Source organism: Lepidochelys kempii, chromosome 1 (genome assembly GCF_965140285.1).
Source record: "Lepidochelys kempii isolate rLepKem1 chromosome 1, rLepKem1.hap1, whole genome shotgun sequence".
NCBI lineage: Eukaryota > Metazoa > Chordata > Testudines > Cheloniidae > Lepidochelys > Lepidochelys kempii.
Genome location: NC_136380.1, coordinates 217,556,833 through 217,698,995, shown reverse-complemented (window position 1 = coordinate 217,698,995; position 142,163 = coordinate 217,556,833). Strand labels below are relative to the sequence as shown.

The 142,163-nt window shown below is 49.4% G+C and overlaps 2 protein-coding genes across 4 annotated transcripts in view; both read left to right on the top strand.

Annotated features, from left to right (window-relative positions):
* The window catches only part of LOC140907438 (alpha-2-macroglobulin-like protein 1), a 50,146-nt gene extending 16,259 nt beyond the window's left edge, over positions 1-33,887 (top strand). The window contains exons 13-36 of the mRNA XM_078851810.1: positions 1,581-1,865; positions 2,360-2,423; positions 5,063-5,208; positions 5,444-5,590; positions 6,545-6,733; positions 10,441-10,555; positions 15,077-15,197; positions 15,826-16,051; positions 16,733-16,859; positions 16,988-17,109; positions 17,428-17,479; positions 17,858-17,941; positions 19,178-19,354; positions 20,137-20,218; positions 20,342-20,498; positions 23,287-23,361; positions 24,953-25,115; positions 27,566-27,771; positions 28,208-28,423; positions 30,140-30,264; positions 31,343-31,433; positions 32,280-32,348; positions 32,582-32,684; positions 33,862-33,887. Of these exons, the coding sequence (XP_078707936.1) occupies positions 1,581-1,865; positions 2,360-2,423; positions 5,063-5,208; positions 5,444-5,590; positions 6,545-6,733; positions 10,441-10,555; positions 15,077-15,197; positions 15,826-16,051; positions 16,733-16,859; positions 16,988-17,109; positions 17,428-17,479; positions 17,858-17,941; positions 19,178-19,354; positions 20,137-20,218; positions 20,342-20,498; positions 23,287-23,361; positions 24,953-25,115; positions 27,566-27,771; positions 28,208-28,423; positions 30,140-30,264; positions 31,343-31,433; positions 32,280-32,348; positions 32,582-32,684; positions 33,862-33,887 (3,168 nt within the window). The remainder of the gene's footprint in view (positions 1-1,580; positions 1,866-2,359; positions 2,424-5,062; positions 5,209-5,443; positions 5,591-6,544; positions 6,734-10,440; positions 10,556-15,076; positions 15,198-15,825; positions 16,052-16,732; positions 16,860-16,987; positions 17,110-17,427; positions 17,480-17,857; positions 17,942-19,177; positions 19,355-20,136; positions 20,219-20,341; positions 20,499-23,286; positions 23,362-24,952; positions 25,116-27,565; positions 27,772-28,207; positions 28,424-30,139; positions 30,265-31,342; positions 31,434-32,279; positions 32,349-32,581; positions 32,685-33,861) is intronic.
* Positions 33,888-65,134: 31,247 nt separating this feature from the next.
* On the top strand, positions 65,135-131,689 carry LOC140898777 (alpha-2-macroglobulin). 3 transcript variants are annotated; one of them, XM_073313165.2, is made up of 36 exons: positions 65,142-65,327; positions 71,779-71,962; positions 73,022-73,178; positions 73,478-73,530; positions 78,883-78,903; positions 82,176-82,344; positions 84,592-84,676; positions 85,713-85,836; positions 86,807-86,921; positions 87,102-87,211; positions 87,687-87,848; positions 88,232-88,459; positions 88,834-88,897; positions 89,878-90,020; positions 90,501-90,650; positions 91,840-92,010; positions 92,979-93,075; positions 94,602-94,719; positions 95,397-95,625; positions 96,792-96,918; positions 97,593-97,714; positions 111,483-111,534; positions 112,134-112,217; positions 112,707-112,883; positions 115,285-115,369; positions 116,607-116,763; positions 117,090-117,164; positions 118,003-118,168; positions 122,320-122,543; positions 123,540-123,758; positions 124,064-124,191; positions 126,963-127,053; positions 128,620-128,688; positions 129,108-129,210; positions 130,118-130,159; positions 131,521-131,689. In XM_073313165.2, the coding sequence occupies exons 1-36, from the start codon at positions 65,239-65,241 to the stop codon at positions 131,544-131,546; spliced, it is 4,416 nt and encodes a 1,471-aa protein (XP_073169266.2). In that variant the 5' UTR covers positions 65,142-65,238; the 3' UTR covers positions 131,547-131,689. The 3 variants fall into 3 exon arrangements, with proteins under 3 accessions (XP_073169275.2, XP_073169266.2, XP_073169257.2); XM_073313156.2 differs by having other exon boundaries at positions 94,599-94,719; XM_073313174.2 differs by lacking the exons at positions 118,003-118,168; positions 122,320-122,543; positions 123,540-123,758; ... (4 more) ...; positions 130,118-130,159; positions 131,521-131,689 and adding an exon at positions 117,536-117,996 and having other exon boundaries at positions 65,135-65,327; positions 94,599-94,719.
* Positions 131,690-142,163: the final 10,474 nt, after the last annotated feature.

Genomic DNA, 142,163 nt, shown 5'->3' with positions numbered 1-142,163 from the left:
CTCCTTGCTTCTGAGGCAGATTTTAAGATGTATTTTAAGAAATGCTATCACCTACATACCTGTCACTGAATGGGCACCAGTGTCCCAGAGGTATATGTGCCAAAGCCCCTTTCCTGATCCCCCACTGCCATCCATTCCCCACAGCCTGGGAGCTGGATTGGAACCAGTGCTCTACAACTGAAGTGCTCAACATTGTCTTCCCTGGCACTCTGGCTCTGTTCTGTTCCCCTGACACTGCAACCAGTGAATGACTTCCCAGTGAAAGTCTCCATAGCCTGTTCCCAGTACCGTGGCTATGTATTCTATGTACAAAGCATCAAGTGCTCTGCAGCAAACTGGGCCTAAATTCTGTGGCGAGGCCCCTTTGCTTCCTCCAGCACTTTGGGGCAGACAGCTAGAAATATCAGGGCAGCTGCAGGTCATTTTTAGACATGGAAGCTTTGCTTGACATAAATATTGAGGATGAATAATGCAACCCCTGGAGTAGCCCATGTCATTCATTGTTATAGCCTTGCTGAAACTGGTGAGGTTAACGGATGCCCTTTGTTTGGGTTCAAAGAAGAAACAATAGTGGGCCTAACCCAAAATGCAGGCCCACATCACCCCCAAAACAAAGGCATCTATCACTTTGCCCAGAAATTACAACTATGTGGATGGAGAGCTTTGCTGGGTACGGTTTTGGGGAGATGTGTGTGTGGGAGAGAGAAGCAGGAACAGGAGCCAAGAAACTGATAGAAACAGGCAGAGAAGGAGGCTACAGATGTAGCTTGGACTGATCATGGAGCGGCGTCCCTGGGAGAAGTTTAGAGAAAGGTGTTGGGTTGGATTCTGGCTAAAAGGTTTGGGGCTGTGAGCAAGGAAAGTAGCTCCTGTGGTTTGGTTCCTTCTGTGCTCAGAGAAACTGGACTTTGTACATTCCTTGTAAACACAAAACATTGCATCAAAGAAATGCCTGACTCTAGTTTCTGCTCCCCACCGGAATACACTACAAGACTCCACATTTTTGGCTAGCTGCTTGGGTCAAAAGGGGTAACATTGTTTTCATATTAAATTCAATTTATTTTACTCTGGCTCATAACTTTCATTTTTCAATCTGCTGCATATTTTGGTACTGAGGACACATAGTTGCATTATAGATGTTAGAGAAAGCTAGAGGTTTGGGCAGTTGAGCAGGGGATAACTGGGACTTTTGGCACCTGGGGAAGTGCAGAAGGCAGGCTGGGATTCTGGGACAAGTACATTAACTATTTCACTGCAGAAATATCCAGCTAACAATGTTGTCCTGTAACTGTTATCTGTAGGTTTCCAAGTTAACACGTTATTGCAATGAATGGGCAGTTCATACCTCTCTGGCTGTCTGCAGACTCAGGCAGGCATTACTGACTGCATGCAGTTCACATTTAAGTTCTCTGAAATCATGAGTGTTCAAAACAGAGTTGAAAAGAAAAAGGAAGCTCATATCCTGGAGTTCAGTTCTGCAGCTGGGGGTAGATTCTGCTGTAATTTCTGCCTCTGTGGATTACATGGGGCCCTGGACATATAACTCTGGTGGTCGCACTGCGTATTTCCCGCCTTTGTAGGCGCCTCCATTGGTTAATTCTGACAGCTTGCCATGCATTTTTGCTCTGAAGGGCAGATACTCCATTGTGAACATAACCGAGGGGGATCTCTACACCGTTGCAATAGTGCACCAGGAGGCTTTCAACTGGCTGAAACCTTTCTACTCTGAGAGCAACAGCTTCCTAGAGATCCAGCAGGTGGAGGAGGAGCTGCCCTGTGACCAGGAACAGGAAGTGCGGGTGGATTATATCTTGGACCGGAATGAGCTGGACCCTGGGGCAGATCATGTGGATTTCTATTATTTGGTGAGCAGCCAGGGCAATTGGATCACATGATATTTCTACAACAGTGGCATGCAAGAGGGGTAACTATTTATGGGTCTATAGGCCAATTTGCGGGTTCCATTTTATGCTTGTCTTTGTAGATGTCTCGCTACCTGGAATACATGTCTCTGAAATCCCCCTCGCCAGCCTCCCAGCATTTTGACCGCCACCCCAGGTAGCTCATCCAGCTAGGAATGTCTTGAGCCAGCCTTAGGGGACAGGCTATTTTCCCCTGTTGCCAATCTGGCCTGATTGTGTGTGGTACCGGAAGGCATGGCTGCCAGTGAGCACCTTGGCAGCCTGGCCTTGGATTTCCCACAGGTCCCATTGTTCAGAGGAAATCTGAGGCAGCTGGTCCCTTGTCCATGAACAGTTTAAAGGTAAAGCACCTGTGACTGTCTCTTCCAGTCTCTCTCTCTGCATTTTCTCTTCTCAGAACCCTGGCCCCCTGACAGGCTGTTGTCTCTCCTCCGCAGGTTGTCTCAGGAGGCAGGATCGTTCTCAGTGGACAGACGCCGGTGCCAGTTGGCCAGGAGGAGAGTAAGTGGAAAAACCCAAGATGCACATGAAATAAACTCCATGGAAGTCATCATAATGGATCAGGCTAGTGGGACATCTTGGTATGGTTAGGCAGGCTCCAGCCATGCCAGGCTATGGGCAATCTAGTCCAGCATCCCACCTGCTGCCTTGGTCTTTCTAGTGTAGTATCCTCCCCATTATGGGAGGTTTTTAAGAACAGGTTGGACAAACACCCGTCAGGGATGGTCTAGGTATACTTGGCCCTGCCTTGGTGCAGGGGGATGGACTAAATGACTTCTTGAGGTCCCTTCCCATCCTATGTTTCTATGATTCCTTGACTGGCCCATGGCAGATGCTGTCATAGAGAGGCATAAAACTCACCCCTCACCTGTTCAGCAGTCTTCCATGAGGGAGGAAGGTTTACTGACCCTGAGACAATGAAGGGTCAGTATATCGGGGGGGGGGGGGGTTGTCAATTTTATCCTGGTGAAGGTCTCTGTTCTTATCCACATGTCACACTATCTAGTGTGGCCAGGGCCAGTGCAAGGATGTTTTTGCCCTAGGAGAAACTTCCACCCCCCACCCCGCCTCGAGGCTCCCCCCCCGACCCGCTCAGCCTGGGGAGCCGTGCAGCAACTCCCCGCCCCAGCTCACCTCTGCTCCACCTCCTCCCTGAGCATGCCACCGCTTCTTCCACCTCCCAGGCTTGCAACACCAATCAGCTGTTTGGCACGCAAGCCTGGGAGGGAGAGAAGCAGAGTGGGGCAGCACGCTCAGAGGAAGAGGCAGAGAAGAGGTGAGCTGAGGCAGGGAGCGCCACCCCCACCCCCAGTTGCTTGCTGCAGTGGGCCCTCCCTGCGCCCCTCTGCCCCAGCTCACCTCCGCTCCACCACCTCCCTGGAGCGCACTTTTGGCTGCCCCCAACCACTTGGTGCCCTAGGTGACTGCCTAGTTCACCTAGTGGTTGCACTGGCCCTGAGTGCGGCTCACAACCATGAGTGCCAACCTCAGGGCAGACTGCCAAAAAACAGGGCAAACACCCCAAACTGGTAGTATGTTCTGTGATTAGATTTCACCAGGCCAGTAGCAGGTATGAACTCCCAAAGCCCTGTAATAGTCTGACCATGGAGTCAGACAGTCCCCTTAGTCCAGCTTGCCTGGGTGGCAAGATAGTCTGTCTGATAGATGGTCACTTTACACCAAAAATCACAATAATATTCAGATTACTCCTAGTCCCAAAGGAGTAGTCACTTACCCCACATCAGTTGTGATCAGATCTCATACCAAAGACAATGTCTATAGCTAATCCTGTCATAAATGAACTTAAATGTATTAAGTAAGAAAAGAAATAGAGTTTACTAGGTTAAAACTGGAAACACACATGAGTTACAATCTTAAGTTTAAAAAGGTAATATCTTCTATAATAAACAGCTTTAGATGTTCGCTAGGGCTGACCTATGCCAAGCAGCATGGGGATCTCTTGCTAATGTTTAGGAATCTTTGCCTCTCTGAACCCAGAGAGCATAAAAGGACTGGTTTCTCCTTGTCAAGGATTTTTATCCCCTTTGTACCAGAATCCAAGCTGATGGGATGAGTTCATATGCAAGCTTCCTCTTCCTGGAGGGAGTAAGAAATGGAATCAACAAGGTCTCTGTCCTTTGGTGCTACACAATGCCTCATTTGACTTCAGTGGGCCATACTGTGTGCAGGACAAGCAGTTTACCTTAATTAGTGCTTCTTTTCCTGTTTGGTGAGTGTGACAGGGTGCAACTCACCACTGCAGTGCCTCCTGCTGGCTCTCTGGGGAACTAGCACTACACTCTCTGCTGGTGGTGTCTCACCCACTGTCATCTCTGTTCCTGGACCCATGTCACTCCCAGGAGTGAGGCATCTTCTTCATAACACTGCCCTCCAGCTGTGTCACACTCCATGTTCCCCCCTTCCAGGGGACCTGCAGTCCACTGTCTAGCCACTTCCTTCAGTGGCCCCAGCACCCTCCTTGCCCTTGTATCAGGGCCTCAGTCTGCAGCACTGCTTTGCCCAGGGTGCTTGCTACCCTTTGCCTGCAAGGCAGTCAGTCCTCTTCCCTTCTCAAGCTCCAGGGAGTAACTGACACTGTGCTGTTCTGCAGTCCTTCTTATACAGGCCAGCCCGGCCCTGATTGGCTTCTCTTATTAGCCCTTCTATGATTGGCTACCTCCTGCACAGCCTCCCTAGGGCTGCTTTTAACCCCCTTTCTGCCAATGTGGGGCAGATGCCCCATCACAGTGAGTTACACAATTAGAGAGGTTTATAATGCAAACACTCAATCTAACTTTATACCATGGAATACAGGTATTATAAGTAGGATTAATACATGTAGGATCCTACGAACATTCCATAAAATCTAAACACTAAACACATTCTTATAACTCTAGTATCTATTTTAACAATACTAACCCTCAGGTAAGCCAAATTAGTTTCCAGCTGTGCATTTGTCAGTGTTCAGTGAGACCTGTGGCCTTGGCATTAGTTGGCACTGGTCTGCCAGTGTCAAACCACATGCAGGAACCATGAAATCCTCTTCCTCAATAACATCCAGCAACAGTAAGTTCCACCCTTTTTTATGTTTCACATGGATCTAAATAAGCATTTCCTTTGCTTCCCACTCCTTCATACAGCACTGAAGGGCTCCTTCTCATTGACTCTGCCTATCAGCTCTGAACTTGCACCCTCTGCCAGGCTTTTGCTTTACGCCATATTCGCTGATGGAGAGGTGGCAGCAGATGTGGACGTGTTCACAGTCAGCAAATGCTTCAAACACAAGGTGAGTGTCGCCTAGGAAGTGGGGGAAATGGGATATGTGGCAGAGGGGCGATCTGGCTGGGATGACATACACTCGACAATCCCTGTGCCCTTCTGTCTGTGTTTCTAGCAGGCTCTTTCCACCTCTCCCTCCCTCTCCCAGTCTCTCTCTCCCTCTCTGTCGCTCGTGGCTCATACACCCTCATTGTCTTGTGCCCCTCTTCCATTTGATAAACCCATCCTGTCTCCTCCCATAGGTGACACTGGGTTTCTCAGAGGAGGAGGACCTCCCAGGGTCGAAGGTCAATCTGCACCTGAAGGCCGACCCTGGCTCCCTGTGCTCCATCCGTGCCGTGGACAGGAGCGTCCTCTTGAAGGACGATAGAGTCATGACACCAAAGAGTGTGAGTAAACCTGCTCTGTCCCAGCCACACCCTGGCCAGACTAACCCCGCAGGAGGTACCAGGCCAGAGGAGAACTCTGAGGTACTGGAACAGGGCAGTCACATGAGGTGGGTGCACCCAGCCACCACCAGCTTCTCTGACCCCTTACATTATGCACTGGTTGCCAACAGACCTTTATCTCACTCTGTCCCCTTGCCAGGCAGGTGGCTGATTCCTCCTTGTTCCCACAATGGCTGCTCCAGGGGCCACCCTTGGAACGAAGGCTGTGGGGGCAGCAGGCAGAGAGACGGAAGGGGTAGCTTCACAGGAGCAGTGGGAGCTCCCTCCAGGGAAGGTGTGGTTTGACAGTGGGTTTGCTGCTGGCCCTCTGCTTGCCCAATGTGGCATCTCCTGCTATTTCACCTATGCCACATTTCTCTGCCATGAGGGGGTCTGGGCCAATGGTTATATCAAGGGGCTGGGAGCCAGGACTCTTGGGTTCTAGTCCAAGTTCTGCCACTGACTTGCTGGGTGACCTTGGCCCTTGGGTCACTACACCACTCTGTGCCTCAGTTTCCCTTTCATCTGGTATGCGGGTTGTGAGACTTAATTCACTGATGCTCATATGCTTCTGTGAGGCCCATGTGTGAAAAGCTTTGGAGATGGGCAAAATAGTATCCTAGAGTAACAAACCTGTGCTACCCACGACTTTCTTTGGCACTGTGCTGCAGACTGTGGCTACTCAAAACTTCATGCTGATAGCAGGGGTAGAATTTAGATCTCCCTGCTCCAAGAGGTCTTGAGGGAAAAGAGAATCGCCATGAGCTTTTAGTAGTATGGGGCCTATGATGCAAAAGTTGAGCTGTCCTGCTCCTTGCCGGTAAAGGACTATGGTTCTCTCTCTCTCTCTCACACACACACACAGACACTCACACTAATCAGTTCAGTGCAGTAACCTCTGTTTTCCCATTCCAGGTGTATGAGCTGGGATCTGAAGAGGATTATATGATTGGCGGCCGAGGATTTCCTTATCGTTTGGAAGACTTTGAGCCATATCCTTGTCTGCTCCCTGTCTTTCCCCTCCTCCCTACTCCCCGGAACAGACGATCCTTGATGGGAGCTCCCTGGTATCAAAGTGAAGCTGATGTCTATAGTCTGTTTAAGGTGGGTACCTTCTTTGCTCCTGCACAAAACTTCTCCTAAGCCTGTATTGGTCACTGGTATGGCGTATTGTACATACATGGGAGTTTGTAAGGAAAACTAGAATTGTGAGATTTGCTAACAATCCTCTGTTCCCAGGACCGAATTAAGTTTGATGGGGGCCCAGGGTTCTTATAAACTGGGCGTCCTTCCCTTTGCTGTTTTACCACTGCTCAAAGCCAAACACTCTATTTTTAAATTCCCGTGGTTATTTCAGGCCTGGTTTTGAAAGGTGGTATACCAGTTGTAAAGCTGAATGAAAGTTAAAACAAACTAAACCATTTTAAGTCCGTCACCTATTGGTGATGAATAAATGGACACAAATCAGATGTCAAGAATTATAACATTCAAAAACCAGTTGGAGAACACTTCAATCTCTTTGGTCACTCGATTACAGACCTAAAAGTGGCAGTTCTTCAACAAAAAACTTCAAAACCAAACTCCAACGAGCGACTGCTGAATTGGAATTAATTTGCAAACTGGATACAAATAACTTAGCCTTGAATAAAGACTGGGAGTGGGTGGGTCACTACACAAAGTAAAACTATTTCCCCATGTTTATTCCCCCTTCCGCCCCCCCCCCCCCCCGCACTGTTCCTCACATGTTCTTGTCAACTGCTGGAAATGGCTCATCTTGATTATCACTACAAAAGGTCCCCCCCGGCCCCGCTCTCCTGCTGGTAGTAGCTCACCTTACCTGATCACTCTTGTTACAGTGTGTATGGTAACACCCATTGTTTCATGTTCTCTATGTATATAAATCTCCCCACTGTATTTTCCACTCAATGCATCCGATGAAGTGAGCTGTAGCCCACGAAAGCTTATGCTCAAATAAATTTGTTAGTCTCTAAGGTGCCGCAAGTCCTGCTTTTCTTTTTGCGGATACAGACTAACACGGCTGCTACTCTGAAACCTGTCACCTATTGGTAGTAATACACATGGTGGTGTATGTCTTTAAATAGTGAATTCCCTACAGCAGTGGTATTCACTTACGTTTTCCAGTGGGCCGGATAAGGCTGTGTCCAAATCTTGGAAGGAAAAGGGTGATCTCCAGGGCCAAAGGGCCCAGCAGGTGTTTGCTCTTTAGTGAGCCTGCCACCAGACTGGGGTCGCAACCTTCCAAGAGTGATGTGCCAGATCGTATTTATTAATCGCAGAATAAAAGGTTAAGAGTGCTAGAAGAAAATATTCCAACACAATATGGCAAACAAATAGCTATACAAATACTCTGTTGTGCTATTAAAACAGCATGCTTTTAATATTAATTCTGTACAAACTATGCCATTAAAATTAGAAGTTAAACTCAAAAGAAATGAACAGCCCTCTAATTTTCCTTTCTCATTGCCAGAAATGTAGTTGACACTCGCTCACACTATTTTTTCCCCCCGGAAAAGTACGGTGCCGCACTCAGTTACTGGATCACTTTATGTTGCATAAGGATCTGATCAAGTGCCTGATTAGAAGTGTACCACTGTACATTGAAATGCATCAATCCAGTCTAGCTCCAGTGTGTTTAAACGTAAATGAAAAGTTTCTAAGCTAAAGACATGGCACAACGGTAAACAGAGGGAAAATAAACTGAAGTGCATCTGCCCAGCCCCCGTCAATTCAGTCCCCCAGTCCTCTTCAGTTCTGCCCTGTAGCCCCCACCTCCCATTGGCTCAGACCTCAAATCAGTTCTGCCTCTTGCTTTCCAATCTGCCCATCAGCGGTGCCTCCCCTAGCCTCACCTCTGCTGCTACTGGGGCTCTTCACCCCCAGCCTGGGTTGTGGGGGCTGCAGCAGGGTCCCCCTCTTACCCTTTCAAGTGGTGGGGGAAGCTACAGTGGATCACAAGCTGAATATGAGTCAACGCTATGATGCAGTTGCTAAAAAGGCTAATATCATTCTGGGGTGTATCAAGAGCAGTGTGGTAGGTCAGACACAGGAAGCAATTGTCCCGCTCTACGTAGCACTGGTGAGGCTTCAGCTGGAGCACTGTGTTTGATTCTGGGCACCACACTTTAGGAAAGATGTGGACAAATTGGAGGGAGTCCAGAGGAGAGCAGCAAAAACGAGAAAAGGTTTAGAAAACCTGACCTGTGAGAAAAGGTCAAAAGACTTGGGCATGTTTATTGTAGGAACGAGAAGACTGAGACGGGAACTGATCACAGTCTTCAAATATGTTAAGGGCTGTTGCAAAGAGAACGGTGATGAGTTGTTCTCCATGTCCCCTTAAGGAAGGGAAAAAAGTAATGGGCTTTCTGCAAACTTCCTAACTCCAAGGATAGTTAAGCCCTGGAATAGGCTTCCAAGGGAGGTTGTGGAATCTCCATCATTGGAGGTTTTTAAGAACAGGTTAGACAAACACCTGTCAGGGATGATCTAGGTTTACTTGGTCCTGCCTCGGCACAGGGGGCTGGACTAGATGACCTTTCAAGGTCCCTTCCAGTCCTACTTTTCTATGATTCTATGACCTCTATAGCCTACGCCACTGTCAGAGGTGAGGTTCGGAACATGAGGAGAGAACAGGGATGGGAATTGTGGTTTCATTGCAAGGGATTCTCCTCCCAAATCTTGCTGTGTTTTTCCAGTGATGTGTGAGTGGTCTTTTACAAGGGCAATATGCCCATTGCAGTAGATGAGTTTTGCAGGTGACTTCAGCAAAAGCAGAATCCCACTTGTGATAGTGACTTATACCAAAGGCTTCACAGGACAGTCTAAGATTTATAATACTGGAAATGCCTTTGGACTACGCTACCCAGAATCCTCAATAACAAGAAAAAACAAACAACCCAAGAATAATGATCTTTGGGGGAGTAGTGGTGGGAAAATGACCTTTCAAATCGAGGATTTTTCTCTGTTCACAGTGACCCATAATGAATGATTGTGTACCAAATGGCAAGACTCTAACTCGGCAGGAACGTATATACTCTACAGATGCTTATACCTTACATGAATGGTTAAGGCACTTCTCAAAAGGTTATTACATAACTAGAGGAGTTGTGCAATAACTACTCGGTTTTGTCATGTATAAAAGCGACTGTTACACATAAAGATTGAAATTCATCCCTCCTGAAGGGATGTCACATCCAGTGGAGTCACATCCATGTCCACTGGACTTACACCAGGTGTGCATTCATCCTCTCCTGGGGTCAAACCCTGGAATCCTTATTCCAACCATTGCCCCACATGCTTAGTTAAGCCCCTATTCAGATAAGTTGCCAGTAACTTCCATGGGAGTTTTCCATGAGTTAGGACTGAGTAATAAATTGCATAAAAATCCTAGAGTCTGGCCTGGTGTTCCGATACTGCACGGTCCAACTTTTGAACAGATTTATAACATAGTAAAGTTGATTTTGTTCATGAATTGTTTTTTAATAGATTTAGTGGAGCTGATTCTGAGCTCATTGTTATCAGGGTAAAACCATTGACTTAGGTAGAGCTGAACTTGATTTACTCCCATGAGAGAGAAGAATCAGCTCCAATATTTATCACAAATTTGTCTGCACTTTGTCATACGTTTTCCTGGGCCTGACCATGTGAAATTTGGATTCTATCTGAACATACAGAATTTTGCAACACTTTGGCTGCCACAGTCTCACTAATTAGAATTTGCTGGGGTGGTTTTTCTTTCATTGTTCCCCCTTCCCTCCTATTGGTCATTTTTTTGTTCTCTCCATTTTCTACAGCAATTGAGAATGAAAATTTTAACCAACACCAAAGTGAAGAAGCCCGTTTCCTGTGAACGGCCAACCTACAAGAGAAGAATTTTGCACACTGCCAGAACCCAGGACAGTGATAATGGTGAGAACTGAATTAGTCTTCTGCCGACTCCCTGCCAGAATGTGTCTGACTGAGGGAGGCTAATCCCCACCTCACACTCCCCTTTCTCCTCTCTGAACCTGCTGCCACAGCCTTCCCTCTTGCATCTTTTGTTCTATACACAAAAAAACATATTATGAAGGACCCATATGGGCAAAGAGGGGTCCAGCTAACTATGTTTATTAACTATGTGCAACATGCAAGGCCAACAACGTATACACATTGCTGCTCTGCGTGGGTTCTTGTGGCTTCTGAATCACACAACACCATGAACACCACCAGAAGCCTAACAAACTCTATCCAACACAAAAAAGTGGAACCAATTACAACTACTCCACAACACACAGAACACCACCTCCGGGAGAAACCATGGCACCAGTATCCACCACATGAACTCTACCTGAATATCATCAATTTATCAAGACTGCCCTTAACTAAAGCTGAATTATCTGTTCTCTCTAAGGGACTGAACTTCTGCACCATCACAGAATCTGATACCATACTAACATGTGGAGAATTAGAAGACTTCTTCTGCCAACTCCACCTCGAAGAATTCCTTCATAATAATGATGACACAACTCACAATTACCATGTCCCCTCCAACAACTGTAAGAAAAAAGAATCATCTGACTGGACACCACAGAGCAGACAAAACCATACTCTTGATCATGACATTGATTGTTCCAGGAAAAAAATGACTGTGAAGTACTTAACAAACATCACATCCACCACAATGTCTCTACCATCAAGAGGAAAGCTATACAGTATCTGAAATCTAACCACCAGATAGTGGATGAACAGGCAGACAAAGAGGAAGCCAGCATAGGCCTTAACCATGTTGATTATTAGGGCCCTATCAAATTCACGGTCCATTTTGGTCAATTTCACAGTCATAGGATTTTAAACATCGTAAATGTCATGGTTCAGATATTGAAATCTGAAATTTCATGGTGGAGTAATTGTAGGGGCCTGACCCAGAAAGGAGTTGGAGGAGTAGCAAGGTTCGGGGGGGGAGGGGGGTTGCAAGTGCTGCTACCCTTACTTCTGCGCTGCTGCTGGTGTCGGTTCTGCCTTCAGAGCTGGGCAGCTGAAGAACGGCAGTTGCTGGCCGGGAGCCCAGCTCTGAAGGCAGAGCTGTCACCAGTAGCAGGGCAGAAGTAAGGATGTCATGGGGTGGTTTTGCCACCCTTACTTCTGCGCTGCTGCCTGCAGAGCTGGGCCCTCAGTCAGCAGCCACCACTCTCCGGCCGCCCACTCTGAAGGCAGCAGCGCAGAAGTAAGGGTGGCCTGGTCTGGTATTGCCACCCTTACTTCTGTGCTGCTGCTGATGGGGTGCTGCCTTCAGAGCTGGGTGGCCAGAGAGCAGCAGCGGGTGGCCGGGCACTCGGCTCTGAAGGCGGCGCCCCACCACCAATAGCACAGAAATAAGGGTGGCAATACTGCGGTCCCCCTAAAATAACCTTCTGACCCCTCTTGCAACTCCCTTTTGGGTCAGGATCCCCAATCTGATAAATGCTGGTCTGCCCCGTGAAATCTGCATAGTACAGGGTAAAAGCACACAAAAAAACCAGATTTCACGGGGGGAGACCAGATTTCATGGTCTGTGATGCATTTTTCATGTCCGTTAATTTGGTGGGGCCCTATTCATTATGTTAACAAGGCCAACCAACAACTCTCTGACACTATCTACTATTATGAACTCAAAGAACACCTCACACCACAATGCACCCATGAATTTAAGGATATCATTAAATCCTTCCCCAGACAACTCCAAGAAAAACTCTACAAACTCCATCCCCGCACAAACCCACCCCAGGGATGTTCTACGTGCTTCCCAAGGTACACGAACAAGGGAACCAAGGCAGACCCATTATATGTGGCCATGGCACTCTTACTGATGGAATATCGGGACTCATAGAAACCATCCTCAAACCACTCAAAGGGCCACCTTCCTCCAGGACACAACCGACTTAACAGCTGGCTGTATTTTAAAGAATCCTTATTGAGGTTACAGGGACAAACCATCCCGATGTGTAGAAAGAATAGTAAATATGGCAGGCGACCAGCTTGGCTTAACAGTGAAATCCTTGCTGATCTTGAACACAAAAAAGAAGCTTACAAGAAGTGGAAGATTGGACAAATGACCAGGGAAGAGTATAAAAATATTGCTCGGGCATGTAGGAATGATATCAGGAAGGCCAAATCACACTTGGAGTTGCAGCTAGCAACAGATGTTAAGAATAACAAGAAGGATTTCTTCAGGTATGTTAGCAACAAGAAAGTCAAGGAAAGTGTGGGCCCCTTACTGAGTGAGGAAAGCAACTTAGTGACAGAGGATGTGGAAAAAGCGAATGTACTCAATGCTTTTTTTGCCTCCGTCTTCACGAACAAGGTCAGCTCCCAGACTATTGCACTGTGCAGCACAGCATGGGGAGGAGGTGACCAGCCCTCTGTGGAGAAAGAAGTGGTTCGGGATTATTTAGAAAAGCTGGACGAGCACAAGACCATGGGGCTGGATGCGTTGCATCCAAGAGTGCTAAAGGAGTTGGCAGATGTGATTGCAGAGCCATTGGCCATTATCTTTGAAAACTCATGGCGATCGGGGGAGGTCCCGGGCGACTGGAAAAAGGCTAATGTAGTGCCCATCTTTAAAAAAGGGAAGAAGGAGGATCCAGGGAACTACAGGCCAGTCAGCCTCACCTCAGTCCCTGGAAGAATCATGGAGCAGGTCCTCAAGGAATCAATTCTGAAGCACTTAGAGGAGAGGAAAGTGATCAGGAAGAGTCAGCATGGATTCACCAAGGCTAGTCATGCCTGACTAATCTAATTGCCTTCTATGACGAGATAACTGGCTCTGTGGATGAGGGGAAAGCAGTGGACATGTTATTCCTTGACTTTAGCAAAGCTTTTGACATGGTCTCCCACAATATTCTTGCCAGCAAGTTAAAGAACTATGGGCCAGGTGACTGGACTATAAGGTGGATAGAAAGCTGGCTAGATTGTCGGGCTCAACGGGTAGTGATCAAAGGCTCCATGTCTAGTTGGCACCTGGTATCAAGTGTAGTGCCCCAAGGGTCGGTCCTGGGGCCAGTTTTGTTCAGTATCTTCATAAATGATCTGGAGGATGGTGTGGATTGCACCCTCAGCAAGTTTGCAGATGACACTAAACTGAGAGGAGTGGTAGATACACTGGAGGGTAGGGATAGGATACAGAGGGATCTAGACAAATTAGAAGATTGGGCCAAAAGAAATCTGATGAGGTTCAACAAGGACAAGTGCAGAGTCCTGCACTTAGGACGGAAGAATCCCATGCACTGCTACAGACTAGGGACCGAATGGCTAGGCAGCAGTTCTGCAGAAAAGGACCTCGGGGTTACAGAGGATGAGAAGCTGGATCTGAGTCAACAGTGTGCCCTTGTTGTCAAGAAGACCAATGGCGTTTTGGGCTGTATAAGTAGGGGCATTGCCAGCAGATTGAGGGATGTGATCGTGCCCCTCTATTCGACATTGGTGAGGCCTCATCTGGAGTACTGTGTCCAGTTTTGGGCCCCACACTACAAGAAGGATGTGGAAAAATTGGAAAACGTCCAGCAGAGGGCAACAAAAATGATTAGGGGACTGGAACACATGACTTATGAGGAGAGGCTGAGGGAACTGGGATTGTTTAGTCTGCGGAAGAGAAGAATGAGGGGGAATTTGATAGCTGCTTGCAACTACCTGAAAGGGCGTTCCAAAGAGAATGAATCTAGACTGTTCTCAGTGGTAGCAGATGACAGAATGAGAAGTAATGGTCTCAAGTTGCAGTGGGGGAGGTTTAGGCTGGATATTAGGAAAAACTTTTTCACTAGGAGGGTGGTGAAGCACTGGAATGCGTTACCTAGGGAGGTGATGGAATCTCCTTCCTTTGAAGTTTTTAAGGTCAGGCTTGACAAAGCCCTAGCTGGGATGATTTAGTTGGGGATTGGTCCTGCTTTGAGCAGGGGGTTGGACTAGATGACCTCCTGAGGTCCCTTCCAGCCCTGATATTCTATGATTCTGTGACTTCCTCCAGAAACTCAACAACATTAACTACATTCCTCAGAACAGCATCCTTGTCGCCATGGATGTCACCTCCCTACACACCAGCATTCCTCACAATGACAGCATAGCAGACTTCCTCAAATATTTACAGGACAATGGACACTGCTCCAAATTCATCCATTTCATCCTCACCCATAACAATTTTACATCCAACAACAAACACTTTGTCCAAACCACGCAAACAGCGATAGGTACTAGAATGGCTCTCCGATATGCCAATCTCTTTGTGACCGACCCTTGAAGTCATTGTCCTGGTGTCAGACTGTCCTACTGAGGGGCTGATGCCCTCGCACACCCCTCTCCTCTGCCAGAACTTGATGTCCAAGTGCTGGGCTGTCTGTGACTGAGGAGAAAATCTCCCCCTGAAACACTAAACACAGTAGCCCGTACATCTTTACTGACCCGCCCCTTTACTCTCCACAGTCATTCCCTTGCCTGTTCCTCAGCCACATGCTGGTGTGGCGCCAAGCCCCGAGAAGGAAAAGAAGACAAAACCACGGACACGTTTTCCAGAGACCTGGATCTGGGATCTGGTCCCTGTTGGGTGAGTGACCCCCCACAGGTCCACCTCGGAAGAAAATCACTGGTGATCCCTGAGCATGAAACCCTCTGCCATCTCCAGAGGGTGCTGTGCCTCACTTCGCAGTGCCTCATGGTGGGATTCAAATACTCCTCCAGCATAGGGGCTGAGGAGAAGCCTTTGTTGGAAAATCCCTATCTTCATTATTTGTACGGTGCCACTGTAGGAAGTGGAAGCTTCTGTCTATACCCAGCGGGCTGCTCACGTTTCCCAAGCAATATATCATAGTCACACGTACACAATAGGCACCCAAAATTTGACTGAAACCTTTAGTGACCTCTTTGAGTCTTCAAAATGGGGGGAACAATTCAGTTCCTCCCCCCCCCGTCTCTGCTCCCTGTCTTTTATTTGGGGGTTTATGAAGAGATCTATGTGAAATAATTTGCATTAAAGAAACTGGTGCCCTAGAGATGAAAGGTTTTGTACCCAATTGCCCTATCCCCCTGAGTCGGCCAATGCCCCTGAGCTGGCACTGGATGGAAACCAGTGCCCTAGAGGTGAAAGGCTCCATGCCCCATTCTCCAGTGCACTGGCTGCCCCAGTCTGGTTTGTGGTGATGCTGAAGGATCTGCTGTCTCTATCCATTCTGCAGTGAGGAAGGAAAGGCATCTCTCCAGGCCACTGCTCCTGACACCATCACAGAGTGGCAAGCCGACATGTTCTGCATTGCGGATAGTGGCTTTGGACTCTCAGAGCCAGCCAAGTTCAGGGTCTTCCAGCCCTTCTTTGTGGATGTGAAGCTGCCATACTCTGTGGTCCGGGAAGAGACCTTCACCCTGAAGGCCACCGTCTTCAACTACCTGAAGGACTGTATCCAGGTGAGTGCTCTCCACCCTACACCACCCCATGTGCCCTGACAAGGACGTACCCACAGCTCTTCGTCCAGAGACTGAGTACACTAGGCTCTGAAGTGCCCTGGTCCTGCACATCTGGTTCACACCATGCAGACTGATGTCTCATAGTACCAGAGGTTCCTTCTCCCTTAAACAGCTGCCAGGTTCCCACAATGGCGCTGGAACACTTTTTGGAGTGGGGGTGCTGAGATGCACCCCTCTTACCCCTATCCACGCCCTCACATCCCCCTAGAGCTGGCACAGGGAGCAAGGCCGTGGCTCTGGGAAGGGGTAAGTCGGCCAGGAGTAAGGCGGCCAGGATCCTGCATGTGGGGCCAGCGGCTGGGGAGCTGTGGCTGAGCAGTACCCTAGGCCAGCAGCAAGCCCCAGGGCATGGGGCTGGCGGCCGAGCGGGACCAGTGGCCAAGCAGGACCCAGGGTTGGCAGTGACTCCCAGGCAGTAGCGGGGCCGGCAGCCAGGATCCCAGGCAGCAGGGGTGCGGGGTCGGTGGCTGGGAACCTGGGCGGCTGGGACACAGGGCCAGCAGCTGGGACCCTCGGCGCAAAATCTGGGGGTGCTGCAGCATCCCCTGCGCCCCTACTTCCTGCACCTATGGGTGCCCAGTACTAACATGCTGCCCGTACGTTTGTTCCCCTCATGCTCAGGTGCACACCAGCCTGGCAGAGTCTCTGGAGCTCCAGGTGGAGTCTTGCACAGGCTGCCAATACACCAGCTGCCTCTGCGCCAATGAAGCTAAGACCTTCTCCTGGAACGTGACAGCCACCAAACTGGGTGAGGCAGTTGAGAGGGCGGTGGGAAATTTGAATGTCCATCTGTTTCTCCATGTATCTCTCCCGCCCCCTCCTCTTTGCCAGTCTCGGCTGTGAGCCCTCAGTGATGCTCTCCTGTCGCCTCCCCAGGCAAGGTGAATGTCACCGTGAGCACCGAGGCACTGGAGTCACATGAGCTGTGCGGCAATGAGATCGCTGTGACCCCCCCACGGGGACGGACCGACACGGTGATACAAGCCCTGCTCGTGAAGGTCAGTCAGGCTTCAAAGGCAACAGGAGGGTCCAGCCCTGGGACAGTATGGTCAGAGAGGCTCCAGGGGGACCTCAGCCCCTCAAGCACAGATAGACCAGCACAGGGCAGCATGTTCAGGGAGGAGAAATGAGGCGGTGGGGAGAGATTAGTTCCCCTCTGGCCCTGGTACAACGACACTCAGGCAGCGGGATTACGGAGGGGAAATGAGATATTGGGGGTGAGTAGCCCCCCCGCAGGCACAGACAGGCTGGCACTGGGACAGCGGTTTGCCTTTCTATCCTCTCCTTTCAGACTCACACTCCTTTTCCTTCCATAGCCGGGTGGTGTCCTCGAAGAGAAGACTCACAATGTCTTCCTGTGTGCTACAGGTATGAATGGACTAGTCCCCTGATTGCTAAGGCTTGTAATGGAGTCTTCTGTATTATTTCAGGGCCCCAAATAGTGGAGACAACTGTTCAGAAAGAAAGCACTGAGAGCACCATCCCTTTCTGAGAGAGAGGCGCTCTCGGGCATGAGTACCATGCCCATGTTGCCATTGCACTCAGTGCTGTGAGGAGCAACTGCCCGGGGTGAGAAGCGCATGCTGTTTGTATGGGCAGATCATGCTGCCAGGGTCTTCACTATCACGTTTAGTCTCTTCCTTCTTCACACTCTCTGAGTGGCGCCTCCTCTTGCTGTGTTGGGCCCATGATTCCCACTTTCCCCAATCTCCCACAATGTTAATTCTTGGGTTTTGTCTCTCTCAGAGGATCCAGTTACTGATGAAGTTTCCCTGAAGCTACCAGAAGGAGTCTTGGAAGGATCAGGCCGAGCCACTGTCTCTGTCATTGGTGAAGACCCTTTCCCTATTTCCTCACTCCCAGGGGGAAGATTTCATGCAGCCTCTGGCACTAATGCTGCACCAACCCAAGGCCTCTGTCAGACATGGCTGAAGCTTATTGCCCCTGAAAGCTATACAAAAAACCAAAATCCTTTTCTGGAGCCGCCGCCCTCCCAGAAGAACTATTCAGAATGAAAAGAACCCCCAATGGTTGGACCGGGAAAGGCAGTCTTTTGGGGAGACCATGCCACAGATCTTAACATTAGGAAAGACTTCTTGAAACCAAGCCTGAGAAATCCACCCTTTGCTCAAATTTCATCCCAGTTTCAGTCTCTGGCAATCCCTGCCACAAATAAATCCTCTCACCCTGCAGATAACTGTAGAGGGTTTTCATCTGCCCACTCTCCTTAGTTATTGCTTAGCCAAAGAAAACAGATTTAGTTCTTTTAGTATCTCCTTATAAATAATCCCTCAAGCCCCATAATTAGTGTATTTCTTTCTCCAGGGGCTGCTCTCGTGTGGGTTCATGGGTTCAACTGCACCCACAGAAATCGTGAAAACCAGGGTGGGAAAACAGGCAAACATACACTTCTCCTGGGTCCTGGTCTGGAGTGGGGGGTCCTGGGGTGGGATGTGGTTTGGAGAGCGAGTTGCCCCACACTCATCCTGCAGTGGTAGCTGCTTGTCCCACGAAGCTGGGCCCACTCCCAGGTCACGACACCCCAAGCAGAGAGCTGGGCAAGAGTTGCCGCTGTGGGAGGAGTGCAGGGCTGGCTTGGGCTCCAGCCCCGCTCCCTCTGGGGGCCTCCCCTCTGCACCAGGCTGGCATTAGGATTGGGGTGCCAGAGTGGGGTGTTCTGCCTCTCAGCAGTTTAGAATAGTGCATCCCCTCAACCAGAGGCTGCATCCACCCCTGCTTTTCACTGAATTCCCTGCAGAGTATTGGTGTATTATTTGTGCTCTGGGCCCAGATTCTCAAAGGTATTTAGGCCCCTAACTTGCTTCAAAATCAGTGGAAGTTGGGAGCCCATGTACCTCTGAGGACCTGGGCCATGGTGTCCAGAGCTAAACTCAGTATTCCAGGGGAGAGCCGCACCAGGTCCATAGAGAGAGCAATTATCAACTCCCAGTTCCGTGATGGTATGTCAGGGCATATCCAGATTCCCTTCATGGTTTAGAAGTGTGAGGAACAACATTGGGTGATAGAGCTGATCTCACAGGTTTTCTCTCCATCCTCAACCTCCAGGAGATATCATGGGCACAGCCTTACAGAACTTACACCAGCTACTTCGTTTGCCCTTTGGCTGTGGTGAACAGAACATGGTCATGTTTGCTCCAAACATCTTTGTACTCCAATACTTGGAGAAGACAAAACAGGCTACACCAGAGATCAGAAACAAGGCACTGGAATTCATGAAGACTGGTAAGGAGTGCCCTTCTTTCTCCTCCTCTGGTATAAGGAAGATGCTCTACATCATGGCTGGAGCCATGGTGGGGAGCCCAAGACTGGAATAGCAGGGCTGCAGGGCAGGACTGAGGGGCATTGGGAGAACTGTGGGGATCTGTTCCATGACAAGATGCCACAAGGAATAAGCCTCATGGAAGGAAAGACCATGCTTTCTAACAAGCAGCAGTTATACAGAATGACAAGTCCTCTATAGTTAAAATTAAGACCAGCTTCCTGCTTAAAGCTTGACTGTTCTAAGTGCTCTAAACTCCATACAGTTAAGCAGATTGCCTTGAAAACTGGTGTACATCTTGGGGATTTGGTGTAAGGGCAGAGATCCAAATTTGGGGCCATTTGACCAAGGGGTTCCTGAGATACAGCCACCAGGAAGAAAATCAGCTTTTCTGAAAATTCACACGTTCTGGCAACATTTTTTTGCTCACAGCTAGAGCTCAAACCAGGGCTTAGATCGTTGCACCAGGGTCTTCCACACCCAAGGGTTACCTCAACAGTGCATGGTACCGACCAGCCCTTTGAGGGAAATCAGATTTAAATGCGTTTTGAAAAAGAGTTTGCTTCTCCAGTGAGGTGTGCTAAGGCTCAGGCACCTGTTCAAGCTGCCAGGATCTGATAGGGAATGAGCTGCTCGCTGTAGGTGTGGGGCAATCTGGTGCCATTCCACAGCCGGGCTATAATCCAGGGGGTGCTGAAAGAACCTCAGGATTGAGAGACCATCCCCATTTCTCCTGTCTCCCCAGGTTACCAGCGCCAGCTGCTCTACAAACACGACAATGGCTCCTACAGTGCCTTTGGGAAGCGCGATGCCAAGGGCAACACCTGGTAAGTGAGCAGAACTGGGGCCATCCAGCCACACCCATGGCCAGGAGTATGAATGGTATGAACCTTCCTGCTTCTGAGGCCAATAGATACAAAAATCCTCTCTCCTCTGCTCTCTGTTTGCAGGCTGACGGCTTTTGTGGCCCGGTCCTTTGGCCAGGCCAGCTCCTACCTGTACATCGATGAGCAGCACATACAGGATGCTGTCCGCTGGCTGGGACAGAACCAGCTGCCCAGCGGCTGCTTCCAGAGTGTGGGGAAGCTCTTCAACAATGCCCTGAAGGTATGGACACTGGAGGAGTGGGAGAAGCCCTAGTAGTGGGGAGGAGAGCTGGATCCCCGGCAGTGCCCACAGAACAGCTCTGTGCTCCCACTCGCCACAGGGAAACACTCTCCCACCACATTGCTAGCTAGAATGAATGGTAATTGAAATGAGTGTGTTATAACATCAGTGTCCTCTCCCTTACTGCTTTGATCTCCGCTGGATCTCCTCAGGGGATCACCTCTGAATCTGAAAAGTGACTATCAGAATGGCACCATGGGGTACCATGTTCATTGTCTCTGGGAGAATCCACATCAAATGGGCTCTGTTTACAAAATAAAGATACTTTTTCTAACTAATACCTCAGAAAGCCCAACCTAGGCTCAGAGAGTCAATCTGGGCTTTTTTCTTCTCTCACATCATCACCTGCCATAAAAGTTCTGCAGAGCACATTGAATTCTCTTTGACACCTGTGCAGACCCTTTTCATTAAGTTTGCATGGCTGTAAATGATAGAGACTGAGAAAAACCATTCTGCTGATGACACACAGGCAGGAATAGAGCCCAGTTCTCTCTCTGGGCTATGCTAGCTCTGCAGGGCTAGCAGAAGAAGGCATCAAAGCCAGCAGTTCTGACTGAGGACACACAGGAAGCCGGTCGAAGAAAGGGACATTTTTACACAGTCACTTTTCAGAGTAGAACTGCACTTGCAGTAGAACAACTGACTGCAAATTGGTGGAGTGAAGCAGCAAATAAACCTTGTGTGAAGTGAGTTTTTCCTCCCTGAGGCAGTACTGCCTGAGCCTTAAACCTGGGCTTTACTCTCGTTTACTCCCGGGTGAGTGTGGAGCCCCTGCATTGATATTAGTGGAGTGAGTTACTGCAGATTCGTGCCGGTCTCACTGAGAGGAGAATCTGGCCCTTACTGTGCGCAGCTTGTAACAAAAGATGCGAAAGTTTTTTCTAATCAGCTAGAGTTCCTTGAGTCTGTCAGAGAGAAAAGGTGCAGCTCAGGCTCCAAGCCAGCTTTCTATCAACAAGATGGGGAGCTCCACTCTCCCTCTCTGAGTACCATGGAGCTGTAACTGTCACATTCCCTGGCTTTCCTCTGAATGCCAGATTGGCCCTGCAGGCTCAGCCCTGCCTTGTTCCTTTACACTGGGAGAGACCTGAGCGGGAAGTTCCCTGTCTGCTGTCTGGTGTTTCAGGTAGGGTGGCTGCACCCAGCCACAAAGAGATCTAAGTCTCCAATCTCCTTTCCCAATATGTCCCCAAGAGGAAGCAGAAACTCCTGTAAGGCATATATTGCTGTGACGCTTCCCGGAGTATACAGGGTTGTGAGGCATCTCTCTACCACCTGCCCTTAGTGTGAGGAAGCCTTGTCTGTGCCTGCCATGGGTCACCTCCCAACTCCACTGGCAACACGAGTATTCCCCTTTAGGCTTTGCAAGGCTCATTGTCACTCTACAGGTTAGAGATAGGCACACACCAGCCCACCGAGCATAGAATCATAGAATATCAGGGTTGGAAGAGACCTCAGGAGGTCATCTAGTCCAACCCCTGCTCAAAGCAGGACCAATCCCCAACTAAATCATCCCAGCCAGGGCTTTGTCAAGCCTAACCTTAAAAACCTCAAAGGAAGGAGATTCCACCATCTCTCTAGGTAACACATTCCAGTGCTTCACCACCCTCCTAGTGAAAAAGTTTTTCCTAATATCCAACCTAAACTTCCCCCACTGCAACTTGAGACCATTACTCCTCATTCTGTCATCTGCTACCACTGAGAACAGTCTAGATTCATCCTCTTTGGAACCCCCTCTCAGGTAGTTGCAAGCAGCTATCAAATCCCCCCTCATTCTTCTCTTCCGCAGACTAAACAATCCCAGTTCCCTCAGCCTCTCCTCATAAGTCATGTGTTCCAGTCCCCTAAACATTTTTGTTGCCCTCCGCTGGATGCTTTCCAACTTGTTCATATCCTTCTTGTAGTGTGGGGCCCAAAACTGGACACAGTACTCCAGATGAGGCCTCACCAATGTCCAATAGAGGGGAATGATAACGTCCCTCGATCTGCTGGCAATGCCCCTACTTATACATCCCAAAATGCCATTGGCCTTCTTGGCAACACGGGCACACTGTTGACTCAGATCCAGCTTCTCATCCACTGTAACCCCTAGGTCCTTTTCTGCAGAACTTCTGCCGAGCCATTCGGTCCCTAGTCTGTAGCGGTGCATGGGATTCTTCCATCCTAAGTGCGAACAGTGAGAAGCAACCTGCACTGTGGCCACATTTTCATGCTCTGCAAATTGGGCTAGAGAAATCTTTAGCCAGAGAGGTTAATGAGAGGGGGTGCAGAGGCCTTATCTCAATACTAGGTCCTGATCTCCCTGAATCATGAGCCCTTTGGATTTTCTTAGTCTCTGGGATCCCAGAAAGGATTTGGCTCCAAAGAGTCACACAATGCTCCATCAGTTGCAGCTTGGAGATTTGCTAGGCTCATAAACAATAGAGCTGAGCCTTAAACCTTCTTTCTCCATCTAACTGAGCCTCCCCAACTCCCTCTCCTGGGAAGCAGATCTGAAAGAATTTCCTCCTCCTCTAATATGTGCCTGGGGCTGTCTATGCACCTAGGATGAGTAAAGAAGAAGCCAAAGCTCTGAGACACATCCTCTGCACTACCATTAATCTGACAGAGCTTTCCCTGTGTCTTACTGAGGAATGTCTGGAAGCACTTTCCACATGGCAAGGAAGTAATGCATGCCCCCTCTGCTCTTGTTTCACCTCTTTCTCCTGCCTCTCTGTGCACCCCACAGGGTGGCGTGGACGATGAGATCTCGCTGACAGCTTACATCACTGCTGCGCTGCTGGAGCTCCACCTGGAGAAGAATGTGAGTAGCTCCTGAACGTTCACAGGGGTTGGGGGAACCCTCCACCTGTCCTCCTTCCAGAGCCCCAGAGTACAGGGAATGGTCGGCCCGAGTTAGAAAAATCCACTGCCACTTCATTTCTGCTTTGTACGTCACCAGTATGGAGAAAGCGAAGGGCTGGTGATCCAGACCTGAAGAGCATCTCTTTGGGGAAGAATCTGCCAATCCCCTGCTTGGTGGATTTTGTGTGAAATTCAAAGTCCCAGGTTCTCATTTTCCCCCCAAAGCTGCTGATTGTTACCATGGGACTGGAGGACCAAGATAATCTGATCAGAGTCAGGACATGACTGCAATGGCCTTATCTCACAGTCCTGTGCTTTAGCCAAAAGAAATCCCCCTATCCCTAATAAACAGCAGGGCCCTCACTGGAAAGCAGACTCTGTGTGTGAGTCAAACTTCCTTGGGAAATAACATACAAATAGCATCCACCTACCCAATGCAAGATGCAATATCTGAGCCACGCTTCGTTGAGAAATACCTTAATTAAATATGGGAACTGTTAGTATCCTCCATTATTGGGAGGCTGGAATTAATAGGCCATGGGCCAGATTGTCAAGCACTGGCCTTCATTCTCGCACCTGTAAATTGTAGTGTAAATAATCAGAAGTATAGTTTTTACCTACAGTTATGTGGGGGTGCGTGTTCGGTTATCATTTAAACATCTAGCTACTGGCTTCAGTCAGGTGCTCAGATCTTCAAATGTGCCCGTAAAACTGCAGATACAAAACCTGAAACTCAGTTAATGCTGGCGTGAAAATCTGGCCCTCTGACTCAATATTAAAGAGCCAGCCAACAGAACTTCCAAACCTGGGTGCTGAAAGTTAGGGTCCTTAATAAAAAAAGGCTCAGTTTTCCAAGCTACAGTACTCCCATCACTCCCATTGACTTCAGAGGGAACAGTGAGTGCTCAGTGCCTCTGAAAATAAGATCATTTCTATTTAGGAGCCTCATCTTAGACATGCAGGTTTGAAAACTTTTTTCCAGGAGCATTACTGGGTACATCCACCTGACATGAATGCTGTACAGAAGTGACCACACATGGCTAGAGTCCTGTCCCAGGTTACAGTGCTTCTCGTGGAAAACCCAGGATGATTCTTTGTCTGCAGTGTCTCTGGGTATGTCTACGTGGAGCTGGGGTATGATTCCCAGCTCGAGCAGACATACCTGGCTGGCTCTGATCAAGCTAGTGCGCTAAAAGTAGAAGTGTTGCCGTGGCGACATGGGCAGCACTCTGCGTATGCTCCACATGTGATCCCACCTGAAACCCAAGATATGGACTTGGACACCACTCATGCCTCTGTGGCTACGACACTGCTATTTTTGGTGTGCTCACTCAATGAAAGCTAGTAAGAGTTTGTCTACCCAAATAGCAAATTACACCTCCAACTCCAACAAAGACATACTCTGCTTCAGTTGTTTCCAAGCTTTACTCAGGGCCGTGAGGGGACATCCTTCCAGGACATGTTCCTTAGATGTACTAGCGTGACCGGGGGATTGAGAACAATTCCTGGAAGCTATACGTGGCCTAACCGCCTTCATGTTCCTTTCTAAGGGCACCATGGTGGATGACGCTTTACTCTGCCTCAAGAAGGCATCACATGATGTGAACAGCACCTACGCCCAGGCCTTGATGGCTTATGTCTTCACACTGGCCAAGGACATGGAGACAAGGCAGCAGCTCCTGGAACCGTTAGACCAACAGGCTGGCAAACCTGGTATGGTGGCTTCTTTTAGTAGCTACTTGTTCCCAAAGAAAATTACTCTGGCTGTTGGTAACACCTGATCCTGACAAGTTCTGAGCACTGGCAACTTCCTGGGGTGTCCGTTGGCCAAATCCTGAGGTCATTATTCAGTTTGTTCTGCTATTCATTGGGCAAACCCCCCATTGAGGTGAAGTCAGTGAGAGTTCTGCCTGAGTAAGGACTAAGACCTGGAGAATTTCAGTTAGACTTCTGTGTTCCTGATTAGGCTCTTCTGAAAATCCCACCCAGTAAGAACCAAATAAAGAACTGAATTTACAGGATGTGGCACACTGTAAATATACACCATATAATTAAAGAGCAACAGGCACATTCAGCTTCATTTGGACTGAAGTAAATTGGGAGTACCTCCACCGAGAACAATGGAGTTACACTAGAGTCAAACAGATGTGAGAGGAGAAAATCCTAGCTCTCTGACTGTGTATACTGCCTAGTCTATCCAAGCATTTTAGTGCTCCCCGGGTAATTTTTAGAGACCTTAGACTACATTTGAGGACTGTATCCACTGCTGTCATGAAACCGAACCTTTTTTCTCTTCCTCCCTTGGTTTCACTCGCTGGTGGTTTCTGTTCACTTAATGACTATAATTACAATTGGCACCCAAGTAGTTGAAGCCAGAGCCTCTTACTGAAAGACCTCAGAGATAAACTGTGGGTCAGATGAGTTGTATCGGCTCCAGAAAACCCTTTGCTGCTTCTTGGAAAGACTGTTCTGCTTGTGTCACCTTGGAAGTAACTAATCACTAATCTTTTATGCTAGAACATTATTTGTTGCCATGGTAAATATCCCATATAAATATAATTAAGCAAATTACAGTACCTAGAGTCAGTGGGCCAAACCCTATTGTCTTTACTTGGTTTTTACTTAGTCTTTGCTCCGTCAAATGCTCAGTGAAGCCAGCGGGAGGTTTGCCTGAATGAAAACGTCAGGTTAGAAAGTGGAGATTAGAAGGTAGAGAGGGCCCTCAACTTCCATCAACTTTAATGGTGGCCAGGGTACTCTGCGCATTGCAGGGTCAGCTCCTTAGGATTCTGTCCTTTCCGTGTGAACAAAGACCACATGGAAATCACTCTGGGGATGTGTTGTTATATGGACTACAGGCCGATTAAAATCTCTGGTGGGTTCTGTTAGTTTAAAATCAAATTCCATGTCTTGGCCGAGGTGTGACTATAGTTACTGACCCCAAAGACCCTCCAGTTAACGATGTCCAGATATAGGTGTTACCAGATTCCATATATTCTTACCTTACCCACATGGAGTTCTTGAAGCGTTCCTTAGAAGTGAGGGGAGAGCTGGTAAGAGGGACTTAGGCTACTGGGCTTTACAATAAAACAGCCAGCCTGAGCTCTGGGACCCCACAAGGTGAGAGGGTCCCAGAGCCTGGGCTCCAGCCCAAGCCCAAACATTTACACAATAGTTTTACAGCCCCACACTCTGAGCCCTGCGAGCTCGAGTCAGCTGACCCAGGCAAGCCGCCCATGTTTAATTGTGGTGCAGACGTACCCTGAGACCACAATGTGGCCCAGAGAGCTACCAGCTTCCGCCCTTTCTAGCTCTGTTTTCTAGCTTGTCGTCATGAGGTCTGAACAGCCTTCACCTAAACGAGTCACTGTAAAAGCTTTTTTATTCTTTTTTCTCTCTTTCTTAAAGTGCATGGCCTGCTCTGAATAATGACTCTACTGTTCACCTTGTAGGTTCCCATGTCTGTCTCTCAGTGATTAAGCATTAAATGGGTTCCATGTCAAAGTTTTTGTTTTGAGCTGCCAGCCCTGCAAACACCCTCTTGGCTCTGAGAGTCAAGTTGGGCCCTTTCCTTCTCCCACATCATCATCTGCTATGAAGGTCCAGTGAGACAAACTCTGCCCTCGCTGATGCCAGGGCAGCTCCCTAGTCTTTTGTGGGTTTGCTCTCGTGTCCCTGAAGGGACCTTACTCAATAATTCCATGGCTGCCCGAGAAGGACTGGAATCCTGCTCTCTCTGTCTGAGCCATGCTGGCTCTGCAGGGCCGATGGGGATGAAAACGTGTTGTTGTTACCACTGAAGTCATGGAGCAAAGCTCCTGAGTGAGAAGGGGCCATTTTCACGTAGTCACTGTTCAGAGAACTGCACTTTAAATACAAACCACCCTCTGTTGAAAGGCCACTATCATCTGGATTTGGGTCCAGAGCAGCTACCTGTGTGACCCTAGAAGTGAAGGGATCGGCGCTCTCAAGGGACAAGTGAAACCAGGCCCAGCAGTGTGCAATGTAATAACAAGAGGTTCAGGAGGAGCTACAGTCACTGCAATAGGAAGTGCCCCAGGCAAGTGGGAAGTGGACTCTCAGCCCCTGGGGGGCTCCAGAACATAGTGAGCTGCTGTTCTGTCAGACGTATGTTCTCTGTCACTCTTTCCCTCCCCCCTCAGGAGGGTACCTGTCCCAGGCAAAAGATGAGGACTCCTCTGAAGAGGTGATGGAAGATTCTTTGTCATCAATTGAGACCATGGCCTACATCCTCCTAGCTCACATTTCCAAACCAGAGGTGTCAGCTGCAGAAATCACAGCTACCTCCCAGATTGTGCGCTGGCTCACCAATCAACGGAACCCCTATGGGGGCTTTATCTCCACTCAGGTACCACCCAGCTCCCTCAGAAATGGAGGGAGAGAGAGACACTGCATGCTTGGGGAATCAGGGGCCATGAGTCTAACCTGGCAATGAAACCCTAAAGATGGGGGGGGGGGTTACAAGTAACTTGCAGTGCTTGGAGGATTGGAGTGTCAATCCCCATGCTGGTGACCTGTGATGAAGATCACGCTGTAATGAGGGCTGGGGGTGGGAATCTGGCAGCTTGTGGCCTGGATGATGTAGATCTTGTTTGTTTGGGAGCTGAGAGTTGGAATCTTGGTACTGGTGCTGAGAGGGGTGCAGATCTCACCACACGGCAGGGCTGGAGTGTGGATGCTGGTGTGAGTGCCCTACAGCGCACAGACCCCCTCACTCCTAAGCTTTGACTCTTGATTGCAAAGAAGCAACACACACAGCAAGGTGCCTGTCTCTCTTTCCCCAGGACACAGTGGTTGCCCTTCAGGCCTTGGCCAGATATGCAGCCCTGACATTCCACGAGGCAGAAGGGGTAAAGGTGACGGTGAAATCCAAGGAGGGCTCCCAGCAGGAGTTCCATGTAGATAAGAATAACCAGCTGGTGCTGCAGCAGGCATCTCTCCAGCAAGTCCCAGGGGAGTACGTGGTGCAGGCAGTCGGGAATGGCTGTGTGTATGTGCAGGTGAGTGATGGCCCATTGGAGTCAATAGGAGTTTTGCCACTGACTCCCAAGGGAGCAGGATTTGGCCCAACTCACTCTGTGTATCTCTCGGTCTTTATTCTGTGTCTGGGTCTGCCTTTGAACCTGTCTATGCTAAAGGTTGAGCCTCAGGGGGCTTTGGCATGCTCACTTGAGGTAGTTACAGCGAACATGGCTTGAGTGCTTCCACACGACAGCATTTCCCTTCAGGAGCATGCGTCAGCCCTGCTGGCCCATCCACAACTATTGTGTTGTGCCCTAGTGTGTTCTGGGTGAATATGAGCAGTTCTTTGTTCCTCGATTCTATGCAGCTATGATAAACCTCCTGAAGAACACAGGCCATATAATTTCACCCGTGGGTCCTGCATCAAGTCCCAGTAATCCTTGTAACTGCCGATGGGGCTGAGGACTGTGGCTACCTTTCCCATGATGCATGGCCCTTGGGGATGTCATCCCTTACAGAGATGGGGAATGGAGGAATGCTGTCTAACCCTGATACACAGAGAGACCAGGTGGGTGAGATAATATCTTTAGTTGTGTAGCACTCCCACAACACACCTTTCAAGATCCCGGGGTCCTACATATGGCTATCACAACACGTTTTGTACCTCATCCAGTGCACTAAATGCCCCAATAACAACTATGTGGGTGAAACCAGTCAATCCCTACACTCTCGAATGAACTCACAAGGAAAACGATAAAAGACAAAACACCCTAACACTCGTGGGAAACCATTTTTCACAAAGCAGTCACTCCATATCTGACCTCTCAGTCCTTGTCCTCAAAGGAAACCTGCACAACACGTTCTGAAGATGAGCCTGGGAGCTGAAATTCATAACTTTGCTAGATGCTAAAAAAACAAACATTGAATCCAAATACTAGATTTATGCCTTATTACAACAATCTATAATCCTTAATTCCTCCCCCCACTCCGTTTTTTTCTTCTCCTTTCCCACCTATGACTGGAGAGGTGTTCACTGAATGCTTCACCTTGAATGGTCCCTTGAAATATGTGTTAACTACTTATGCTAAACTATCAATTCCTTCTTGTATTTAGCTGACACTATGAGGGCTTGTCTACACTTAAAACACTGCAGCTGCGTTGCTGTAGCGTGTCAGTGAAGACGCTACCTACATGGACAGGAAAGATTCCCCTGTCAGCATAGGTACTCCTTCTCCCTGAGATGCAGTACCTATGTCAACAGGAGCATTCTCCCATTGGTGTGGCACTGTCTACACCGGGGCTTAGATCGGTTTACCTGCATTGCTCAGGGGTGTGGATTTTTCACACCCCTGAGCAACCTAATGATACCAACCTAATATCCTATAAAAGATATTATCTCACCCACCTTGTCTCTAATATCCTGGGACCAACATGGCTGCAACAATGCCTGATCCACTAACACAGTTAGTCCTGCCTATCTCCCTTGACCCGGCTACCATCTGACAGCTGTGCAAAGCCAGGCTCATGGGCAGCTTCACCACAGAGTTATCCTTGGTGTAATCATTGACGTCAAAAGCCTTATGCCAGGGATGTATTTGGCTCCATAGGTTAACCATGTTGTATATGGACACAAACCCTTGTGTGGGGTCAGCCAGGTACCAGCTGGCACAAACCAGTGAGAAGCCTGTGGTGTAGATGGGTCTGTTTACGTAGCGAGCCCCCAGGGCACTACATAGACATATTCTTCCCCCCAGACGACGCTGCGCTATAATGTCCCTCCCCCAGAGAGCAAAGCGACCTTTGTCCTGGATGTGAAGACGGCACCTGAGGAGTGCAACCATGCTGCCAGGAAATACTTTGACCTCAATATGCAAGTCAGGTATGGGATCCCTGCCTGCACTGCTTCCTGAGGGTCTTTCCCCTGGCTCCCTTTTCTGCAACAGGGCTGGGGCCAGCATATTGACAACCCTGTGAAAAGCTACCCAATGGAACTCTATGGCAGTGGGGCCTGAGATGCACTGCCTGTCTCCTCTTCCCCTGCTTCTCCCATATCACGTCAGCCCTTGTAATGTGTTCAGAACTGGTGTGTGTGTGTGGTGGGGGGGGGGCGTAGGGGACAGCAGCTGCAGATTTCCTTTTACTTAGGAGAAGGCGGCAATTTGCATCATGCTGAGGGTCTCAAGTAACCTCCCAGAGATTTCAGTCAGCATGAAGCAGCTCTTGGGGCCCTGAGCAATGAGCATCACGCTTGTAATGGGCCTCTAGGAGCAGGAGCTCCCCTCCTGCTGCAAGCTTATGGCAGCACGGGCTGGAGCAGCCCAGAGTCTATAGGGAGGACACTGCTGTTCAGGGGAGTCCTTATGCAACCCCGCTGCTGTCTGAGAACTGTGAGAGCATTGGGGAAGAGAGGAAACACATGGAGGGAGGGGGAAGTCCAGTTCCCCCCGCCCTCAATCTGCTGGACGGGGAGTATCCTGGTCCGTATTTCCCATGCTCCTGAGACTACTGGCTACTCTGACCTCAAACAGCTTCAACCGTTCTCCCTCCTGAGGCCAGATGGCAAGGGGCAGGGGACCAGGCCTGTCACCAGCTATGGAGCCTAAGATCTCTTATCACCTCTTGCTTGGTGACCCTGTCCCTGGAAAATGGAGACTGGGACAGGGGAGAGTGAAACACGAACCCTGTCTGACCAATGTTACTTCAAGATGAACAAACCCTCTCCCACACTGATCAGGCAGGGTAGAGAGTAGGAGGGAGGGGTTTCTCGCTCTCTCTTCCATTGGCTGGAGGGGACGATTGGTTGCCATGTCAGGGTGGAACCAGCCTGTGTCCATTTTTACCCTGTAACCAGACTCACCTTTTCCGGAACTGTGTGATAGGGGATGTTCATCACCCACTCCAAGGACTGCTACACTGACCGTCCTCCTCATTGCACCTTCTCTCCCATCTTCCTTCAGCTACGTCGGAGATCGAGAGAGCAGCAACATGGCCCTGATAGAGGTGACGATGCTCTCAGGGTTCGTCCCCTTGAAGAAGTCCGTGAAGAAGGTGAGATGTCCCTACCCCAACAGTCCTTCCCTGATCATATGAGGACCCTATGTTCCGTGCATGGCTCAGTCAGAAACCACCAGCCCTTCAGGACGGTTTATGGAGAGATTTACACCCATGATATCTACTGTGTATTGAGACCGCACTAAGCACAGAGAGGGGCCATATTCTCAGTTACATCATGAGGCAACATTGAGTCCAAAGGAGTTGCAGCATGACACGTCCCAGTGTATCTCCGAAAGTCAGCATTGCCATGCGGTCTGTCACAATGTCTAGGGATTTATCCTAAGGCAACACTGAGTCCAAGGCAGTTACACTATACCAGAAGGAAACCAGGAAGCTCTGTTGTGTGCTCCTGCTGAAGAGATCGAGCTGGGCTGCATTTATTTATGGGGGTATGTTCTAAACCTGACAGAGGCTCGCACCTTGTATCCTATGTTCTCCCTGCAAACCCAGTGCTGTCGTAATCAGGGAGGCCACATTCTGCCTTATGGATGGGGGCGGGCAGCAAGTTTTCCAGCACACTCTCCTGTGCTGGAAAACTTGCTGCCCCCTCCCCCATCTATGAGGCAAAATTTGTTTATCTAATGGAGCAAAGGGATCTGCGAAATACAGTCATGGGAGGCTGGGGAGCATGGAGGAGGGAGAGGCTCTAAAGTGTCACACCCTCCATAGGCCAGGACCATGAGATTCATTGTCATTCATTCACTGGCTGTGATGTTGCTCATCGCAGTTTTACACATATGTAACACCATGAACACCTCATTCACACTGGCGTGTGTGGGCTCACAATAAAGCCCAATGAGCTGATGCTAAACTGCACTCATCTCTCCCGCTCCCTGGCAGCTGGAGAAGATGCCCCTGGTGAAGAAGACAGAGGTCCAGCCCGGTGAGGTCACCATCTACCTGGAGGAGGTGAGTGCAGTGCAGGCTCTATCAGTTCAACCTGGAGTCGGCAGGTGCCCATGAGACAACCAGAGTGCACAGGGTGGTGGGTACAGCTTGGTCTAAGGGCGAGCAGGAAAGAATGAATGGGAGACCTGACTCTGCGGAGGGGAATTTATTGGGGGTGGGAGAGATACAGTTGGGATTGGGGATGGGGTGAGCATGATCATAATCTTCCCATTCCCTTCACTGTCCTTCTGTAGCTGGACAAGTCTCCGCTCAGCTTCACCATCTCAGTGAAACAAGAGATCGAAGTGCAGAACCTGAAGCCAGCAACAGTGACGGTCTATGATTATTACCAACCAGGTAGGATCTTTCTATCAGATATAAGTCACCACCCTTTCCTCTGCCCACACACACAGCTCTGTCCCTTCCTCTCCATCCTGCCTTGCAGCCCCGCTGTTATTCCAGTCCTGGGGCCCCCACATACAACCTCCCAGACTTGACTTGCATAATGCCTTGATCATGTCCTGTTCCTCTCTTGAGCGCAGGCAGGCTGTCACCATGTTGGTTTTGTGATGTAGAGAAAACCAAACTTGATGCAATTGTGGCCTGCTCTGGCTCTTAACTCAGGTCTCTGTACAAATGGAGCTTCTTCGTTAATCTGCTCTGTCACCTCCAGCTCCTCAGGTCTCCTGGCAATATTCAGCTTTTGTTTAATGAGACAGGAATGGGACTTTACATTTAAAGGGGCCTTTAAACTTGCAAACCCTGACCAATCAGGAGGCAGAATTTAAATGTATGCCTCTTATGAGTATTGTCGTCACCCCAGTGATTATTAGTTAGTCTCCTTTCCCAAGGGATGTTGGGAAGATGCTTGTCCTGCCATCTAGGCACTGAAGAGAATGTGGCAGGGAACTGAAGTCACTAGGGATTGCTGTCCTAAAGGGGTGCAAGCCTGGGGTCTTGAGCAGTTCTGCATTTCACAGCAAATTATCCTCCCTCGTACAGGTGACAGTGTGATTACAGAATACAACACCCCCTGCAGCTCAGGTAGGTATGGCATGGATACACCCCCGCAGGGGCAGCATATTGAGTGGTTAGAGCAGGGGACCGGAAGTAGAACAGATGTGTACTATTCCTTGCTCTGCCACTGACACTGGACACATCACTGCACTTCCTTTTGCTCAGTTTCCCCATATGATGTGTACCCTAGTGGTGCAAAGCTCCACATCTCATTCCTGCATGACCCTAGCCATTCAGTCCTCTCTGATGTTGGACTGAATTTCAACCAGTGATGGAGAGGTTGTGGGATCTGTATCCAAGCCTCTGAGACCTGGTTAATGGGCTGGATCTGAACATGCCACCTAGAGATGAAAGACTCTGTCCCCCATTTCCAATCAACTTTAATGATGCAATCTCACACCATCCCAACTTAGCCCAGGACTGGAACTGACCAGATGGATATTAGTGAAGATGGCATATTTCATTCCCCGAGTCCTTTAAATTCATTCAGCATCGTGGATGTTCTTTTGTTCTGCAGATGTCAAGAAGGAGGATTCCCAGTAAAGCCCTCTGGCTCTGGGCCCTGAATTCCTCAACCTGGGCATCACCGCTGATAGGGGAAGAACTTTTCTGCTTTCGTCTCCTTTTCCTGCGAGGCTCATTTCTGGTCCCCTTTGCTTTCTCTCCTTCTTTTGATCTGCACCCATCTTCTCAAGGGGAAACCTAACTTGAGGTACAATAGTGTGGAACTGGGCTGTAACCCAGGAGAGCCAAATTAATGGGTCAGGGTATGCGAAGAGGAGAGCAAAGCCATTGGGGGTCACATCCAGGTAGGATCCGTCTGCTGGAAGCAAGGAGATAAGAAAGAAGGAGGGAGAAAACAGTCCCCTCAAGATGCACTAGGAGCTCTGTGATCTCTTCCTTGCCTTGGTTTCTTCCTTTGAGTGGGAATTCTTTAGGAATCAAGGAAAGGCCTGAGCTGCAGAGTTCAGATTTGGATCCTGATTCCCCCAGAGCAGCAAGGAGTTTGCTTCCATCATTTTGGTTCAGTCCCTACTGTATTAAAATCAAAATGAATAAACTGTATTGTTGTAACCCTTCTGCCCGTCAGAGTTGGCAGCAACAAGGGCCGGGTTCAATATCTAGGGGATCTATTCCAATAACACAATGCAAACCGGCTCGAGCCCCCACCCAGTGACCTGGGACAAATATATACCACCCCCGCTGGGCGCCTCCAAGAGGCAATACTTCCCCTCTCGCAAGCACATAGTCTGAGTGTAGCAAAAAGCCTTTTAATAACAGAGAGAAACAATGTGGCATTATGTTGGGGAAACACCACCAACAGGATTCATAACACAACCCATGAGCAAAAACAACCCCACCCCAGGCAAATTGGGGCATGCCCCTTTCCCTTTGGTTCTTGAGTCCAGCAACCCCAAATCACTCGAAGTCCCAAAAGTCCAGTGGCCCAAAAGTCTCTGTCCCTGGTCAGGGCAGCCCCAGAGTTCGAAAGTTTATCTGCAGAGTTTTACCTCCCAACCTGGGTGGAGATGGGGTGGGGGGGGGAGAGGTAAAGGGCACCTTACACGATCTGAAGCTGACCGCCCCACAGCTCCATAGGCCTTCGCTCCGCTCCACCAGCCGCCCCACGAACTGCTTCGCTCGGCTCGGCGGCCCACAAGCAGCTCCCGCTGTCCCACGAACTGCTCCACCAGCTGGTCCACAAGCAGCTCCCGCCATCTTATGAACTGCTTCACCAGCCTGTCCACAAGGCACTCCAGCCATCCCGCAAATTGCTCCACAATATATCTTCAGGCTCCCCCACTACTTAACACAACACCCAGTGATTTCAGCTCTTAGGTGAATTCAGCTTGTTGTAGGGGAGCCCCAGTGCTGGTGCACCATTAGCCCAAAGTGAGCTCAGCAACCTGTAACTAGACTCCCAATAGAATCAAAATTAGCTCTGATATTCCACAGTGGAGAGAGGAGGAAGTGCAATTAGCATGTAAGGCTCTCACCAAGGGGCCTATGCCACCAAGTATTAATACTTATCCCCAGCCTCTCTCTATTCACAGAGTTTTGGAACCCATGTCCCTTGCCTAGCGAGTGCTGCTTAGTTGATGGCGAGTCTCTCCATCATAACAAAAGGCCAAGTACAGTTCCAAGCACAGTTCCCATAATCAGGGTAATAGCAATTTATTCTTCCTGCCCCAATAACAGAGACACTGGGGATCCCACAGCAGCCAAAGTGACCATTTGGGCAGCTATGGCCTCATGCTAGGCGGGGTGGATGTGCCTATGCAAATGAGATCAGCCCCTGAAGTTCTTTTCCACAACTTGCCACACCTCACCACCAGATGTCAGGGTGGAGCTCATCCTGACTCTGCTTACATTGTGGATGCCTGTGTGCTGTGCACCTGTGGAACTGGGGTCTCCTGGGCTTTGGGGTGTAGGAGGAGGCTCCGGGCTGGGCCAGGAGGGCTGCAGAGCAGGACTGAGGGGCATTGGCAGAGCTGTGTGGGGAGCCCAGGACTGGAATAGAAGGGGGTTGCAGATCAGGATTGAGGGGCATTGGCAGTCAGCTCTATCCGGCCTCTGGGGACCACCTGAAATGGTCACATCATCAACTGCCTCTGCTCAGCCTCCACCCAACAGCAAGGAGATTCTGTTTCAGCAGCATTTTACTGTAATAGCCTTTTCCTGCCCATGGCACCATGTCAGAAAGGGAAATGCAGCCACATCTAATAATGATTGGTAGCTATTGTCATGCAGTACGTTTAGCTATTGGTCTGGCTCTCTTTTCTCTCCTGCTTGGGCCCCATCTCCCTTGGAGCCTATGCAATAGTGCTGCCTCACCTCCCCCCTTGCACCCACATCACTCCAGTCCTGGAGGGAGATGTCTCCTGCTCCTCCTGTAGGTGCTGCCACCCTCAGTCACCCATCCTGGGATCTGCAGCCGGGGCTGCTGCTCCACCACTACAGCGCTCCTAGCACAGCACCCAACGCCTGGGATTTCATGGCCAGTGACACAATCTTAGCCCCAGCTGGAGCCAGTCTGGGAGTGACTCAAGGTTCCAGCTCCCATGAATTTCAAATCCTGCCCAGGGGAAATCCCTCTGATTGGCTGCCTTCCCCACTTGCCCGCCTCCTGGGGAATAGCAGCCAACCAGGGCTGCTGCAGACAAAGCTGTCCCCCCTCCCAGGGCCGGTGCAACCACTAGGCGAACTAGGCAGTCGCCTAGGCCACCAAGTGGATTGGGGGCGGCAATGGAGAGGAAGTGAGCTGGGGCAGGGGGGCGTGGGGAGGGCCGCCTGCAGCAAGTAACAGGGGGTGAGGGGGTGGTGCACCGGGGAACTGGTCCCTGCCCCAGGTCATCTCTGCTCCGCCTCCTCCCCTGAGCACCGCCCCGATCTGCTTCTCTCCGTGCTACAGGGGAGGGTCCCTGGGCTGAGGGGAGGGGAGGGAGGGGGTGGCGGAGAGCTGCCGCAGGGGATGCTCCCTGGGCCGAGGGGAGAGAGGGAGCGAGGGGGCTGCAGGGAGCTGCTGCGGGGGGGCTCCCCGGGCTGAGGGGGGGGCGGCGGCAGGGAGCTGCCGCGGGGGGCAGGGAGCTGCCGTGGGGCGGGGGGGGCACAAGGTGGAAGTTTCGCCTAGGGCGTGAAACCTCCTTGCACAGGCCCTGCCCCCTCCCATCAGGGACAGAGCTGTTTTCGGGTAGGGGAGTGGGAGAGGAAGCACTGACACCATCCTCACAGAAGGGGGGTGGGGAAGAGCAGCTCAGGATGAACCTGCTCCCCCTTCTTGTGAACAATGGGTCAGCTTGCTCCCTGCTCCTCCTCTCTGCGTCCCTGCAGCACCCAACGCGGGAAGAGTCAGAGGGAAGTGAAGACCCTGTGTTACTGCAGGAGGAGCAGAGGTGCACCGAGGGGCAATGGGTAGAGATGGGGCTGGGTAGGCCATGGCACTAATTCCTGGGACCTGGGTGGCGGGGATGGCCAATGTGGGACCGGGACTGGGAGGCAGAACTGATGTGGGGACTAGGGAGTGCAAAATACAATATAACTTTTAAAAATCTCATGAATTTTGAGCCAATGCCATGAGTTTTGATTGGACTCCTGATTTCTGAACCTTGGGAATTGGCGATTCCACAGCCACTAGAGATGGGCTGGGCCCAGAGGGTTTTATCCTGCCCCTTTATGCCCTGCCCCTGGTGGTGAAAGCAGGTTTGTTTATTCCAATTCTGAGCAATTCAAACAGGGGTGCTTTCCCCAGCTTCCGTGGGTCTGGGCCCTGTGTCCAAAGAGAGCAGGGGTTGTGCAAATGTTTGCAGAGTTCACCTTTTACTAAGGGCTGCGTAAATCTCTCTAGATGCTTGTGAAGGGGTCTGCTCCCCACAGGTGCCACCTAGTGGTAAGGCAAAGGAGTGGTGGGTGCTCTTCTGTCTTGGCACCCACTGTTGATAGCCATCCCTGTCCTGCAATGGGCTTTCCTCTTCTGTGACTCGGACCTCCAGCTGGGCCACAAGTTGTTTCCACCCTTCCAGGATATCTAAAGAGTCCAACAAAGGCTGGTTCTGCTGTCCAGCCAGGGGCTTCAGGCCTCACCCAGCCAAAGACCCAGAGTTGGAGTCTCTGGGATATGGGGGCTCCCTAGTGCTGGGTCTCTGGTACCAGGGATAGGCTTTTCACCTCCAGCCCTGGTGAGTAGGGGAACCCAGCCCCACCCTCTCCACCAAGTTCCAATCCAGGGCCCAAAGTTAGGCAGCGAAGTCCTGCCCCCTGGAGTGCTATGTGCTGCCTCCCTGGATCACTTCCTCCCAGCCTACCCACACAAGAAGGAAAAGCAAAAGCCAGTAAATGAAATAAATCAAAGAATAAATCTCCAACATTACAAATGTCCAGAATTCTTTCCCCTCAGCAGGTCGGCTAGACCATCAATAGTCAGGACCCCAGCCGCTGGGCCTCCCATTGTGCTCCTTTGCAGAGCATGTGTCAGCTCATCTCCCCTGGCTTCCTGCCAATGAGCTACTCTGCTTTCTTCTCTGCCCCTTTTCAGCTCCTGCTTGGCCATGCACTGCAGGTGGAGTGGGCCCAGAGGTGTTCCTTAACCCCTTCCTCTCCCATGTAGGGTTTTTACTCCCCATCACAGAGCCATGTACAACACAGTCCCAGAAATGAGCATTTCCCTCTGACTCTCAGCTCCTCAGCGTGGCCCTCCTCTGTTTACAGAGCCCCACTGCTGGGGGAGGGTTCATCTGGCAGGGACTGGTGGAGGAGAAGCCAGGCGATGGTTAGGGTTGCCAACTTTCTAATCACACAAAACCAAACACCCTGCCTGCCCTTTCTCTGAGGCCCCGCCCATGCCCTGCCCCTTCCACCCACTCGCTCCATTCCCCCCGTTCTCTGTTACTCAGGGGTGGGGCCAGGGATGAGGGGTTTGGGGTGCAGGAGGGGGCTCCGGGCTGGGCCAGGGGGTTGGGGTGCTGGGTCCTGGCGGTGCTTACTGCAGCTCTGAGGAAGCAGCCGCCAGGCCCCTGCAGCCTCTAGGCGCATGGGCAGCCAGGTGGCTCTACGTGGTGCATGCTGCCTTCACGCCCACAGGCACCCCTCACCACAGCTCCCATTGGTAGCGGTTCCCAGCCAATGGGAGCTGTGGAGCTGGCACTTGGGGTATGGGCAGTGCGCTGAGCTTCCCAGTCCCTGGCCGCCACAGTGTCTAGGGGCCACAGGACCCTGGTGGCCGCTTCCGGGAGCAGCATGGAGCCAGGGCAGGTAGGGAGCCTGCCTTAGCCCTGAGTCCCTGCTGTGCCACCAACTGGACTTTTAACGGCCCAGTTGGCGGTGCCAACCCGGAGCCGCCAGGGTCCCTTTTCGACTGGGCGTTCTGGTCATAAACCGGACGCCTGGCAACCCTAGCGATGGCGTGTGAGCTGCAGAAGGGTTTAAGCACTGCTGGGAGGCAGCAGGGGGAGACAGCTGTCATCCAGGGCTCCTGAGCCTCCTAGGAGCAGGCCTCAGTGGGGCAAGAGCTCTGCATGGAGGGGGGTCTCTTGGGTCCCACGGGAGCAGAACTCGGGAATGGAGATGAGAACTGAAAAGGGGCCTGACACTGTCTGTGGGCACCGCACTGGTCACTGCCCAGCATGGGCCCTACCGTTTCCTAGTGGCAGTGTCATCAGGCAGCAGATGATGTCAGAGGGAGTAACGAAGCCCTGGACGATCTGCAGCTGAGAGGGGCAAGAAGCAGCAGGACTCCAGGACAGCTGGGAGGAGTCGGAGGGTGGGGCTCTAGGTGTAGTGTGTGTGTGTGTGGGGGGGGGGAGCCTCTGTGGAGGGACTAAGGACTGTGTTGGCCTGGATGTGGGGATGTGCAATCCTGGGGAAAGGGCTGTGATGGATGCTGCTAGACTGGGGCTGCGGACCGGGAGTGAACCCTTTGGACTCAGATTCGTTTGTGTCCTGAGGGAAGGCAGAGGCTAGGGAGCAACATACCCCGCTAACCTGGAGTTCTGACTGAGCAGCCAGCAAGCTGCTACCTCGCCAGGCTAGCACATCCAGCTTTATGTGGAGTTAGAGGCTTCAGAGGGCGGGTGAAGGTTTTGGCCACCTCCAGAGATGGAGGGAGGGACTGGGCTATGTTTCACTGTTGTTGTGAATTCCCCGATTGCCGGTTGGCTGGTTGGTGTATTCCCATCCCCCTGACAAATATTTTGTTAGCGCAATGGTCTCAGAACGCCACTGGGTCTTTGTGTGAGGAGTTTCCAGACCCACATAAGCAAAGGGGGTCTCTGCCTGACCCAAAGAGGACTGGCTGCAGCAGCCTCGCCACCCTTGGACAGGTACCAGCAGCTGTGCTGCATACAGTTGTTGGGGACACTGTATGCCTAGTGTTGGCATGACCACTAAGTAACTCGAGGGAATGGAAGACCACGAGTGTTAATGAAGCCCCCTCGCACTAGGCCCATGTGTTTTTGGCCCCCCTTTTTGCCTGGAGGCACTTGCAGCAGCTCTGCGTACGAAGTGTCCTTGACCCCCCCCGCCTGGAGGCACTCACAGCAGTTATGCTGAGGATCTGCAACAATATGTTGCAGAGTTAGACTGCCTAAAACTAAGCAAGGCCAAACAGGGCAAATATAAAAAAATAATGCTAAATAAAGCAGCTTTATGTATGGTTTAATAAATAATACAAAAAACAAAAAAACTAGCTGGGAACTGGATTGCCTGGCTATATAAATACTTAAGGCAGCTTGCTATTAAATAAGTATGCTAAAAAAAAAAGAATGTATAAAAGCCTGTGTAACTTCCTGCCCTGTATGCAGGATTTAAAATTTTATTTTTTTTGTACCTTTTTGCAGCTGCAAATAAACTTTTCTGCTTCTCCACCCCGTTGTAATTATTGGGTGTAGCACACCAGGTAGCAAACCAACCCAAGTTGTTTTTTAGCCCTTCGGCACTGGGTGCCGGCAACAGCTTTTGGCATCCCTGGGTGAGCGACGAGGCTGCAATTTAGCCTTGCCCGGACCCCTCCTGGAGGTCGAGGATTGCGGCGAGAACCAATGCCCAGCGCGCACCGGTGAGTTCATCGGGGGCCTCGGAGGAGACGCGATTTGATCGACCCCGGAGGGCACAACGGTGCAATGCACTCATATAGTGGAGAAGCAGTTGTGGACGACGGTGAGGAACCAGTCCCTTGGACATGGGGGAGGAGCAGCTGCGGATGACGGTGAGGAACCGGTCCCTTGGATAAGGTAGGAACCTTTTGAAATCCGGATTGTATGCTCTGTTGGAACCTGGGGACGCCCAGAGTTACCCTGTAGGTATGGGACAGGGACAGAGCTTGGGGGTTAGGGCACAGTGTACGCCCCTAGAATGCATTCTAGCAAACTGGAAGGTATCTGGTGCGGATCCGATAACTAAGAGCCAATTAAAATGATTCTGTACAGTTGACTGGCCTCAATATCAACTAGAGGACCAGGAGTGGTGGCCACCAGGATGGTCAATTAATTACAACACGATCCTCCAATTAGTTTTGTTTTGTCAGTGAATGGGTAAATGGAATGAATATTTGTATGCACAAGTGTTTATGGCTTTAAGAAATAGAACAGAGCTGTAATTCTGCAGAGCTGTAATCTGACTCCGACTGGTTCGGTAGTAGCTAATGTTAGTCCCCAGACCCCCACCCCCACTGTAATGGCAGAGCCGGTGTCCCCTTCAGCCCCCACACCCCCACCTTATAAGGGTAGTATGCCTCGGGTTACAGAGATTGCCCCCTCGGTGGGACTCTATCCTTTGCTTACGGAGACTGTTGTGGCTTGCCCAGGGGCAGACGGATGTCAGGCTACCACTATGCAAGTTTACACCCATGTGCCATTCAATCCCATAGACCTAGCAGCTTTTAAAACACAGGCTGGGGAATTCTCAACGAACCCAAGCAGGTTTATTTCAGTCTTTGAGGGGTGCCTCAGTAGTCACAAGCCGGATTGAGACGACTGTAATATCCTCCTAAGAACTCTGTTGTCTGAGGTAAAGGAATCAGGTTACAGCTAAGGGGAGCGTCAGCGTTCAAGCAAAAAAAAAAAAAAAAAAGCTATCTATCAAATTCCTACCCCAAGTAATCGTAAGCGGCTCAGGGCATTTCTGGGTATGGCAGGCTTTTGCAGGATATGGATCCCAAAGTTTGGACTGTGGGCTAAACCCCTGTACGACTGTGTAAAAGGAGCAGATCATGACCCCTTCTATTGGACCCCCGAGGCTGACAGGGCATTTAAAATCCTAAAAAGAAAACTGATGGAAGCCCCGGCTCTGGGCCTGCCGGATCTCTCTAAGCCATTTCAGTTGTATGTACATGAACGAAAGGGGGTGGCCCTAGGAGTGCTCACACAGCTGTTAGGAGCATGGAGACGTCCAGTGGCTTATTTTTCTAAGCAACTGGATCAGGTTGCAAAGGGTTGGCCGGCATGATTACGCTCACCCAGGCTCGGATTGCTCGGTACCAGGCTAAGCTGTTAGAGAACTCTGAAGTCACCCTACAGCCTTGCGCCTCCCTTAACCCAGCCACTCTCTTGCCAAAAATAAAGGAACAAAAGCATGACTGTTTAGAGATCATAGATGCCCAGTACTCCAGCCGTCCGGATTTAAAGGATGTACCTCTCCCAAATGCAGATTATGAGTGGTACACTGATGGTAGCAGTACTGTAATAGATGGGCAAAGGAGGGCGGGTTATGCTGTTGTGACCCTCCATGACACTGTGGAAGCTGAAGGTTTGCCTGTGGGACCTCTGCCCAGCTTGCCGAACTAATAGCCCTGACCCGTGCACTTGAACTGTCAAAAGGAAAGCGGGTCAACATTTTTACTGATTCAAAGTATGCTTTTAGTGTGCTGCATGCTCATGCTGGCCTATGGAAGCAAAGGGGAATGCTGACAGCCCAAGGCTCCCAGTCAAGTACGGGCCCCAAATCCTCCAGCTCCTAGAAGCCGTACAACTTCCCTTGGGAGTGGCGGTGGTACACTGTAAAGCCCATCAAAGGGAGGATCAAGATGTGGCCAGAGGTAACATCCAGGCAGGTAGAGAGGCTAAGCGTGCTGCCACCCTGCCATCCCCTCAGACTGAGAACGCCCATATGCATGCCCTTATCCCATCAGTAGGAGAGCTTCCAACCCCTCAGTACTCTGGGGAGAAAAGACAGATAACTGACAAACTCAGTCTCCGGGAAAAGGAGGGATGGCTCCATTCCCCAGAAGGGAAGGTCCTCTTACCAAAGGGCCTGATCCGGCCGGTACTGCAGAAACTACATCAAACCACTCATGCTGGCGGGAAAGCACTTATCCAGCTAATGGAAAAATACTTTATCACTTCCGGAGTCCGACCCCTGGCTGCCTAGGTACAAGTGAACTGTTTAGTCTGCCAAAAAAATAACCCCCAACCAGGACATCCTGTGCCACCAGCTGCCCTAGAACCCACTCCAGGCCCCAGACAAGTGTGGCAAATAGTCTTTACTGAGTTTCCCCGGATCCAAGGGTTCAAATATCTCCTTGTCATAGTGGATCAGTTCAGCACGTGGCCAGAAGCCTTCCCATGCTGTAATTGCATTTTCAGAACAGTGGCCCTAAGGTTGTTAAGGAGATCATTCCTCGCTTTGGACTCCCCCTGTGAATGGAATCTGACAACGGGACACATTTCACGTCAAAAATCATTCAAAGCATCTCGCATGCCTTACAGATCCCCTGGAAACTCCATACGCCCTGGAGACCACAAGCCAGTGGGGTAGTGGAGCGTACCAATCAGACCCTTAAACGGCATCTCTCAAAAGTGTGCCAAGAAGCCTCACTGCGATGGCCTGATGCTTTGCCCCTCGTCCTACTTCGTATCCATGTTCTCCCTAAGGGTAAATTAGGGCTTAGTCCCTTTAAAATTATGTTCAGAAGGGCATGGCCTATGAATGGCACCCCGGTTCTGTCAGGGGAATGGGAGCTGGGTAATGTTTTTTTGTCACAGTATATGTGTTCCCTGTCTGCTGTTCTCTTGTCTCTTCACAGGTATACCAAGGATTCCCAGCCTCTCCCCTTGGACTCTTCCGTCCACTCCTTACAGACCGGTGACTCTGTGCTTGTTCGTACCTGGAAAGGCGAGCCTCTCCAAAAAAAGTAGAAAAAACCCTATACCATCCTGCTGATCTCCCATACAGCGGCAAAAATCAAGGAACACAAGAACTGGATCCATCACTCTCGTCTGAAGGCAGTACCCGCCCCCTCGTCAGCAGGACAGTGAACCGTCCAAGCTGCTGACTCCTCATCTAGTGACGATCTTGGGCTAAAGCTACTATTTAAAAAACACAAATAGTGGGCACCTTAACGCTAAAATGAGCCCACCCAGGTACTAAAGACCCTGGGTTAAAAAATCTCTGGTAATAATTAATTGGGTAACATTGTTGTTCTCTGTATTGGTATTTCCAAACTGTGCATATTGGGAGCATAACTCCTTTGTTTTGCTTGCGCACCATGTTGCTACTTTAACAAACCAGACTGATTGCTGGGTATGTGCTCCAACTCCACTGTCCCCCAAAACGGGAATGCCCCTTGACATGCTGCCCCTGACCCTAGCAGAATTAGCCGCCACCAAAGAGCAGGAAAGAACGGACTTGCCGTTCTGGAATAAGACCTCTTTACAGCAAGCCACCTATCAGGACCAGGAGTATTCAGTTGCAGTACTCACTGAGGGAGTGTTATGTTTTACCCAAAACCAATCTAATCACTATGAGCGTCCTGTAAAAAAAAGCTCCTGTGTTATTACACAGTGGGCTGATGGGTATTGGATAAAGACCAAAAGGGGAGGCCAGCAGTGTGGGTGTAATGATTCCTCCCCTTTTAAAAAAACTCTTTCAAATAATCTTACCACACAAAAAAGGTCTAAAAATATAACTTGCCGTCCAGTTAATATCTCCAATGTAGCAAGCCAATGGTGGGTTTATAGTGGTCCCTATGGCAAGTGTAATTTAAATGGCACAATTAAAAACGCCCCCACTTGTACCCAATCAAAAAAATGGGATGCCCCCTTAGGGGCATATAAACTGTTTAAAAAAGCAGCCAAAGCAGCCTTAAATATCCCAGGAATCCCCTTAAAAAACAGTCCTTACTGGGCCCTACAGGGTCACTATTTTGTATGTGGCCGAAAGGCTTACAAGGTGCTGCCAGCCAACTGGACAGGTAGCTGTTATATAGCTCATGGAGTTCCTCATCTTTCTATAACTGCCACACTGACCAAAAAAAAAAATTAGAAATGCCCAAGACACCTCTGTTACGTCACAAAAAAAAACCCTGCGGTAACTGACTACGGCATTGGAGGGCAATATAAAAAATTCCCGCACAACCAAGAAGCTTGTAGGGTGCTCTGTACTAAAAATAGCGCCACTGTTTACCGGGCCAGCCATGGCATGCATAGGCCGCTATACTGTAAGGCTGCAAATGATACTTAAAAAAATAGCCTTAAAGTTAAAAACCTCAGTTAATAATTTAAAATCAGCAGTAAAAACATTAAATAAAGAGGTACAGCAGCTCAGGACGTTTTCCCTCCAAAACAGGCTGGCTTTGAACTATCTCTTGGCATCCCAAGAAGGGGTTTGTGCCCTCGTCAGGCCCCAATATTGTATATATGTAAATAATACCAATTATAAAATCTATAAAAAAGTGGTACAGGCTAAGTCCCATGCCCGAGCCGGAGCACAGGTTGCCTATACTGCCCCAGAGAGCGATTGGTTGCAAACCTTGTTTTCAGGCTGGGGTTTGTCGTCCTGGCTTGGTGGTTTATTTCGCCTGTTATTAAAACTTCTTTTTCCTGTATTGCTTGTATTACTGGTATTATGCTGTGCAGTATCATGTGTCAGGGCTCTTTTGCAAAAGTTAATAAGTCATTCTCTTCAGGGCTATCACAAAGTGCTTATGAAAAATCCTATTATAAAAAAATAAATAGCCCAAATAAAAAAACTCAAAGCCAAGGCTCTTAAGTGTTCTCAAAGAAGGAAGTTGTTGGGGACACTGGGGCATGGCCACTAGGTAACTTGAGGGAATGGAAGACGACGAGTGTCGATGAAGCCCCCTCGCACTAGGCCCAGGTGTCCTTGGCCCCCCCTCCCGCCTGGAGGCACTCACAGCAGTTATGCTGAGAATCTGCAACAATATGTTGCAGAGTCAGACTGCCTAAAACTAAGCAAGGCCAAACAGGGCAAATATAAAAAAACAATGCTAAATAAAGCAGGTTTATGTATGGTTTAACAAATAATACAAAAAACAAAAAAACTAGCTGGGAACTGGATTGGCTAGCTATATAAATACTTAAGGCAGCTTTCTATTAAATAAGTATGTTAAAAAAAAAGAATGTATAAAAGCCTGTGTAACTTCCTGCTCTGTATGCAGGATTTAAAATTCTATTCTCCCTGTACCTTTTTGCAGCTGCAAATAAACTTTTCTGCTTCTCCACCCCGTTGTGATCATTGGGTGTAGCACACCGGGTAGCGAACCAACCCAAGCTGTTGTTTAGCCTCTCGGCACTGGGTGCCGGCAACACTGCGAAGGAGGAGAGGGTTGGGACAGTACTTTCTGCTGGCAAGGGGTTGGGCAGTTGCAAGGGATTCTGGGGACACATTCTTGGGCTCTCTAGTGTAGTGGGTCTCAACTAGGGGTACATGTACCCTGGGGGTACGCAGAGGTCTTCCACGGGAATACATCAACTCTTCTAGATATTTGCCTAGTTTTACAACAGGCTACAAGAAAAGCACTAGCAAAGTCAGTACAAACTAAAATTTCTTACAGACAATGACTAGTTTATACTGCTCTACATATCATACACTGAAATGTAGGTGCAATATCTATATTCCAGCTGATGTATTTTATAATTACATGGTAAAATGAGACAGTAAGCCATTTTTCAGTAATAGTGTGCTGTGACACTTCTGTATTTTTATGTCTGATTTTGTAAGCAAGTGAGGTGAAACTTGGAGGTATGGTACGCAAGACAAATCAGACTCCTGAAAGAGGTACAGTAGTCTGGAAAGGTTGAGAGCCACTGCTCTAGGGTGTCCAGGGGCTGAAAAGCCAGCTCCAGTCAGGAGGTGATTCAAGGAGATTCTTTGGAGTCCTTGGGGAGGGGGGGGTGGAATAGGGGGAAGGGCCAGAGGAGAATAGTATTTGGTCGGAGGAAGCACTATTGGGGCTGCAGTATGACCCCTCTCCTCCTACTGGGAGAGGGATGAGTTGTGGGCTGTCGTTGTGTATTGGAATCTGTTTGCTGTGTGCACAGTATGATTTCAGTCTCTCTACGCAGGGGGGTCTTTGCAGTGTCTATAACCCCTACACAACACCTTTGGAAATCTGCCCCCAGTGATTGTTTTGCAGTTCCAATGTTGGCCACTAGATGCCACTGTAATCCCATAAGAACAGAGCTGCCAATAATCGGACTAAGAATGTGATGTCTCTTGGTGCCACCAAGTGCCCATTTCTGCAGGTTCTGGGATGTCATGTGTTAATAATGGAATCTCTTTCCCATTTCTGTGTTTAAAGCTCCAGGATGATTGTACAGTGATGCAGGTGGAAACTAAGAACAAACCATCTCCTCTTCTTTGTGGACAACATAAGTTCAAGGAAAGGTGTGTTTTAGGGATTTTTTTTCTTGATTTTGTACATATTTTTAAAATTTTTCCTGAAGATCAAAAATCCAAATAAAGCAACTGTAAAGCAACCGAGTTAGGTGAACTGGGACTCTCTTGGTGGATTGTGTCAAGGTGGGAGCTCCATGTGTTTGGAATCCACCACTGTGGGTCTTTGGTGGAGAGAAATTGATATTAAAGGAAAATATGACACCTTCCTCTGTCCTGCCATTTCCATGACTCGCAAAAGGAAATCTTTCTCAGGGAGGCTTCAGGTTCTAAAAGGTGTTTGTGAGTTGGGAATATTCTGTAAGGGGGCAGAAGATACTTATGTGGTAGATACAGCAATGGTTTGACTGAATGTGATGTTTGGGTTTCTTCTTTTGAGGACGAGCATGTCTTGAAGAGCACAATACAGCCTGTGGTCAGGCGTCCCACCTGAAACCTGCTACAAGTCTCCAGGTGGCGTTACTTGCAAGTGATACGCAATATAAAGGGGAGAATGGTCCTGTTATTGTGGGGAACTTTCCTAGTTTATACACTACCCCGGTAGAATTGGCTAGTGAAAGAATCTGAGTCCTTGCTTGCACTTCCTTTACCCAGAAGCCTGCCTGACCTCGAGGACTCTCCTGTCCTTGTAACTCTGACAAGGTTGGACCCAGGATTCCTGGGGGCTTGAGCCCTGTCATGAACATTGTCATAGATATAAAGGGAAGGGTAAACCCCTTTAAAATCCCTCCTGGCCAGAGGAAAAATCATCTCACCTGTAAAGGGTTAAGAAGCTAAAGGTAACCTCGCTGGCACCTGACCAAAATGACCAATGAGGAGACAAGATACTTTAAAAGCTGGGAGGAGGGAGAGAAACAAAGGGTCTGTGGCTGTCTGTATGCTGCTTTTTCCGGGGATAGAACAGGAATGGAGTCTTAGAACTTTTAGTAAGTAATCTAGCTAGGTATGTGTTAGATTATGATTTCTTTAAATGGCTGAGAAAAGAACTGTGCTGAATAGAATGACTATTCCTGTCTGTGTGTCTTTTTTGTAACTTAAGATTTTGCCTAGAGGGATTCTCTATGTTTTGAATCTAATTACCCTGTAAGGTATCTACCATCCTGATTTTACAGAGGTGATTCCTTTACTTCTATTAAAAGTCTTCTTGTAAGAAAACTGAATGCTTTTTCATTGTTCTAAGATCCAAGGGTTTGGGTCTGTGGTCACCTATGCAAATTGGTGAGGATTTTTACCAAACCTTCCCCAGGAAGTGGGGTGCAAGGGTTGGGAGGATTTTGGGGGGAAGGACGTGTCCAAACTACATTTCCCAGTAAACCCAGTTAAAGTTTGGTGGTGGCAGTGGAAATTCCAAGGGCAAAGGGTAAAATTAATGTGTACCTTGGGGAAGTTTTAACCTAAGCTGGTAAAAGTAAGCTTAGAAGGTTTTCATGCAGGTCCCCACATCTGTACCCTAGAGTTCAGAGTGGGGAAGGAACCTTGACAAACATACAGCTATGGGTTGCATAAAATCCCTCCTTTACCTGTAAAGGGTTAAGAAGCTCAGATAACCTGGTTGGCACCTGACCAAAAGGACCAATAAGGGGAGAGATACTTTCAAATCTAAAGGGGAAGGTTTTTGCTTTGTGCTGGGGGGGGGCGGCTCTCTCTGAGACAAAGGGAGAGACCAAGCAAGTAATCCAATTCCTACTGAAATGATACATCTAATATTACAGAAATTGTAAGTAATAGCAAGGAAATGCATTAGAGTATTTTTTGTTTTAGCTTGTGAATTTTCCCTATGCTAAGAGGGAGGTTTATTCCTGTTTTTTATAACTTTAAAGTTTTGTCTAGAGGGGAATCCTCTGTGTTTTGAATCTGAATACCTTGTAAAGTTACCTTCCATCCTGATTTTACAGAGGTGCTTCTTTTACTTTTTTTCTGTATAATAAAGTTTTGTTTTTAAGAACCTGATTGGTTTTTAGTGTCCTAAAAACCCAAGGGTCTGGTCTGTGCTCACCTGGTTTACCTATTTGGTTGGTAGATTATATTCAAGCGCCCCAGGAAAGGGGGTGAAGGGGCTTGGGGGGGGATATTTTAGGGAAACAGGAACTCCAAGTGGTCCATTTCCTGAATCTTTGTCTAACTCACTTGGTGGTGGCAGCAGTACCCATCCAAGGACAAGGAAGGATTTGTGCCTTGGGACATTTTTAACCTAAGCTGGTAGAAATAAGCTTAGGGGGTCTTTCATGTGGATCCCCACATCTGTACCCCAGAGTTCAGAGTGGGGAGGGAACCCTGACAAGCCCCAATGTTGTCGTGGTCGGTTAGGACACAGACTAGAGTATCCCCACTCCGGCGTACTTTCTCCAATCTGGACACTTCCCTGACCCACTGATCATTAGATATACTTAAAAGCAAATACAATTTACAGTACAGACCCGTTTACACACAGATGTCAGGAGTCAAGCCGTCACGACCGCATGTTAATGGACCGCGGGTTAAGAGGGCCATGCTGAAAAAAGTGTCTATGATTCACTTAGAAAAAAACACCCTTATTTTCTGCTCTTTCTGGCTCGCATTTTTTTCTTTCTTATGAAGTCTGTCATTCGCCGCAGATGAACAATTTCAATATTTTCCGCATTTTGCTCCTCCATAAATCTTACAACAGTTTCTACAGTACTAAGGGCTTTGGTGGGCGAAATTTTGACCTTTTCAATGACATCCTCGCCATCACTTTCGTGGTCCGACGTAGCCTCGCAGCCCGTTAATATTTCTTCCTCGGACAGAAATCTGAAGTCGGGCAATCTTCATCCATCTCCAGCCACTCGGTAATGATTTCCAGCGATGTATACAAACTAAAATCTTTTATCATTTGAAAGAGAAGTTTACCGTTATCCTCTTTTGTCTGCGTGCGTGTTTGTAGCGATGTCTTCTTCCGAAAATCCTTCAAAGTCTGTCTCTGAATCAGTGCCACTGCTGGAGTTTTCTGAGCCTGAGCCATCTTTGACAGAAAAGGCATCACCGAGAGCCTTCATCCAGCAGTTTTCAATGGACTTTTGTTTTACTCCGTCCCAAGCTTTTTAAACTAAATAAATAATTTCCTTCATGTTTAACTGTTTCAGGAATTCAGAAATGCCTGAAGATGTGCATGACACGATCACCAAAATCAGCTCCCGTCGATAATTGTTTTTAAAATTCTGAATAATGCCCTGGTCTAAAGGTTGAATTTTTGATGTTGTGTTGAATGGTAGGTATAGCACTCGAATTTTTCCATCGCTTGATACCAGTGATTTGGCTGGAGGATGGGCTGGACAATTGTCAAGTAGCAAAAGTGCTTTGGCTTTGAGGACTTTGAGTTTCTTTGACCGCAGATGCTTACCAACAGTGGGAACAAAGCTGTTGTAGAACCAGTCATCAAAAATGTGTCTCCTCATCCAAGCATTTTTGCTGTTAGCATACATTACTGGCAATTTGGCTCTAATGAGGTGATTAAAGCAGCGAGGGTTATGAAAGCAGCCAACGAGAAGAGGGACAAGCTTATGGCTGCCTGTCTTATTACTACAAAAAAGAAGAGCCACACGATCTTTTATCTTTATAAATCCAGCTGTTTTCTGTGACTCGTAATTAAAGGTTAAAGTCTTATCAGGTAGCAGTTTTGCAAATAAAGCTGTTTCATCACAATTATAAAGTTGTTCTTCGTGGTAGTCTTCATTTTGTAAAATAGATTTTAACTTGGCGGGAAACGTGTTTGCAGCCGATTCGTCGGCTGATCGGCTTTCTCCAGAAATCGATACCTGCGCTATGCCATGACACTTTTTAAAACGACTTATAAACCCCTTGCTGGCTTGGAATGATTCATCCCCCGTTACATTTCCGAATTTTGTCACTTGGGCTTGAAGAATTGGCCCACTTAGCGGCATTCCTTTCAGCCTTTCCTGAGCAAACCACGTGCGCATGACTTTGTCTATTGTGGGTTTTGCTGAATAGTGCACATGTTTTCGCTTAAGCCCCGTGGCAGAATCAATATTTTGTACAAAGCCATTCAGTTTAGAATAGTTTTTTAGCCATCCTCGGAGAGTAGATTCGGCAATCCCAATATCTTTTGAAACTTTGGCCTGGGTTTCTCCGCTATTTACTCGATCTATTGCAGCTAGCTTTTCTTCTACAGTGTAGAAATACTGACGCTTGCCCTCTGCCATTATATTAGGCCTACGGTTAAAATTTTCTAATGTAGCATATATATTACTATATAACTACTATGACAGGGTTGGGCCAGATGGCTATAGGAGAGTAATAGAAGGCAGATGTATTAGCCCCAGGCTAAGTAGTTCCCTTTTCCCTGGGTAAGGGAACAGGGAAAGTTCCAGAACAATCAGGAACCTTCTGGAGACAATTAAGACAGGCTGATTAGAACACCTGCAGCCAATCAAGAAGCTGCTAGAATTAATTAAGGCAGGCTATTCAGGGCACCTGGGTTTTAAAAAGGAGCTCACTTCAGTTTGTGGTGTGCATTTGAGGAGCTGGGAGCAAGAGGCACTAGGAGCTGAGAGTGAGAACGTGGACTGTTGGAGGACTGAGATGTACAAGCATTATCAGACACCAGGAAGAAGGTCCTATGGTGAGGATAAAGAAGGTGTTGGGAGGAGGCCATGGGGAAGTAGCCCAGGGAGTTGCAGTTGTCACACAGCTGTTCCAGGAGGCACTCTAGACAGCTGCATTCCACAGGGCTCTGGGCTGGAACCCAGAGTAGAGGGCGGGCCCGGGTTCCCCCCAAATCCTCCCAACTCCTGGTCAGACACAGGAGGAGTCAACCTGGACTGTGAATTCAGAAAAACGGCCAAGCTGCGGGCTGCCATGAAGCTCCAAGGTGAGCAAATCCTCCAATAAGCGCAAGACCCACCAAGGTAGAGCAGGAACTTTGTGACAACTGGTGTCGGAAGTGGGATCTGGTGTCCACAGCGTGGCAGAAGAAGGAGGGTGTTTGGAAGGGAAAAAAAAAAAAAAGGGAAGACGGTCTGTTTTTATTTTTTTTCACCACAATGGAGGAGGTACTGCGGGCACTGATACAAGCCACAGCTGCCCAGCAGGAGGCTACCCGTGTCCAGGCAGCCGCCCAACAGGAGGCAGTGTGGCTGTAGCAAGAGACTAATCACCTGCTGGTGGACCATGCTGCTCAAGACCAGGCTATGTTGCGGGAACTGTTATACCAGGTAAAGGCCCTTACAGAGCTGAACCGCAGCCATGATGGGACGCAGATCATGCGGGCCAGCAATTGGCTGCAGAAAATGACGCGGGAGAATAATGTAGAGGCATACCTCCTGGCCTTTGAGAGGACAGCCCTGCGGGAGGCTTGGCCCCAAGAACAGTGGTCTGGCATCCTCGCTTCATTCCTGTGTGGGGAGGCCCAGAAGGCCTACTATGATTTGCCTGAAGAGGCTGCAGCAGACTACCCCAGCTGAAAGCAGAGATCCTGGCCAGATCTGGGGTAATGACTGCAGTGCGGGCCCAGCGATATCATGAGTGGAGGTACCAGGAAAACAAAACCTTGCGGTCCCAATTATATGACCTCATCCATCTCGCATGAAAGTGGTTACGAACTGAGTCCCGGAGTCCGGAGGAGATTCTAGAGGTTCTGGTCATCGACCGGTACATGAGAGGACTACCGCCAGACCTTCACGCCTGGGTAGGCCAGAATGAACCCTCGACCTATGAAGAGGTTGTTGCACTTGTAGAAAGGCAAAGGACGGTGAGGGAGCTGATCCGACCAGTTAAGGAAGAAGCACCCCGGGTTAGACTAGCAGCACCAAGCCCTAGAGCTCGGGTGACTGGGCCACCAGGAAGAACCCAGGTGGAAAAAGAGCGGGGCTGAAGGCCCACCAGAAGCCACAAAGAGTCGGAGCATTGCGGGGGAAGAGGATCGTGATGTTAGACTACCCAAACCAAGAGACCGGGGAATGCCTAGGGCTCCATACAGATGTTACGCCTGCGGGGAGTGGGGACACATAGCTGCACAGTATCCCAATGCCGAGGAGCCTATGCAGTGTAACCTGGGGAACTGGGCAGACCCATGCTCCCTAATCCACCTTGTGGGGGTCTCACTAACCCCACATATGTACACTAGACCAGTGAAGCTAAATGGGGTAGAGACAACAGCACTGGTTGATTCAGGGAGTGCTATCATGCTTGTCTCGGGGAAGCTCGTGAAGCATAGGCAGCTGCTGTGGGCTTAGCATACGGGGATAACGTGTCCATGGGACAGTTGGTTATTACCCCACCATCCCAGTAAAAATCGAGATTCAGGGGAACACTACTGAGGTAGCAGCAGGTGTAGTCCCTAAACTCCCATACCCAGTGCTCATAGGGAGGGACTTCCCAGGGTTTGGAGACTTACTCCCGGTAGGGGAATTGGAGAAAGGGGGAAGCCCTGAAAGTAGTGAGGCATCCACAGTAGACTGTCAACCCCCAACCTTCTCTGAAATATCCCCAGATTTGTTCTCCACTCCCAGACAGTGTAGAAAGACAAAAAGAGAAAGAAGGGCAGCTAAGGCCTTGGGAACCCGAATACTGGCCCAAAGCCAGAGGGTCGCTCTCGTAGGTAGGCAGACCCGAGCAGCTGAAAAGGAGGCCACCCAGGAGGGAGAAGCACCCAAGTCTGACCCACACCCTAACGCCTCTGAACCAGTAGAGGCAACAGAGACTGGCCCCCTAGATCTCGGGCAGATTAGCCCCGGGAAAGGAAGTTTTGGACAGGACCAGGCTGAAGACCCAAGGTACGACAACATTAGGAAGGAGGTGACCGAAATAGATGGGGTCCCCGTGGAAGGGAAAACCCAGGGACCAGGACTCTACTTCATAATGAAGAAGAATCTCTTATACCGGGTTGCACCTGTACAGGGGCAGAAGGTACAGCAGATCCGAGTACCTCAAAAACACCAGAATGCTGTATTAAGTCTGGCCCATAGTCATCTTTTTGGGGGGCATTTGGGGGTAGAGAAGACCCTGGCACGGGTCCTGCGACGATTCTTCTGGCCCGGAGTATATGAAGAAGTGCGGAGGTACTGTGCATCCTGCCTGCAGTGTCAGCTGCACAGTCCCTGTCCCCACTCGAGGGCACCTTTAGTACCCCTTCCCATCATAGAGGTCCCCTTCGAGCGAATAGCCATGGATCTAGTGGGACCCCTGGAGAAGACAGCCCGGGGCCACCAATATATACTTGTCGTTCTGGATTATGCTACTCACTACCCAGAAGCCGTCCCCCTGCGGAACACGGCCTATAAAATGATAGCGAAAGAGTTGGTGGGGATCTTTTCCCAAGTGGGGCTACCAAAGGAGATATTAACAGACCAAGGTACCCCATTTATGTCAAAGCTAACGAAGGACCTTCTCCTCGGCATCAGCCCCACCCTTCCCTCTCCCTCCCCATGAGGCCACAATCTCCCTCCCAATCCAGCCTGCAAGCCCTCTTGGCTGGTGGCATCTCCCTGGGCTGGGCCCTCTGCCCAGAGCCCGTTCACTCTCCCCAGCTGCTCACTGCACTCAGCTCCCGACTGTTCCAGCTCCGCTCTGCCTCAGCACGGCTGCTGCTCTGCCTTCAGCGCAGCTCCCTCGGCTGCTTCTCTGGCCCCTCTGGCTGCTGCTGCTGCTCTGCTCAGCTCAGGCTGCTTCTCTGGTTCTCTCTGGCTGGTGCGGCTCTGCTCCCCAGCTCAGCTTGGGTTCCTGCTCTCCCCATAGCTCTGCCCGCTCTGGCCCAGGCAGCTCCCACTCACATAGAGGACAGGACCCCCAGCCTCTTGACTCCCTCAGCAGCCTGCCTGCCCTGTCAATCAGGCTGACCTGGAGCACTGGCTTCTCCCCTTTGGTCTTGGGGACTGTCTCAGGGTCTTGATTTCTCATTGGCCCTTCCCCTTTCTTTCTGTACTGGGAGCTAGCCAACCAATAAACCCCACTAAGTTTCAGTAAGTGGCCAACAGTCCCCTTACATCTACATAGATCGGGGTCTCAAACTCCCGGCCCCTGGGCCATCTGTGGCCCGCGAACCTCCCCAATGTGGCCCGCTGGGCTCCAGCAGTTTTGGGGCCGGGTCTCTCCCTTGGCCCCACCTGCCGCCCCCGGGAGCTCCCACTGCCACCGCCTGTGATTTACAGTGGCCCGGGGTCCTGGCAGCGCAGCGGAGCTGAGTGGCATCTGCCTGCTTGCTCCACCTGTCTGCTGGTCCCTCCCTGCGGCCCCTGGGTGGCGCTGTTCTTCTGCATGCTGCCCCGAGCGCCCCTGCGGCCAATGGGAAGCTGCGGGGTTTGCACCCCTCCACCCCCTCCAAGAACTTGCATCCCCACCCCTTCCCCACGTACCCCCCCGGCCCCCAAACTCCCTCCCTGAGCCTGCACCCCCACCCCCTCCTCCTGCACCCCCTGCCTCAGCCCAGAGTCTGCACCCAGCACCCAAATTCCATCCCAGAGCCTGCTCCCCAGACCTCCTCCCCCACCCAAACTCCCTCCCAGAGTCCAACCTCTCACCCCTTCTGCACCCAAACTCCCTCCCAGAGCCTCCACCCCCACCCCCTCCTCCTGAAACCCCACCCCCTGCTTCAGCCCAGAGTCTGCACCCAGCACCCAAACTCCATCCCAGAGCCTGCACCCCAGACCTCCTCCCTCACCCAAACTCCCTCCCAGAGCCTGCACCCCAATCCTCAAATTCCAAGTGCCTGGGCCCTAGTTATCTACACACTTTTTAGCAGCACAAACCTGCAACTGAAGCACATTTATCACTCGTTGACTAAGCAAAGTGGGGCCCTGCACGTAACTCAGTGGCACTTCCCTTTTTGTCTGTAACAGGATAACTTTTGAACACCACAGCTGATCAATTCCAGAACTTCTGGAACTGTTCGAGGCATCAATGAGAAGAGGCCTATTTAATTTTGGTGATACTCAGAAAACCAGAAAATCCTGATTTCCACCAGTGTGTGGGAAAAATCAACTAACAGCACGCCCCATTTGGTGCTGCAGGCAGAGGAATATCTGGAGTGCCCGCTGCTGCTGCATACCCACATCAGAGACAGCAGCTTAATTTTGTGCTGCTCACAGGCTGTCTGCTTATGGTGGCACGTAGAGTACATGCATTGCAAAGGTAGTTGTAATGCTTGTGTGGTGTGACACTCTGCCCCGCTCTAGTGGAGGCTAGACCAGCTAGAGATTGATGAGCCTGCTGCAGCCTTGGCTAAGAGAGCAGTATCTTTTAGCTCAGAAATAGAACCTCATGCATTAAGCTCCAGGGGTCACAGGTTTGATCTGCTGGAGTCTCTTGGCATATACACTGCAGTGAAAGGCCCTGGCAAGCGGGGAAGCAGCAGGAACTATACGACTAAAAGTAGCAGTGTAGACATAGGAGGCACAGCTCGGGTGTGTAGAGATCTGTGTGGATTATACACCTTGCAGGTTCAGGTACGTAGAGCACTCCACTCTACCCGTCCAAGCCATGCCTCCCTGTGTATGCTGCTGTTTATACCCGTGCTAGCACGGTGTGCACTGTTTGTACTCTGCCCACGGCTGCAAGTGTCGCCATATCTTCAGTGGGTGTACACCTCTGCCTACAAACGCACCAAAACGTGCGACTTCTAGTTAGAGCTAGAGGCCATCTCAAAGAGACAGCAACCCAGGCAGTCACAAAAGGGCAGAAGAGTTGCCCAAGGTTCTTGGGCTGACAGCAATACTACTGACACACTGAAGTGCAAAAATCTGCTAAATTGCTAACTGCACCTGAATCCTGACCTGTATTCCCCCACCCCCCTTCTATTCCGGTCCTTCCCACACAGCCCTGCCAATGCCCTTCAGTCCTGCCCTGCACACCCCCCCACTGCTATTCCAGTCCTGGGCTCCTCACACAGCTCTGCCAATGCCACTCAGTCCTGCCCTGCAGCCCCTGCTAGTCCAGTCCCCCCCACAGCTCTGCCCAAAACTTCTTTAGAAGTGCCAAGATGAGGCACTGAGATATGGGCTTGTACGACTAAAAAGCAGCCGATTTTTTGAGGTTACAGAGGCAGGACAAAACCCACAGGACTATAGAATCCTTCCATGGATTAAATCCACCACTGCCCAGGTCCAAAGAACCTTTTCCCTTCCCCTTGTCTCTGAGGTGTCTCTAAAGATCATCACTATCCCTCTTCCACATACTCAGGAGTTAGTCCGGCTTTTCCTTCTCAAAGGTGTAACTGAGCCAGAGCTCTACATGCTAGAGGCATGGCGGAGAGGGCTAATAGGAACCACACTGGCCCTTGCCACCTCCACTAGCAGTATCCGCACTGGGAAATGTAACAGTAGATCATAAATCTACTTCTGAACTTCCTATCCATTAACCCCACTGCCTCACTGGAGGGGACTCTTCTCATCATTACAAACTGCTGCCAGTAACCCAGATTCTGGCCCAAATTCTAATGATGGCTGTAACTACTCTTATTTATACCTTGGTTTGGGCCGTAGGCTTGCATCACGGAGCCCATCCCAGTGTTGTGCAGGATGGAATGTGCTGAGAGCCACATGGTGAGGGACTGGAGTTCTGCGTGGGCCTCTCTTCCTCCCAATGTGGGCACCAGAATGAAAGGGCTGCAGAACCCACTGGCATAATGTCTGGCCCCAGGGAAGCTGGCACAAAGGCAGCCTGCATGTCCTTGCTGAGTCTCCTGGTTGTTTACTCCATGTCCCTCCTGTTAGAACAAAGTCAGGTTATGTGGGCCAGGGCCCTGCAGCAAGTCAATGCCTCAGTTGTAAATATGCAGCTGGCTGCTCTGTTGCTTGGCTCAAATCCACTGTGCTCCCCGTGGCCCCTGTTGTAACAAAGCCAAGTAATTAAGTGATGAACCAGCAAATTCTGTCCTGTCCCACTTTCCAAATCCTCTGATATCTGCTCACTGCTTTCCTGTCTTCTCCTAAACTCCCACACCGTCAATATGCTCAACAACTACAAGGTGTCCAGGTGGACCAGCCAGCTATTGGCTAAAGCTGGTGAAAATCTCCAATGGATCATTTCTCTTGTGATGGCTCTGCTCAGCAGGGGACTGTAACTCCCATCAGCCACCTCCACACTGCACTTCCCCTTCCTCCCGGCCAGGTGCAGGAAAAGGAGCAGAATCTGCCTGGGAAGTGGTGGCTGCTTGGCTAGCCAGGAGCTAAAGGAAGCTGGATGCAGAGGGCAGTCCCCAGGAACAGATGCAGAGCTGCATATGGAACAGTCTGTGTTTGCTGGAGGTTACAGATGGGTGCAGGTCTGTGTGGGGCTTATGAGGGAGCAGCAGCAGAGAGCCAGTGCAGAGTGGCCCCAATGAGAGACACTAAGTAAACCTGGCCTGGAAACCTGCTAGGGTTGCTAACCTCCTGACTGAACAAAACCAAACACCCTTGCCCCGCCCCGTCTCCAAGGCCCCAACCTGCTCCATCCAATGCTTGCTCTCCCCCACCTCACTCACTCACTCACTCACTCATTTTCTTGAATAGAGAATGGACTGAAAGAGGTCACCCCAGGCACTAGGCAAGAAGAGCCCTGACTCTCAACTGGCCAGCCCCAGAGACTCAAACATTTACCACTATTGCTCACTGGGAGCTGTAACTGTTTAAGCATCTGGACCTAGGGCATCTACAATCTTCCCCTTTCCTGCCAGCCCTAGTAAAATACCCTTTCCTTTAGCCACGTGTCTGGCGGTTAGTGGGACTCACCAGGGCTAGCACGCAAAGGCCTAGCTGCTGAAGCACCTACATGGTTTGCCTCCGAGCTGTGGTACACCTATTAGCACCCTAGGAGTCTGGCATATTCAACGATGGGTTAAAGAATTTTGCGGCCCTGTGCACTATGGAAATTAGGCCGCGCATGTGAACCAACATCTGTAAATATGAGAACGCCTTCATTCATTATTATTATTTCTAGATCTTTCTGAGCAGAAAACACAGAAGCACCACTGGCAGTGAAAAGAGTTTGCTCCTATGGTAACTTGAGCAGTACTGTATTCTGAGTATGAGAAAGAATACAAGCAGAATTTGAATATAAGAATAAAAATTGTATAGTGCCTCACTGAGTGAGAACAAGCATTACAGTGTGTAGAGCTGCACAGTTCATGAACCAGAAGAAAACATGTATGTTTAATATATTTTAAAATGTTTTGTTTGTTTGGGGTTTTTGTTAACCTTACAACCACAATATAGTTCACTTTGTTACATTTTTTCAACAAAATAATTATTTTTATAGGATGCATAGCTTCAGAACATAACATGCACCTAGTGTACTTCATTAAATTGGTTTATTGCAGAGGTTCTCAAACTTCATTGCACCGCGACCCCCTTCTGACAACAACAATTATTACATGACACGAGGAGGGGAGACCGAAGCCTGAGCCCAGCTGCCCCGGGTGGTGAGGCCAAAGCCCAAGCCCCACTGTCCCAGGTGGAGGGGCGAAAGCCGAAGCCGAAGGCTATGGGCTTCAGCCCCAGGCAGGGGGCCTGTAACCTGAGCCCCACCACCCAGGGCTGAAGCCCTTGCACTTTGGTTTCAGTCCCGGGTGATGGGGCTCGGGCTTTGGCCCTGGCCCCTAGCGCCAACAAATCTGAGCCAGCCCTAGCGACCCCATTAAAATGGGGTCCTGCCCCACAGTTTGAGAACTGCTGGTTTATTGAATTCTTAGATCATTAAATCCAAACAACTCAAACTGACTATATAAATGCACAACAGAAACATGGCCTTAACTATAGTACTGCAGGGGCTTCTTCCCAGATCAGTGGCTTGCAAAATTTTCAATTATTTCACTGTAATCCAGGGTTCACGTCACATCACTCTGAACAGACATTAAGGCCAGGGTGTTTATTATGGCCTGTCCCCATTGTTGTGCGGTCTGAGGTTTTAATTCTCCTCATCCTGGAGAATGACTGTTCCACTTCAGCATTTGTAACCGGCAATGTGAGGTAAATACGAAGAGTGATGCCCACATTTGGAAAAGTGGATTCTGGGTAGGGAGCCTTCAGCTGCTCTAGTAGGTTAGCTGGCAAGTAACAATCTTCATTGTTTGCAAAAGAACAAAACTGTTCAAACTCATCTTCAAAAGTTGCTTCGGGATCAGATGCATATTTTGCAAACAAAGCTGCAGCTGCAGAAGAAATCTCAGTGTGCAGTATATTGTTGAAGTTGTTTAGGGAGCCAAAATCCTTAAATAAATGAATATAAGTGTGACACTGCACCCCATATTCATCATAGTAATATTATTATAATATGGTTATGGCATAATTATGATGCATTTTGTACAAGATATTGTGTGAAGTGTCATTGGAAAAGTTATGATTTGCTGAATATGATTATCCTATTTGTATGCAGATATTTTTATATCTGAAGTTATAAATACTGACTAGTAACACCCACTAGACAAGATGCTTTCAGTCTAGATAGCTGGTTGGGAAGGGCCTATTCAGGGCAATGAACCATCATGCAAAACAATAGGCCTTAGGAGAAGCTTATCTCCTACCTGGTGAGCCTTCCTGAGAACACTCCAGACAGCCTGTAAGTAATGGCTGCTAAGACTGTACAAGGGCATGTGATCAGGTCATATGATTCTGGACTCTATCTTCGGATATCAGTATTTTTCCACAAATCAGTCTGGGAACCAAGTTTCGAAACAAAGGGTTCCCACCATATGCTAAAGTTATATAAAGGAGGGAGTGACATCATCTACGGTCTTCACTCCCCACACAAGAAGACTCCCGTAAACACCTGAGGAAAAAGACTGAATTGGGGGAATTGCTGGACCCAGGCTAAAGGGATTGTTAGCCTGTATATGAAGACCTGAGAAACCCAAGCTGTAAAGCTAATGCAGCTTGTGCCTTAAGAATCTACAAGTCTGCTTGTATCATCTCTTAGGGTGAGAATCTGCTATTCATATACAATCTATCTAGTATATTAAGCTTAGTTTTCATTTTTTGTTTATTTACTAGGTAATCTGCTTTGATCTGTTTGCTATCACTTATAATCACTTAAAATCTATCTTTTGTAGTTAATAAACTTGTTTCAATCTAAACCAGTGAGTTTAGAGTGAAGTGCCTGGAAATCTTAGCTCAAGGGGCAGGGGCTGTTGCATTTCCTCTCCACATTGAGCAGGTGGGAAGTGAACTGGATAATAAATTCATACTGTTTGGGGTTTGGACCAGGATAGCATGGTACCGCTCTGGGGTCCTAGGCTGGGGATCTGGGGGTTATTTTGGCGGTAGCCCCTCTATTGTTTGTTCACACGCAGTGGCTGGTCAGAGAGCCTGCATGTAACTGCAGCTGGGTGTGTCCTTACCTGTGTGTTTGCTGGTGGAACTGTAAAATCAGGAGCGTGTCTGCAGCTTGTCACAGCAGCACAGTGTGAGAGGGAGCCCCAGCTGGTGTGTCACAGGGCTAAGTGGTACCCCAGTTCCAGGTGGCACCCTGGGGGGGAATCCATCACAATAAGCTTCCAGACGACTTTGCAGGGGCATTTTCAATTATGTCAGGGTCAATTATGATGTTAAAAGTTTCTATTCCACATTTTTGTGGCCCCTGCAACTCTGTATTTGGTGTGTTGGATTCACATATCTGCTGTTTATGTTTTGGGACTCAAGGAGTGCAAGTGCTTCCCTCAGGTACCGTAAAAAAATCAGCCAATGACTTCAGGAGTTGAGTAGTGGAAGCAAGGTCGATCTCACACAAACTGACAGCTGGGGAATTAAAAAATCTCCTTTGAGAGGAAATAGGGTGCAGCAGGGTATTAACTGTTGACAGGGCACTCTGAGTCCATGCTCCAAGGACTATTCAAGTGCTAACTCTTCACATGTTTTCACTTCCCACGTCTTGGCCAGGACCACAGGGAGGTGAAGGCTGGGTTATCATCCACAGCCAATTGCATAACCTTTTCCAACTGTTTGTACTGGAAGTGACTAGAGCTAGGCCCGTGCAGGTTGGGGTTTACAGCAGAGTGACATTGTTTACACAAAACTCCTTTTTGGTGAAAAATGAAGATTGGGCAACAGCAAAACTTTTGCAAATTATTTTGGTTAAAAAAAACCCTTAAACCAAATTCCAAAAAAAACCCAGAACATTTTGTTCTGACATTTTCAAATAAAATGTTTTGATTTTTTTGGTTCAAAATTGCTTTTCCTTGCAACAGTTCCTTTTAATTGTATTTTAAAAATACTCAAATACATTAAAAAAGACTCAAAATCAAAATGAATTTTTTTCTTTCAGCTTGAATGAAATGTTTCAATTGACCCCAAATTTTTTTTCAACCTTTTGATTCACTAAGTGTTTAGAAAACTTTTGGTTTTGGTTCAATCCAAACCAATTAAAAAAATTTGCAATTGTCAGCAAATCAAAAAATTACTTATTCTCCTAGGTCTATTGGTCTAAATAGGATCCATCCTTCTCCTGACTAAGGCTTCCCCTGTATTTCAGATCTCCGTTTCGTGGAAGCAGGGCAGGGGTTTCCCACACTCCTTGAATGACCTTAATTCACTAATGGGGTAAGGGATTAACCATCAGAATGTCTGACTTCTGTTTTCCGATGTGCCACAAAAAGGGCTTCTTCCTTTGCCTTTCTATTGCACCTCCCACCAGAAGATCCTAAACCACTTGACAACCATTAATCAGTTGAGCCCAACACGCCCCTGCCAGGTGGGTCAGGATCATTACCTCCATTTTTCAGATGGGTAAAGTCAGATACAGAGGGGAACAGATGTGCCCAAGGTCAAACAGTAAATCGGTGGCAGGGCTGAGAAATGAACCCACTTCTCCAAACTCCAATGTCTTTGCTCACAAGACTCTCCTTTCTCCATTTAGAGCCCCAGTGTGCCAATCTTACTGTGTTCCAAAGAGACCATTCACAACTAGCACCAGCTTCCTGGGGAGCTAAAGAAGCAGTCCCGCTCCCTCGAACAACTGAGGGCGCTGATATGCACAGAGTTAGTCTGATGTTGCCTCCCACTGGTTGGAATATGATGCATCCCAGCTCCTACTCTAGCACAGCTGTTCAGCCAGGATAGGCAAGTACTGTGGATGTGAGCAAGTGTGCTCTATGCACTCCTGCAAGGGCAGTGGCACAAACACACCCCCTACAGGGACAGCTCCACTCATTCAGCCAGCAAAGGGCACTTTTGTCCCCATGGCCAGCTCTGACACTCACCATGCAGCAGGGGGCAATAGTACACAAAATGGTCTCTCACTGTCATTCCCTACAGACAGGACTGACTAGAAGCAGGAAAGACAATTGTACGGAGACAATTGTACGGGGTCCCCAGACTCAGGGGTCCCCAAAACTTTGGTAACATCTGCATAAATAAAGTAAATTGGAGGGGGAGGGGCCCCCACACACGTGATGTCCCAGGGCCCCAATTTCTCTCAACGGGCCTGCCTGCATGTGTGCCAGGGGGCTATTATTAGAGGTAACTGGCTAAGCTGCCAGTGGAATGTGATATGCAATATTGCCAACACTTGAGATTTTTTTTGTGAGTGATGGGACTTCGGGGGTGGTGGGGGAGCAGGGGGAGAGGGGCTGGAGCTCGCCTCACACTGACACAAGGCACCCACCTGGGGCCAGAGGTCTGGAGACTCTCCCCTCCCATCGCCATTCTCACAGGAGGGGAACGGGGAGAGGGGAGCAAAGAGCCCAGCCGCTCCAGATGGCTCCTCTGCTCCTCCCCACTCCCCTCTCCTCCCTTCTGCATCTGGTCTGGGAAGGGGGAGGGGGGAAGAGCCCTGGTACCCCTCCAGCCTGGGAGAAGGGGTGGGGACCCCACTGCAAGCCCCTCCCCCTCAGGCCTTGGAGAAAGAGGGGTGAAGAGACCCAGTAAGAACTGACATGAGGCTGAAGGGGGCTGCTTGGGGAACTGATGGGGGCTGGGGAACAGGATTAATGCCTGGACATGGGACAGGCAGATGTGGGGGTGAGAGCTCCTGCAGCAGGGCCCCAAATCCCCTTAACCCAAACCTCTGGTAGAGTGGGTCAGACTGACAGTTGCATACACACACAGGGGAGGGGCACGGGGAGTTCAAAAGACCAAAACCACAATGGTGTCTTTCTTTATATAGAACCTTAAGATTTTAGGGAGGCCAATCTGATTATGTTGAGGGTCTGACTTGCGCTTTTTGATCTCTTGTGGTTGGTAGTACTGGGAATGGGGACAGAAAAGGTTTCTCTGGAAACGCTGGGCAGGATTTGGGGAGTTTGTTCCAGTCCCCACAGAATGCTGGACTGGCCCAGTAATGAGCTAAAGGGCTTCTCCAACCACCGCAGAGTGCTGCTGGAGTGATACAAAGAGGGGATGGGGGTGAATGGTTCAGACACAGGACAGTGTCTCACATGAACACCTCCAATAAATACTCTTCTCCCCAAAAAAAGAAAAGCAGGACTTGTGGCACCTTAGAGACGAACAAATTTATTTGAGCATAAGCTTTTGTGAGCTACAGCTCACTTCATCGGATGCATGTAGTGGAAAATGCAGTGGGGAGATTTTATATACACAGAGAACATGAAACAATGGGTGTTACCATACACACTGTAACCAGAGTGATCAGTTTCTCAGGGTCTGGCCAGGGATATTTTCTGTGCCATGAGTTAAGATTGGCTCTGGCTCCTCCTCACGTACCTCTCTCCATTGCCCAAATGGTCCTGGTCCCCTGCCCTTGTCTCGCCCCTCCCGGGGGCTGTTTGCAGAGAGAGGTATAAAGGGGCGGACCCAGCGGACAGCCCGGGTGCAGGGAGCCAGCGGACAAGGCTGTGTGTCTGCCTCACTCACCATCCTCGCTCTGCACCATGGGCAAGGACAGGCTGCCCGGAGGCCCGAACATCTTCCTGCTGCTCCTCTTCCTCCTCCCTGGAGACACGTCACCCACCACCGAACCGTAAGCTGCACACGCAGAGGGGGCTCGTGCTGTCTTCTCTTTTCTTTCCTTCATCCCCCTCACAGCGCTGCCAGTGCCACTCAGACCTGCCCTGCAGCCCCCCTGCCATTCCAGTCCTGGGCTCCCCACACAGCGCTGCCAATGCCCCTCAGTCCTGCCCTGCAGCCCCCCTGTTATTCCAGTTTCCTTGCCTGTGAGGGAGAGCTCAGAAAAGTGTTGATCTTTTCTCCTCTTCTTTAAAGCCAGTTTGCTTCCCTTGGCAGCCACAGACTGTGCTTGTTCCCAAAGAGAGTCAGTGACCTAGATTCCTGTCTGTCAGCACAGACCCTGGCTGTGGCACATTCTGCCGGAATATCCACCTGGGGCACTGCAAACTAGCAACTTGGCTGCAACCTCGCCTCCATTGAGGGGCCTGAAGAGGGCGCGTGGCCAAGCTCAGCCAGGAGCTGGGCAGACTCAGGGTATCCCTTTGGCAGTGTCGACTGGCAGAGACTTCCCCTGGAGCCCGGCATAGATTAGAACATTTGCCCTCCAGTGGGCACTCCCCTGTCCTGGGGGCAGCACCCCTCCTCGCTGGTGTACATGAGCAGGTACAATTTACAATGCCCTGATTCAGCAGGCGATGGATCTAGGGTTGATAACTTTCTATTTGCACAAAACTGAACACCCTTGCCCTGACCTCTGCCCTTCCCCCTCCTCCAAGGCCCCGACCATGTCCCGCCCCCTGCTCACTCCATCCCCCCCTCCCTTTCTCGTTTGCTCTCCCCACCCTCACTCACTTGCTCATTTTCACCAGGCTGGCTCAGGGGACTGGGGTGCAGGAGGGGGTGACGGCTGCAGCTGGGGGTGCAGGCTCTGGGGTGGGGCCAGAAATTAGGGGTTCAGGGTGCGGGAAGGGACTCCAGGCCTGGGTAGGGGTTGGGGTGTGGGGGGGTGAGGGCTTCGGCTGGGGGTGAGGGCTCTGATGTGGGGCTGGAGATGAGGGATTTGGGGTGCAGGAAGGGGCTCCGGGCTGAGGGGTTCAGAGTGCAGGAGGGGACTCTGGGCTGGGGTTGAGGCATGCGGGGTAAGGCTCTGGGTGGGGCTGGGCATGAGGGGTTTTGGGGTGCAGGAGGGTGCTCCGGGCTGGGACTGAGTTTTGGAGTTTGGAGAGTGGGAGGGGTTTGGAGAGCGGGAGGGCTGGGTCAGGAGGTTGGGGAATGTGGGGGGAAGTGAGGGCTTCAGCTGGGAGTGCGGACTCTGGGGTGGGGCTGAGGATGATGGGGTGGGGTGAAGGATGGTGCTCCGGGCTGGGATTGAGGGGTTCAGAGGGCAGGAGGAGGATCGAGTCTGGGGCGGGGGTTGGGGGTGCAGGCTCCGGGCAGCGCTTATCTCAAGTAGCTTCTGGAAGCAGCAGCATGTCCCCCCTCCGGCTCCTACGCAGAGGCTCGGCCAGGCAGCTCTGAGCACTACTCCATCTGCAGGCACCGCCCCTGCCATTCCCATTGGCCATGGTTCCTGGCCCATGGAAGCTCTGGGGGCGGTGCTTGGGGCGGAGGCAGCGTGCAGAGCCCCGTGGCTGCACTTACACGTAGGAGCCGGAGGGGGGACATGCTGGCTGCTCCCTGGGAGCCGTGTGGAGTGGAGGTTAGCATGGAGCCTGCCAGCCCCGCTGCGTGGCGCCGCCAACCAGACAGTCAGCAGCCCGGTCAGCAGTGTTGACCGGAGCCACCAGTATGCCTTTTCGACCGGGTGTTCCGGTCACCTGGTCACTCTAGATAGATCTAGTCCCATAACTCCAATGTCAGATCTCTTAATCCAATTCACTCCATATTGTTTTGAATTGCCACCCTGCCAGAAATTCTGACATTTCAAAAATTGGTCTCATTGCAAATTGGAACACACAGTCCAAATTTTTCATGGAATGGAAATCCCAGAAATATTTTATTCAGAAAATCTAAACACTTACCTTTTGATAATGTCAAAACATTGTACTGTAATATAAAATGAAAAGGAGTACTTGTGGCACCTTAGAGACTTGAGCATAAGCTTTTGTGAGCTACAGCTCACAGTGAGCTGTAGCTCACGAAAGCTTATGCTCAAATAAATTGGTTAGTCTCTAAGGTGCCACAAGTACTCCTTTTCTTTTTGCGAATACAGACTAACACGGCTGCTCCTCTGAAACCTGTAATATAAAATGTTGCACATCATAATGTATTATATTTAATATTCTATAACATTCATATTATAATATAAAAGTCAAAACATTTTTACGTTATTTAAATAAGAATGTCAAAACAATTCATTTAGACATTTTCCCATTCAAAATGTTGTCAAAATTGACACGCTCCTGCAAATTGTCTCCATTATGATGAAACTGCATTTTCTGACAGAAAACGGTTCCCTCTGAATTCTTTTGCCTCGCTCTGTTCCACTCTGAGCATGTAGTTTCATCTGGTCAGACTTGTCTGCGTCTTGCACCTTTAAATGGAGAGAAGACCCCCCTCTGTGCTGCAGAAGCAGCTGCCATTTTGTGTTCAGTTGCATCCTACAGGAGAGGCCCCGCTCTTCTCTCTCCATCTGTCTTACCAAGACCTGCCTTTTGTCCTATCTCATTCTCTTAGTCTAGACGAAAATTTGTTCTTGCTGAAAGGGCAGAGGAAGAACACAACATGAGGCACTGTCACCAAGTCTATTCTGCTCTGTGTGAGGCATTTTATGCACATTTTAATGAAATAATTTGCATATTTGTGAATACTTTGCATATGAGCATAAATTTAAGCTCATGGTCGACAAACCCTGCCCCAAGCAGAGGGGGGGAGGGCTGGCCAAGGAGCTCAACAACACATGGCCGCTATGGAAGGTCAGTGCTGAAAGGTCTCTGGGGGCAGAGCTGCTGGAGTGGTAAGGCTGCTGGGGCTGGAACTCCTGCAACGCATTGGGCTGTACAGATTGATGGGGGCTGAGGGGTTGTACAGGGGGGTGGTGGCGGCCAATATCAGACCCCTCACATTTAGGGTTACCATACGTCCATATTTTCCCGGATATGTCCGGCTTTTTGGTTCTTAAATCGGCCTCCGGGAGGAATTTTTAAATTTTAAAAATTCCTCCCGGGAAAATATGGACCTATTTAAATATCTAAAAACATCCGGGAGGGCAGCTGCAACAGCGAAGGTTACCCCGCCACCCTGTGGACTGTCCTCTTTTTTGAATGTTCAAATATGGTAACCCTATTCACATTGTGCTTTTGCCCCAGCCAGCTTCTGCAGCCTCTGTTAGAGAGCTTATTCCTTCACTCTCCCACTTGGTCCTTCTCGCATGAACAGAGAGCAACAATACCCGAAGTCTGAAGGTGCAAACAATTTGATGTTTATTGGGGTGAACTTCCAGCAAGCTTAAATACAAGTTCCTTTTTCCTTATTTTCGAATCCCAACTTACTTCCTGTTTGCCCCTAATTTATATAGTAATATTCTTAGCTATACCTTAACCAATCATACTACTGAAATTTAACTAACCAATCCTAACATACTGTAACATGATTAGCTAACCAATTATATCCCACCACCTTAATCAGTTTACACCCAGCAAAATTAATTATACAGCAAACAGAAACAATCACAGAACCAGACAGAGATTATACAGACAAACAATAGCAAAGTGGGAACTATAATGACAAAACAATACAGAAGTGAGGATTTCACATCCCAGCTATTGATAAGTGAGTTCTTGCCAGACAGGATGCTATCAAACTAAGTTTCCTTTTACATTTTCTAGGCACTTCCCTTTCTCTGGAGGCGATAGGCATTACCAGGACAGGAGTGTATTCCTAACAGCCCAATAGCACCTTCTTTCAATGTGACTAGTTTGGAATGTGAGGATGTGACCGTTTGCTTCACAGCTTATGGCTGCCTCTGCTGCTTAGCCAAAGGCCTTAGCCTAAGAACAGGGCCTCAAACTGTCACAGTAAAAGAAGGCCCTTACACCAGCAGACAGTGATTTTGATTCTTTCTTTTATACCTCTAGAACTAGCCAAGTGATAAGAATACCCCTAAATTCTTAAAGTACAGGCCTTTGCAGACAGGCCTGAATATCTATATCCTAACAGCCTCTGCCATCACCTCCAGGCCGCTTGCTCTGATCCAGCAGGGAGAGAGGAGGCACCTGGCTACTTGCTCAGCAAATGCCACAGCTGCCTCTAGCAGCCATAAGGTGCAACTGCAGGAAACTGCCTGCTGCCTTCTTACAGCTCAGCCCTTGGTCTCTATTCTATGTAGGTTCTCATAGTGTGCGAATCACTGCAGTACCAGCGAGCCTGCCACTAGAGTGTTAAGCCAGACGACTGTCACATGTTGTTCCTTCTGTCATCCTCACCCCAGAGGGAGAAGTGTGTGCCATGCAGTGTCTGGCAGAGTGGGTGTCAAATGCTATCAGAGCAGAAGGGCTGATTTCAGGCCCCCTTTGCACTCACTCTGCACCAGGTGCCAGGCAGGGAAGAATCAGCTCCCAGCCTTTATTGGCTGAGATTGAAGATAGAGAGAAAATCACACAGGGCTTGATTCAAAGCCCAGTGAGGTGAATGGAAAGAGTCCTATTGACTTCCATGGGCTTTGGCTCAGGCCTAATAAAGGGCGAAGAGGAATTTAATCAGAGCCAGATTAAGGCTACTCCTACCTGACTTTGTCATTTTGAAATCTTGGCTAAGCAAGATGAACAGCCCCCCGGCAGAAAGCTGGGTGTCCCAGGGGGCTTCATGCTGCTGCATGTCCAGCCTCCCAGCAGTGACGCTCTGCCAGCATCTCTGCTCTGAGTCAGCAGGCTGCAGCCTTCTGTAGTAGGGTTGCCAGGCATCCAGTTTTTGACCAGAATGCCTGCTTGAAAAGGGACCCTGGCGGCTCTGGTCAGCACTGCTGACTGGGCCATTAAAAGTCTGGTTGGCCACCTGCAGCAAGGCAGGCAGGGTGCCTGCCTGGCTTTGCTAAGCTCCCAGAAAGCTGCCGGCATCTCCATCTGGCTCCTAGGCTTAGGGGTGGCCAGGGGAGCTCTGCACGCTGCTTCCCTCCCTCCTCCCAGCGCTGGGTCCGCATCTCCCATTGGCCAGGAATTGCGGCCAATGGAAACTGCGGAGTGGCACCTGCATGCAGGGGCAGCATGGAGACTGCAGAGCCACTTGGCTGTACCTCTGCCTAGGAGCCAGACAGGCTGGCAGCTTTCTCGGAGCCTCCTGAAGTAAGCACCACCCAGAGCCTGCATCCCAAACCCCCTCCCACACACCAGCCCCCTGCCCCAGCCCTGAGCCCCCTCCTGCACCCCAAACCCCTCATCCCCACCCCAAAGCCCACACCCCCAGCTGGAGCCCTCACTCCCTCCCGCACCCCAATCCCCTGCCCCAGCCCAGAGTCCCCTCCTGCACTCTGAACCCCTCAACTCTGTCTCCACCCCTGAGCCCACACCCCAACCACCTGCCCCAGACTGGTGAAAATGAGTGAGGGTGGGGGAGAGCAAGCAATGGAGGGAGGGGGGATGGAGTGAGCAGCGGTGGGGCCTCGGAGAAGGGGCGGGGTAGGGGGTATGGCAAGGGTGTTAGGTTTTCTGCCAAATAGAAAGTTGGCAACCTTATTCTGTAGCCCAAATTACTCTGTTGTTGTCATTGCTGGTGAGGGGCGAGCTAACCTGGGTAAAGTCCTCATTAACATTTGAACTTGTAAGCTAGCACTTTTCATCCAGAGATCTACATGTACATTAAAGGGGGGCATAAGCAGCATCTTCAGGATCCCCATATGAGAAATGGGGAAACTGAGGCACAGAGAAGTGAAGCCCAGTAGCACACAGCAGATCACTGACAGACCCAGCAATAGCAATGAGTTTTCTGGCCAAATCCCTGTACAGTAGGTCACTCTGCCCCTTTAGCAGAATGGCCATTCCCTACATTCAGATGTCATCGCACACAGCCATCCCTACATTTGTATCTCTCCATTACTGAGGGCAGCTGGTGACACCTAGATCCACAGACAGCTAGAGAGGGGGTTAGATTAAAAGCCCTGATCCACACTCCTCTGTAACTGCCTGCCAGTCTCCATGGAGGTACAACAAGCATTTCATCTGAGCTCCCTCCCCGCTGTTCAGATAATACAGCGAGGGGCTGTGGGATACACAAACATCAATTAACAGCCTGGAACTTTTCAAGCCATCTCCACGCCCTGCTGGGAGCCTGAACAAACAGCCCTTGGACAGCAATCGCTGCTAGCACAGAACTAGTTCCTTCGCTCCAGGTGGTGTCCTGGGTTCCTGGCTGACTGAGCAGACCAGCTAGTATGTTACAAAAACAAAATTAAATTCACCATCCTGTATGTACAAATTACAGTGTGGATGGATGGTCGGGGATTCGGCTGTCACACTAGCCCATGCCCTTTCATCAGTACCTTCTCCATTCCCCATCCCCGCCTCTCTGACCTGTGCCCTTCCCCTTCCCAGGCAGTACATGGTGCTAGTGCCCTTTCTGATCCACACCAACGTTCCTGAAAAGGTCTGTATCCAGCTGACCCACCTGAACGAGTCTGTGACGCTGAGCGCCACGCTGGAATACGCCGGGGCGAACAGGAGCCTGATCGCAGACGTGGTGTCGGAGAAGGACGTGTTCAAGTGCATCCCGTTCACGGTGAGTCTCTGACTCCCACAGGGTTTATTACCTGAGTCAGTAAGAGAGTGACAGCCTGGGAACAACCCCTGCAAGGCCTGACACCATCAGAAATCACAAACGGAGACAGGCTCAGGAAGGAGACATTCACGGAAAACCCCACAGTTCCTGCTGGCAGTGCTGTGGGTGCCTCAGAGGAGTGATCTTCAGTCGGTGCTGAGCTCAGTGCCTGGCACAATGCTGGGAGAGGCTCTGCTACAGGCTGTGGTGTGGCTGGCTTTGTTGGGTGGTTTTCTCTCTGAGTCAGTGCTAACCTTATGGCTGCGGCCTGGCCTCCCATTTCTCGGGGGGCTCCACAAGCCTCTGAGTGAGACTGGAAAGAAAGCCATGGAAGGAGGAGGTTACAGAACTTCCTCCAGACCATCAACGTCCTTGAGCTCATCTGGTGCCTCTCCCGGGGGCCAGTCCAGGATTTCTCCCTGCAGCTCTCAAGGCTGGCTGCGGGGACAGTAGAAGAAAATGGACCCAGCACAGAAGTAATGAATCAGATGTAGCTTCCCATTTTCCTCCATCACTGGGATCCACAGCTGGGGGGACACGATCACAGTCCATCAATCCCTTTGAGGAAGGAGCATAATGAGGGAAGAGAAATGACCCCCAATCTTGGCAAGAGGCAGCACAAGGGGTGATGGGCAGAAGGAAAAGCTGAGACTAAGACACTGGGGGAAGTTCTTAAGATATGAGCTACTGGGGTGGAGGAGTCAGAGACTCCTGGTTGGGAGGGGATGGCAGTGGGTGGCAGGCACCGTCTCCTCTGGAGGAGATGGTGGAGGCCCCATCACTGCAAAGATTCTGGCAGCATAAAGGAGACATTAGTGGGGATGGAGGAGAAGAGTCCTGCAAAACCAGGGTGAGGTGAGACTGGCAGAGCTTGGCTTTCTTTCCCCAGACCCCACAATCCCTGATTCTGGTAGGTATGTGGTGACCTTTTTGGTTGGGTTTCATGTACAACTCCAGCCTCCAAAGGCTCAGTGCAGAAGGGAGAGCCTCTAAGGCAGCGGCTCTTTTGCTGTTCTCCAGGTTCCAAAGTCCAGCAGCTCATCAGCAGCGTTTCTCACGGTGCTGGTGAAGGGGCCGACGCTGGAGTTCAGGAGCCGGAAATCGGTGCTGGTCAAGAACTCAGAGAGCCTGGTCTTTGTCCAGACGGACAAACCCATCTACAAACCGGGACAAACAGGTACAAGGAGTTGGGTGGGGAATTATATACAAGGCAGGAAATCCTCCCTGCCTCCCCAGAGACCCCACAACTCATCACCAAGTTAGTACGGCTGGCAATAAACCTGCCTTCCCACCGCCTCCCCGCTAGTCACAGAGGGGAGTGTGGTGCATGCGTCCAACCTTGCCATGTGTCCATGGATCATTGTATCTGGGCCAGGCATGCACACAGCAGCTGCCTCAATGACTGATGGTCCCTGTGTGAGTGGCTGCAGGTGTAACAGTGAAAATCTCTTCCTCTCTCAATCATGCCCTCTGCAGTTCTGTTTCGGATCGTCTCTCTGGACGAAGACTTCCGTCCTCTGAATGTGAAGGTAGGTCAGATCACTGATCAGTTTCCATGGCTGACTTGGTGAGCGCTGATGATGACCCCGTTAAAGTCCTTTGTGAGTCCTGAGGAACTTATTTCTATAAACATCCTTCTAGAGCCGTAAAAGCAACTCGGTAAATCAAATAATCCCATCTGACTCCCCACATCTTCTATGTGGGGATCAGTTTCTGCCATGATTTACACTCCATTCTCCTTCTTTGACAGCGTGTACATAGGACAGAATATGTCCCTTTATGGCACAATATGAATTATTATATTATATTACAATACTATAAAGCTGGCTAGTGTGTAAATGCACCACTGCCCTCTACTGGTTGGAATCTGAAATGCACAATTGTGTGTCATAAGGCTACTACTTTGTTGCCACAGTGGTCACAAAAATTGTGAATTTCAATAAAATCCATGAAATCTTGGATATGGCTGTAAAAACTCATTTGATTAGCCCCCAAACCAAGTGGTGTTGTGACCTGGCACATGGGAATGCAGCCCCACTCAGGTTGGGCCCGTCTGACCCTCCTTCTCCATCTGTGGAGGCGTGGACGGGCCAAACCTGAGTGGAACTGTGACCACATGCACCAGGTCCCAATGCCCAAAATGGGGAGTCGGGCTAACTACTGCAGGACAGGAGCTGCCGCTGCAGGGTGAGCACAGCATGCCCCCCATCACCACCCCGGGCCTCCCCTTTCAGCACCCTCACTATACTCTTTTCATGTTGATGTAGTGCAAACTACATTATTTGGTAACCTTGCCATAACTTACTGTTTTTTCTCCCACACCGCTGTTGTGAAATTTACTAAAAATTTCTGTGCTGAAATCGTAGCGTTAGCCATAGGCCTTATGTTGCGAACAGCTAACATAGATTCTTCTTTGGATTCCATGGTTGAGGCCTGGGCAAATGGATCAGAGTTCTGTGCCTTCTGCTGTTGCCATGAGTTTTGAAAGGCCATGGTGTATGGTAGAGTGACAGTCATGACATCAGAGATGGTCACAAAGTTGCTATAATGTGGAACCCCACAATGTTTTTCCAGAGTGACTGTTCAGAGACTAAATCCCTCTGAAGTGGATTTATGGACATCTACTAAAATAGCCAGTAATCCTGGCTCCCAAATGGGATCCTCTCCACAAGCAGCCCAGCTACAGAGGAGATTATGGGGTTGCTTCCTGTCTGCTTCCTGCCTCTTGGAAATACCCCAAGAGGAAGTAGGGTTAAAGAAATGTTTAGATGGGATGATCCTTGCTCTGAGATGCTGGGCCACATTCTGATCTCATTTGTACCACTGTCAATCTGGAACAACTCCACTGACTTCATGGGAACTGGAGTTGATGTGAGAGCCTAAATTGTGCATTAGTGCATTAGTAATGCCTTAGACTAAGACCAGTTACTGGGAGCAAAATTTGGCCAGTGAGGCTAAGCTGATTCTGAGATTGTCTTGGCAAAGATCTTGGGGAGGATGTTCATCTTTCCCCTGGAGCAGGGAATGGAAATTGTCCTGTTAGGATCATGTTGCCAGAAGTAAGTAAATTGGAAAAAGTCCAGAGGAGAGCAAAAAATAATAAGATGTTTCAAAAACCTGATCTATAAGGAAAGGTTGAAAGAATTGGGCCTGTTTAGTGTAGAGAAGAGACAGCTGAGGGGGGACCTGACAATAATAATCAGATATGTAAAACATTGTTATAAAGGAGACGGTGATCAGTTGTTCTCCATGTCCAAGAAGTAATTGATTTTGTTGGCAACAAGAGAGATTTAGACTATAAAGTAGGAAAACCTTTCTAACTCTAAGGATAGTTATGCACTGGAACAGGTTACTAAGGGAGGTTGTGGAATCCCCATCATTGGAGGTTTGTAAGAACAGGTTGGACAAACAACTCTCAGGGATGGTCTAGGTTAACTTGGTCCTGCCTCAGTGCAGGGAATGGACTAGATGATCTCTGGAGGTCCCTTCTGGCCCTACATTTCTGTGATTCTACAATTCTGTCCTACATGATAAATTGCTCACAGTTGGTGGAGCTAAGAACCTCCCTCTATCTTCTGTGTTACATCTTAAAAATCATAATCCTCTGTTTGTGGCATCCTTATGGGCCCTCTGACTATAGGGAACAGGAATTCGGGGCAGAGGGAATGAGCAGCAGGGCAGACGAATCTCCAGAGGCAAAAGATTATCATTATTCTGAAGGTGAAGGAGCATGCTAGTGTAACAAGGAGATTCTGATCACTTCATCTGATCTCAAGGAAACATAAAACTCTACCGGAGAAGTTAGTTCTTTGAACAGAATTGTAAAGAATAACTGTCAAAGAAGAAACCATTGGTCTTAACATGCAGAGCAAGATTGGAATAACTGGTTTCTCCAGTGCTTAATTTGTAAAGGTGCTGGGGGCTCAAACAATTTTTTTTTACGTGACGTGGCAAGCGTAGAGATGCCGGGGCTATTTACTGCCAAGCTAGAGATGCGGGGCTATGAACTGCCAAGCCTGGAGATACTGGGGCTCAGCCCTGGCACAAATTAAGCACTGGGCTTCTCCATTTGATCAAATCAGAGACTTTCAGTAGTGGCTTTAGGAACATCCTAAGGGCCTGATTCCCCAGTGCCGTGCACCTTGCGGCATCATTAACACCAGAGCAAAGTGGGCATAAAACGTCAAATGAGGCTTGTTTTGTGTGCCTCACTTTGCACTGGTGTGAGTGACAGCACCAGGGGTGGGCCAGCAGTGAGTCAGGCCCTGAGGAGATCACTTCTGTCTTGTGGGAAGGCATGTGACTGGGCCTCAAGACCCCTATACCTGGCTCTGTCACACCTTTCTGCACATCGTACACTGTGACCTAGCTGACCCGCCTCCACAACCTCACTGCAAGTTTGCATGTGCAGGAGCAGGGGTCCCTCAGGAGACATCCCAGCAGCAGGCCCCGCCTGATGCTGCAGAGCAGGACACAGAGAATTGAGTTGCCACCTGAAAGCCCTGAAAACCAGCAACTTTCCAAAGGGCCTCAGTGACTTAGAAACTTAAGTTCCCTCCCCACTCTGAACTCTGGGGTACAGATGTGGGGACCCACATGAAAGACCCCCTAAATTTATATTCCACCAACTTAGATTAAAAGTTTCCCCAAGGCACAAATTCCTTGTCTTTGGACGGTATCGCTGCCACCACCAAGTGAGTTAGACAAAGTTTCAGGAAAAGGACTACTTGGAGTTCCTGTTTCCCCAAAATATCCCCCCCAAATCCCTTCACCCCCTTTCCTGGGGAGGCTTGAGAATAATATAGCAACCAAATAGGTACACAAGGTGAACACAGACCAGACCCTTGGGTTTTTAGGACACTAAAAACCCAATCAGATTCTTAAAAGCAGAACTTTATTATAAAGAAAAAAGTAGAAGAAGCACCTCTGTAAAATCAGGATGGAAGGTAATTTTACAGGGTAATAAGATTTAAAAACACAGAGGATTCCCCTCTAGGCAAAACTTCAAAGTTACCAAAAAAAAAAAAAAAAAAGGAATAAACCTCTCTCTTAGCACAGGGAAAATTCACAAGCTAAAACAAAAGATACTCTAATACATTTCCTTGCTATTACTTACAATTTCTGTAATTTTAGATTATCATTTCAGTAGAAGCTGGATTACTTTCTTGATCTCTCTCTTTGTCTCAGAGAGAACAACAAAGAGCACAAACAACCCCCCGCCCCCAATTTGAAAGTATCTTCTTTCCCCATTGGTCCTTCTGGTCAGGTGCCAACTAGGTTAATGGAACTGATTAATCCCTTACAGGTAAAGGAGGGATTTTATGCTACCCTTAGCTGTATGTTTATGACAGGGCCAGATTGCCAAAGGGATTTAGATGCCTAAAGTTGCAGATAGGCGCATAGTGGATTTTCAGAAGCACGTAGGCAATTAGGAGCCTAACTCCCATTGGCTGTGGTGGGAACTAGGTACCTCAGCTCTTGGAAACTCCTCTAGGTACCTGTCTGCATTGTTAGGCACCTAAACACTTTTACAGATCTGCCCCCAAGTCTCACTGAAAGTCAGTGGCTCTTTGGCTCCTAAGCCACAGAACTTGAAAGGTACATAGGTGCCTGACTCCCATTGAAATCAACGGGAGGTAGATACATAAGTCCATTTGTGGATCTGGCCTAAAGTGCCTAAATCACTTTTGAAAAAGGCTCCTATGATAAATGAAGCGGGGGGAGGGGAGTAGCTCCCTTTTATGGGCACCCAGCCAGCCAGTTAGGTACAAAATCCGTTAGTAGCTGTTCTCTACTTGCTTTACCTGTAAAGGGTTAAAAAAGCCCATAAATAAAAGGAAGGGAGTGGGCACCTGAGCAAAAGAGCCAATGGGAAGGCTAGAACTTCTCAAAATTGGGAAAAAACTTTCCCTTTGTCTGTCTGTCTGTTGTTCTCCGGAGAGAGCAGACACAGAGCAGCAATGCTGTAAGAAGCTTTAAACCTGTTATGAAAAATCATCAAATCATACCTTGAAACTACTTATCTGAAAACCCAGATATGTAAGTAGATCAGGGAATGTCTAGGATTAGGTTTATTTCTTTATGGCTTGTGGACTCCTCTGTGCTAACCCCAGGTGCTTTTGTTTTGCTTGTAACCTTTAAGCAGCACCTCAAGAAAACCAATCTTGATGCTTATTATTATATTTGCTCTTTTTAAAATTTAGCCATAGCCTATGTTCCAGATGTATTTTCTTTCTTTTCGTTTTTTAATAAAATTTACCTTTTTTAAGAACAGGATTGGGTTTTTGTGTCCTAAGAGGTTTGTGCATATATTGTTTAATTAGCTGGTGGCAACTACTGATTTCCTTTGTTTTCCTTCTCAGTTCTTCCCTGGACAGGGGCGGAGGTGAAAGGGCTTGAGGGTCCCCGATAGGGAGGAATTCCCAAGTGTGCCTTCCTGGGTTCAAAGGCATTTTTTGCATTTGGGTCATGGCAACATCTACCCATCCAAGGTCACAGAGAAGCTATAACCTTGGGAGTTTAATACCAGCCTGGAGTGGCCAGTATTAATTTTTGCAATCCTTGCAGGCCCTCACCTTCTGCACTCAAAGTGCCAGAGTGGTGAATCAACCTTGACAGCTCCTAAGTCACTTGGGTGGGTTTGACATTTTTATCCTGAATCCTCTAAATGCAAAACAAAGTGTTTAATTTCACAGCTGTGTTAAACTGACCAGTTCAGGCTCTAAAACATTAAAAGGCCCCGCTGGAGTTTCTCATTGAGTAACAGAGAGCAAGGGGCAGAGGGAAATGCAGAGACACAGAAATCCCCTGAACAGGGTAGATGAGCTCAGTGCATGTCTGACCTGTATTTCTAACTCTGCTTTTCCCTGTTTTCCCCACAGTTTCCACTGGTCTTCATCAAGGTAAGTGGCACGTTGATTTTTACTCTCACGGCCGCTAGCTGAAACCTGGGGTTGCTGAGGGGCCGGGGAGACTCCCGTGCTCCACAGCAAAGGGGGTGTGTAGTGCGGTGTTCATTGTGAATGGGTAGTGTGGCCACTAGGGGGCTCAGAGCAAGGAAGTAAGGGTGAGTCTGTGGGAACAGGAAATAAGAGTCCTGCATTCACCCCACCCACCCTGGGTGATCATTGGATCATCTCAGCATTGGATCACCCTAGAGATTTCAGTCCTCAGCTGCAGTGCAGCATTGGAACGTGACCTGCAAAGGGGGAAAATGGGCCCGTGACCTTTTCTGCTTCTTTAGGTTGCTTAAAGGAGCCTGAAAAGGGTCTTTTGTGAAAGTGAGCCCTGGTCTGCACACAGATTTCATTCCAGTTTAACTGTGTCAGTCAGGGGTGGGATTTTATACCAAAATAGTTAAACCAGTGCAGCCACTAGCATGGGTCCAGTTATACCAACATAGAGGTGCCTTATACTGGCATAGCTCATTCCCTTTCTCATACAGAAATAAGCTATACTGGTCAAAGGCACCTTTATCCTGGTATAACTGTGTCCACACTAGGGGATTGAACTGGTGTCATTACACCAGTATAGCTCAAGCAGTACAACTTTTATATGTAGACGGGCCCTATGTTTGTTATTTCTGCCTCTTTTTCCATTAGAAGTTCAGATCTTGTCCACCCTGGAAGTCTCTGCGGGCACAAGAGAACTAGAGAGTTGATGATATGATACGAGTCCGTGGCAGGAAAACTGAACCCCTCAGATGGGAAGGGATCTTTAGGACTCTAATATTATTTAGGGTTGTTTGTTTTGTTTTTGTGGCCAGCTGTTTAATTCCAATGATTAAAAAACTGTTGGGATAAAGGCTGTCTCTGTTGAGACAGTGTGACCTAGATAGACAACTGTGGTGGGACTCAGGAGACCTGGGTTCTATTGGTAACTCTCCCACCCTTCTACTGGTGACTTTAAGAAGTAAGCTCACTTCTATCTACCTCAGTTTCCCCAGATGTGAAACAGGGATAATGATTCTGACCTCCTTTGTAAAGCGGGTTGAGGTCTATGGATGCAAAGTGCTAGGTATTTTTTTTATTGTTATAATTGTTTCCAACTCCCACCCCTTCAATTAAGATGTGGCCGCTCACAATAAATACATCTGAGATCTGGTGAGAAACCAGGGGAGATCAGACGTGGCATTCCTGCTATTTCTGAAGTTAAAACAATAAGCAGGGGGGCGAAAAAACACTTTTTTTTTTTCATGTGGAAAAAGCTTTCAGGACTTCTGTCTATATCCATCATAAAGATGGCAAAGGCAGCACAAGCCCAATGATAAACCTTCTTTCCCAGCCTCCTCTGAGTCACATAGTCATTTCATCTCCAGATCCGCCTCACACTGGGCTACCCGCTTTTGACTTGACTTAAGTGTGGGGCCAACTCTCAATAACTGCGACAGCGCAGTGGGACTTGTCAGCTGAAGGTCCTTTCACCCACTCAGCCTTCGGTGTCACCTAGTGGGGTCTCTTGGAAACAGGGCCTGCTCTCTCCCCGTCAGCCATGAGAGGTCACTCCCCTCTGCCATGTACATTGGCCAAACTGGACAGTCTCTATGTAAAAGAATAAATTGACACAAATCAGACGTCAAGAATTATAACATTCAAAAACCAGTTGGAGAACACTTCAATCTCTCTGGTCACTCGATTACAGACCTAAAAGTGGCAATACTTCAACAAAAAAACTTCAAAACCAGACTCCAGCGAGAGACTGCTGAATTGGAATTAATTTGCAAACTGGATACAATTAACTTAGGCTTGAATAGAGACTGGGAGTGGATGGGTCATTACACAAAGTAAAACTATTTCCCCATGTTTATCCCCCCCACCCCCCACTGTTCCTCAGACGTTCTTGTCAACTGCTGGAAATGGTCCACCTTAAATATCTATCACTGCAAAATGTTCCCGCGCCCCCCCCCCCCGCTCTCCTGCTGGTAATAGCTCACCTTAAGTGATCACTCTGGTTACAGTGTGTATGGTAACACCCACTGTTTCATGTTCTCTGTGTATATAAAATCTCCCCACTGTATTTTCCACTGAATGCATCCGATGAAGTGAGCTGTAGCTCACAAAAGCTTATGCTCAAATAAATTTTTTAGTCTCTAAGGTGCCACAAGTCCTCCTTTTCTTTTCACATCCCCCGTTACTTGGCTCAGGGATAAAGTGGGAATAAAATAAATCCTCTCCAGTCAGTCAGTCACCTGGGGCTATCTGAAGTAAATAGACTTTTGATGGTAGCCAAGATACAGAGGAGAAAACAGATAGAAAATGAAAGAGTGTGAAGATTAAACATGTTCCTGAGCAGTCTGGAAAGAGCACATCAAACTATATATTGCTTTTAGTTTAATCTCTTTGATGGTTTCTACTAGAGTTGGGCCTGAGCTGCAGAATTCAGAACCAGGTTAGGATCTAGTCACGTCAGACCTGGTTTGGTCCATTGCTTTGGCCTGTTAATCAATTTGTAATTAATAATACTCAGCTTTTACAGTGATGAAGTTTCAGGTCCAGCCTCTGGACCTGCCTTCAGACTTGCCCAAAACCATACTCAGGACCTTGTCTAATTTATTCAGATTGGCTTCCCACATTCCCCACCCCCCATACATATTGTGCATTGAGTAGCAGCCCAAAACAACATATTTAAGCCCAGATTAGTATTTCCATGGCCCATTTTCTTCCACATACCTGCATGGGGAGGGTTTTCTCAGCCCCATAGGTAACCTGAATATTTCAGTCCTCAGCCAGACCAGTTGCCAGTTCTTGAACTGCAAATATAACATTAAAGCTTCCAGGCTTTAGAAACTCATCACATCCTGCTGTCTGTGCATTGGTCTCTTAGCCTTGCTCTCTCCCACCCTCCTTGCCCACTCCATATGGATGTGGGCATGTTGATCAGGTGGGCAGACAATGGAATAGATTCGGTGCTGGTATCTGGCTGTTTAATTACACACTGTTTGCACAGGATTTGACTGGTTAATCCTTACAGGCTACTGGGAAAGTACAGAGCTGGCCACCAGGTGCCCTAACCTCAGCTATAGGAGAGGGAGATAATCGTATATATCCTGTATCTCTGCCAAACATTGGACTGCAACTGCCCTGCTCTGCAGCCTCATGCTGTGTAGACACCCTGCCTGTAAATGAAAGGTTAAGAGTCATCCTGTCTTAGGACTTTGTGCTCTTCTCACCTCTAGGACCCGCAGAGGAACCGCGTGTACCAGTGGCGAGAGGTGGAGTTAAATGGGGGCCTCACCCAGCTCTCCTTCCCCCTCACCTCCGAGCCCATTCAAGGCACCTACAACGTGGTGGTACAAAAAGAGACGGGGACCAATCTAGAACACTCCTTTACTGTGGAGGAATACGGTAAGGAAGGGTCCCACTTGTGCTGGGGTGAGGGGTGTTGGAAGCAGAAGCAACTGTCTGGGATTCATCCATTCCAGGCACAAAAATCCAGTTCAGGATTGTCTGGGGTATAGATGTGTGAAGAGTGATCTGAGGAATGGGCCAGGAAAACACTGGATACTTTAAGGGATCAGGATCTGAGCCCACATCCAGTGGTGTGTAGCTTTCTCTTCAGCGCCTGAACTGTCAGGGTCACTGTTCACTGTAAGCCTGGGCGTATCTGGGTCTGAATACAAAAGCCCATCCCTTGGGCCTATTGGATTTGGGCTGTGATTCCAGTCTCAGTACAATGCAGCTTTATATTTGTGTAGGGTCTTTCCTACCAGTTGTGTGCAGTATATGGTACGGATGCAGAACAAACTATGTGAATGCTACATTACAGTGGCACAGTTTGCTTCCCCTGTGCTCTGCCAATGAAACTGGCTTAACTCACCTCTCCTTTCTCCCCTTCTCCCACTCTGGTCTTCACACCTTTGTCCTTGCAGCCCCTGGCACCCAGAACATCTTCAAACGTTCAAAATAAATAAATAAAGACACTTTGGCTGGAGATCAAGCCTGGAAAACATCAGCCTCAAAGGGCAAACTTTTGGAAGGTTTATGAGGAAAGGAAAATGAGGCCAGCAGGAGTGGTAGATTCTCAGAGAACCCATTATGCAACCTTAATTACAGTGGTTGCCACGAATCACCCAAGGAGAGAGAAAGTATAGCTCTGTCTAGTCTAGGGAAATGTACCACTCCAGCCCCCACCCCGACCACTTGTGAATTGTCCCACAGAAATGCTCCAGCCACTTACATGCATTCCAAGAGCTTACTCTCAGCAAGCCTAAGAGCCAGCTCATTCTGAACGGCTTAGTAACAGTGGCTCCACAAGGCCTCTCGCTGCTGTCCGACAGGGCATTCTGAAACCTCCCAGAATCCACTGCTTCTGGGGTCTGTGCTGGGAACTACGGGATAGGTACCACACGGCATCGCAACTAAAGGGCTTTAAAGCAGTGCTCTTGTAGGCAAACCCGCAGAGCTCCGAACACCAGTCAGCATGGCAGTGCGGGCACTGTGACCAGCCTGTGCTCCAGCTGGGCCGATCTCACTGGTTCCAGTGTGACCTGGCTCTGGACAGTCTGCCACCTCCTTGCTTGGGGTGCCTCTGCGTGTGCCACTCCGAGCCAAGCTGGCTTTTGCCTGAGCCTTATACCTTCAGCAGCTCTTATTGCAGGGGTTCTCAAACTTGGGGGTCGGGACCCCTCAGGGGGTTACAACGTTATTACATGGGGGGTCGCAAGCTGTCAGCCTCCACCCCAAACCCCACTTTGCCTCCAGCATTTATAATGGTGTTAAATATATTTCAAAGGGTTTTTAATTTATAAGGGGGGGGGTCGCACTCAGAGGCTTGCTATGTGAAAGGGGTCATCAGTACAAAAGTTTGAGAACCATTGTTTTATGGAGTTTGCTCTCCACTCCCCTCCACACACCCCCAGTCAGTGTCTCTCTCCCATTACTACCCCCTCATTCAGTTAGTTCAGAACTCCTGAGAAAATTCACTTTGGGGCTGAAACTTGACATTGAAGTGCCCAGCCAGAAGGGGAATGCAGTCTGTGAACTCAGCCAGCAGGAAACAATATTTGCTTTTACCGTGTTATGAAACAGCTTTTATCCAACTCTTTTCATGCAGGGATAAGTTTAAAATGGCTGAACTTTCAGGGTCACATTCACTGGTGCAGTCCGTCTGCTTTGTACCACTCCAGCAGGGATGCAAAGTAAGCGGGCTTATGGCTGCTTTGCTTCACCGGAGCAGCACAAGAGCCAGAGCACACAGTGAATGTGGCCCTTTAAATCTGATGAGTGATGATGGTGCACTGGGGAGTCGGGCCCTCACTAGGTATCACTTGCGTTGCATAGTTTGGAATACAGTCTCTGAAGCAACGACAGCCCGGCGGGCAGGGTTGGGCAAGGGGAGCGAAGGGGAGCAGGGGTTACAGTGTCTTTCTCTTCAGTTCCACAGTCCCTGGCCGGATCCTCAGCTGATGTAAACTGGCTCAGCTGCACTGATGGGCATGGAGCTGTGGTGATTTATAGCAGGCTGAGGATCTGGCACCATGCGTTGCGGGGGGGAGGGGGAGAGGCTGTGTCTGTCACTCAATGGGGTAGTGACAGTGATGTACACGTGTTCCCTCTGCTCTGCTCAACGTCTGGCCCGTCTCTCTCCCTCAGTGCTGCCCAAGTACGAGGTATCTGTGAAGCTGCCCAAGAAAATCACCATCCAGGATGAGGAGCTGAAAGTGGCCGTCTGTGGTCTGTGAGTTTCAGGGTTTGAGTCACCGTTTTTTGTGCTCATCCACCGTTGCCTTCCTGCTGCTACCCCCAGAAACCAGAGCTGGAGAAGGCCCCTTGGGTCACTTTCTCTCCATCCCCAAGGGCCCTGGGCAGGATTGTTCCCTACTGTCTAGTCTGCATCTAGCCCAAGTTTTAAACATCCCAAGCAATGGGGCTCCTCCCCTGCCCCGGGAAACGATGCCTCAGCCCCGTACAGCTCCCTCTCAGAAAGGTTTTCTCCATTATTCAACCCAAATTTCCCCTTTCTTGACATCATTCCATCCTTCCTAATCAGACCCCCAAGTGCCTCCATAAATTATCCCGGCCCCCCTTGGTGATGCCTCCTTCAGACACTTGTAGGTAGAAATTACGTCCCTTCTTAGACATCCCGTAACCAGACTTGCCAGATTTAACTCTTCCTTCCCTCCTCATAAATCCCTCCCTCCAACTCCCTGCTCGTATTTCTTGCTCTTCTCTGAACTCCCTCCAATTTGTCAATGGCTTTTGGGTAAAGAGGTGTCCGGAGCGGAAAACAGTGCTCCAGAGGTGTCGTGTAGCGTTGATGGGAGATGATAATCCCTCTCTATACAGCCTTAAAGTGCGACCCCACCTGGAAGACAGTGTTCAGCTCTGGGCCCCACAGTTCTGAGGAGACTGCACCTGGAATACTGTCTGCAGGTCTGGGCTCTTCCGTACCAGAAAGGTGTGGCCAAATGGGAGGGAGCTGGGAGAAGGGAAACACAACTGATTTAAGGGGCTGAAGAGCCTGACTATCGGGCAACATTTCCTAATGGGGAGGCCTGCTGGGTAATGGAATAATCTCCCCCGGGAAATGGCTGGAACCCCGTCACCTGAGTCATTGGAAAACAGGACTAGATGAAGCTCTGGAGAATAGACATTAGGAAACCAGCAACAGAGTCCTCAGGGGTAATGGTATAAAGGGCCCCAAAAGGCCTCTTCTGCCTGACTGTCTCCCCGTCTAAGCACCTTGTGTCTCTTTAACACCTCTCTGGTTACAGATACACCTATGGGACCCCTGTCCCTGGCCTGGTGAATGTCCGTGTGTGCCGGAGATTCTCCCAGTCCAGGTCACACTGCTATGGAAGAGAGGCCGAGGCTGTGTGTGAGGAATTCACCAGACAAGTAAGTCCAAGGCCCATCCCATAGGCAGGAGGTGACTGTCTTGAGGAGGGTGATCTGTGTCTGTCAAAGGGGATTGTTAGACCTCAGCTGGGATTCTGTGTTCTGGGTTGGGCTCTGTCTCACAGGAGGGAGGTATTGGTTAGGAGGTGAGGCCAGGGCTGGGGGATATAAATTATGAAGAAAAACCCCTCGGGTGAAATCCTGGCCCCATTGAACTCAATGGCAAAACTCCCATTGACATCTGTCAGGTCAGGATTCACCCCTGGATGGATGTTTCTTCTAACTGGGAAAGAAAAGACTCTGAGAGGTTTTTGTGTCTGTGAATGGGATTGAGATGGGGAGGGGAGCAGAGCAGAGGAGAAAGCAAGAGGGAACTTTAAGATCTGGGAGAGAGAGAGAACTCAAGAGGAAGAAGAAAGAGAGAGACAGGGCAAGGAGGTAGAGAGAATAGGGGTAGAGCAATAAAGAGAGAGAGGGAGACTATGAAGGAGAAGAAAGTAAGAGAGAGAAAATAGAAGTAGGTTAGACAGAGATAGGAGGAGGAGAAGAATGAGAGGAAGAACGAGAAAAGGAAGAAGAGAGCAAGATTGTGCATGGAGAACGAGAGAGGATTCCAAGGGTGGATAAAAGACACAAGGAGATTTATCACACTGATGGGAAGTTGCAGTTCTAGGGGGTGTGATCTGAACAATCAGGGAACCAGGCGTGTAACTAGGAGAATTTGTGGTGAAATGCATCAGAGAGGGCTGCATATTGGATAAGTCACTGAGACGAGAGACGCCTTGATTGGTTTGTTGAGGAAGAAGGGAAGAGAGGGAGTCAGGCCGGATCAAGCCAGTAAGAGGATGGGATTAAGGCAAACTAAGCAGCAGGCAAATGTCTTGGGTACTGGGGTCTCTGTTCCTGTTCCACACAGACCTGAATTGTACAGGGATTTCCATGGTAATTTCCTCTTTGGGCTTTGGCTCAGGCGGACGTTCGAGGCTGTGTCTCCAATGTGGTGAAGACTAAAATATTCCAGCTCAAGCGAAAGGGTTATGAGATGAAAATTGAGGTGCAAGGCAAGATCACAGAAGAGGGTACAGGTATGCATCATGCTGACCTGGTGGAGCTGTGGGGCCGCACTGCGATAGCAGTGGGTGTTGCAAGCCAGCACTGAAGGGCACTGGCAGAGCTGGACAACGTGGGGGGCAGCATTGGAGCATCTAGAGGAGCTGCAGGTCAGTGCATTAGTTCAAACCCCTCTTTGCCATGTTTTTTTGCAGGGGTGGAGTTAACTGGGACAGGCTCCAGTGAGATCACAGGCACCATGAGCAAAATCAGCTTTGAGCAGGTGGACTCTCATTACATACCAGGGATCCCCTTCTCTGGGCAGGTAGGGAACCTCTGAGAGCCCAGGAAATTACCTGACACGAGTGTGCTTGTCTGTGGAGAATGAGAACGTGCAAATGGAAAAGGGAAAATGTGGGACGATCACAAACCACAGGAACAGGAGCTATCTCCCTCTGCTTCTACACATGCTGTGGTATCCTTGCCATTAGTGGGAATTGCAGCACCTTCCTCTGACCCCCTGGTGCTGTCAGAGACGGGATACAGAGGAGAAGGCCCATTGGTGTGGCTGGCACAGTCCTTCCCATGTTCCCAATCACACACTCTCGGAGGACAAGCCACCTCCTCAGGTGGTTCAGACTCACCCAGCATGTTCACATATACCTGCCCCGTGGTCAGCTCTGTAGGAAACACCCTCTGGAGCTGCCTCAGGGGAATAATGTGGGCAAAGTGTCATTAGGACTGTGGGGACTGCTTTCCCTGCCTGGTATAAGCAACGGAGATTGGATTTGTTCCTTTAGGTGAAGCTGGTGGACGGGACCGATGCTCCAATCACCAATGAAACAATTCGGATTTCCATAAGGGGAAACAAATACAAAGCCAACTACACAACAAATGAAGAGGGCCGAATCTGGTTTTCCATAGACACTGTCAACTTCACAGACACCTCCATTCACATCACCGTGAGTGGCTGAATCCAGGGAGCTAGGGGATGGGAGGTGTCACTGGCTGAGCTCCAGAGGAGATGTCCGTGGGTTTATTGATCTCTCTGCCCATCGGGAGATAAAACAAAGAGTTTGTTGGCTGGGAATTTCAGTCTCCTCCTCTCTGTCTTGCTCTCTTTCTCTCTGTCCCTTGTTCTCTGTCTTTCACACACTCGGTCGCTCTCCCTCTGATTCTCCATCTCTCTCTCTCCACACGACCATGGAAAATGCAGATCAATGCACTGTGCACTGAAAAATCTGCCAAGAACATGTTTTTAAAATTACCCACTTTTTCCTTCTGAAATGCTAGTAGACTTGTTACTCACTTTTTGATCTGATGTAAAAATGTTCTTCTTTATCAGGCAAACCATAAATCTGAACTGAACTGTTATGACACAGACTGGGTCACCCCTGTGTATGGTAACGTCGTTCACAGAGCAACACGCTTTTACTCCCTGAGTAAGAGCTTTCTCAAAATTGAGCCCATGTCTCAGACTTTAAGCTGTGGATCCAATGTGGTGGTCCGGGTGCACTACATCCTGAAGCCAGAGGCCGTGGGGGAGCAGAAAGAAATCGTCTTTTACTATTTGGTAAGCCCTCATGACCTCTACTTCTGTACACATGACACAGCACTGGAGGCCAGACACCCATATATGTCCCAGGCCACCAAACTGCCCCGAGGCCAGGTTCACTTGACCTTGACATTTACATGTAAAAGCCAGTGAAGGAAATGCAGAATTGGCCGGCGAGTGGATGGTTTCTGCTGGGAGAGAGAATTTCTGACTTGGTCGAGGTCCCAGTAAACTCCAGTCTGGGTCTGGGACTCTCTGTATGGCTCTGCGGGATTTTCTGCTCCTTCCCCACAGGAAGGCATCGGTATAAACACCCCCACCCCCAGCATTCCCTCGTGAGTATCCTGCACCTCCCACCAGGACCTCTGTAACAGGTGGGTTTCTTCTGGCAGGTGATGGCCAAGGGAGGCATTGTGAGGGCAAGCACCGAGGTGCATCCCATGCGGGATGGAGAACGTGAGTAGAGCTGTGTGAATAACTGATTTCGCGGTTTGCTGGCCAAACCAGAAACCTCAAAAAACAATTGTTTGGGAACAGCTGAACCATTTCACTTTTGAGCTGCTTTCATCTTTTTTAAATAGAATTGAAGGGAAATTGTAAATGAGGAGTTGTTTTGAATTGAAAAATGGAACCATTCATTGAGGAAATGTCGAAACAAAACTTTCTGATTTGTTGCCAATTTTTTTTCTGAACAAAACCATTTGGTGAATTTCACACAAATTTGTGAAATGTTTTTTGGTTTATCCAAGTCTACATTTTTCAACAACAAAAAATCATCTGAAAAATTTCGGCCCATTGTCATTGTGAGCTCTCCCCACACCTTTCTCTGTCTGTCCTGGGAGACTGACCTGCTGTGTCTGAAGGAGGTGACGAGAACAGCACCCTTCTCTCCTCTTCACTTTCTCTCTCTCCTCCTTGTCTCACTAGTCATGGTCTCTCTCTCCCTTTGACACACACACAGTTCCCCTGACCGATTTCATTTCATTAATGGCAGTCTCAAGGGATTCCCAGTTTGACTGATTCAGGCTGGCTGGGCAAACTCCACCTTTAGGAGCAGGAGTGTGGAATCCCACCCCCTCTGCAACCCTGTACGCACAACCCTCCGCACAGAGCCACTGTACAACACGCACTTCTTTCCTCGCCTTCATTATTGCATTGGCAGGGGCATCCTGCACTGATGGAGGACAGTGCTAGACTCTAGCTGACATGGACTTAGAGGACATGCTGAGATCCACCAAACCCATCTCACCTGAATATCCCACACCAAGTGTCTGCAGTAAGAGTCAAAAGCCTCAACTATGTGCCAAAACTCTTACCCTTGGGTAGCGCATTTTTCAGGGTGGCTGATATTGCAGCCATCATGAGGGAGCCTAAGGAAATGTGTGGCCCTGGAGCTGCTTCTCTATAGCTTAGCCACCCCCATCTCTGTTTCCCAGTTATCCAAGTATTTGAGCTGAGGCTCCCCGTGAGGCCTGATATTGCCCCCCTTGCCCGGGTACTCGTATACACCACTTTACCCAGCGGGGAAATTATCGCCAATTCCGAAGATTTCAAGATTGAAAACTGCTTTGCCAATAAGGTGAGCATCCGTTTTCTATAACTCGCATGCACCCCATGGACAATGGCCCACCTGTGGAACCTGGAATGGCAAATTTCAAGGGAGACTCAGGAAATGTTCAATGGCTTCATGACCCATCAGGCACTGACCATAGATCAGCAATTGAATATGAGAGAAGAGTGCACATCAGGACTAATTTGCATAGGCAGAATTATGGAGGGTAGAAACAGAACTGACATATAGGGGGCACTGCTGATCATGTTTGAATTGCACTGGTCAGGGCTGAGGGGCTTTGGCAGAGCTGTGTGGGACCCCAGCATTGTAATAGCAGGGGGGCTACAGGGCAGGACAGAGGGGCATTGGCAAGGCTGTGGGGGGAGCTCAGGGCTGGAATAGCAGGGGGGTTGTAGGGCAGGACTGATGGGCATTGGCAGAGCTGTGGGGCAGCATGTGAAGGTATCTGGAGAAGTAGCTCCTCTAACACCTTTCTTGGGGTTGCAGGTTGACTTGCATTTCTCACTGGCTGAGGGCCTCCCCGCCTCCAACACTCACCTTCAGGTCGAAGCCTCCCCGGGCTCCCTGTGCGCCGTCCGTGCTGTGGACAAGAGCGTCCTCCTCATGAAGCCTGAAGCTGAGCTCTCACCCAGCTCTGTAAGTGCCAGCCTGTCCTGGTGATGAACAGGCACAAGAGATGATCTTGTCTGGAAAGTGCAGAGAATCACTCGTGGGAGCTAGGGCAGAGCAGTCTGCCTGTTATTGTAGGGTCCCAAGTCAGCACAAGGTCTGCGCCCACTGCTTGATCTATGTAGGGCGCTCATGAAAACTGTTGCTGCACCCAGTGATTTATAGTTCTGGGGCCGCTTGTGAGGACACAACCACACATACTGATTTATTACTGGAGGGCCGCTGGTGAGCATTGGTCAGCACACACTGGGTTATTATTATTCTGCAGAAAAGGACCTAGGGGTTACAGTGGACAAGAAGCTGGATCTGAGTCAACAGTGTGCCCTTGTTGCCAAGAAGGCCAATGGCGTTTTGGGCTGTATAAGTAGGGGCATTGCCAGCAGATGGAGGGACGTGATCGTTCTCCTCTATTCGACATTGGTGAGGCCTCATCTGGAGTACTATGTCCAGTTTTGGGCCCCACACTACAAGAAGGATGTGGAAAAATTGGAAAACGTCCAGCAGAGGGCAATAAAAATGATTAGGAGACTGGAACACATGACTTATGAGGAGAGGCTGAGGGAACTGGGATTGTTTAGACTGTGGAAGAGAAGAATGAGGGGGATTTGATAGCTGTTTTCAACTACCTGAAAGGGGGTTCCAAAGAGGATGGATCTAGACTGTTCTCAGCGGTAGCAGATGATAGAACAAGGAGTAATGGTCTCAAGTTGCACTGGGGGAGGTTTAGGTTGGATATTAGGAAAAACTTTTTCACTAGGAGAGTGGTGAAACACTGGAATGCGTTACCTAGGGAGCTGGTGGAATCTCCTTCCTTCGAAGTTTTTAAGGTCAGGCTTGACAAAGCTCTGGCTGGGATGATTTAGTTGGGGATTGGTCCTGCTTTGAGCAGGGGGTTGGATTAGATGACCTCTTGAGGTCCCTTCCAACCCTGATATTCTATGATCCTATGATTATTGAAAAGTTAGTGCTGAGCCGTGGAGTCAGACATTCTGCTCTGTTACTGTAGGGTTTTGTTATTGTAGGATCACCCTTGGTCACTGGGATTGCATGCACAGATGTGTTAGCTTAAAGTTGTCTGTGATCACTAGGGTGGCACACGCTGGTTTATTATTATTGGGCCTGTGGTCACTGACATCGAGACATGTCATACCTGCAGGTGTATGATTTGCTCCCGGTGAAGGAGATCAGGGGTTATAATTACCGGGAGCACCATTTGGAGGAAGAAGACGATAACCCTTGTGTGACACTCGAGAACGTCATTTTAAATGGATTCATCTACGGACCCATTTCTCCTGACGGTGAAGGGGATGCCTACAACGTTCTCAAGGTGAGGGCCACGTCTCCCTTTAGTGTGTGAAATCACTGTTAGTTTAGAAGATTTCCCCACTGTGTTCTTGGCGGAGCAAACTCCTGTCATATCCCATAGGTGCTGTCTGAGCACACTTAGTTGGGTGCTTGTTAGCTAGCTCATTCAAGGTAATAATTAAACCTGGCCCAGAAAACCCCAGATGGGAATCCCCCAGCATTGAGGACTGAATGCCTCTCTCAACCACTGAACTCTAGAGGTTTCCCATCACTAATTTAAACATGACAAGGAGACGTCCTAATAGCTGGGGCAAAGAAATAGAGCCCAGAAATGAGCGACTCAGCCTCTGCAGCCATTTTGTCAAAGAGATCCTGTCCCACACACTCTCTCTCCCATCTATGTAGGTCTCTGTGAAGTGCCAGTCCCCATTTTATCCACACACGCACGCACATACACACATGTGCGGAGTGCTGCTCTGAGCCAGCACCCAGGGTAATTACCCAGCCCCAGCTGGTGAAGGTTTGGTGTCCTGCGGGACCTCAGGTTTGTTGCCGGTGGGACTCACTCCCAAATCATCCGATCCCCAGCACATCTGACAATGACTTGTTAGGCATCTCAGCAGAGAGGCAGGGGATGGACTGGGCCAGAGAGGCTGATCTCCCTCCAGGGCAGGGCTGAGGCAAGCCGGCAGGGGCTGAGTGCATGGCGGAAGCTTGCATGGCTGATGCCTCTGATGAACCTGCTCTGAGGACACACAGGACATCCGTCTCCAGCCGCTGGTCCGGCGCCTTTCACTGACATAGACCTTGCCCTTGGCTTCCCACCAGCCACACAGGCATTGACCCCTCAGGCCTTAGTATCTGCTCTTGCAGTGACCCATCCCTGCACTGTGATAAGCCCGTCACATCCCGATCCAGTCCAGACGGCACGTTTATCTCCCGACGTATGGTTTACTTTATCACATGCCTGTCTGGGTTATCTTTTTACAGGAGATGGGTTTAAAAGTCTTCACCAGCACCAAGGTCCATAAGCCCAAACTCTGCATAGAGAGAATGTACGGTGCACCTGAAGCATATGGTGTTGCTGGTAAATGAGCCTGCTTTGTTTTGCCCTGCTGATACCCCCCTGTTAGGTGCTTTTCCTGCTCCCCTCCCTTTCACCCTCTCCTCTGCATGGAAACTAGACCACTAGGAACAGACTCTGTTCTCAGCTATGCTGGCCAAAATCCAAGAAAGTCAGGCCTGAAATAGGAATCTGGTCCATTTCCACCTGCTTGCTCACCAGCTAAGGAAATGTGCACTGTTGTAACTACACTGATGCAGTGGCACCTTGCACCCCCTAATGTAGATGTGCTGTACTGGCACAAACTGGCTGCTAAATCTTGTTGAATTTGGTTACAGCTCTCTCAACCTGGAACAGGATAATTTCCACTCCCTTGTTTTCACCTTTCAGCAAGTGCTAGAGAAAAAAACTATGCAGAAAGAGAGCCAGGTTCAATGGGGAGGGAGTGTGAACCCATGGGGAGAGTTTAGGACTGGGAATCAGGAAATCTGTACTCCATTCTTAGCTCTCCCATCAACTTGAACTTGGGTGAATCATTTCAATTCTTTGTGCCTTAATATTCCTATCTGTAAAAGGGGATTAATGATACTTACACAGCCTTGTGAAGAGCTCTGAGATTAGATGGCTAAATATTCATGTTAATTATGCTCTCAGTTATACCAGTGGAAATGAAAAGTAATCAGATCAGATCACTGACCCTCTAATCCAATGTCCCTGTTCCTACTGTAGAACATCAGACTACTGGTCTATATATGGCATGTCCTGCCTCCTGACCATATTGGATCAACACTGTCGTCTTTTTAGTGCAGGATCCCTCTTCAGACAGTGGTCAATGGTGGCTGCCTCAGAGTAAGGTGGAAAACCTTGGTAATACACCTCACGGTGCAGTACTGTGGGGTAAATTTCTTCCTGGCCTATGGGCTTCTTATCAGCTTGTATCCTGATGCACGAGAACTGATACCCGTGATCATTTGAATCCTAGCTGGTGTCACTAGTGTTGCTGCTACTCTTCGTCATATACAGATACAATTTTTTTCCTGTGACTCTGACTCCGCTACTGCATCTATAATGTCTTGGGGCAGTGAGTTCCACAGGATAATTCCACATTGATATGGATATAGGCAGGGCTCTAGGGGCTGCTTCAACACAGTCATTACAGCTGGGCTTCCCAAACACTCTGGGATTGGAGGTGTGGGAATAAATATGTCCATCCATCCCGCCCCTGTAAGGGGTGCTGAAGTCTTTAGAAAGCAGACAGTTTGATATCACAATCGGGCAATACAGACATTTTTTCAGGGGCTTTGAAAGAGGTTCTAAAAAGATGATGACGCTGGGAGAGTGGGGTGGGGAAAAGAATGACTGGTTGCAAGCAGAGATAGTCTAAGTTTGGGTCTGAACATGGCTGAAGTTTGTGAGGAAGGGTTATTAGATCTAGAGTTTAGGATCAGGCCTATCACTAACTGGAAACAAAATGCCATGGTTTAGAATAAGGTCTAACATATGTCCTCTCTGCCCTCGCCACACCCTGTACCCCTAATGTCTGAAAGAAGCTCTTACATCTGCGCGGATGTCTTCATCCCTTTTGGATTACATCATCGATCATGGCCCAGTGGAGACCATCCGGAAGTATTTCCCTGAGACGTGGATTTGGGATTTAGTTCCAGTGAAGTAAGTGATGTTTATGGGATGTGGTGAATGCGGTCAACTGGATTACACAGACACTCAGAAGAAGTTGCTCAGACACCATGAGATGTGCTTATATCCTTCTGTCATAGATGCAGTACCTGTTGTAGATAGACTAGAGAGAGACAAGCATGAGGGATGGATAGGCAGGTAGAGGAAAGGCAGGAAGTAAGTTAACTAGTTCTACTAAAACACCACAGCCACTCCTCTCAGTAACTGGGAGACACTTAATTGTGTGGATCACAATGGACAATCCCCTGTTAAGTGATCCAGCATGAGGTGACCTGCCTGGGAAGTGTGTGTGTGTGTCGGAGGGAGGTGTAATTTCTTTTTGGTCCCAGCTCTGGTGCAGAAGTCACTATTAGCTATGCATCTCATCCTTTTCTATAGCCGTGTGTCTGAGGGATTTTCTGTTCACCGTGGAACCCCACCCCTTGTCTTGTTACTTGAATGATTCTTCTGTGGAGCTGGATGTAGGATGGGATGGGAGGAAGTGCTCTGCAGTGAGCCTACAATAACCAACCGGCATGCACACCCCAGTGCTCCCAAAGGACCCTGCAGTTACAAATGGGGGGTGGGGGTTCATTCAGGATGCTGTGCGGGGCACGGTTGTTTCCCGCAAAGGTAGGAAAGCTCCCCCCATCTCCTTGTTTGGTCACCAGGTCTGATGGAAGTGCTGATTTGGCCGTGACCATCCCCGACACCATCACAGAATGGAAAGCCAATGCGTTCTGCACTTCAAGTGATACTGGCTTTGGCCTGTCCCCGACCGTGTCCCTCAGAGCCTTCCAGCCCTTCTTCGTGGAGCTCACTCTGCCCTACTCTGTGGTGCGCGGCGAGGCCTTCACACTAAAGGCCACTGTCTTCAACTACCTGACCCGCTGCATCAGAGTAAGGGACATTTGCAGCTTTCCTCAGCAGGGGGCAGGGAGGAGACCACATGGGCCAGTTGCAACATGGTTTCCCATCCAGGGGAGGCAGCTGATTGGCCTCTAGCAAATTGTCTTATTACAGTGGTAAGAAATGGGTGATGGAAAGGAGGAATCTGATTGGCTCCTAGGTGTGTGTTACTACTGGGGTACAGAGTGGGCATTAGGAAAGAAGGAATCTGTTTGGCTGACAAAGGTTTGCGAGCTGCAGATATACCTGAGACCAACTTCCTGTGTGGCTGAAGGCACCTGGCCTTAGACCTCCTGTGCCTATCTCATGACCCCATGGCAAGCAAGGTACCTGGGGTGACCACACACTGTGCATCACCCCTTACTCTAGCAGAGACTCCCGGCTTCCTGGAATGGACACCATCCATTATGTGCTTGGCCTTTGGCCTCATGCCACACAAGCCCCCCAGCTGCACTACAGCTGCTGGGAAACTCACTGGCCTGTTGCATCCATGGAAACGGCACTGACTCTCTAGCCCCACTGGCCTGCAGTGTATTCCTGCTCCAGCACAAGGGACTGGAGGGGACTCAGGAAGGGGGTCCCTGCAAAATTGTGGTGACTTTTCTCTCAGCTTTTATTTAAATGGGTTTCATTCTAGATAAAGTGAAGCGGGAACAAGCTCTATGGTGTTAAGAGCCCCCAAGGCACTCTCATCCTCTTCTCCATCCCTTTCCTGCCCTTTGCTACGCTCACTGATGGTCCCCAATTCTGTTCTCTCTCAGCTACTCCCAGATAGCCCCCCGCCCCCCCCAGCCAGCACTTCACCTCCTCCCCTAACAAGACATCAGAGGGGTCTCAGACTCATGCCAAGGTGGTAAATTTGAGGTCACCATTTTGTCTTTATTCCCACAGTTGGTCCTGAGTCCCTCAGGCCCTGCAATCTCCTGTTTCTTCAGAGCCATGCGCCCAACTCTCTGCCCCTCCTCAGTCTCCTGCACCTCCCCAAACCACGGTACCCCTCAGCTTTCCCCACCTCAATCCCTGCCCCACCAAATCCCTGTGGCCCCCAAACTCCCTGCCCCCTCTCCTCCCCTGCCTTGTCTCATCTCCATTTACCCACAACCCCCTTGAACCCTTCTCTCTCCCTGCCTGATGGCACCTTTCTGTACAATGGACAGGTCAGCATCTCACTGGTTTCATCTAATGACTTCCGGGCTACCCCTGTGGAGAAGGAAGAAGAATCTTATTGTCTCTGTGTGAACGGACGGAAAACAGTGTCTTGGGCTGTGACCCCAAAATCTCTGGGTAAGGGACCTGGCAACTTCAAAATCTCAGGATCAGGGACTAATGGATGGGTCCAAAACCTCTTTGAAAGGGACCAAATGGCACTGAAATTTCTGGATAAGATTTCTGGCGTTTCCAACCTCTCTGGAAGGGACTGATCTGCTCTGAAAGGAGGAAGGCTGGCCTTATGGCTGAGGCACTGGACTGGACTCAGGAGACCTAGACTCAGTGTCCAGCGCTTGGGAAAGTCAATGTCCCGGTGCCTCAGTTTCCCCATCTGTAAAATTGGAATAATACATTCATCCATGTATGGGAGGTGCAGTACACGACTGCGATGAGGGCCATATAAATACCTGGACTGACAGACTGGTTGGGTCTGAAATTTCTGGAAAAGAAAGATGATGGCTCTGACACCATGCAGGGGTCTGAGTGTGAGAATCTGAAGGCCTGCCCCTGCACTCCCCTCCTCTCCATCTTGCCCAGCCCCATTCAGCGTAGCTGTTGGAGCCGAGGGGTTGGAACTAAGGCTTCTGCAGAGCTGTGCTATAGTGCTAACTACATGTGACTTGAGCTCTGCCCTCTTTAGAGAGGTTTCCATGTAACCCGTGGTGCTGCAAAGCACAACGCCAAGCGAATGACTCTGACACCCCTGTAGCTGCAGTGCCTGGCAGAACACTTATCCTTCTTTGTTCCAGGGACTGTGAATTTCTCAGTGAGCGCTGAGGCCCTGAAGACAGATCTGCCCTGCGGGAACGAGGTAGTGGAGTCCCTGGACAAAGGGCGGAGGGACACGGTGATCAAACAGCTGTTAGTGGAGGTAGGTGGGCTGTTTAGTCCCTGTGGAATAGAGAAGCCATGATAACTTACTGCTGGGTCGTGACAACTGATATAATGCTGCAGGTCTTCTTGGTTTTATTGGGAAATGTAAGGGGAATGTTGCCCCCTTACTAATGTAACCCTTCTGCCCGTCAGAGTTGGCAGCAACAAGGGCCGGGTTCAATATCTAGGGGTTCCATTCCAATAACACAATGCAAACCGGCTCGAGCCCCCACCCAGTGACCTGGGACCAATATATACCACCCCCGCTGGGCGCCTCCAAGGGGCAATACTTCCCCTCTCGCAAGCACAGAGTCTGAGTGTAGCAAAAAGCCTTTTAATAACAGAGAGAAACAATGTGGCATTATGTTGGGGAAACACCACCAACAGGATTCATAACACAACCCATGAGCAAAAAAACCACCCCAGGCAAATTGGGGCATGCCCCTTTCCCTTTGGTTCTTGAGTCCAGCAATCCCAAAAGTCCAATGCCCCAAAAGTCTCTGTCCCTGGTCAGGGCGGCCCCAGAGTTTGAAAGTTTATCGGCGGAGCTTTACCTCCCAACCTGGGTGGAAATGGGACGGGGGTAAGAGGCACCTTACGTGATCTGAAGCTGACCGCCCCATAGCTCCATAGCGGCGCTCCGCTCCGCCAGCCGCCCCACAAAACTCCTTCGCTCAGCTGCGCTCCACTCCGCCAGCCGCCCCACGAACTCCTTCACTCAGCTGCGCTCCGCTCCGCCAGCCGCCCCACAAAACTCCTTCGCGCAGCTGCACTCCGCTCCACCAGCTGCCCCACGAACTCCTTCGTTCAGCTGCGCTCCGCTCCGCCAGCCGCCCCACAAAACTCCTTCGCGCAGCTGCGCTCCGCTCCACCAGCCGCCCCACGAACTCCTTCGCTCAGCTGCGCTCCGCTCCGCCAGCCGCCCCACGAACTCCTTCACTCAGCTCCACGGCCCACAAGCAGCTCCTACCATCCACACACTGCTCCGTGTCGAACTGCTTCACCAGCCCTCCCGCAAACTGCTCCACAATATATCTTCAGGCTCCCCCACTACTTAACACAACACTCAGTGATTTCAGCTCTTAGGTGAATTCAGCTTATAGTAGGGGAGCCCCAGTGCTGGGGCACTGTCAGCCCAAAGTGAGCTCAGCAGCCTATAACTAGACTTCTAATGAAATCAAAATTAGCTCTGATATTCCACAGTGGAGAGAGGAGGAAGTGCAATCAGCATGTAAGGCCCTCACCAAGGGGCCCATGCCACCAAGTATTAATACTTGTCCCCAGCCTCTCTCCATTCACCCAGTTTTGGAACCCATGACCCTTGCCTAGCGAGTGCTACTTAGATGATGGTGAATCCCTCCATCGTAACAAAAGGCCACGTACAGTTCCAAGCACAGTTCCCATAATCAGGGTAATAACAATTTATTCTTCCTGCCCCAATAACAGAGACACTGGGGATCCCACAGCAGCCAAAGTGACCATTTGGGCAGCTATGGTCTCATTCTAGGCGTGGTGGGTGTGCCTATGCAAATGAGATCTGCCCCTGAAGTTCTTTTCCACAACTTGCCACACCTCACCACCAGATGTCAGGGTGGAGCTCATCCTGACACTGCTTACATCCTCCCCCCAGCCGAGACTTTGTCGTCCCGACAAATCACACTCCCTTTATACCAACTCATTGGTTTCCTCCAAAGGGCCTCAGGAAGCCCACTTTAGCTTCCACAAGCCTGTGTGCTAAATGTATTGGCTCTTCACTAGTCACCCCAGGTGCATCATAAGTTAACCGTTTCACTGGTCTTATCACCCTGTCTCGTCTATTGAGAATCTCTGTTGCCGAAGTAAGGGGAACATCCTCTTGAGTGACGGATGGAGAGGCTTCCCTGGAGGGTCCCTCGGCTACTGGCGTAGGCCCCTGCACTCCTAGTTCTAACGCTGGAGGGTCCAAGGTGCCCAGGACATCCTCTACCTGTCTGTCCCCATTGTCCAATAACCTGTGTGTGTCATCACAGGGGGGTCTCATCAGCAGCACCGGGGTATCAGAAAGGGGCCTAAATAGTTCCGCCATTGGGTTTAGGGCGGAAGAGGGAAAACTCTCGTTTGGTTCAGCTGATCGAGACTGAAATCTTGTCTCCATCCCAGGATACACCAGGGTTGTGTCTTCCTCCTCAGACTCACTCTCAGATGTGCAGAATAGGGGTAAGTTAGCTGCAGGGGGCCCACTGTCTGTGTTGGATGGCGGCTTTGGTCTAGCACCTCTGTTCTGCCCGGCGGCCCTGCCGTGGCCCATCTCACAAGGGGTGCTTACCAATTCCCCCACAGGGAGCAAAAGGTTTCTATGCACCGTCTTTATTTGCCCTGGACCGTCTTCAGGTTTGATCTTGTAGACCGGCAGATCTCCCAGCTTTTCCATCACCAGGTAAGGTATTGCCTTCCATCTGTCAGCTATCTTGTGTTTGCCAGCAATACCCAAATTTCGCAGCAGGACTCTGTCCCCCGGCTGGAGCTCCTGCGAACGCACTCTAGCATCATATCGATGTTTGTTGCGGTCTGCGTTCTTCCGAGCCGCAGCGGTAGCTAAGCGATAAGCATCCCGCAGCTTTTCTCTTAGTCGGGATACATATTGCTGATGAGTTTCATAGCTATCTCCATCCTCTGATACACCAAAGCACAAGTCTATGGGTAATCTTGGTTCTCGCCCAAACATCAAGAGATATGGGGTGACTCCCGTAGCATCGTTCTTTGTGGCATTGTAGGCATGCACCAGAAATGCGACATGCTGGCTCCAGGTTGCCTTCTGCTCTGGTCGCAAAGTTCCCAACATATCTAATAGGGTTCGATTGAACCTCTCTGGCTGAGGATCACCTTGGGGGTGATAAGGCGTTGTCCTAGACTTTTTAATTCCTGCTATCTTCAGCACCTCCTTCAGAAGGTGACTCTCAAAATCCCGCCCCTGATCAGAGTGTATCCGAGCCGGGAATCCATAGACTGAGAAATATTTGTCCCACAATACTCGAGCAACGGTGGTGGCCCTCTGATCACGTGTGGGATATGCTTGTGCATACCGTGTAAAATGGTCAGTCACTACTAGAATGTTTCCAACATTCCTCTTGTCTACCTCTACAGACAAGAAATCAATGCATACCAACTCCAAAGGTTTGTTGCTGGTGATGTTCTTGAGATATGCAGCCCTCGTGGGCAGAGTTTTCCTTTGAACACATCGAGCGCAAGTCTCACATTTCCTGCGAACATCTTCAGCCATTCGGGGCCAATAGAACCTACTACGAATAAGTTCCAGGGTCCTCTCCATCCCTAAATGCCCAAAGTCATCATGCAGGGCCCTCATGGCCAGGGCTCTGTACTTTTTTGGCAGTACTAGTTGTGCTCGTTGTTTTTGTAAAGGGTCAGTGGTCATTCGGTGTAGCACTCCCTGAATCAGTTTTAGTTTGGTCCATTCTCTCAATAGTAGTTTACCCTCCGGGTTAGGTGGGACAACCGCAGTTGGGCTTCGCCCCTCCCTTTTGGCAAGTAGTGTATCACGAATGTCAATATCTTGCCGCTGGGCTTCTTGCCAGTCAGCCGCATTGAGCATGGGCAAAGGAGATTGGTCTAATGCAATATAGTTCACCGAAGCAGAAGGCATGCATTCAGGGGGCAGGCCCAAAGCTTCTGCAACACATCCCTGAAAGTCTTCACGGGCCTCTGGCTCTCGGCGACTCACACTGCAAATAGCTCTCACTCCATCTGTGGGTATCACAGCAACTTCTGGAGCCTGCGGACGCCTGGACAATGCATCTGCATCTACATTGCTTCTCCCTGATCGGTACTGAATGCTGAACTCATAGCTAGCCAAGGCGGCCACCCATCTCTGCCCTGTAGCATCCAGCTTAGCACTTGTTAACACATAAGTCAGTGGATTGTTGTCTGTCCACACCTGGAACTGAGCACCATACAAGTAGTCTCGAAATTTCTCAGTGATGGCCCATTTCAAGGCCAAAAACTCCAGCTTGTGGGTGGGATAGCGAGTTTCACTATCAGACAATCCTCGGCTGGCAAAGGCTACAGGTTTACATTTGCCTTCCACTTCCTGGTACAGGACTGCTCCCAGACCCTCCAAACTGGCATCAGTATGCAGGATAAATGGTTTGCTTGGGTCAGCAAAAACTAGGACTGGAGCATGAGTTAGGCAAGTAATGATTTCTTGAAAAGCCCTTTCACATCTCTCATCCCACCGTGGCCCAAATGGTGCAAAGGGGCCATTGTGTCTCTGCACAGGAGGCTTTGGGGACCTCCCCTTATTCTTGGACTTAGATTTGTTCTTGCTGGACTGATGTCCCCTGGTAAGATCATTCAGAGGCTTTACAATCGTAGCATAGTTTTTCACAAATCTGCGGTAGTAGCCACTAAATCCAAGGAAGGTCTTGAGTTCTCTGTAGTTACTTGGACGTGGCCATGTAGTGAGTGCTTCTATTTTATCAGGATCAGTACTCACACCTTCTTGGGACACAATGTGACCCACATACTTCACTGAGGTTCTGCAGAACTGGCATTTGTCAATTGAAAGCTTCAGACCATAATCCTCCAACCTATCAAGCACTTTAAGAAGTCTTTCTTCATGCTCCTCTAAGGTTCTTCCAAACACAATCAGGTCATCCAAATAAACTAACACTTGCAGTAAATTCATGTCTCCCACAACTTTCTCCATGAGACGTTGAAAGGTGGCAGGTGCTCCAGAAATCCCTTGGGGCATGCGTTCGAACTGATAAAACCCTAATGGGCAGATGAAGGCTGTCTTCTCCTTATCTTCTTCTCCCAGAGGGATCTGGTAGTATCCACTTCGAAGATCCAACACAGAGAACCACTGGCTTCCCAGCAAACAGTCTAAGGCGTCTTGCACTCGAGGCATAGTGTACTGGTCGACCACCGTACGGCTGTTTAGGGTGCGGTAGTCAATACACATCCGGATTTTCCCATTCTTTTTGCGGACTACCACAATGGGTGAGGCGTATGGGCTGCGGGACTCTGTAATGATGCCATTCGCAGCCAGCTCCTGAAGATGATGTCGCACATCTTCCATCTCAGAGAGAGCAATCTTCCTAGATCTCTCCCTGAAAGGTCGAGAGTCATGTAGTCTGATATTGTGCTCTACTCCTTTTGCACATCCCACATCCCACTCATGCAGTGAGAACACCTTGGATCTTTCACAAAGTTTCTTCCTCAGGCGATCTTTCCAGTCCTCGGACACTGGTGAATCTCCAAAGTCAAACTTTGCTGGGTCTATTGCCGGAACTGGAGTTTCATACTGGGGTTTTACAATCGACTCAGGCTCAAAGAGGTCTGCTATCTTTTGTCCTTGCTTCACAAAAATATCACGACTCGTTTCATTAGCAATCAGTATAGTCACCCTTTCCTGGGCTTCAGCAGGTAGGGTTATGACTCCACTGGGGACCAGCACTCCTTCAGGGAGCTCTCCTCCCATCGGCTGCTCTATCATTGCTAACTTCCCTTTACTGCCTTTCAGACAGGTACTCATGACAAGCACTTCTTGCTCCGTCCTTGCAGGCACTACTAAGGGGGTTGTGCCCGCGTACTTCAGTGCCCCAAGCGGTAGCTCAGATGTGTCCCTTTTAGCGCTCTCAATTTTCCTATAGGCTTCAGCACAAAGCGTATGGATCATCAGGGTATTCAGGTACTGGTCCCCAGCCCGCCTTCTGCAGTAATCCGCGAGTACCTTGAAGAGACTGGAGTTGGTCCCTATCAGCACAGACACATCAGAAGTCCCTTTAGGGTCAGGGCATATTAAGGCAGCTGTGTCTACCTCTTCTCTTACCCCAGCAACCTCCTCTGGGAATTCCAGGTGCACTATGACATACCCTTGATAGGGGTATTCATCCATGCTGAGGCCACATAGGCCAAGGCCAGTCAGTGGCTGTATAGGCAGGTGCCTAAGCATCTGTTGGTAGAATGACTGAAATAAAATAGTCACTTGAGATCCAGTGTCAAGCACTGCTTTACACTCCACCCCTTCGATCCTCACCATGACCTCTGCTCGAGGCCCTATCAGTCCTGCAGGGATCCCAGCTGGAAAGTCTTTTCTGGGGGAATCTTCAAATCCTGCAGACCTGGGGGGTCCCCGTCCCCAGACCCTCTGGCAGCTACCGGATCTCTCCCAACTGATCCTCAGCTTTCCATACACTAAGGAGGGGTTTTCTTCATTACGGCACTTGGCAGCACTGTGTCCATCCTGACCACATCGGTAGCAGAAGAATTGACCTTTCCCCCTTCGCCTGGGGGGGATGGTGGCTCTAAGTGCGGGCTTCTCAATCGCCACAGTTTGAGGCTTCTTATTCCTAGAAGTCTTAACTCGGTCAACGGTACTTTGCAGCTCAGCTATCCGTTCCGTCAGGACCTGCATTTGTTGGGCAAGTTCCTCTCTGGTGCTCACCATCAGTACACTGGCCATTTGCAGTGGTGTTGTGCTGGCTGGCTCCGATGTTTGGGCTTCCCAAAACTCACTGGCAGCCTGCCTTTCTTCCTCCTCTCGGACCTCTTTTATCAGCTGGGAGTAACTTGGGGGATGTTCCCGTCGTTCTCTTAGCCGGAGATGAAGTAGAATCGGGTTCTGATACTGAGTTCCTCTTACAATTTGAGCCAGTCTGGTCTGATCCATCTGCTCAGCAGTCACTGCTCCCCTCATGACAGCTCTCTGAAGCAGTCTCTCCAGTCTCTGTATGTAGGCTGAAGCCTTCTCGCCCTTTTGTTGTCGGGAATTAAGGAACTTACAGTAGCTGTCTTCAGGGCCCTCTACGCTCCCAAAGTTGTGTTCAAGGGCCTCTAGGCAGTCCTTCACACTGACCCCAGGGTCAATGAGCTTCAGGGTGCGAATCACATCTAATGCTGGGCCGCCAAGGCTCTCTATAAGGCATCTTCGCTTTTCTGCATCTGGTACGGCCCACTCTTGCAGCATTTCAGTGGTATGCTCTAACCAGGGTTCAAACTCCTCCTCCCCAGCAAATAATCTTAACTTACGACAAGAGTCTGACTCAGCATGGGGCAGCACAACCTTTTCCAATATTTGCCCCAGAGCTTTTGTCCAATCATCAGCCGAGGCTGCAGCCTCCGAGCTAGAAGCTGCTGAGCCAGGGCCCAACAAACCTGATATATTAGCCATTATACAAACAGTAATTTCCTCAAAATATAAGCACAAACAAAAAAAATATATAAATTGTTTCCCAATGTAGTGGATCACTCAACAGGTGCTTGCGAGGGGTACTGACCCAGGGATCCCGGACGAGCCCCCAAAAATGTAACCCTTCTGCCCGTCAGAGTTGGCAGCAACAAGGGCCGGGTTCAATATCTAGGGGTTCCATTCCAATAACACAATGCAAACCGGCTCGAGCCCCCACCCAGTGACCTGGGACCAATATATACCACCCCCGCTGGGCGCCTCCAAGGGGCAATACTTCCCCTCTCGCAAGCACAGAGTCTGAGTGTAGCAAAAAGCCTTTTAATAACAGAGAGAAACAATGTGGCATTATGTTGGGGAAACACCACCAACAGGATTCATAACACAACCCATGAGCAAAAAAACCACCCCAGGCAAATTGGGGCATGCCCCTTTCCCTTTGGTTCTTGAGTCCAGCAATCCCAAAAGTCCAATGCCCCAAAAGTCTCTGTCCCTGGTCAGGGCGGCCCCAGAGTTTGAAAGTTTATCGGCGGAGCTTTACCTCCCAACCTGGGTGGAAATGGGACGGGGGTAAGAGGCACCTTACGTGATCTGAAGCTGACCGCCCCATAGCTCCATAGCGGCGCTCCGCTCCGCCAGCCGCCCCACAAAACTCCTTCGCTCAGCTGCGCTCCACTCCGCCAGCCGCCCCACGAACTCCTTCACTCAGCTGCGCTCCGCTCCGCCAGCCGCCCCACAAAACTCCTTCGCGCAGCTGCACTCCGCTCCACCAGCTGCCCCACGAACTCCTTCGTTCAGCTGCGCTCCGCTCCGCCAGCCGCCCCACAAAACTCCTTCGCGCAGCTGCGCTCCGCTCCACCAGCCGCCCCACGAACTCCTTCGCTCAGCTGCGCTCCGCTCCGCCAGCCGCCCCACGAACTCCTTCACTCAGCTCCACGGCCCACAAGCAGCTCCTACCATCCACACACTGCTCCGTGTCGAACTGCTTCACCAGCCCTCCCGCAAACTGCTCCACAATATATCTTCAGGCTCCCCCACTACTTAACACAACACTCAGTGATTTCAGCTCTTAGGTGAATTCAGCTTATAGTAGGGGAGCCCCAGTGCTGGGGCACTGTCAGCCCAAAGTGAGCTCAGCAGCCTATAACTAGACTTCTAATGAAATCAAAATTAGCTCTGATATTCCACAGTGGAGAGAGGAGGAAGTGCAATCAGCATGTAAGGCCCTCACCAAGGGGCCCATGCCACCAAGTATTAATACTTGTCCCCAGCCTCTCTCCATTCACCCAGTTTTGGAACCCATGACCCTTGCCTAGCGAGTGCTACTTAGATGATGGTGAATCCCTCCATCGTAACAAAAGGCCACGTACAGTTCCAAGCACAGTTCCCATAATCAGGGTAATAACAATTTATTCTTCCTGCCCCAATAACAGAGACACTGGGGATCCCACAGCAGCCAAAGTGACCATTTGGGCAGCTATGGTCTCATTCTAGGCGTGGTGGGTGTGCCTATGCAAATGAGATCTGCCCCTGAAGTTCTTTTCCACAACTTGCCACACCTCACCACCAGATGTCAGGGTGGAGCTCATCCTGACACTGCTTACACTAACATTCAGTGGGGGTGTTTTGGTTGGCTAGCTCCCAGTACTAAAAGGGGGAAGGGTCGATGGGGAATCAGGACCCTGAGACTGACAGCCTCCAGGTACAATGGAGAGAGGCCAGTGCTCCAGGTCAGCCTGAATGACAGGGCGGGCAGGCTAATCAAAGAGTCAGGAGGCCAGGGAGGTCCCATCCTCCGTGTGAGCTGGATTTGCCTGGGTCAGACAGAGTGGGGCCAAGCTAAGGAGAAAGCAGGGGTCCAAGCTGAGCTGTGCTAGATCCAGAGAGAGCAGACCCTGTCCTGGGAGCAGAGCTGCAGCCCCAAAGCCAGAGGCACAGCCCAGAGAGAGCAGACTTGCCCTGGGAGCAGAGCTGCAGCAACCAGAGCCAGAGGGGCCAGAAAAGCAGCCCACGAAGCAGGTCAGTGCTGGGAGCAGAGTCACAGAAGCAGCCTGCAGAGCAGACCTGTCCTGGGAGCAGAGCTGCAGCAACCAGAGGCAGAGGGGCCAAAGAAGCAGCCCAGGGAGCTGGAGACAGCAGCAGTGCAGAGACCGAGTGGTGCTGCTGGGGCTGGAGCAGTCCGGAGCTGGGTGCAGTGAGCAGCTGGGGAGAGTGAGGGGGACCCTGGGCAGCAGGCCCAGCACAGGGAGATGCCTCAGCCAAGGGGCTCTGCAGGCCAGGCTTGGATCGTAACCCCGACAGGGCGGGGGCGACACTGGGAAGAAGGGTCCTACCACTTAGAGCCTGAGAGTGTGTGGCCACCACCAGAGCAAGTGTCCAAACCACAGCATCCCTGCAGCACAACCAGGGCCTGAGAAGAAGGCCTGGGACTTACAAGGAACAGACTGTGAACTGTCCTGACATTCCAGAGACACTGTTTGTGATGTTCCCTGCCACAGAGCGCGTTGATGTGTTTCCTTTCACCTTTCCCATTTTCCCTTATTCTTTTTAAAATTAATTGTTGATTAAATAACTTGGATTTGCTTTAACATGTATGTAATGGTCAGTGGGTCAGAGAAGTGCCCAGTGCAGAGAGAGTACCCCGGAGTTGGGACACCCTAGCCCCTGTCCTAGGTGACCACAGCAGGGTTGGGGGTCGAGCCCCCCAGGAATCCTGGGCCCAGCCTTGTTGGGGTTACGAGGACTCTGCCAGACAGAAGAGTGGAAGGGGAGTCCTCAAGAGCAGGGAGGCCACTGGGTAAAGGAAATGGGAGCAAGGACTCAGATTCTTTTGCTAGCCCACTTCACCGGGGTAGTGCAGAAGCCAGGAAAGTTCCCCACAAGAGCGGGACTATTCCCCCGCTTACAGAAACCTTGATGATTTCATATGATCACACACTGTCTAATGCTGTAAAGGGAAGCAGCGATAAGTCACTACATTGGCCAATATAAACTGTAATACTGCATCACTTCTTACAGGAAAATACTGGTACCTTGCTGCACTGTGTGACTGAAATAATGAGCAAAGGTGATACGTTTGCCACAGCCATGTCTTTTGGGACAGAAACCATGACTTTTCGGTTTTGTCTATAACAAGTCATGGGATCAAGCCCTCAGCAGTGTAGACTGGCATAGCTCCATTCAATTCAATGCAGCTCTGCGGATTTACACCAGCTGTGAATGTGGACCGTGGTCCTTGTAAATTGAGCTGTGCGAATAACTGATTTTTTGGTTTGCTGGCCAACTGAAAAATCAAAAAAAGAATCGTTTTGGGCCAACCCAAATAGAAATGTTTCAGGGTTTTTTGGTGAACCGAAACAGTCAAAAAATGTAGTTTGAAGTCCAACAAAATGTTTGATTTGACCTGACATGAAATGCTCTTTCTTTTTCAATCTTTTTTACCATTTTAAAAAAAATAGTGTTGAACTAAAATTAAAATGAAAAAAGCAATTTTGAATTGAAAAATCAAAACATTTTATTTCGAAAATGTCCAAATAAAATGTTTTGATTTTTTTCATTGAAACAATTTGGTGAATGCAGCACAAATATGAGAAATGTTTTGGTTAACCTGAATCTTCATTTTACAGTGAAGAAAAGCTTTTCCAAAAATTTACTTCTTTTCTTGTAAACCCTGCCAGCCTATCCCCAAATAGGACACTTCCAGGACCTGTAACAAATCTTGTGCTGTATGTGACCAGTGTAGTGGAATATGGGAGAGTGACTGCATTTAGAACATTTTTGAATTATTTGTGAATTATCATTATTTATTTTAAATCATTTAGCTTCATAATTTTAAAAAAAATCTCAAGGTAATGTGAGCCAATTTTTTTTTGTATAGTTTTCTATAAATTTCTCTTTCAGTATTTTGTGATGAGGAACCCCTGGCTTTTCCCATTTTTTTTAAAAATGACACCCAACGAGACTTAATAATAATTCATAATATAAACCTCCACAGCTATTCTATGTAATAGGGAAGTAGTGATAATTTGTTACATAGTCTGATCCGAGCAATATCACGTGATAGAAGGTGGCCACTCCTCTCTCCATTATAGGAAAGCACTAATCATTTTTAAATTGTTTGATGTAAGCTGTAACACATGATCTAATACTGCAGCTCCTCTCTGAGTTACAGAAATGGATCCCACCTTTTTCAGTAAGATACAATTCACATTATTGTATCAACCCAGAAAAAACAACTCTGTAAGCTTCAAGGTAGGAATGAGTCCTGTTGCCAGTTCCGGGTGCCACGCTTTAGGAAAGACATGAGTAAATTGGAGAGAGTCCAAAGGAGAGCAACAAAAATGAAAAAACCTGACGTATGAGGAAAGGTTGAAAGAATTGGGCATATTTAGTCTAGAGAAGAGATGGCTGAGTGGAGTACAAGATAACAGTCTTCAAATATGTGCTACAAAGGGAATGGTGATCAGTTGTTCTCCATGTCCACCAAGGGTAAAACAAGAAGAAATTGGCAAGAGAAGTGTGATACCAGGAATAACTTTCTAACTGTAAGGGTAGATAAGCTCTGGCACAGGTTACCTAGGAAGGCTGCGGATACCCCATTATTGCAGGTTTAAGAACAGTTTGGACAAACACCTGTCCAGGATAGTCTAGGTGTACTTGGCTCTGCCACGTTCTGAGGGGGGTGGATTAGATGACCTCTCAAGGTCCCGTCTAGCCCTACATTTCTATGATTCTGTCCTGTTACAGTGAATCTGTTTTGGCTTTTGCTTTAAAGTTATCCTATGTGCCAAGTGAAATTTGAATTCTAACTTGGCTCCTTTTTCAATACATAGGGACACAAAGAACTGTGAAACACTTCACAAAAAAATTTGAAATAAGTGATTTCTAAATGGCTTCAGCTGAAGAAGTATTCACTTTGCTTCCGTCGCATTAGTGGAAATGTCCAACTTTATCTTGGGCTGATCTGACAGTTCTGTAAACACAGATTATTTTTCTCAGAATTATGAAGGAGATGAAAATTGGGCTTAAAATAATAGGAGACTAATAGCAACTTTAGGGAGTGTACTGGGGGGAGGAATAGCTCAGTGGCTGGTGCATTGGCCTGCTAAACCCAGGGTTGTGAGTTCAACCCTTGAGGGGGCCATTTAGGGATCTGGGGTAAAAATTGGGGATTGGCCCTGCTTTGAGCAGGGGGTTGGACTAGATCCCTTCCATCCCTGAGATTCTACAGTCTTGCCCTATTATTTTAAAGAACTGACTAGAGCACCACTGCCCTCTACCTGATGGAATCAGAAATGCTCATCTGCGTTTGCTAGGCTAACAAAAAGTTAGAGCTGGTTGAAAAACAGGATTTTTTTCCCCAGTGAATCTTTCACCAGAAAAAAAAAAATCTAAAAAATATTTGATCACTGCATTTGAATTTCCTGTGAAACTCAACAGCAGATTTGTCACTGAGATTAATTTTGAAAAGACATTTTGAAACAAAACAAAAATGTTCATATTAACCTCAAATGTTGTTTTAGTGTGTGTGTGGTGGGGGGGTGTTCAACTTTTGGATTCTCCCCCTTCCCCCTGCCATACACACACACACACACACACACACACTTTTAAAAAGTTTTAACCTTTTTCGACTGAAGAAAGAGAGGGAAAGGTTTTTTGAAAGAGAGGGAAAGCCCCTTTTCACACTTGGCTACTGTTTTCCACCTGGCAAAAGTTGGAAAACAGTTATAAAAAGGGGGAAAACCGACTAGTCTCAGAATAAAAATTTGCGGGGGAGGGGTGTGTTCCAAAACCAAAAATTGTTTTGATTAAACCCTCTTTTTTTTCACAACATTTAGTTCATGAGTTTTAGTCAAAACTGTTCGCGTCATCTCAATAAATAACAGGGCTTCTTCCTTCGCTCAAGCCATGGGGGTCTGGGCCTTTGGAGCAAGAGGAGCTGAGTTCTATCCCTACTGTAGCCCTACAGGACTAATCGGCCACAGTGTGTAATGGTGAATTTCTAGGTGGCCCTGCAGTCATTACAATATGTCATTTCATGACACTGAGCGCTTTGGCCCTGACTCGGCAAAGCTTGCTTTACTTTAGGCACATGAGTTGTCCCATTGATCTCAAACAGGCTTAAAGTTAAACACTTGGCAGGATTGAGCCCCTACCTCACTTCATTAGCATCACAGCATATCATCAGCACCAGCACCTGGTGTAAAGCTGGAAGTTCTCTCTGTATCACAAGCAAAGCTCATGTTTTACTGTGTGCTAACAGCAACTAATCACCCATGGTAGATCACTGCAATATCCTCCCCTTGGGAGTGAGGAGGCAATAACTTCTTAGTAGCTGATTTCCAACTATTATCTGCTGGCTTTATGAGAATTATTGTTACATGAGAATTTGCAAGTCTCCCTCTTTCTCTGATTCACTTCCTTTTCTTTCTTTCTTTCTTTTTCTTCTCCCCAACTTTTTCCTCCTCCCCATCTCTCTCCATCACCCCTGCCCAGATGTTTCTGAAACCAGGTGCTCAATATCTCTGCAGGTTCTCACCTTTCTGATTTTTCTTCCCCTTCCCTTTTCCTCCCCAACCGAAAGCCTGAAGGGCTTGAGAAGGAAACGACCTACAACTTCCTGCTCTGTGCAGCTGGTAAGAGCCCCACCCCTCCTGACCTGCTTCTGCAAAGGGAAGGGTGGAAACCCCGGGTGTCCGAGGGGAAGAGCTAACGAGAGCAGTAATATGGGACTGAAGAAAGTGGGACACCTCCAGCTGGATAACGAGGAAACATTTCCTAACACTGAAGGTCTAGAATGGCGCCCAAGGGAAGGGCTGGAAGCGTAGGTCTTAGGGAACGTTCCTGACCCGGGTGCTGGGAAGATGGGCTAGATGGGATTTAATGGGGCTTTCCCCTTCTCTCACTCTGTGATTCCATGGAGTGAAATTACAAACTGGAAGGTGCCAGAGAAAGAGCTGGAGACTACAGTTCCCGTGTCTCGCCAGCTGGTGACACCTCGCTCCATGTGGAGGGCTGGGGTGGCAGGAGAGGGGATCCACTCCTGAGAGGGGATTTGGAGATGGGTTCACTATAAAGCTATGGAGGAATGGAGCTGCTAAAGGCAGGGAGCCCCTGTGCAGTGCCAGGGGAAAGACAGCAGCAGGGGCAGTATCCTAGCTCCTGTGCTGGGGTCTGCTCACTGCTACACAGGGGGGGATTTTACTACAAGCCCATCTATGTCACTTTTCCCCAGGAAAAACAGCGCCGCAGCTAATGCCCCTGAAGCTCCCAGAGAACGTGGTGCAGGGCTCGGCCAGAGCCTATTTCTCAGTGCTGGGTAAGTGAGGCAGTCCGAGGAGCCCAGCTGGGGGTGCTGCTGCCGTTCTCTCCCCCTTCCTGACAGTTCTGGTCTCTCTACCCGTTCCACTCCTCACCCCTTTGTGTACCCATCACAGCCCCTCCACTTATCCCCCAGCTGCCCACTGCTGTAGTCTCTTGCTAGCACTTCACCCCTTTTTCTCTCTCCTTCCCCCCACCTCTGCCTCTGGGCCCACGTCTCTAGCTATTCATCCAGCCTAGTGCTCCCATCTGTCCTTCCAGCAGCACGCCCTTCACTTTGCCTTTCATGTGTCCCTTCTCTCTCAGAGCATATTTCTCTGTCTCCTCCTTTCTCTGGGTTGTGTGTGTGTCTCTCTTTCCCTCCTATTGCCTGTGATCTCACAAGCCTGTTACGGATGTCTCACATTAGCATCCTTGCTCTGCGGTGCACTCTGCCTCCGCAGGCAGGCGGCTGGGCCACACTGACTCCCTGTGTCTCCATCCCCAGGCGAAATCCTGGGCACAGCCATGCAGAACCTGCAGCAGCTTCTCCAGATGCCCTTCGGCTGCGGGGAGCAGAACATGGTCCTGTTTGCCCCCAACATCTACGTCCTGGACTATCTGAATAAGACGGGGCAGCTGAGCGAGGAGACCAAATCCAAGGCTGTCGGATACTTAGTCAGCGGTGAGGAGGGACGGGGCTTTTATTTCTTCACTTACTCCCTTCCAAGGTCGTGCTGGGAGCTTTTTGTGTCCGCCTTGCTCAGATAATGCTTCCACTGGGAAGGATGGATGGACTGAGGGGACCACCTGTCTCTCGGGGGGAACCCACTTGAACCTTCTCAGCCCTGTCATCCCATTGCTCCCCAGTGTGTAGCCCAGTGGTAATTCACTCTTACCCCAGCAAACCAGACTCGGCTTCCCAGGTGGCCTATAAGCCTTTCCTAGCCACCAGTGTATTGGCAGCACTGTCACAGCTGACCCCTCATCACACACACACCTTTGAACCAGGGCCTCTGACACCCCCCCCGCACCAGAGGAAAGCGGTTCCCTTTCCCAGGAGCTACGCTGAGGAGTTACTCCTTTAATGGTTGGTGTTACAATAGATCACTTCCCAACAGGGGGTGCCAGAGCACAGTAGCATGCTTAGATCTAGGGTGACATCTAGGAATGTAGAGAACTCTACTCTCTGGAAGTGCTCGATGGGAGAAGATGGGTCCAAGTGGATGAATGACTGAATGACACAGCCTGGGTGCTGCACTGCACTGGGTGAACTGCACAGGGTGCACTGGGTGCATTTCTGCTGATGACGTGCAAGGCAGAGAAGAAGAGCTGGGTTGGTTCTGCAGCTCTGGCAGCAGTAAATGGAGCAAAACCTGGTGTCAGGGTTCCCTCCCCACTCTGAACTCTAGGGTACAGATGTGGGGACCCTCATGAAAGACCCCCTAAGCTTATCTCTACCAGCTTAGGTTAAAAACTTCCCCAAGGCACAAATTCTTCCCGTCCTTGGATCGGTATCACTGCCACCACCAAGTGAGTTAGAAAAAGATTTAGGAAAAGGACCACTTGGAGTTCCTGTTTCCCCAAAATGTCCCCCCAAGTCCCTTCACTCCCTTTCCTGGGAAGGCTTGAGCATAAACAAGGCGAGCACAGACCAGACCCTTGGGTTTTTAGGACAGATTCTTAAAAACAGAACTTTTATTATAAGGAGAAAAAGTAAAAGAAATGCCTCTGTAAAATCAGGATGGAAAATAATTTTACAGGGTAATAAGATTTAAAACACAGAGGATTCCCCTCTAGGCAAAACTTTTAAGTTATAAAAAAACAGGAAGAAACCTTCCTCTTAGCATAGGGAAAATTCACAAGCTAAAACAAAAGATACTCTAACGCATTTCCTTGCTATTACTTACAGTTTCTGTAATTTTGGAAGTATTGTTCAGTAGGAGCTGGATTACTTGCTTGATCTCTCTCTTTGTCTCCGGAGAGAAGAACAAAAGCCCAAAACAAAAACCTTCCCCCTTAGAATTGAAAGTGTCTTCTCCCCTTAATGGTCCTTTTGATCAGGTGCCAACCAGGTTAGCTGAGCTTCTTAACCCTTTACAGGTAAAGGAGGGATTTTATGCTGCCCTTTTCTGTATGTTTATGACACGTGGGTTTAAGCCTTGTTTTCACTAGTGGAGATTTGTCTATTTGTAACACATTTAGCCGACTTGTAGTTTTAATACATGTTGATCAAGGTAAACTCTAGGCTCCTCGCTAAGGTTAACTCGACCAGCTAACGTGTGAAACTACACATATCTTGTCTGTGTTAGGATTTAAACACATGATAGCTAGCAATGTTGGTAATGCTCCTTTATTCCTAATGTGGACATGACCTTTGCCAGTAAAGCCAGTAGCCATGACTCTGAACACATGCAGGGCAGAGCTGCTGAGTGACCAGGGGCCCTTTCCACATAGTCACTTTTCACAACAGCCCCACTTTGGGTCACACCTTTGATTATTCCTCATTCTCCATTTCTGCTCCACCCTGTTTTTAATGAGGTTCAGCAATCTTTCAGAGACAGTCTTCCCATTTATTTTAGGTGCTGCAAAGGGATCCTCGAACCTGGTGGCTTGTAGATGCACATCATAACCCTGTTCCCTGTACTTTCATTTAACACCTAATAGAAGACCAAGGCCTCTCTGCTGAGAGACTGAGGCTATTTTTTAGGAATGGGAGGCCTGCCTGGCTTGTGTACTCTACATCGGACCTGCTTCTGGGTCTCAGACTTGATCTAAACCCAGCTTTGTTCCAGTGTAACTATTTCAGTTAGGAGGTAATATTTTACCAAAATAATTTAATCAGTACGACCCGTAGTGTGGATGCAATTCTACCCCTTTCCGATCTGGGAACAAGCTGTACTGGTATTAGCATTTTTATACTATCGTAACTATATCCACAGTGCGGTATTTGCAGCATTTTAACACTACTGGTATAATTCAAGCAGAATGTTTGTGTGTAGACAGGGCTGAAAATTCTTTTTTCCTGGCTGACGTCTACAGCTGGACTTTATTGCAGTAAAACACAACTTCATTCTCCCTTTCAGGTTACCAGACACAGCTGAAGTACAAACATTTGGACGGCTCCTACAGCACATTTGGGCCACGTTATGGGCAATCAGGGAACACCTGGTAAGATTTCAGTGTTGCTGAATTCTTTCCCTCCTCTTGTTATAACCTGGAGCTTGCCCACTGTTAACAGGTGCTGATCATGAAGGTGTGGAGGAAAGGGGAGGAGCTCTAGAGCTGATGATGTGGGATAAGGCAACTATGAGAGGTGGTAGGGAAGGGAGATCTCCTTTAGTTCATATGCTAGAGGCCTTTGATTTTGGATTAATAACCATTTACAGCCTCCTCATTCCCTGCTCAGCTCAGAGCAGCCTCGGGGCTGTTCTAACTTGCTCCAGTTGGTCACAATCCCTTGAGGACCATACATCAGCTAGGTGTATCCAGAACACTGCACACTCCAGCCACTCACTTTCTGTACCAGGGGCTATAGGGAGGATGGCATAAAAGTGCCAGCCAAAGATTCCCCTGCTGGGTGACTTGTTGGTAGTTTCAGCTCCCTTTATGTTACCTGAGTAAGGTGCAGGGGTCAGAACAGGGCAGAGAATCCATCCCAAAGTCCAGACTGTGGATACTTGACCTTTCTTTAATTATGGGTTTGATCCTCAGCCAGAAAATTTGGCCACCACTGCCCTCAGGATAATGAAGAGGCTGGTAACTGAGGGTGGAGCCATCACAGCCCCTCAATGCTTAGTGAATGCCTTGCCGGGTGAACAAACAGGTTCTGCAGGGAGTGGCAGTGGGCAGCTCTGTAGGGGTTGCTCTTCCCTCTGCCACTACTGACTCTATTGCCCCAGTGTGGTGCTAGGGGGCGCTGTGCTGCAGGGAGCGGGGTGGGTGGCTCAGTAAGGGGCATTCTCCCTCTGAGTGCTGACCCCAGTCTGATGCTAGGGGGCGCTGTGCTGCTGTTTTTATCATAAGAAAGTGCAGAGCCAGCGTCCTGGCCATTCCTGGTCACTGAAGATTCTGAGGTCTGTTCTCCCAAGGGTTCTGGACAACCACCCCCTAAACCCACCCCTAAACTGTGCCCCAGCCATTTGAAACCAACACAGGAAGCTGGCTCACTTCCTGTCCTAAAACGGGCAGTTTAGCTGTGCCCTGTCAGACGACTGCTGGGTCTTGCCGCCAGGCTCTGCTGCATGTCAGTAGGTGGCTGAGTGAGCTAATGGTTCCCTGACCGATGGCCACCAGCTCTCCGGCCCCTGCTGCTTCCCCTCAGGATGTCGATGCCCCAGGACCCCACCCCTCCAGCGAGCAGAGGGCATGGGAGGGAGCTCTCACTGCTGCCCACTCTCTGTCGCAGGCTGACGGCCTTCGTCCTCAAGTCCTTCGCGCAGGCCCGCTCTCACATCTTCATCGAGGAGAAGCACATCCAGGACGCCCTGGCCTGGCTCACTGGCAAGCAGAAGGAGAACGGCTGCTTCCGCAGCTCCGGGACGCTCCTGAATAACGCCATAAAGGTGACGTATCTGCCCAGCCGGCTTCCCATGGGCCTCATGGGACCCATACAGGACTCCAGTGACACAGAGAGAGCGTGCAACTCCTCATGGGAACAGCTCAGCCACTGCCGCACATGGGGTTGGGGCAGATGGGATCTACTAAGGGAGGCAAGAGCAGGGGGTACCATACTATACATGGAGCGACCATGGGCAGGGGAAGGGAGAAGAGGAGCAGATACATGGAAGCTACCATAGTGTGGGAAGAACAGGGATGTAGAACACCCCTGGGAGGAGGGGCCAGTGGGCAGGTTTTCAGGGTTAATGTCTCTCTCTGTGGTTTCCTGCAGGGCGGGGTGGACGATGAGGTCACGCTCTCTGCCTACATCACCATCGCACTGCTGGAGATTCCTCTGCCCGTCACTGTACGTACCTGTAACCCCTCAAGCCAGACATAGGCTGCCAACTTGGGGGTCCCCAGCTCCAATCTCGAGAGAGAAGCCTTTAAAAAAGGGGGAAATCCAGTCAGAAAAGACTTTAAATTGAGGTCCAAATCTGGGATTGAATTTCCCTGCAGCTTCCCTTCCAGTCCAGGGCACTGATTCTCTCTCATCTCTAATCCTTTTATATGATCTTTATTTAAAAACTTTTGAGTTGGTGTTTGCTTGATCCTCTCTTACAAGCCTACAGGTCTGAGTTTTACAGATATTTAACACTTGAGTAAATAACACTTAACCCCTTGGCACCAGCCAAATGGGTCCCCATTGAGGGCTGATTTCTGTTCTCCTTCTGTTAGGTCTGCTCCACACCCAGAAGTCGCACTGCTAAAAGTTTTATCACCAGCGAGCAACCAAAAAGACTATATTGGTGCAGTGAGTTCACACTGGACCACTTGTGCCAGTGTGTTGTGTTCACCTACTATCAGGCCAGATTGGCAAAAGTGTGGTGCATTGTGGGTAGGCATCCCAGTGTCCTCTGTGCCGCTTTCAGTGGCACTGCCTTGTGGGGAAATTTTGCTGCGTAGCTTTTTCTGTGCTTATGGGAAATGTTCATTCAGCATGTGGGAAAAGGTAGCAAGTAGCAGGAATAGCTGTGGCTGTGGAGAATGTGCTGACTGTGTAAAAGCCAGGCGGGCTTCCCAACATTGGGACCCTTTGGTTCAAAAGAGCTGCCAGACCGTCTCTGCTAAAGGCAATGTTGCACTGTGGGACTGCAGTGGGCGACTTCTCTCCTCCCTCAGCTCATGTCTCTCTCCCCATACAGCACTCTGTGGTCCGTAATGCTCTGTTCTGTCTGGAGACGGCTACAGAGCAGGGAGGAAACCACGTGTACACCAGGGCGCTGCTGGCCTATGCCTTCGCCCTGGCGGGGAAGGAGGAGAACCGCAGGGTACTGCTGGACTCGCTTGACAAGGAAGCTGTGAAAGAGGGTGAGAATTCCTGACAGGCCCTTCTCCTGCATCCCACTGTCCCTACATCCCCCATTTGTATGGTGACCATGTGTTGAGAATCATATACAGGTGATCAGAGGGGAAACCACAGCAGAGGAAAGTTAGGAGGGACCAGGACCAGGTGGGAGAATGTTATTTGACATGAAGAAACAAGATTGAGAGAGAGGCCCCCAGGGCCGGCCCCCAACACATTTCTACTCACAGCATGTTGTATCCCTGCCCTTTTAAACTGGGTCATAGGTTGGATATGGAAGGGTGCAACCAATCTATTAGGTAAAATGTCAACATTCCCTTTGCATTTGCCGTTTTCCTTGTCCCTGCCTTCCCTCCATTTGCCCCCTTCCTCTACTCCAGAGCTTGTTAGCTTTTCCTCTGTTTGTTTCAGTCTGTTTTCCCCTTTTCGATACCGTGAAATAGCTGGTCTCTCCTTTCTTTTCCTCATGCTCTTTTCCTCCTTCCCCCAAGTCTCCAAATCTTTCTCCTGCCTCCCACACCAAAAGTTCTCACATATTCCCTACTTCCCAGCCCACAAAATCACAGGCATACTGTCCTGCTGCCTTGCACCCCCCAAATCTCTCTCCCCCCACACACACTGCAGCCTGCCCCAGGCACAAAGTAATGCACAAGCACGTGCAAGGTTGCCCCAGGATCCACTCACACACACAGGCTCCTTCTCCCCCACCTGAAAGCCATTCACACATACTCGCAAGCTGCCCACAATCCTAGTGCACATGGGACTTGTCATGCAGGGTCCCAGCACACGCACACTCCAAGTTCCCTTCCCCTCACAACAGACACTTGGGTTCTCTGTCCCCTGCCTTAGCCCCCACAAACACAGAGTCTCCCCCACAATTTTCTCCTCCCCCAGCACCACACTTATAGGCCTTATGCAGGTGAGGAAACTCACTGTGTTAGAAAATGCATTAGCTCATACACTGCTAAAGATGACTCAGTACCTAGTCTACACAGGGTCAGATGGGGTGAAAAACAGCAGCTGGTTGTGGCCAACCCAATCACATTAGCTGCCTGTGGCTCACCTGAGGGCACCCCATAGCTTAAGTTTACAAACAGCAAAGGAATTTACAAGTCCAGCCATCCCTGTCTATGCTAGGTGCCAAGTCATGTTTACCAGTGTGCTGCTTAATGCATTTTCTTTTCTAACACAGAGCATTTCTCCAGGGTAGATGGAGCTTCAGGCCTTGTCTACGCACATGTCTTACTGCTGTATCTGTACTGGTATAGTTAAAGCGGTGTGACTCCCCCAGTGTGGACACAGTTATAGCAGTGTGAAGGTGTTTATACTGATAGAACTGTTTCTGTTGAGATCTATCCTGCTTTGAGCAGGGGGTTGGACTAGACGACCTCCTGAGGTCTCTTCCAACCTTAATTTTCTATGATTCTATCAGTATAAGTGAGCCGTAGCTCATGAAAGCTTATGCTCAAATAAATTGGTTAGTCTCTAAGGTGCCACAAGTACTCCTTTTCTTTTATCAGTATAAGTGTAACCCTTCTGCCCATCAGACTTGGCAGCAACAAGGGCCAGGTTCAATATCTAGAGGTTCCTTTTCAATAACACAGTGCAAAACTGGCTCGAGCCCCCACCCAGTGACCTGGGACAATTACATACCACCCCCCTGGGCTCCTCTAAGAGGCAATACTTCCCCTCTCGCAAGCACAGAGTCTGAGTGTAGCAAAAGCCTTTTAATAAAGGAGGGATACAATGCGGCATGAAACAGGATTCATAACAAACCATGAGCAAAAGACCCACCCCCAGGTAAGTTTTGGTAGTGTCCTTTTGGCAACCCAAAAGTCACCCCACTCACAGTTTCTGTCCTTAGTCACTGCAGCCCCCAGAGTTCAGAAGTTCATCTGCAGAGTTTACCTCCCAGCCTGGGTGGAAGGGAGGATAGGTATGGAGGAACCTTACATGCTCTGCTGCTTGGTTGATGGCCAATTGCCACACCTCTGTGGGGTTCTGTTGCAGTCTTCACAACCAGCCATCTGCTGACCAATATGTCTTTAGGCCCCCTTACATAACACAGCTCTCAGTGATTTTACTGTTGGTAGAGGATCCTCAGTGCTGGTGTACTCAGAACCACTAGCCCAAAGTAAGTCTAATGCTTAGACCTAGGTGTCATCAATTGCAGTATGTAACAAAACTCCTAATAGAGTCAAAATTAGCTCTGTTATTACACAGTGGAGAGAAGAATGATCAAAATGGTCTTTGGGGCCCTTAAACAGAGCCTACACTGCCAGGCACAAATTTCTGTCCCCAATCTCTATCCATGTACTGGGCTTTGGAACCCATGTCCCTTGCCTAGCAAGTGCTCCTTAGTTGAGGGCTTATCCCTCCATCCTAAAATGCCAAGTACAGTTCTACTGTCCTTGATTTACATAACCAGGATAACAACACTTTATTATTTCTGCCCCAATTACAAAGAGACTGGGGACCCCACAGCAGCCAAAGTGACCATTTGGGCAAGCAGTCCATCATGCTAGGCGGGGTGGGTGTGCCCATGCAAATGAGATCAGCCCCTGAAGTCGTTTTCCACAGCTCACCACCAGATGTCAGGGTAGAGCTCATTCTGACTCTGCTTACAAAAGGAACCTTTATGCTGGTATAACCGTGCCCAGACTAGAGGTACTAGTAGAAAAGTCACAGCCCTAGCCAAAATAGTTGTCGTGGCACAGAATCTGGCCAGGTCTTAGAGGCGTCTTCTCTCCCTTCCACCCTCCTTGAATGTCTCTCCCTCCCTTTCCTGCCCTCCTCCCTAGGATCTCTCATCCAAGGTTTTTCTTTCCTTCTCCCCTGGTTTCTCCTTCCCTCTCCCTCTCCCCACTCCTTTGGGTCCAGGCTGTCTCTACCCTCCTCTCCCCCTTTGCCTCAGGAGGATTCCAGTTCCGCTTCCCCCCCCTCCCCCCGCCACCGGACTGTTGCCCATTTTGAGGAGGGAGTCTGTTGCAGGGGGAGGAAGCATCTCAGTGGCATCTAGCTTCCTCCACCCCCCGCAGGCTCTGCTGTCTACAGTAGCCCAGGAGCGGGCCAGCACTGAGAGCAGCTCAGGGGGCAGTAGGTGAGGCAGAGGATGGTTTGGTCCAAGGGGCATTACGTGGTGAGAAGCATCAAGGGGCACATTTTAGGATACTAGCAGATGCCTTACAGCTCCCCAGACAGAGGGGGCATCACCAGGGCACAGCGAGTTGGGGCTGAGTCCCCTTTCCCTAGGGCTAGTTCCTGGGGGACGGTTTGATGGTGGCTTTTTTTTAAAAAAAGGCGCTGAAATATTCATGTAAAGACAAAGGAAACTTTTAAAAAACATGAGTTGGGGCCAGGGCTGCCGGTGCCTGACTTTGCAGTGACACAGGTGTATCTGGGGGGTCCCCCGACACCTCAGTGCTGTGAGTGAGCATATCCTGAACCCCTGAATAAATGGTACCATTCCCACTGAGCAATAGCATAGCTCTGCCGGTGTCTTTGCTGGCTCCGCTCCACTCCTCACTCCAAGCGCTGCTCCTCGCTCTGGACACTCGTTCCATGGGAGCGATGGCCCCTGGTCCGCACAGAGTGACATCTGCTCCCTACAGCAAGAGACAAACGAAGAGGAGAAGCCTGATGTTTGGACTGATCAAATGAAAAAAATGCATCATTCCGGGGGGGCCCAAAAAAGGGTCCTGGTGTCCCAGGAAATCCCAGGAAGAACTGGGACTGTGCTGGTAAGAGAAGGATTTATGGGCTCTTCACGCCGCTGGAGTGGGGTGTGACCGTCACTGCTGTAACCCTTTGGCCTTGAGCACCTGGGGCCACTTAGTGACCTCACATTTTTTGGATCAAAAAGCCCAATTAAGGCTGCTACTGTCCATTCCTGGGATGTCCCTTTATAAGATAAAGGGGATGTAGGCACAGAGGTGGCAGCCTGATTAGTTGCTGAGTGTTCATACCACAAGATTTGTATAAATGCACTAGACCAGCAAGTGAGGGACTATTTAATCCTTTCGCGTCTCATACCAATATGCCAGACTAGCACAGGGGGCTCTGTTCTCCCACCCGCAGCAGCAGCAGGTCAATAACCCCCTTAGAAATGGCATGTACTAAGCATCTGTATTTCCTTCTCTCCCTTCTCCCATTGCAGACGGCTCCATTCACTGGCAGAGGCCCGGGAAGGAGCCGGAGGTAGATCTCCCCTTCTATCACCCCCGTGCTCCTTCTGCCGAGGTGAAGATGACGTCCTATGCGCTCCTCGCTTACCTCACCACGCGGCCAGCACCATCCCAAGGAGATGTGTCATTAGCAGCTCAAATTGTAAAGTGGATCAGCAAACAGCAGAATCCCAATGGGGGCTTCTCCTCCACACAGGTGAGCTGTTCCCATCCCCAGCCTGAGACACCCAGGGCAGGAGGGAGAGGCAGACAGGAGAGGGCAGGAGACAGATAACCTACCCGGGAGACGTGGGAGGCTGCCCTGAGGAGCGGGCAGTCCCCTCACTGTACAGTTTAGATCATGGGTTAGGCACAGCATGGAGCATAGTTACTTCCGATCCCCACAGGTTCCGGCAGGCTAATGATGCTGGAGACTGGACAAATGATGCTCCTGTGTACGGAAAGCAGAAGATTCGCCCTGAGCACCTACGCGTGCAGTGCCATCCCCAGCACTGACCCCATCCAGCCAGGTCAATTCAGCTTGAGAGCTGAGGCCTCTCCAGAGAAGCAGTAGCAGCCAGTCACTTCCGGACACACCCGGGGGGAAGCACCATCCTGAGTGACAACCAAACAGGAGGCGCCACCTCCTGCTTTGAGCAGGTGCAGGCCATGCTGGTGCTTGGAGGCTGGGACCTCTCGGAGTGACCTCTCTGACCAGTCATTGGCTCCATGTTCCACCATTTCCCTGGTTGGCTTGATACCCACAGGGCTTTCTCATACTCCATTACTGAGCCTCCTGGCTGCCTCGCCATGGTCCTCTCTGAGCCATTTCACTTGGTCTGTCTGTCGTGAGCTGCCCCTTCAGGCAGGGTGTCTTCAGGGGAGAGTGGGTGATATCTTCCCCCAGCTCCTTTCAGTGGAGTATCAGAGATACCAGATCCCCAAGGTTCCCAGGTTAGACACCTGGCTGCTTTCAATGGGAGATAGGTGCCTAAATACCTTGGAGGATATGAGCCCAAGGGAATAGGGAGCATGGCACATGCTGGTGATGGGGAGAGAATGGGTGGAAATGGGAAAAGCCGACCTTTCTGTCTCCCTTCTCCACCTGAGCAGGGCATTAGTGTGTTGGAGGAGCTGGCGGGATGGGACTCCAGGCCCATGGAAACGGCTAACTTATCCCCTTGGGTGCCTGGGCCCATCTCTTGTCTGGCAGGACACAGTGGTGGCGCTCCAGGCCCTGTCCCTATACGGAGCGTCTACCTATGCCAAGAGCGGAGGAGCGTCCACAGTGACCCTGCAGTCCACAGGGAATTTCCAGGCCCAGTTCCAGGTGGATCACACGAACCGTCTGCTGCTCCAGCGTATGGCACTGCCAGAGGTGCCAGGAGACTACAGCACAGTGGTGACAGGAGAAGGATGTGTCTATGTGCAGGTGAGGGCCTTGGGGCAGAGAGAGAGGGAGACGCTGCTGCTGCGGGGATCCTGTCTCATTCCCATGGAGATGGCACGGTGCGTGGGCTGGGGAGGGAGGGAGGGAAGGAAAAGAGAGGAAGAGATGGGGGAGAGGAGGAGGAAATAGGAAAGAGGTGTGAGGGGGAGAGAGAGTTGACAGAGAGAGTTGGGGAATGGGGAGAGAGAGAGAAAAGAGATAAAGAAAAGAATGAAACTGAGCAGAGGGAAGGAGACAGAGGAAATGGACAGATGGACAGACACAGAGAACTGTGTATTCTCTTCCAGACCAGCCTGAGGTACAATGTGCTCCCCAAGCCGGGTGAGGCGCCATTCGCGCTGGAGGTGCACACGGTCCCTGAGACGTGTGACAGCATCAAGGCTCACAGGACCTTTGACATCACCATAAACATCAGGTAACTCCCCCTCGCAGTGCCAGGCCTTCCTGAGCAGCCTTAGGGCTGGGGACAAGTCACTCCAAGAGCTCCCAAAGGGGAGGGGAAACCCCAGAAAAGTAGATACAAATCAATATTTTTCCAAAAATTAAAAATGGATTTTTACATTAAATCATGGTATTTTCTTAATTGCAATTGCTCTTTTCAATGTCAATCAGATTTTGTACTTCTGTATTGCCAGCTCTCCCCCCGTAAATTGTTACAGTGATTGTTTTGTGCTTGTTACTCTAAGAGTATGTCTACACTACGAAATTAGGTCGAATTTATAGAAGTCGTTTTTTTAGAAATCGGTTTTATATGTTCGAGTGTGTGTCCCCACAGAAAATGCTCTAAGTGCATTAACTCGGCGGAGTGCTTCCACAGTACCGAGGCTAGAGTCAACTTCCGGAGCGTTGCACTGTGGGTAGCTATCCCACAGTTCCCGCAGTCTCCGCTGCCCATTGGAATTCTGGGTTGAGATCCCAATGCCTGATGAGGCTAAAACATTGTCGCGGGTGGTTCTGGGTACATATCGTCAGGCCCCCGTTCCCTCCCTCCCTCCATGAAAGCAAGGGCAGACAATCGTTTCGCGCCTTTTTTCCTGAGTTACCTGTGCAGACGCCATGCCACGGCAAGCATGGAGCCCGCTCAGCTCACTGTCACCATATGTCTCCTGCGTGCTGGCAGACGTGGTACTGCATTGCTACACAGCAGCAGCAACCCATTGCCTTGTGGCAGCAGACAGTGCAATAGGACTGGTAGCCGTCATCGTCATGTCCGAGGTGCTCCTGGTTGCCTGTGTGAGGTCGATCAGGAGCGCCTGGGCAGACACGGGCGCAGGGACTAAATTTGGAGTGACTTGATCAAGTCATTCTCTTTAGTCCTGCAGTCAGTCCTATTGAACTATCTTATGGTGAGCAGGTAGGTGATACGGATTGCTAGCAGTCCTATTGCATCATCTTCTGCCGGGCAGGCAAGAGATGAGGATGGCTTGCAGTCCTATTGTACCATCTTCTGCCGAGCAGCCATGAGATGTGGATGGCATGCAGTCCTTCTGCACCGTCTGCTGCCAGCCAAAGCTGTAAAAGATAGATGGAGTGGATCAAAACAAGAAATAGACCAGATTTGTTTTGTACTCATTTGCAAACCCCCCGCCCCCCGTCTAGGGGACTCATTCCTCTAGGTCACACTGCAGTCACTCACAGAGAAAGTGCAGCGAGGTAAATCTAGCCATGTTATCAATCAGAGGCCAGACTAACCTCCTTGTTCCAATAAGAACAATAACTTAGGTGCACCATTTCTTATTGGAACCCTCCGTGAAGTCCTGCCTGAAATACTGCTTGATGTAAAGCCACCCCCTTTGTTGATTTTAGCTCCCTGTAAGCCAACCCTGTAAGCCGTGTCGTCAGTCGCCCCTCCCTGCATCAGAGCAACGGCAAACAATCGTGCATCTGAGTTGAGAGTGCTGTCCAGAGCAGTCACAATGGAGCACTCTGGGATAGCTCCCGGAGGCCAATACCGTCGAATTGTGTCCACAGTACCCCAAATTCGACCCCGCAAGGCCGATTTAAGCGCTAATCCACTTGTCAGGGGTGGAGTAAGGAAATCGATTTTAAGAGCCCTTTAAGTCGAAAAAAAGGGCTTCATCGAGTGGACGGGTGCAGGTTTACATTGATTTAACGCTGCTAAATTCGACCTAAAGTCCTAGTGTAGACCAGGGCTAAGAACTTCAGTAACATCCTTAGTGTGAGAGAAACACAAACTCAGACACAAAACTGCCCGGCCAGTAGCCCTTTCTGTATCTGCAACCACCACTACCCTCCCATTGAGTGAACTGCCCCCAGTCACAGGAGCCGAATGCTTTGACCTGGCCATTCTTCTTCAGCGGGATTTGCAGTCTGAGTTCAATCAGACTTGTGCTCCTAAATCACTTTGGTGCTTTTACAAAGCCCACCCTTAGATGCCAAAATATGGGCGTAGGAGTGTATATAAAGAAGCTCACGGTTGCTTTGTATTGAAATAACTTCCCAGGGCTAACAGTAAACCAGTTTGGATCTGAAGTGACAGAAATTCTATCCCAATAAAACCAATGTTTTTAATAATAATAATAATTAATACAGTTTTAGCCCCTGATGCTGCAAACATTTCTGCACATGCTTCAGTTTCCTCACCTGTGCCTCTGTTCATGTGACTGGAAGTAGGTACCTGCTAAAAAGTTTGTAGGAACAGCACCTTCACTTCCAATATTTTGGTTTTTGTGTGCAGAATTTTTGTAAAATTCAAATAGGATCCCCTAGCAGTAGCAGCATTTAGAAACACCATCTTTATAAGTTAGTTCAGCACACACTATAATCTAAAGTTTTAATTGCGCAAACCTTTACACTGATTTTTCAAAACCTGACTCACTTATAAATCAATTATATTTTTAAAAAATCAAGTTATTTAAATTGCTCCCTCTTCCTGCCCCCACCAATGATGGGCATATTTTAACTAAACCCCTTATTGGATGGGAAGCCTTGTGCTTGAGGGACTTTCAGCAAACTTACATGCTCCAGGGCAGAACTGAGGGACATTGGCAGAGCTGTGTGGGGAAACCAGGACTGGAATAGCAGGGGGCTGCAGGGCAGCGATGAAAGGTAGTGGCAGGACAGGGGGCCAGTGAGGGTGTGAGGTGCTGCAGCTCAGGGTTGAGGTGCATCAGCTCTGTGCTGAGATGTATTAAACTTTGTTTCATTTCCCGCTTGGTCTCCCAGATACACAGGGAAACGCCCTGTCTCCAACATGGTCATCGTTGACGTTAAGATGCTCTCAGGATTCATCCCTGTGAAGACATCAGTGAGGAAGGTAACGGCCCATTCTGTGTATGGGCCACAGCCAAGGGTATCTGCCTCACACCCAAGTGGAATCCAGCTCCCCACAACCCCAACCAGTGGGCATCCAGGGCACTTTGCCTCCAACCCCACTTGAGGGGTATCTGGCCCCAGGTCAACTCCAAACCCCAACCCCTCATTTGCAGCCTGGCCACTCCCTAGTCCCTTCTCCAGCATCAGGCTCCCTCCCCCCCTCGGCCCTTGTCTCCGTCTCTCTGACCCCATCTCTTCTTTCTGACCCTCCCCTGATCCCCCACTCCTTCCCCATCCTGTCCCATCCCCCTGAGCTCCCACTCAGTGATTCCCTGGTAAACTGTTACGCACAGGGGGAGCAGGCTCGGCTGGAGGCACCTCACAGTCTCCCCTGGAGGGGGCAGTGTTCCTGTAAGGGGAAGTCAGGCTGGGCTTGCAGGGTGCTTGGGGGAGAGAGTGAGGAGCCTCCATCTCCCTGTGCCCCTCTCTGCTCCCCCAATTCTAACACCCCCCCACACACACACACACACTGAAACTCCTGAGCCCACCCCAGGCCCTACATCTCCTCAGGGAGATCCAGATGGTGGGAGGTGCCCCTTCAGGGGCCCTGAGGTGAGATCTCACCATCTTAATGAAGCCTGTGAGAACAGGGAAGGCAGTGCTCACAGCCACAACCCTCCACTCTGGGGACAGATCAGACACTGAGCTGATGCTGCACTTGATAGAGACTCAGGGTGACTTAGGGTTGCCAGATATTTCAAAATGACAAGCCCAAATGAGTCTCAAAACAAGCTCCAAATGCACCACTCCTTGAACAACCAACCATAAGCACTGAGGATGTATTTCTCCTACCTTCCCCCACATAACATCCCCACACACACACACACTGCGACACCCTCCACACTCTTAGCCAAACCGGATGATCCCCGGTGGCAGGTAGCCCAGTCGGGACCTGCCCACCATGGGGCTGACTCATTAGAAGAGCCATGCACCCACCCATGGGGATGGACTGCCTGGTCAGGACATTGGCCCCAGGTCCAGCCATACAGCTGCCAGCACCTCTAAGCAAGAACCTCCTAACACAACCCCCTGTGCCCAGTCATTGTAGGAGGACTCTGGCATGGATAAGGGTGACTCCAAGTGCCAGTGAGGCACGGAGGGAGCCTGGTTTTTGCTGGCTGGGGTCCTGAGTCTTACTTGGAATATCAGAGTTCTGGGAGTCCAGGCTACTGCTCCTCTAAGTCCTCTCTGTCTGCTGAGCTGTCTCCCAATCCATCCTGGCTTTCTGCCATGGTCACAGTCTTCTTGCTGCCACTGGCCAGCCGCGGACAGGGTGCCACATGGTGGGCAGCATGGTGGATGGTGGCAGCATGGTCCCTGGGTCAGGTTTTGGAAATCAGATGCTCTCAATCTGAGGCACTTTACACCTCAGTCCACTAGGTGGGTAGGGCCACACGAGAGACTCCACTCATTCCTTTAATGCACCAGCATCCCATTCCTTAGGGCTCTGGGGTAGTTTGAAGAGGGGCCCAGTAACATCCTGCTTCTCTCCCTTGGCTGCTGGCAGCTGGAAGGACATCACCACATCCACCGCACAGAACTGAGCACCAACCACGTGCTGCTCTACATGGAGCAGGTAAGCGGCCACATGGGGCCAGGATGAGCCAAGGAGAGAGTCACCCGCAACATACCCGCGATAGAGGCACTGAATGGAGGAAATCTCCCAGGCCAGGGCAAGGAAAGACAAACCCATGTATCCCCCGCCAGCTGCTGCTGCTCCTCAGTATTTCCCTTCAGCACTTTCTGCTCCCCCAACATACAGAGCCTACGGGTACCAGGGAGAGCGGCACGTACCCGGGGGTTGGGGGGCAGGGCTTCTCCCTCCTCCCCCAGGGCCTGATCCCTGCCAGGCCCTGCAGCCAAGGGGGGCAGATGCTGGACCTGCAAGATCATGGGGGGGGAGCAATGGGGGTACATGGGAGAGATGGGGAAGGAGTGGGTGAGGTGGCTCAGAGCATCCTCCTGAGTCTTGTCTGTTTCCCCCCCACATCCCAGGTGAACAATGTGACTCAGAGTTTCTCCTTCATGGTGGAGCAGGACTTCCCCGTGCAGAGCCTGAAGCCGGCGCTGGTGAAAGTCTATGATTACTACGAGACGGGTGTGTGTGGGGGCAGGGACGGGGGGACGTTAGCCACCATGGGCCTGTCATAGGGAGGGGAGAGGCCACAGTCACAGCCACAGGGGGACCCGCTGGGCTCAGGGTTGTGTTTGGCCTCGTTCTCTTGATGATCCACCTCCCCACCCCTGGGCTGCCTCCTGAGGTTGGGGACAGGCCTGGGGCTGAGCTGAGAACCTCACGCCAGTGGTGCCTGCTCAGCGACTGCCCGGGCAGGTTCAAGGGCAAACCCCATTTCCTTCTCCTTCTGCTTCCAACCCGAATGGCCCTGCCGCCACCATCCCTGACACTGGTTTGCCCCACGCAGACAGTGTCCCCCTCTCATCTCTGAACACAACAGGCCCATCTCAGCAGCGTCTCCCCTCTCCCAGATGAGAATGTGGGGCACACAGGGATTATGGGCGAGGGATCATATTCCACTGGCCTCATGCTCGCACCACGAGCCCAGACCCCTCCCGCACTGTAGAGGGAAGGTGCCAACCCATGGATCTGGGAGGGTCTTGGGTTCAGATCCTGACCTGAGATCCCAGCTGACCTGGGGGAGGCACATTCGCTCCTCCACTCCCAGCTAGGACATTGGGTGACAAAACCGCCGGGGTGCCGTTGGGCTCTGGTCGTGAGTCAGGCGAGGTGCAAACGGACATAGGGCACCTGGCACAGACCCTCTGGAGATGCCTGTTGCGCTGTAGCCTTGGGGTAACCGTTGCCTTCCTCCCATGGAGCCCAGCTGAGGTTCCCCCAGTGCCCCTGGAGAGAGGGCTCCCTCCCCTCCTCCCTGAGATCTCTGGTGCAGTGCCAGCTCTCTGCAGAGGGCCTGGTGGAAGTGTGAGGAGTCCTGGTTGGGTCTCACACAGCCCTGATCACATCTCCCTTCCCTTGTGCCTTCCAGATGAATTTGCCATCGCCGAGTACAGTGCCCCCTGCAGCAAAGGTAGCGTATGAAGAGCCATTTCCTCCCCTCGTCCTGCTCACAGCACCCCCAGATCTACTCCCCACTGCGAGAGCTCAGCTCCAGGCAGTGCATCCCCCGTGCACTTGGAGCTGGTGGCTTTTTTCCCCTGCACAGGGGTTTGTTGCCTGCACTGATGGCATCTTTGCTTATTCCGGGGGATAGGTGCTCCATTCACCCCGCAGCCTCTGCCTCGTGAGCCCTATGGAAATTGGGCCATTGCAATGGTTTGTGAGAGGCTCTTCCTGGGGCAGGGCGAGGGCTCCAGCCCAATCAGAGCCAACAAGTCCCTGCCATCTCACTGGGTAGCTTGTTTCTGTGAAGCTTTCAGAGATGGGCTGTCTGGGCTCGGATCAAATAAGAACTTTAGGCCTCTCAGCCTGTCCTGTAAGCTCAGATTCTTTACCCCTCTCCCCAGCAGTTGGGTCTGAGCTTCCTGCTTCTGGCTAGGATCAGAGGAGCCAAAATATCTGTGACAGGGAGGATCAGAGAGTGAATGAAAGAACCAAAGCACAGGAAAGCCAGGCAGACAGAGGAAGGGAGGGTCTCCCAGCAGCAGGACTCAGCAGAAGCCTCCTTCTCCCAGCCCTTGTTCTGCAGGACTGAGAGGCCCAGGGAAGGATCTCAGCATCCAAGGGCTTCTCTGGACTTCATGCCCCTGGTGCTGATCCACAGGCAGGTGCTCAGTCCCAATGCAGGGAGCTCCCTTCCCTCCCGTGGGCACTGATGGCTCTGGTGTAAATGGATTCACTCCATTCTGGGCCGGGTCCCATAGGAACAAAGGGGCAGGGAGAGGACGTGCTCCCCAGATCAGCACCTCGCTGCTGTTCCCTCTAAGCTGTGCGTGTGCACACACAGATCCTAAACCCCGCGCACATGGCAAAACACTGTGCGCACAAATTTGCACAGAAGAAATTTTTTGTGCACACGGCCTGTCAAAAATTAGAGGGAACATTGCACCTCGCTCCTAAAGCAAATGTCCGAGCTGAGCCTATGCATCCTGTGGCCCCAGGTCCATCCCTGCTCTGCAGTGTCAGACACGGCAGAGATGGTTCCAGGCAGACCCTAGGCTGACACAGCCTGCGCTGGATCCTGTGCTGCAACTCCCCAGCGCTATGAGACGCTCCGTATGGAGGCAGATGAGGCAAGGCCCTGTCCCTGGGAGGGAGAGATCAGGGCCACGGAATCTCCTGCCTGGGGCCCTGGCAGGGCTCTGCTCCCTGCGGCAGAGCAGTTGTGCCCAGCCCTGGATGTGTGTTGCTGGCTCTGTGCCCAAGCCCAGGGGAGGCCTAGCCAGTCTCTTCTCTAAATCCCTCCTGTTCCCGCTCCTTTCCCCCTCACAGTGGGAGCCGAGCAGAGCAATGTGTGAGGGATGGAGTCGTGTTCTGAGCCTCCTACGTCCCACCCGCTTAGCCTCTGCGCAGGCTGAGGTGGTTGGAGGGAGCGACAGAGAGAAAACAGCCGCAACAAGAGGGAAACAAACATTACAAATAAATGAATTCACCACCCTGACCAATGGCTCCTGGCCTCTCTGTTCCCAACCCCCTTATCCCTGCTCAGCCCCAGGACTTCTCAGGCCAACATGTGTCCCATCCAGCTAGGGCTCTGCCCTGCACAGCCAGCCAGGGGGAAAGGGTCTGTGGGAAAAGATCTGCTAAGCACCATTGTGTCCAGTAGCCCTCACCTTTTCCAGTTAGCGACTAGTGTGGGATTGTTCCTTACTTGTAAACATGAACTGTGGGACTGTAGATGCTCTCTGCCCACTACAGGATGGAAACAGAAATACTCAGCTGTGTGCCAGGGCCTGATACGGCTAACATGTAACGGGGTCTCTTTTGGATGAAGTGGTCGAGGCCTGGGGGTTTGGAACACCAGCCTGTAAGTTCCATCCCTGCTGCTCCCATGAAGTGCAGCCGGCCACAGCATGTAGCATTGTGACAAGTGGTTTGTCCTAGAATTGAAGGGCATGTTCCAGGGATTTATATAATACTAGTTGTAAGTGCCTCAGCTAATGGGACTTCTGACCCCCTTCCCTTTGGGAAACTACTCCACAGTCTGGGAGCCCCTTCACAGAAAAAGTTTCCTGAAATGCTCCCCTTTTCTTGGTTTCAGCCCATTTACACCTAATTTTATCTGTTCAAGTCCCCTAAATAATGTCCCCTCTTTTTTTGGTATTTACCGTTTTAAATGCATGTAGTGAATTATTGTGCCTTCTAGTTATTCATTATTTATCCAAACTATGCATATTTAATTCTTTCAAAGTCTCTTTGTAAATTGCTTTATTCAGCCCTCTCTCAGCATGTCTGTCCTAGGAGTGTTCTCTCTGAACAAAGAAAACCCTGCATCCGATTCTCTGGCTTTTCACCTTATTTCACGTGTCCTTGACTAGGTCTACTCCCCTCGTGCTGTAGTTATACTGACCTAACCTGCAGTGTACATAGACAGCTCTATGTTGACAAGGGAGCTTCTCCTGTTGACATAGCTAATGCCTCTTGGGGAGGTGGATTAACCACATGACAGGAGAAGTTCTCTCTTTGGCATAGTAGTGTCTTTACTGAAGTGCTACATTTGCACTGCTGCAGTGCTTTACATGAAGATAAGTGCTTTGTCTCCTGCTGTGATTCCCCATTATCACTCACTAACGGTCCCATCTGCACTTTGCTTTTAAAAAGACCTTGTCTATAAAATGAACTGGGTTTAAATGAGAGCTGAGAGAAAATGAGATGAACATTAGAAATAACATTTTTTGCAGAATAAAAAGTTGCAAAAAAACAATTGATTCAGAAATGACAAAATATTTTGTTTCAATCTTTTCTAGTGAAATGGAATGTTTCCATATTCTCAAAACAACACATTTTGTGCTTGGTTGTTGAACTGAATCTAAATGTCTAGCTTTGAATCAGTCCCCCTTTGAACTACATCTGCGTAAGGTGCATGGTGCCTCAAGAGATGCAATTTGGGTTGCATATGCCCCCATTCTCCCCACCCCAGGTCAGGCTTCCGGCAGGACTACATATCTCATAATGCACCTGCAGTCATATATAACTAATGATGCATCACATGGCTCAGTAAGATGGTCACCATGATGCATTATGGAAGATATAATCGGTCAAGGGTTCTTGCCCCATAGGGAGAATGGGGGCATATGGAGCCTGAACAACAATTCCTATGAACCTCGATGCAGCCTTATCATAAATATAAAGGGAAGGGTAAACACCTTTAAAATCCCTCCTGGCTAGAGAAAAAAACCCATTTCACCTGTAAAGGGTTAAGAAGCTAGGATAACCTCGCTGGCACCTGACCAAAATGACCAATGAGGAGACAAGATACTTTCAAAAGCTGGGGGGAGGGAGAAACAGAGCCTCTCTCTCTGTCTGTGTGATGCTTGTGCCGGGGACAGAACAGGAATAGAGTCTTAGAATTTAGTAAGTAATCTAGCTAGATTCTGATTTCTTTAAATGGCTGAGAAAATAAGCTGTGCTGAATAGAATGAATATTCCTATCTGTGTGTCTTTTTTGTAACTTAAGGTTTTGCCTAGAGGGATTCTCTATGTTTTGAATCTGATTACCCTGTAAGGTATTTACCATCCTGATTTCACAGAGGTGATTCTTTTACTTTTTCTTCTATTAAAATTATTCGTTTAAGAATCTGAATGCTTTTTCATTGTTCTTAAGATCCAAGGGTTTGAGTCTGTACTCACCTATGCAAATTGGTGAGGATTTTTAATCAAACCTTCCCCAGGAAAGGGGGTGTAGGGTTTGGGAGGATTTTGGGGTGAAAGACGTTTCCAAATGGGCTCTTTCCCAGTTATATACCTGTTAGATGTTTGGTGGTGGCAGCGATAAAGTCCAAGGGCAAAGGGTAAAATAGTTTGTACCCTGGGGACGTTTTAGCCTAAGCTGGAAAAAGTAAGCTTAGGAGGTTTTCATGCAGGTCCCCACATCTGTACCCTAGAGTTCAGAGTGGGGAAGGAACCTTGACATGTTTTCTTTAGCAAGGGCCAGAGAGGTTCGGAGGGTGTTTTGTAGGTTGGCCCTCCGACATCCTCACAGATGCAGGAACTAATTTTCTGGCAGGAACTATGGAAAGCCTTTGGGAAGCTCATGGGGCAAATCACTTGGTTGCCACTCCTCCACCATGCCATTTGTTTGATGGTGGTAAGAAGTTTAATGGAACTTTGGGAGCCATGATACGTAAATTTGTAAAAGAGCACTCCAACGATTGGGAACTAGCGTTGCAGCAGTTGCTCTTTGCCTACAGAGCTGTACCACATCCTAGTTTATGGTTTTCACAAGGTTCCTTCCCCACTCTGAACTCTAGGGTACAGATGTGGGGACCTGCATGAAAACAATTTTTTGGGGTTTTGTTTAAATGGCTCATAAAATAAGTTGTGCTGAATGGAATGGATATTCCTGTTTTTGTGTCTTTTTGTAACTTAAGGTTTTGCCTAGAGGGATTCTCTATGTTTTGAATCTGATTACCCTGTAAGGTATTTACCATCCTGATTTTACAGAGGTGATTCTTTTATTTTTCTTCAATTAAAATTCTTCTTTTAAGAACCTGATTGCTTTTTCCTTGTTCTTAAGGTCCAAGGGTTTGAATCTGTGTTCACCTATGCAAATTGGTGCGGATTTTTATCAAGCCTTCCCCAAGGAAAGGGTTTGGGAGGGTTTTGCGGGGAAAGACGTTTCCAAATGGTCTCTTTCCCAGTTATATATTTGTTAGACGTTTGGTGGTGGCAGCGATAAAGTCCAAGGGCAAAAGGTAAAATAGTTTGTACCTTGGGGAAGTTTTAACCTAAGCTGGTAAAAATAAGCTGAGGGGTTTTGTCATGCAGGTCCCCACATCTGTACCCTAGAGTTCAGAGTGGGGAAGGAACCTTGACACAGGGCCAATGAGACCTGAATATCTAATGTTAAAAAAGAGGGTAGGGGATGGAAACCTTAAAAAAAGAAAAATGTTTCTCAGGTCTTCTCTGTGCAGCGTAAAGGAACACAGCAAAGGCACAAGCACAGCTCTTCCTTTCCTTTGCAGGTCACTCTTATACGTAAGAGCAAACAAAACACTGGAGAACAGACTGCTGGGCACAATACTGCATTGGCCAGTTCAAGGGAAAGGATGGACAAGACAGGACCTAGCAGAGCTTTCCAAACTCTAATTTCCTATATTCTAGAAAAATACTGTAGGTCCTACAAAAACACAGCTAGTGTTCATTTTATAATTTTTCAGTTTCTAAAACCACATTCTGGCTGCTCTGTGAGAGTGGGACCCCTACCCCATCATAGTGCACCCTTATGGCTGGTGGTTTGTAGCTTTTTGTGGGTGGCAGACAATTCTGTGGTACCATGTGTCCCTGCCTGAGAGCCATTCTGCCTTCTCCTGAGCATGGAAACAACCCTGAAGACATGTAGCACAGACGGATGGATTTTCCACCTCCGTTTGGTGGAACTCAGCTCTCTGTGGAGCCAGACTCTGCAGATGGAGGCTATTCTGCTGACATGGGGATTGGTGGGGGAACCAGTCTTTCATGTTGTTCATAGTATTTATCCCTTCAGTCACTCAGTACCAGGGGCTTTTCAGGCATGGCCAAGTGGTACAGGCAGTGAGGCTGCTAACAATCCTCTTCTCCTCATTCCAGCTACACTGGGAGGTGTGAGGGCTCTAATGTGGTCCTAATGGAGGTAAAGATGCTGTCTGGTTTTGTTTCCGTCAAGAGCTCTCTCAAAGAGGTGAGCCACCATCTAACTTGTGAGACAATTCATAGGATAAAGTGGCCCTCATCCTCTCCTTCCCCTCTCCAAGCTGGGGTTTTGCCTCAGCTGCTTTTGGGAGGGTCGTTTTTGGGGAGAGAGGGCAAGGAAAAAGAGAGCAGTAAAATGGGGGATCAGACTCTGATGAATCAATTACTGGGGAAAGGGACAGATCATTCCAACCAATTGTATTATATTGATCAACTGCCAGGTGGTGTCACATGTAACATATTTTACTTAAGCTCACAACAGCCATTCCTGGCAGTTCATTAAAACAAATAGCATTAAAGCAAAATAAAGCCTCTTATAGCAAACACATCTGGTGTATCGCTCCGCAAAGGAAGCTCTGTAACCAGTCCATACCTGGTACAGAAGCCTGACCTGCTAGTAGCAGTCTTGCAACCTATCTTGTATGAGGTGTTCAGAAGTAAACTAGTGCTAGAAGAGAACAGGAACAGAAAGAAAACAGCAACAAAGATTGGATGATTGATCTTATCAACAATGCCCTAGACTGAATTTCAGCTTTGATAGAACTTCAGAATGAATAGACTGGAAGCAGTATTTTCCAAGATTTTGCATTGCTACAAAACTCCACCAGGAAATGGGAGATACTCAGATATCTTCTTTAATTTGTGCTATGGGGAAGGGTTCTGGCTATGTTTGATGTATACTTTATACCTTAGAGAAATATGGTTTGTGATAGAGCATGTTTACCCCAGAGAAGTCAGGAACCAAGAGAAAATGTAGAATGTTTTATAAGAGCTTTGCATGTATTTGCTAACAACTGTGATTTTGGGACTGCAAAACATGAAACTATCAGAGAGAGGCTAACAATTAGATTAACAGACAAAAGCCTCTTGCAGCAACTACAATTAAAGACAGACATCACTTAAATCTACCCACAACTGTACAGATAGCAAGCAGTCTGAACTAGCCAAAGAGCAAAACAAAAGGCAGGTCAACTTGAAAATCATGAAACTAGGTTAGAAGCTGTAAACACACACAGCATGAGTGCTAAAAGTTGTTACCATAAAAGCCCTCAGGCTATGAAGAAATTCCAGGCAAACTACAGAGCCTTTCACAATAAGTGTACAAGATGTGGAAAAATTTGTAGCCCACAGGTGTACATCTAGCCAAAGGCACTAGATGTAATAAAAATGCACAAAATATGGACATTTTGCAGTGGTTGCTGTACTAAAGCAGTCAGAGAGTTGATTCATATTACAGACAATCAAGAGGGATTTTTTCTGAGATCTATTGTGTGATGACACAGAGCCTTACTGGAGAGTGAAAATGAATACCCATAGAAAGACTATTGACTTTAAAATTGAGTGAGGAGAAGATGTAACAGTCATCTCAGAAGGGATTTACAATCACCTTCAACCCCTCCCACAGCTGAGATCACCTGACCCAGCTCTGACTAGCATAGGAGGTATTCTGAACTGCATGGGCCTGTTCACCATAGAAACGATTTATAAAGACAAAAGCTATATATTCAGAGTGCACCTGATCAAAGGATCAAAGACCAACAGCCATAGCAGCAGCAGCATGGCAACCATGATGGGCCTAGTGAGAAAGGCAGAAGAATTTTGGCAGAAGAGGATTGGATGATACTGGACTTTTGAAAGGCGATCCAGTACAAATAAGCTTAAGAGACAATGCTGAACCATACAGTGTACAAACACTTCTACCAGACAGACCTTGGAAAAGACTAGCTGCAGATTTATGCAAATTCAGAGGACATCATTACCTAATTGTAGTGGACTATTTTTCCAGGCATACAGAAATAATATACTTGAAAGACACACAATGGTGCAATGTTATTGAGAAACTGAAGTGCATATTTGCTCATTTCAGCATTCCAGGGCAATTTGTGATAGACCATGGGCCACAATTCACTGCAGCAAAATTTAAGTCATTCTGTACAAAATATGATTTTGATCATATTATTAGCACCATATTGCTCACAAGGGACTGGAAAGGCTGAGGGAGCTGTACAGACAGCCAAGAAAATCCTACAGCAGGAAGATCCATTCCTTGCTCTTCTGAGTTACAGATTGTCAAGGTTCCTTCCCCACTCTGAACTCTAGGGTACAGATGTGGGGACCTACATGAAAACCTCCTAAGCTTACTTTTACCAGCTTAGGTTAAAACTTCCCCAAGGTACAAACTAATTTACCCTTTACCCCTGGACTTCCACTTCCACCACCAAACTTTATCTGGGTTCCTGAGAAAATGTAGTTTGGACATGTCTTTCCCCCAAAAATCCTCCCAACCCTTGCACCCCACTTCCTGGGTATGGTGAGGATTTTTACCAAACCTATTTGCATAGGTGACCACAGACCCAAACCCTTGGATCTGAGAACAATGAAAAAGCATTCAGTTTTCTTACAAGAAGACTTTTAATAGAAGTAAAAAGGAATCACCTCTGTAAAATCAGGATGGTAGATACCTTACAGGGTAATTAGATTCAAACATAGAGAATCCCTCTAGGCAAAACCTTAAGTTACAAAAAAGACACACAGACAGAAATATTCATTCTATTCAGCACAGCTATTTTCTCAGCCATTTAAAGAAATCATAATCTAACATATACCTAGCTAGATTACTTACTGAATTCTAAGACTCCATTCCTGTTCTGTCTCCGGCAAAAGCATCACACAGACAGACACAGACCCTTTGTTTTTCTCCCTCCTCCCAGCTTTTGAAAGTATCTTGTCTCCTCCTTGGTCATTTTGGTCAGGTGCCAGCAAGGTTACCTTTAGCTTCTTAACCCTTTACAGGTGAGAAGATTTTTCCTCTGGCCAGGAGGGATTTTAAAGGGGTTTACCCTTCCCTTTATATTTATGACACAGATCAACACCAATAACAGCTGCTGGATATAGTCCAGCATAACTTCTGATGGGAAGACATCTCAGAAATACTATTCCACCTTTGGAAAAGAATCTAACTCCAAAGTGGCCAAACATGAAGAGAGTAGCCACATTGGATAACTAGGCTAAAAGAGTTTATGAACACTTTGGCAACAGATGACACTCAGAGAACTGCTGGGTCTAGAACCCAATAACCCTGACTGTATCAAACTGGATAAAGAAAAAGGATGGACAACTCCAGCTGTCCTAAAGAAAAAGAATTCAGCACCCAATCATATGTGATTGAGATCAACAGTGGAGAGTTCAGCAGAATCCATCAACATTTATAGTTTGTTCCTCAGAAAGAACAATCAACAGAGCAAACTCTACAGGTGACAGATGCAGATCAAGAATAGTCAAAAGATTCTGAACTGACCAGAGACAATAGTTACAACTAATGGATAGCCATATGACCAAGTTGTTATATGTTTGGGTTGTGTAATTAAAAAACCAGTACAACTGAGAGATACTAAACAGACTGATCCATAATGAATTTTAAAGAGTGTGATAGTGTAAATTTTGTAAATGGTAGGAACATAGAACTTAAAGGGGGAGATGCAAGGGAATGCTAAATTGTATTATACTGTTCAGCCATTAGGTGGCTCCATGTATAATATACTTAAGCTCAAAACAGCCGTTCCGACTCCTGGCAGTGCATTAAAGAATCATATAGTGAATACAGCTGGTGCATCTTTGGGAAGGGAGCTCTGTAGCCAGTCAATATCTAGTAGAGAAGCATGCCCTGCTAGTAGCAGTCCTGCAATTTACCATGTACAAGATGTATATGACAGACATCCAGTTAGGGAGTTTGGTTCAATGACACATCACACCATTGTAGAAGTGGCATTCTTAGGCTTTCTGGGGTGGTCAGAGACGCTCCTGCAGTTGGATTGCACACAGAGCTAGTCTTGAAACAACTTCATTGGCAACAGGCAGGAAGAACAATGAACAAGTTCATCTTGTAATGTTCTATAAACATCTAGAGAGGCCATTGTGCGGATGTTGTTTGTCTAACAATGCCCCTTTTTCACTAGATGAAGATTGATAGTCTTGTGGGTAAAGCCCTAGACTGGAACATGGCTGAGCTGCATTCTATTCCTGGCTCTACAGCACACTTCCTGTGTGCCTTGCACAACTCACTTAATTTCTCTGTGTCTCAGCTCCCCATGTGTATGTAAGCAGGATCTGAATGAACTGAATGAATTCTCCTTGGGCCCTGACAGCTAGCTGGGTGGGGGAGAGACTTCAGGAGCAAACTGTATTTACACGAACACACCTACTCTGCTTAGATATCCAGCAGATAGAGCGGTGTTGCTCAAAATAATCAACTTTGGCTAGTATTGGGTTACAAATCACTGCAGTACTGAATGCAGGGGTAGTGAAATGCTGTTACCAATGTTGTTGTAATTATTGTATGAATACAGGGAAGCAGGACTGTGATTCACCTGTCCCAAATGAGGGGGTCATCCTCAGCCAAAAGGACTTCATTAAGCCAGGGGCTTGAATGCCAGAGCCTTGTGAAAGTAAGATGGGTGAGGACAGGTATCTCAGTCAGGAGGTATGGATGTTCTCTCTAGGGGTCCCTGGACTGGTTGAACATATTTTCCCCCGCCGTTTAATGAAAGAGCTAAATAGGATTTATTAGAAGCCTCTTTGTTATTTTAATTGCTCAATCAGAGCTGAAATCAGTTGTGATAGGGCAGTGTTTTTGCCTAGTTTGCAAAAAGCTGAAAATCACTAAGAGACTGATGTGCAGAGGTCAATAGCAGAGAGGCAGGTGGCAGCAGAAGGTGACTGATAGTCGGTCACCGAACAAGTTGCTGGTGAGGCAGCAAGCAGAATGAAGGGGTGGCCAGCGGAGAGGAACCGCAGCTGGTGGGGTGGCCAGCGGAGAGGAACTACGGCTGGCAGGGCGACCACCCAGAGCAAATGCTCAGATGGTGGAGCAAGCAGTGTGCCTTCTTCCTGGGGTGGGAGGTGAACTCACACAGATGCACTTCTGAACCCTGGGTCTTCACTGCCCGAGGACAACCACTGTGAGTGGGGTATGGTGAGGGAACAGAGAGGAGCACAGAAAAGGAACTGTGGTAGTAGAACTCAAGAATGAGGCAGAAGGCGGTGCCCCACACACTTTGGGCTGGGTCTCCTGCTCACAGTTTTATGATTATGAATCCTGCTTCTGGCATTTTTACTAATTAGTGTCAGGTGACTTCCCTCCTTTCATTAAATGTTTCTTTTCTGTACTCAGACTGTGTGCTTCCGAGTGGGGAAGTATTGCCTCTCAGAGGCACCCAAGGGTGGTGTGTAATTTTCCCAGCTTACTAGGTGGGGGCTCGAGCCAGTTTTGTGTTATATTGTTGAAAAGGAACCCCTAGATATTGAACCTGGCCCCAATTGCTGCCTGCTCCACCTGGCAGAAGGGTTACATGCAAAAAGGAATATTGCCTTTGTACCTTAGAGGAGCGCCATGAAATGCAGAAGAGTGTTTTCAATTAGAAAGGAGTAAATGAAAGTGTCTGGCTATCTTGCAGGATTGGGAATACGGAGCCTTTCACACTCTGGGACCCTGGTTCCAGTCTACTCCCAGATCAGGGGCTCTGGCTGGCTCACAGGGAATGGAAAATTGAGCCCTTCACCGCTAGGACCCTAGTTCACACTCCACATCTGTAGCTTTTCCTCTGAAAGTTGTTGGATAGCCTGTGTGCCATGAGCTGCTGGTTCTCAGTAGGGTGTTTGTGTGAGTGTGCTTGTGGAGATGTATGCTTGAACTCTTGCCAACGTTCCTTTATTTTCTCCGTAGATGATGTAATGGAAATTCACTTTCCTTCTCTGTCACTTGCGGAGCCACAAAACCACCAATCAGTGATTCCACCTATAGGTCAACAAACTGACCAAAAGTACCTCAGAACTGCAAGATCCTTTTTCCCCCCTAATCTGGTATGCTGCCTTCTATACAGGAGTCTTAGGTCTGGTATCCCACCTTCTGCCATAGTGGATCAGACTGTTGGGGACACTGGGGCATGGCCACTAGGTAACTCGAGGGGATGGAAGACCACGAGTGTCGATGAAGCCCCCTCGCACTAGGCCCAAGTGTCCTTGCCCCCCCACCCCCCGCCTGGAGGCACTTGCAGCAGTTATGCTGAGGATCTGCAACAATATGTTGCAGAGTCAGAGTGCTTGAAACTAAACAAGGCCAAACAGGGCAGATATGGAAGAAAAATGCTGAATAAAGCAGCTTTATGTATAGTTTAACAAATGATACAAAAAACAAGGGCACTAGCTGGGAACTGGATTGGCTGGCTATATGGATACTTAGGGCAGCT

Excerpts from the sequence above, each read along its gene's own strand:
- LOC140898777 (XM_073313156.2), top strand. The coding sequence starts at position 65,239 with ATGGGCAAGGACAGGCTGCCCGGAGGCCCGAACATCTTCCTGCTGCTC. Across the intron at positions 97,715-111,482 it reads TCAAACAGCTGTTAGTGGAG|CCTGAAGGGCTTGAGAAGGA; the intron begins GTAGGTGGGCTG and ends CCCAACCGAAAG. Across the intron at positions 117,165-118,002 it reads AGATTCCTCTGCCCGTCACT|CACTCTGTGGTCCGTAATGC; the intron begins GTACGTACCTGT and ends CTCCCCATACAG.